Source organism: Dromaius novaehollandiae, chromosome 2, assembly GCF_036370855.1.
Source record: "Dromaius novaehollandiae isolate bDroNov1 chromosome 2, bDroNov1.hap1, whole genome shotgun sequence".
NCBI lineage: Eukaryota > Metazoa > Chordata > Aves > Casuariiformes > Dromaiidae > Dromaius > Dromaius novaehollandiae.
Window position 1 is genome coordinate 136105802 of NC_088099.1, and position 115757 is coordinate 136221558.

General features: G+C 39.1%; 2 protein-coding genes and 1 long non-coding RNA gene across 5 annotated transcripts; 2 read left to right on the top strand and 1 right to left on the bottom strand.

Annotated features, from left to right (window-relative positions):
* The first annotated feature begins 5396 nt into the window (after nucleotides 1-5396).
* On the top strand, nucleotides 5397-50069 carry ATP6V1H (ATPase H+ transporting V1 subunit H). 3 transcript variants are annotated; one of them, XM_064507543.1, is made up of 15 exons: nucleotides 5398-5549; nucleotides 5941-6010; nucleotides 6678-6804; nucleotides 13558-13660; nucleotides 15132-15221; nucleotides 17610-17723; nucleotides 20380-20484; nucleotides 21597-21650; nucleotides 24401-24498; nucleotides 25760-25952; nucleotides 29392-29570; nucleotides 30409-30534; nucleotides 33280-33381; nucleotides 37927-38040; nucleotides 49717-50069. In XM_064507543.1, the coding sequence occupies exons 3-15, from the start codon at nucleotides 6701-6703 to the stop codon at nucleotides 49775-49777; spliced, it is 1443 nt and encodes a 480-aa protein (XP_064363613.1). In that variant the 5' UTR covers nucleotides 5398-5549; nucleotides 5941-6010; nucleotides 6678-6700; the 3' UTR covers nucleotides 49778-50069. The 3 variants fall into 3 exon arrangements, with proteins under 3 accessions (XP_025953510.1, XP_064363613.1, XP_025953518.1); XM_026097725.2 differs by lacking the exon at nucleotides 5941-6010 and having other exon boundaries at nucleotides 5397-5549; XM_026097733.2 differs by lacking the exon at nucleotides 5398-5549 and having other exon boundaries at nucleotides 5936-6010.
* Nucleotides 50070-59353: 9284 nt separating this feature from the next.
* On the bottom strand, nucleotides 59354-60844 carry LOC112981891 (inositol 1,4,5-trisphosphate receptor-interacting protein-like 1). The gene has a single exon (XM_026097890.2). It carries the CDS (start codon nucleotides 60842-60844, stop codon nucleotides 59354-59356), a length of 1491 nt encoding a protein of 496 aa, XP_025953675.2.
* A 6690-nt stretch (nucleotides 60845-67534) lies between these two features.
* On the top strand, nucleotides 67535-86907 carry LOC112981648 (uncharacterized). The gene is made up of 5 exons (XR_003258771.2): nucleotides 67535-67881; nucleotides 70180-70330; nucleotides 73078-73212; nucleotides 78516-86342; nucleotides 86545-86907. It is a non-coding gene; the product is annotated as an uncharacterized LOC112981648 (long non-coding RNA).
* The last annotated feature ends 28850 nt before the right edge of the window (nucleotides 86908-115757 follow it).

Genomic DNA, 115757 nt, shown 5'->3' on the forward strand with positions numbered 1-115757 from the left:
ATAGATCAAATTGTTGCCATATTTGATTTTTCTATATCTCAAAAATATTTTGTGAATTGGAGAAGTGTATCCACCTTTCCTGACCTTCTATGATATTCTATTTGGATAAGCTTTACAAGTCATTTCTCTGATACATGCAAAAACTGGAGACAGCCAGGGGATGTACAGAATACTGAAAAGGTTAAATGGCAGGTGTGCAAAACACTTCTGTAATTTGCAGAATATATGAGAAACAATGATACATTGTTTTTATTACAAGAAGGAAAGAACAGAAAAATACTCTCATGATCCAGCTGTCTGTAGCCTTACTGTGAGTATGACTCATCTGCATTCATTTTTCTGGTATTAAACTATTTCATATTTTTATTCTTTGTGATCCAAGCAATTTGTGACTTTTATGCCTGCATGCTGATATGCATTTCATTTGCTCTTTATGTTTTATGTATCAAGAAATTCATCTAAATACAGCAACTTCAAATGAAGCTGTGCTGCCAGGAGTTAATGGACAAGCATTGACGTGACCAAGATTAGCTAAATGAGAATTGTTTTGCAGCACCTGAATCCTGAAGGATGGACACGCTTATCAAAAATGGGAGCATAGCACTTTTCAAATCATAATCTCTAGCAAGATCCAGTTTGGAGAATCAGGAAGCATGATTAAAGCACTATGAAATGCTCTCCAAAGTTGATGTCACATGATAGGTTTGTACCAGTTACTGAGAACTGCCTCTTGCTGTTTTGAGGACCATGGTGATTACAGGCACACATGAGAAACTGCTGTAATTATTATATAATGTTTTTCTTTCTCAAAGGCCATCCTTGCAATGCACTGAAGCTCATTATCTCAGTGAGTGCCTCATGAGACTCACGCTGAATGAAAATTTTCAGATGTACCTAAATGTTTGGCAGACTGGGAGATAAGGACATCTGTATATCTGTAGTATACACAGCATCCTGTGGCAAAGAGTTCCCCAGTTTAACTGTACACTTGGCAAGGGAGTATCTCCTTTTGCTCATTTTGAATCTTGGCCCTACTAGCTTCACTTCATGCCCCAACCCTTGTACTGGAATAGCCAGTGAACAGTCATTCCCTACATGCCTTGTCCACTCCACTCCTGATTTTATAGATCATCATAGCTTCCCTTAGTCATCTCTTTTTTGAACTAAAGAATTCTTGCTGACTCAGTTGATCCTCAAGCTGAATTTGTTCCATAACTTGATCACGTGTTACTGTTCTCTGTTCCCTCCTAGTTCTGCTATATCCTTTCAGTGATGGGTGATCAGGACTGCACAGAGTATGCAACACTGCTGCTGAGCACAGAGCTGATGTTTTCATACAACTATTACAGCACAAGATCTCATTCCTGAGTGATAATAGTCAATTCAGAGCCCACCACTGTGTGTGTAAACTTGGGATTGTCTTTTTCCCCGTACATATCACTTTATATTTCTCTATACTCCAATTTCACCTGACATTTTATCACCTAGCCACTCAATGTCACAAATTACTTCTACGGTCAGCCTTCTGCTAACTTCAATAGCTTAATATTAGTAGCAAATTTTGCGTGTCACTACTTACCCTCTTTCTTAAACATTTCTGAGTATGTTGAACAGCACAGACTACAGCCAGATGCTTACACTGAACAGCCCTATCCACTGTGAAAATTGATCTATTCTTACGCTCTGCTGTATACATATCTCCCAAGAGTTATTAATCCATGTATAGACCTTTCCTTTTAACGCAGCAGAGGTTATTTTTCAAGAGCACCTCCAGATACACCTTGCTGAATGCCTCTTGGAAATCCAAGCAGACTGTATCAGCCAGGTGGAGTCTACCTTGTCTACAGGTATATTGCCTGCTTCAAATAACTTAAATAACTTCAAGAGTTGTGAGACATAACTGTCCTTTACAAAGCTGTGGTGACCTTTTGTTAATGTCTTGCATTCATTCCTTCACCTGGGGCATTGTAGGGTGTGTGTATGTATGTGTATACATGTGTATATATATATATACATATAAAATATATAAAATAAGTATATTATTATAAATGTATATTGGGGACTAATATATTGTTTGTATTTTCTAATATGGTGCATTGTGTTCAATAATTTGATTCTTTGTTAGAGATTCTGTTAATATGCCTTGTATAGATATCACATTTACCATTTGGTAGTTCCTTTAAATGCCCTCTGGAACTCCTCTTAAAAATTAAGGTAATTAATTATAATTACAATTATTTCTACTGTCTTTGCATTTCTCCTTCTGCTCATTCAGTGGATGAATACCTTCAGTAATTATGCCTCACTAAAAAAGTTACAGGAAAGTTACAGTAAAATATTTTTTACTGTAGCATCTCAACAGTCTGTGAAATGAATAACAAAGCTACAATCTGCCATTTTTATGACACAGTCAAAATGGTAAATCACATCTTTTCAAAGTTTTTTTTAATAAAAAAGACCATGTTATAGATGATCAGAATTCAGACTGCAAATAGCAAACTGTCTTCTTTTAGCCAGACTGAGTGGATGGTGCTGGATTCTTGCAGATGGTGTAAACAGGCAAAAAAAAGTCTGCTACAAAAACAGGACCAGTGATGACCTAATCAGATAAGATCTCTCCAAATAAGATCTCTCCAAACAAGAGAGCACATTGGGCTCCAAACTGAAAACATGAATTTATATTCTCCACACAAAGACTGCTCAATATGAAGTACTGAAACAATACTGAAATTAGGGACTAGAACTGAGAGAATGGCAATCCTACTCAGTTAAACCAGAATTCTGCTAGAGGTGGTAGGGAATATGCGGTGCAAAATATTCTATAGTCCAGTGCTTTGACTGATTTCCTGGAAATGGGTGATCCTAACCAGAAGAAATGGCTTTGCATGTCTAAGCAAGTATTCTGACCCGTGCTAGATACAGGGGTGCATGATGACTGTAACACTACTTGTGCTTTAAAAATGGCAGCTGCAACTGCATTTTCAGAGATATTAATCTGCTTGCTATGGGTTTGCTAAGCTCTGAGAACACCTATTGGACTGAGCCTTGAAAGTAAAGATTGAAAAAGTACCTGGTCTGGGTACGTGAAGGCTAAGTTATCTGTATTTTCAGTGCTGGGACATTCTGGAGTGTGAAGTGTGGGCACAAGTATCATTCTAGACAACCCATGAAGTTTCAAGGAAGGAAAGCCTTAAATGCCACCAGGTTGATTAGGGTCTAGAATGGTTAAATGGCTAAAATGGATAGAGTGGTATTTATCATCATTGGTAATATAATTTGAAATGACTGTAGAAAAGGTGAAAATGTTTATTCCAGGTGTCCGATGCCAGAACCAAAAAGAAGAGCAGTAAAACATACTACAGAAACAGGAAATGCTGAAATGCTGAATCCCAAGGAAACAGAAAGTTACAAATACTCATAAAAGATGGAACTATTTAAAATAAAGCCTAAATCTCCTGGCCACAGAAATAAAAATCAGAGCAAAATAAATTTTCAAAGTAAGAGATTTCTCTTGAGACTGTGTAGAGACTTCTACACTGGATATCAGTAATTGTACAAGCTTTTCTAATTAATGTATGTCAGCAACATGCAAGAATACAAACATGTCAGATTAAACCTCAAAGTATCATAAATTAGTTAATCCACGGAATCATATTAATGGATGTGTTTATTACATACTAGTTGACACACTGTGCAAACTGCTTAGAGAGCTTTATTCTGCTAGAGCATAAAGAAATAGATTACAAATGCCCTTACTTGGATTGTACCTGGAATCTAAGTTAAGATCATGTTATCAAGAAATCAATGGTTTTATTGTGATATGAATTAAGATCAATTTTAAAAGAAAAAAGGTTTTCATGGAAGAAGTATAATTAGTTTTAATCAGTGTATAGTAATGAAGATCTCTCTTGATTTATAAAAACACAAATAGATAGAACAGACAACTATAATTCAAAGAACAGTGTACCCCTAAATAGAAAATACACAGATGCCCTAACAAAATGAGAAGTTAACTGTAGACATCTCTAAGCTCTAAATTGGCTTTCTCAGTCTGCTGACTCACAAAGCTCACTGTGACCTATTTTTCTTTTCTCTGTCTTCTCCCCTGACAGCAGAATTACTTTTCAGGATCATTTCTGATTAGAGAGCGGTAGGTCTATGTACTTCATCACAGTATGACTTGAAAACTTTGCTCATCAGCTAAAGAGAGAGAGTTTTTCTAGTAAACATGGAAGCTCAAGTCTGTGGTTTCTGAAACACTTAGGCTTTCAGTCTGAAGTTTCTAGCTGCTTTTGTTTGTGAAAATAAAGCCCAACATACACTGGACATCTTTTAAAAAAAGAAAAAGTTGTGCAGGGTATGTGACCCAGTGAGATACGAGTTGGGAGGGACCAAACAGGGTGTCCCTGGAGCATATCCCAATACTTGTGAAGAGATGAGGGGCAGGTGTGCTACCATGGGCTGTGTGGCACAACACAGCACAGCACATGCAGTCAGGTCTCTGCAGAGAAGCAGGGGCCTCGGTCCCCTTGCCTGCTTTCCAGCAGTAGGAAAGGGTAAGCTTGCCCCATTGCAGCATGAGAAATGGAGAGAGAAAATTCTGGGTCTGGACAAAACACACAGACCTCAGTGACTGCAAATTCAGTGACTGCCTTGACAAACTGGGATGTCGTGTCTGTCCTGAGCGTGAAGCAGAGGTTGCAGACTGCTCCTATTGCTTCACACAGACGCCACGGATGACACTTCCGTGCCACATCCCTTGCCCCTTCCCTGCCCGGGACTCTTTCCCTGGCGTAGCAGCCCCCCTGCCTGGATGCATGCAGGCACCAGCGGGGCTCAGCGCCTGCTGCAGCAGCGAGCCCAGGCCTGGTCCTCACGAGCAGCAGCTGCTCCCCAGGCCTGCTGAGGTGCCTCGGCTTGCTCCGACCCAGGGAGCCCCTGAGGCCAACTTCAGCCTTTCCAGCCAGTCCCATTTCCGCCGTGGAAACTCTCCAGCATTGCTCCTTAGCAAATAACATGCGCTTACACCTGCACATATCCTCAGTATAGAATTATATCCCTATATAAAATTATACATATAGGTATTTAAAAATGTATCTGTAGTTAAAAATATATTTAATTATGTATATATATTTTCAATATTGTATAGATATATAACTGTGTATATATATAGCACATGTACAATAAACGTGTCCCATACGCATATACAGGCCCGTATATAGGTGCAGGCGTTCGCATAAAGGTCAGGCGGAGTGCAGCTGCCAACGGCCGCCAACGGCCGCCTCAGGCCCCTGCGCCGGGGGGTGGGGCCGGCGCCGCGCGCAGGTTCTGCCCGTGGCGCCGGGCGCGGCGGCCGGTGGGGAGGAGGAGGCGGGGCTCTGAGGGCGCTGGGCCTTCGAGGCCGCCGTCGCGGTCAGGTGAGCGACGTCACGTGGGCGCGGCGTCACGTGGCCGCCTCGGTTGCAGGGGGACGCCGCCGCCGTCGTCGTTTGCTGAGGGGCGGCTGCGGCCTGTGTCGTCCGGCAGCTGCCACCGCCGCGGGGCCGCGGGTGAGTGAGAGCGGGCGCAGGGGGGTGGGGGGTCCCGGGGTCGGCCCCTGCCGCCGGCCCGTGTGGGAGTCACGAGGTGTTCTGAGGCCGTTAACGGGCGCACGAGCGGCGCCGTCCTCAGGGGAGTCTGTCCGCGAAGGCGCTTTCGGAGGGAGGGCGGTGTTGTCGCTGCCCCTTCTCGTAGTCTCTCGTTCACTAGCTGAAGCGAGGTGTATTTGTTAGGGGTGGGGAAGGACGCGCCTGTTCGCCCTTACTTTCTTCCTTAAGGGCAGCCAGAAAAGTCCGGGAGCAGGCTGGGTGGGGAGGCCGGATCTAGTTCAGTTCGTGAGGAATTCCTGCCCCAGCCAGATCTCCAGCCTCTGCAAACACGCTTCTTGTTTTGGCATCAAAGTCAGGAGGAGGTTAAGCCATAAAGGAAGGAGAAAGCAGAAGTGGTGAAGGTCGCTGGCTACAGTATTGCGGTATGTCCTGATAAAAAGCAAATGGTGTTTGTATATATTTTCCACTCTGTTTCTGTACAGTGATGATTTTTTTTTCTTAGTTTAAATAACTTGGTTTTTAATTTATGTAAGTTGTGGCTTTTTTTTTTTTGAGGTCATAGTTTGTGTATTTTTAGAGGAGAAATATTCTTAGACAAATAATCAAACTATATCATTCCTAAAGTATGGAGATATGTGACTGAATTGTAGCACCTCATCTTTAGTCCTGATCAGAAAGGAAGGCAGCTTCTGGGTTTTTTTTAGGGCTACTTGGGAATTGCAAAAGAGTAAGTAGTTTTTAGTCAAGTAACTTCGCACAGTTGCGTAATTGAGAATGTACCAGATGGGGAATTGTTTAGTACTGGTTTATTTCTCTTATTTTAGGAAATGTGGTTGGTTAAAGTTTAGTGCGTAGATGTTGCTGGGTTTTGTTTGTTTCAGGGAAGTTGCATTAAAAAAATATAAAACTTTGATTTTCAATAAGTACTAATTATAGTTTTAGGGAAAGCTGGGTCTGTTTAAGGGTTTCTTGAGCAGGGCATTTAAAATCACTGATTTTTTTTTTTTTTTTTCCCCTCTTGAAAAGAATATTGGACAGGTATTCTGCTCTTTATTAATGGGTCTCAGATCGGACTTGTTATGTTTCTAGGTGCATTTTAAATCACAATTAAAATGGATATCCGAGGTGCCGTAGATGCTGCTGTCCCAACAAACATCATTGCTGCCAAAGCTGCTGAAGTTCGGGCAAATAAAGTGAACTGGCAGTCATATCTTCAGTAAGTAAAAACTTACCACAAATCATTGACATTAACTGAGTTGCGGTGAGTGTTGAGTGGGAGAAGAGAAACTTTTTTTTTCCTTTTTTTTTCTTCATTTAAAATGTTATAGACTACTTAGTGTTTTGGGTTACCCTGGAAAACTAGGTTACAATGAGTAACATTCTGTTGGGGTGCCATGAAAGTAATTGGAGAAAAGTCCACCATAAATGGAAATGGTTGGGGAAAACTTCCTTATGACTTCTTTCAAGAAAGGGAACTTTGTTGTTGTAAACTGAGCACTGCGTAATAACAAATAATATAAATTTGCACAAATGTGTAGTAAAACTGTCTACTTTTTTCTCCTTATCATTCAAACACTACTTAAAAAAATATAGCTTTATTGGACAAGTCCTGAAGGAATTCAGCTCTACAGTAAGAGATGTTATACGTTGGTATCTTCTCTCTGCCACAGATGGCCTTTTGTGTGGATACAAATTGTGCTAGCAAAACTGGACTTCAGTTAGTCCAGCAAAATGAGATGTATCTCCGTTAAGGGAAGAACAGTGCTGGGTAGCAATTGAAGCAGATAGATCAGGGAGTAGGCTGAAGCAAAGACTTCAGTCTTGGGAGAGCTGTGCTGCTGTTTGAGATAAAATCAGAATCTCTATATGCTGCTGCATATAGAGAGAGCAGTGGTGTCCAAAGAGGATATAGGGACCAGCTGGGAAATGGGTTTGTGAATGAGGTGGAAAGAAACAGACTTACTAGTGCTCTCTCCTCTGTATTCTGAAGTGAAACTACAAGATTCTTGAGTCCTTGCATTCCTCCTGTCAAGTACCTATGAAGAATATTGGCAAAGTGTGAATGAGTTTCATCTCTTGAGGGTCCATATATGACAGCAAACTCCAATGTTAGTTGCTTCATAACTGAAGGTACAAACCATGCTTTGAGGTTACCAATATTGTGCTACTTCACAAAAGACTTTTTTTTGATTGCTGTCCTCTGTGTGTATATATATATACATATGTGTGTGTGTGTATTTTTTAATATGGGGGATGTGTGTTTAGCTGCCCCTCCCATATTAAAAAAGATTACAAAACTGAACATATGCAAGCTGAGAAATGCTATTGCAGTAGATGCTCATTAATAACTACCTACCTGTGCCGTGTAGCCTAGTCTTGCCTATTTCATTCATCCATTTGTATCACTTATCTCCTTGTGATTGTATATCTGCATAGTTAACTGGATTAAGGTGCTGATCTGCTGTGGAAAGTTGCTTTCTCTAGGTTATTTTTCAGATGGATCAGTTCCTGGTTCAGTTTGTGGTGCAACATTACAGTAGCTTTGCAGGCAAAAGAGCAAGGGTGGCGTGCTAGCTTTGTAATGACAACTATCAAACGTTTGTCAAACTGTCTAAATGGCTTTGCAGTTATTGTCTGCCATATTATCTCTCTGGTAGGAAGAATGTTGTGGGGGAGTCCAGGCTACTGTTCCTGGAACATGGACAATTAGAACAGCTCGTTTGTGGTTGCTCAGGATGACGGTGGGAATGTTCGGTGTCAGTCTGAATGTGGGATAGTCCTTTTCATGGAGTCTCTGGTGGTTCAGACTATAGGGCTGGTAAGATTGACCTTTTTTAGTGCAGGGATGGCTCTGTTTGGCAGAGAGTTGTATTTTGAATATATGTGTGGGATTCATTGCTTGACTCCGCTTTATGCAGGCTAGTATTTTTTAATTTGGCTTCATTGTTACCTCTGGTGATGGATAAGGACTGGAGGATCTTGTCTTATTTATCTGTCAGCAGCTTTCAGTGTAATGTTTCTTGACTGGTAGGCAGGGTTGATGGTTCTCTTTCAGATCCTAGATGTGGAGTATGACTTTTTTTTTTTTTTTTTCCTCTGGAACCTCTGAAAGAAGAAACCATTAGTTTTTTTTTCTCTTTGATGGGTGACTCAGGTTAGCCAGGTTTGAGGGGCTACTGTAGTGCATTTTGCTAGCATTTGTGAACTTGTTGCGAGACTGGTCAATGCTCGGTGCTCAGAATGTCAGTGACGGTCGGTCCTGTTTATTATTGCTCTGAAATAACTGTGATCTGTTGTTTGCTCATATTTACTGATAACAACTTGGCTGTTTGGCTAGGGCAGCTTCAAAGATGGAACAGAAGTGGTGCCAGAGGGACTGTCAACCATTGTAAAGATAACTGAGGTTCCTTGGTAGTGGAGTTTGCTTGTGATTTATTGCCGACAAATATCAGCAGAACTTGGGTGCCCCTAAAGAGGAAACATAAAATTATACATTTTCTTTTAAACGTGCCTCTTAAAATTACTAAGTTCAGATATGATAGCATCTTTGAGGCAGATGCCTTAAGGGAATAGTTGAAAGAGTCAGCTAGTGCAGATGTAGCCTGCTATTTTGACTGATATTTCTAGAATGAACCACGCTTAATGACTGGGGGCTGCATGCTTTTGATGCACCTGTTAGAGGCAGCTCAGGGTGGGTTATGCAGTTCTGTAGAGTAGAACAGTAGGAAGCTTGGGTGCTGAAAAAAGAAAGGGAGAACTTTTATCAGAAAAGACTCTTATGTCTGGTTTTCTGAAGTTAACGCATCAACTCAGGCATGATGTAACTTGTGTGCCTTAAAGTGTAGATAGTATTTATGTAGTTGGAGCCAAAGAACTTTAAAAAAAAAAAAAAATCTGATCAAGTGTTTGTGACAGTTGTATGTAAACTTTAAAGCATCTTTGTATATATCAATTGCAGTAGTGTTGGATTGTGGGTCAGATAGGGGCTTCTGAAGTTCCCTTCTGCTATCTTTGTACCCTAGTGCAAAAGTAAAATGGCTTACTTACAGCTGGTCAGACTCTAGTAGCATTCCTTCTTTCTTAGAGTCAGTTCAAGCTAAAGATTAACTGGCATATTGGCATTTAGCTTACAGTTATAACCTTCAGAGGTGAAATAAACAAACTGCACTAACTCCCAACTCTTGGCTGGTCATGTTTTCTGTGTATACTGTTGGCACAAAAAAGTGAAATATTTAGGTATGACAACTATACATGTGACCTATGTTTTCTGCTGTGTTCATTGCTAATTTCAAACTTAGGCTGTGGTGGATAGGGAATTTTTGATGCTAAAAGTTATACTTTAGGTTGAATTTTTAGCTACGGTTTGTCTGAGGGAGAAGAAACTAACAAACCTTGAAACAGTGGAAGATGATGGAGGTACCTGAGCTATCTCTTGGAAGCTCAGTATAGTTGTGGTCATTAATTGTTCTGTACAGACTTTCCTGCCTTTAACCTCTAGGAGTTTCAGGATACAAAGATGTTGATTTGCTCTGCTAGCTGAAAATGTGGTATGTCACTGTTGCATACTGTGAAGTTGCTTTCAGCATTTGCCTCGGGGTGTCAGAATGCACTTGTAAAGTACACATCTCACTTGAAGGAAGTTTAGTTTTGCTTTATAAAGACCCTAAAAGTGGTAAATGAGTTCTTTGGAAAAGTGAACTCTTCAGGATTTAACTTGCATCTTACTGCACTGTAGACTACTGCACTACCTATACAGCACTTGACAATACTTCTTGTTTAATCAGGTGATATGCATGGTGTCTAATTTGTACTTGGATTCCCAAGCTTCAAGGGCTTTGTATATGTGTTTGTGAATTCTGATTTTAAAGTATTGTTCTGTTTTAGTTTCACGGAGGGGGAAAAAAAGAAGGAAAAAAAATGAAAAACAAACAAACAACAAAAAAAGCCCAGCCTCCTGAAGCAGTTTAAATATCATCTCTGACCTTAAGCAAGTCTTTCCTTAGGAGAAAGGTAGAGGTTTCCTAACTTGTGGTGTGCGGCTTTTTTGTTGGTCTAATCTTGCAGAATACGTTCATCCTGTTTTAGTTTTGGGATGTTAAAACTGTCGAGCAGTTGGATCAGCTGTATATTCTTTAAGTACATGTAAAATATTGTAGATACCTGGATGAAAAAACTAATGCCTTGACATGATGATAGGCAGCTCTCATAATGAGCTTCATATTTGCTGCAGATGTATTCAAATGTAAGAAAGTCAGGAATGACTTCTGCTAAATCATTCGAACAAAAAAGGAACAAGAGTTGCTGGAGGAAATGCATAATAAGTAAAAGGAATCACAAGTTTCTGAATCATGTTGACTGACCAAGAGGTTTTAAAAATGATCTTTTTACAAATTTGTGCTCTTTCTAAATCTTACACAGCTAAGCTTTACTACTCTGTTGCTAGTGCCCTCAAAGTCAGAACTTAGTAGCTCAAGCTCCAAGCTTTAATAATGTGGTTATAGGTCTAAACTTGACTTGCATCCAGACAGTTGAAGGTCAGTCAAAATGACTTTTGTCCATAGGTAAAAGACTGTGTAAACATATGCTGGAAAACAAGAACCATGACATTGATTGCCTGTTAGGTTGCAGGAGAGAGGGAAGCTTTGGTTACTTGCATTGCTCCCTTAAAGGTATTGGGAAATGCCTGTCTCTTTGGAGGGGGCGAGGAAAGTGTGGTAATAGCATCAGGGTAGCTCGTACCCCTGTCTCTGAGCTCATGTGTTGTGTTTTTGTTTTTGTTTTTGTTTTTTTTGTTTTTTTTTGTTTTTTTTTTTTTTGAATTAGTTGCTAAGGATTACTACATAATCAATTATTTCTATCTTAAAATTACATGAATGGAAACTGATGCATTTGAAATTACTAAAAACCATTAATCAAATGCATGAGATCCCTGATAAAATACAAACAACTTGTTTACAAAGCTGTCAAATCCCTTACACAGTTTTGTGTGGGTTAGAAAGTGTCTTTTTGAATGGTGCTTATAAACCAAGAAATAGTAAACCCTAGCTTCTCATCTGTTCAAGGCAATGCCAGTCCCCATGCTTCCACCCCTCGCCAGCTGTAATGTTGAATGAAAGCAAGTTGCTGGCAAGCTTTTCCCTTGATAATTGGCAGACCTCTTCTAATAGCCTGGATATAAACAAGTGTGTCTGTTTTTGTGCTGAGGCTTTCTTAAGTGTTAAAGTTAGAACTTAAGGTTCACCTTAAGTTTTCTTTGGAGTGCTTCCTGGATGGCAATATTCTTATAAACAAACAGCTCATCTGGTTAGTTTTTTTTAATCAATGTCATGCAGGTGTTCCTAGCTTGGCCAGTATTGATTGAAACATGAGAGACCTTCTAGTTATTGGTCATTAAATCCAATCCCCCTTATTTCTGGCAAGTAAATTATGCTTCTCTTTCAACAACAAATCAAACTCCTTTTTAAAAAAGGAGTTTTATTCTTTCCTTTCTCTTAAAAGGCAAGTGGTAGCAGTGTGGTCATTTTTTGGCTAATTACTTTTTCTCTGTAACTGGTTCAGTTTTAGTAGAAGCTACTGTCAAAGACTACTAATGGCTTTATGGATCTTCCACCTAGTAAGTCTTAATTGCCTTTCCTAAGCATATCGGAGGAAATTTCTTAAAAAGCCATGAGAATATAGGAATAACACACACAGTACTGGACTTACTATGCCCTTTCCCTAAAAAATAGATGAGTGAAAGATGGCTCTGTGATAAGGCCTACCCTTTTGAGGAAGAAAAAAGATTAAGACATGTTGGAAGTCTTATTTATGACTCTGTATTTCATGAATCCAGGTCAGATGACTTTAAAAAAAAAAAAAAAAAAACCAAAAAACCCCCTTAACATTTCCTGTAACTTTGCAAGGATTTTGTGGAATCTTTAGTCATGGAACATCTGAAAACTGCCCCAGAACTTGGAAAAAATGGATTAAAAGAATCCATGCTACATAGCTTTGAAAAGTGGAGGAGACATCTGATTCAGTGGAAATGTAAGAGGAGATAAGTCTTGGAAACATTGAAGCAGAGTACTGTGTAATACGTTTGTCCTCTGTGACTTTTGTATTGATGATTTTATGCACAATTTTCTTATTTCCTGAAGTGCTACTGGTATTAACTAGCAGTGTTGGCAACCTATTAAAATCTTAGATTTCGATAACTACTCATTTGTGAATTGGTTTTCTTATTTGAATGGCATGTTTGTACTATCTTGACTTGTTTGTTATTTGGTGTGGTGGTAAGTTTTGCATTGTAACAAAAACAAGTCTGCTAACTCTTCAGTTTAGCCAACAGCTGTGTGCAATAGCATTGATGATGTCCAAAAATAGAGATCTGCTATCTTATAGCGAACTGCTGTGGGACACCTATCTTGAGCCCTTTTGCTATGTGTTTGGATAAGCTTTTCCTGGTAGTTTAAAAGCTGATCAGCACGCAAGCTTAACTGCGTTAACTTGAGAAAGCTAAAAAACGTTTTAGGAGCCATGTCCTTTGTACTGCTTAAAATTCTCTTTGGTACTTATGGCAGACTTAAAGTAACACTTCATTTTATTTTTAAGTAGTTATTTCAGGTTGGATTAGACTATTATTCTTGTTGTGGGTTATAAATGTGTCACAGATGTGCTAGTTGTCTATATTTCAGTTTTCAGCTCTTTCCACTGACTGTTTCTTTCATCCTCTGGAAATCTAAGGATGACTTTGAGAATGCTCTTGAGCAATGGAGGTGTATAGGAAAGGATTTAGAGGGATTGTTCTGTTGTTAAGAGTTTCAGATTCTTTGTATGTGAGATTCTTGGCCCAGAGCAACTCTTTATGTTCTACTATGGGGTATAGAGTTGGTAAAGTGGTACTGCTGAGATACCAAACTGAAGAAAATAAGATCAGACAACTTACTGTGTGTGCATCTTACTTATGGTTTCATAATTTGATTTTTTTCAGAGGGCAGATGATTTCTGGTGAAGACTGTGAATTTATTCAAAGATTTGAACAGAAAAGAAATCCAGAAGAAAAACAAGAGCTGTTGCAAACAGAAGGCAATCAAGTAATTTTTCTTTTAATAATCTCTTTAGGGGAAGAGAGCGGAGGGAAACTCATGTCAACTCTATTTCAGTATTGACAGGATACACTTAAGGTATTACAGAACTATAAAACTCTGTATTATGATTCAATTTTTGTTAGATGTAGATTAGCCATTATTTTCAAACCCTATTAAATAATTATTAAATGTCATCTGACTTTGAAGGAATCTGTTGTGGGACATGCTAGCTCAAATCTTTCCCCATCCCAGTTAACTTAATCATACACATCCATGCTTCACTCACTTATTTTTGAGCTGTGTCTTTCCTATAGCTTATTGATGAGAGCTGCTGTCAGTGATATTTCCATTCAGCTAGATGAACAATTATAATTTAATTCCATCAATACATCCCACTGTTAAAGTGGATTCAGTTATCTTAATACAGGTCTAGTGTCATTATAGACACTAACATACAAGACATCTGCACTGGACAGAGATGATAGAAGACTGGTGAAGGTGACCCATGCTGTTTGATGTGTGGAGTCCGAGCAAGACACCCAAAGTCACTTTAATGATACTTGAAGCAGTGGAACCTCAACCTTGAAACCTGAGGTTCTAGCAAACATTTGAGACTGGGAGAGGTATGGAGGTGTCAGACATCATTTGAGTTTGGGAGAGGTATAGAGGTGAAGGGTAGGAGATGTGCTCAAAAAGCACAGAACTTTCCATTTCTTCCTTTCTACTTTAATTTGTAGGCTGTCCTTTTTACTTGTATTATGTGACTGGTATGTAATGGACCATAATCTGCATAGGGACAAAAACTTGTATGGTGAACTTTGCATGCTACTATGTAATTACAGTGTAGCAGTTCAGAGTTAGACTTTTCTTTCAGCTTTAGTTGAATGTGGGGAAGGAGAAGGAGGAAGTGTAAAAAGCAGTGTTATGACTATTTTAGCTTATTATATCTGTGGCTGAAATTGTAGGATAGAGTTGTTCAGGAGGCAGAAAATGGTTTGAATATGAACCAAAGTGTCTACTAAATAAAGGAGCTAAACGAGTAAGTGCTCTTTCCTCCTTTTCCTCCCATCAGAGTTGCTTAAACTTTTTCATGACATGTCTAAGTTTGTTCCTGTTTTTTCAATTTAATTATTCTCATCCTCACTGCCATATAAAAGAGCACTGATGGAGATTTTCCTAATCAGCCTTTCAATAAAGCACCTTGCAGAACCTTGCTGACTTTTACTAGGGAGTACTTGTTATCTCAGTTGAAAGCCAGCAAACAAAAATTTGTAAAGGTAATGATCAATGTGACATAAAATTTTCTCTGTAATATAATGCCAAATGTATTCATCTCTTACTGCAGATGAATAAGACATTGGGATGCTTAATGCTTATGTAAGACTTAACTGTGAATTAATGAGGTCCTGTTTTATATTTTCAAAAAGGAATGAAAACAATTGTTAATATTAATTTTAATGTCTCTTTTATTTTTTAGTGTGCTAAAACATTTATAAACTTGATGACTCATATCTCCAAGGAACAGACAGTTCAGTACATTCTGACTATGGTTGATGATATGTTGCAAGTAGGTCAACAACCTATCTTATTTTAAGTCTTTAAATGAAAAATGTCTATTTAGTCTAATTCAAGTCTCTTCAGGTGTTTGTCATACTGTATTCTTCTAGGTTTTCAGATCTTGTATTCAGAAGTTAAATGTCAGAACTAAAGTTACACAGGTAACTTTGGTCTTGTTTATGTGTTCATACTCTGAGTCACATACCTGTATGTTAATCCGTCTGATCTCAACCTTGACTGATGCAACAACTTGGATGTTCAAGGATGATTTGTGACCTTAGCCCTTCTCAGTTGTGTAGATAACATGTGATTTGTAACTTACTTGAAGTTTTTGTTGCTGCTTGTCCCACAAAAGTATTAACTTGGCTTCCTTCAGGAAGAAGATGCAGTTTCTATAGCTTCAGCTTTCCAAAATAAGTTAAAATCTTGGGATAATATGCTCTGGAATACTGTGTAGTTAAATTATAGAATGGGAACTCTTGATCCAGTGAAATACATATGAATACACTGTAATGGGATACTACTATTTAAAATACAGACTTTATAGCTATGGGATACAATGACTTAGAATTTAGAGTAGGCTGACTGGCGTGCTGACCTGGACAAGTGAAGAGCAAACTTTATTCAATCAGATAATCCTGCTTCTGCGTTTTTTCACTTGGTAATAGAGTAAGAGAGAATGATTGGAGTGATGACATAAGACAGGCTGAGTTGTGTGAGCCGCTCTCCCTGTTGTTCGCCTAGAACATTTGGCTTCCTGTTTGAGAGTCAGATTCTCTTCTGCTGTTTCATGATGTACCTGTTAATACAAGGTAACAGAGAAATGCATCTAGTAATAACTTAGTGGTTAAGGACATTCCCCTAAGAAATGGACTATATGAGTTCTAATTCCAACTCTGCATATACAGTATTGTCAACAGGCCAGCTGAAAAGTATGAATCTCTCCACAGTATGTATTACATGGGGATTATGGTGTTTTTTGGGGGGCATGGATTCAGTTGCTGGTCCCCACATTCAAGTCAGGTGTAGGGAGTGAGTGCCCTTACTGCTAGAATATTAGCTGCTGGTGGTGGTTGTTCATCGTCCATCTTCGGTTTTGTCAATCTGACCCTTTTTCTTTTTTTATTTTTTTTCTTCTTGTTCCAGCAACTTAACTTTATGGGCTTGATCATGATTCTAAGAAAGACTTCTTTGGGTGGCTGATGGAAGTGAAATTAGTGTGGTAATTGCCTTATGAGAATATCACCATTCTGCTTGTTTGGGAAGATGGGGAATTTTTGCTTGCTTAAATCCCTAAGGATATGCTTCATATTCTATTCATATGATAAATACTTGTAACAATTTCTCTGGATTAGTGACTGCTGTCACACTGCATAGTCTCTGAAATTTATGAAAGCTTTAAGAGCCTGCACAGTAGTTAGTACAACTAGCAGTACCGCCCAAGCAAGCTTCACTATGCTTCTTCAGGAATGACAGATGCTAAATTATTCAACTGTTGATAGGAATACTTCAGGATTTCCTTTTTACCAGTTTAGTCAGTAGTTGCCTAGAATGGAGCAGCACTACATATTTCAAGGCCATAGGCTTTTCTCTATTTCTCTCCTGTCTTCACCTCACACCTTCACAGCAAACCAGACTAATCTGATTGACAGTGCAATGGTTACTTCAGCTTTTCTGCTTCCAGACTTGTCTGTCTCCTGCTTAGCTGTGTTGTAAACTGAACTTGTTGATCTAGTTATTTCTGATCTTTTCATCCAGGCTTTGTGTAGCACAAGTGTAGATGTTAACAGCAGTTTGATCGAACTGTCATTTTTCATCGAACTAGCTCTCCCAAAGCTGTGGCTCTCTCCAAGGCACTGTGTTCCTGAGACCTTGTTTTTATTTTTTATTTTGAAAAACAGTAACTTTGAGCTTTTTGGTGTGCTTTGTGCTAGATGTAGTGTATTAAACATGCAAACTGTGAATCAAATCACTATGAAGGTTATGACTGTCAGATAGCTACTGACACCTGACTCCCCCAGTCAGTGATTGGAACAGCAGTTTGCAGTGCATGTGGTACAGGTAACTTTGATACTTCCAGTGAAGAGTTGCAGTCCTGACATTCAGTAGGATGCCAGTGTTTGGGTCACAGATGTGTTCAGGAGTACTGAGATATAACTCGGTTTCTGCAGTTTGACTTTCCCTCACGCACCCCCATACTCCCTCATCTCCAATCTTGATATTAAGAGTGCTGAAACAGATTATATTCACAAGTAACTGTCAAACTGAGAAAATTTTCCATGGACTATAGTCTAGGATACGCTCTGACAATATATGCCAATATAATGGGGGGACAAATAACTGTCTTATGTTGAATGCTTTTACAAGTCTCTTCTTTTCCCTTTCCTTGTTTTTACAGGAAAACCATCAACGTGTTTGTATTTTCTTTGATTATGCAAAGCGTGGTAAAAACACTGCATGGTCTTACTTTCTGCCAATGCTGAATCGCCAAGATCTTTTCACTGTGCACATGGTAAGCTTTAACCTATCTTTGAAAGTGGTAGAGAAAAATGATGTTTTTATTTTTTTTCTCTAGGAAATTTTTAGAGTCTGAAATTAAACTACTGCCTTGGATGAAAAGTTGTCTTCTTACAGTTTAGATGAATCATTCTTAATGTAAGCTTCAGTTGACTGCTTTTTAAAAAGAAATACATTGTTTATTAATATCATTCATTCTGGGAAACTACAGCAGATTTTAGAGTTAGTTAATGAGGTACAATTATTAGAAAATTTTTTTTTAACAATTGCCAGCTGACCTTCCTCAGGTTTTACAAATATTGAGATTTAAGTCCCCCCCAAATGAAAGGGGGATATCTTTATCTGATCTTATTCTCTCATATGCTCAAATTATTGCTGCTTGTAGCCTACAGCCTCACTGTAAACATACCGGGGAAGAAATAATGTCTACTGTGCATTATATTGGTATCTGCTGTGCTTTGGGCCACTGGCTGCTGCTGGTGTATATGAGATAACTTTAAAGCAACTGTAACTGCAAAATGTTTTCTGGAATTCTTAATATTCTTCTGTCATCTGTGCTGAGAACTGTCCATTTCATCTCAGCTGTTTGTTCTTTTCCTTGTGGGAGTAAATACGGTTGTATTACTTTGAATTCCTACTGGAGACTGTAGTTTGTACCATTGCTATGGTCTCAAGAGGACGAAAACTGCATGATTACAAATTGCTCTTCACTGCAGTTAACGTAAGCTTATGCTGGCATGGTATGGTAAAACCAAATCAGTGGCTTAAACCACAAAACCGCATACCAGGTCTGCCGTATGCTCTGGTGGCAGTACTGGTGCAAGGAATTCCAGCCAAAGTGAGCTGTTGCCCCTTAGGTATGGCCAGCGCTGCTGCGTTTGTGACTGTACTGTGGCTTGAACAGTGAGCTAGCCTATATTTTCAGGGAAAGTGTCTGACAGGCTTAATTATTCTTTAACCTGACTGGTTCACTCCTGGCTCTACAAGCAGGTGACTTGGTGCAGCTGAAGGAAGAGGCTGTTGGCTTGTTTTGTTTTACTTTTGCTGCTGTTGGTGCTAAGGACCCATGCTGCAAAGCTACAGTCTCTGAGTACTCAGACAATATTGACTTCTGAAGTGTGCAGGTGAAGTGTACTTCTCAGATCCTTGCAATGTAAACCAATTAATCTCCCTGGAATGGTGGTTTGCAAGTGTACAGGTAGAAATCTCCCTGGAATGGTGGTTTGCAAGTGTACAGGTAGAAATTACTATGTCCAGTATTTTACTAGTTATAGATGTGTTATTCAGGCATTGTTATGTTTTGCTACATTTTGCTACCTCAAAAATATTCAAATTTCCAAATCGGAGAATCTTGTGTGATGTCAATTCACTTTAAAACATCAATTTGCTCCTTTTACTTACCTAACCATGCATTTTAACGCCAATATCTGTGGGTTTTTTGAAGCACATTAACATTTGCAAAACACAGACAGTTTTAGGCTTATGTTGGTGTGTGTTTTGTTTTTTTCCCCCCCTTCTCCTCCTCCCAGTGTGCACGCTGGAAGACTGTTGATGCCACATCAATGTGTCTGCATAGGTAGATCAAAATATTTGTGCGCTGTGTCCAGGCCCAAACTCTGCTAAGTATGAATGATCTCTGGTTCAGGGGCCCGGTAGCAGTTTTAACTCGGGAGCATGCTGACCTGGAGTTCTGCAATCTCATGTTTAAGAGCCATAGGGACTTTATAGGATTGCTTGACCACATTGGGTCGTGTCAAGTCCATTTCTGAATGTGGAGGTTGTTGTACCAGACTGTCTCCCATGCTTCCTTCAGAAATCTGTGATGCTGCTGCACTTCTGAATGCTGTAAAGTGAGAAGGTGCCTAAAATAGTCTCACCACTGCATCAAGGAGCTGTCTGGAGGCAAACTAACCCCTGCCTCAGTAGTTCCTTGGTTAGACTGCTTTTAAAGCTGGCTCAAATATTTCTGCAAATATGCTGCAGGCTACAGGATAGTCACTTAAATTAGTTTGAAAAAGCTGGCATAGAAACTTACTCTTCTGGTTTGTACGTGTTCTCGTCATAGGCATCATGGAAACTGATCTGACTTTTTATTCTTTAACTTCTCTTTAACTTCATTCCTAAATTCTGCTTTCTTTATTGGTTTTATTCTCTTTTTCTGGGCTTGAACCTTCTTCCTTCTTGATGATTACTTGCTTCAGTTTAAGAACATAAAACTTTAATGTTTTATGATCATTTGCATTGGCATATTCCTTAATTGCTTGAAGCAAGCATGCTAATGTACAATTAGATGAAGTGTCTTATTGTTGATGGATTTTTGACTTTAAGTGTCCTCTAGCAGTTGCCCATTGATAGAAACTCCCCCCTCCTTCTCACTTCTTCTTTGGTGCCTTGTGAACTTCATCAGATACAGCTATCTGATAATCTTGTGATAATACACCAGCTACTGGTGATGCAACAGAGAAAGCTGAAGGAACAAAATTAGTAGGTGTGAAGATCCTTTGACATGGAAAAGATTATTACTATTTTTTTTTTTTTAAGGGGCCACCTTTTATCTAAACTTGGTTTCCAAAGCATACAGGACATTGCTCTGATATTAAATCTGGAAATTGCTGTTGCATTGAAAATCTGTTTATTGCATTCTCTTTTAGGCAGCAAGAATTATTGCCAAATTGGCTGCTTGGGGGAGAGAACTTATGGAAGGAAGTGACTTGAATTACTACTTCAACTGGATTAAAACACAGCTCAGTTCCCAGGTAGAAAACTGTTTCTCTTTAAATATTACAGTGACTTTGGAAATGTTTTTTTTAAAGAATATGAATGCACATATAGATATGCATCCAGAAATTCTTTTTCGTTTTCTTTTTTAAATGAAATTTCATATCCGTGTTTTTAAAGCTAAACCTTTATTCTTCAGGCATATGCTTTCTAATTTAAGACTTAATTTCACCTCCACTGCTTGAAATATAAATTAAAAGTGATTTTAAAAAAAGGCATTTTGATTTTTCTGTTATTAATATTCATTCCGTCTTGCAAAATGAGAGAACATATGATGAGGGTTTTTTGTCTCCTTGTATTGTTTTGCTTTTCAGAGCTTGTTACAATGGAGAAAGCAGGAAGTGAATAAAAAACTTTTTTTTTCCCTTCTCTAGTTTGCTGTAGTATAAAGCTGTTTTCTTAGCAGTCATGTCACTTGAAACTGAATAAATCCTGGTTTGTTTGAACAGTATTTGTATGGCATTAGCTCAGTATGAACTGCTTGCTTCTGGCTTGTACTGCTTGCTTCTGGCTTGTCCTTCAAAGACTAATCTCCTTTGTGTTTGTTCTCCCCCACCCCTGTAAACCTTGTCAATAGTCAATGGTTTATCATTCTCTAAGATAGTGCTGGAACAGAAATGGATTCTGGAAAGCAGAGAAACAGTTTGGTAGGTTTAGTACCAGCATATTTTTCATTGATTTCCAAACTGTGGACATATTAGAAGGAAGTTTTACTTTGCCTCTGTAAGCAAGAATCTTAAAGTTGGAACTTCTTTCAGAAAGATTCAAGAGAATGGCTTTCAAATTTTAAAATGAATAAAAGTCTTGAGTAAATCTACAGTGTTTAAAAAAAAACAAAACAAAACAAAAAAAAACCACAAACCAATCCTGAGATAGTATATCAAGTGTATTTCCAAGCATATTCTAGACATGATAGTGTGGGATTAGAAAATAAATAGCAAATCATAATATATTGTGGAAAAAACAGTATCTGATTTTTTTATCTTTTGTTTTTTGTCTGGAAGGATGGGGGGATTGGAAGAGATTTGGTAACAGTTCTTCTGTAAAGGTAAGGGACAGCTCTGATTTTAAACTTGTATTTTTGTGCTAGAAACTACGTGGTGCAGGGGGTTCTGTGGAAGCAGGAACAGTCTCCACAAGTGATGTGAGTATTTCTTTGGAATATGTCAATTTTCTTTTTTAGAGAGGTGATATCCACTGTTGGGATAAGGGGCAGAGATGTCTTGCTAGAAAATACTTGGAGTCAGAACTGTACTACAAAAGATTGCCAGATGATGGCACTAAGAAATAAAAGTATTTTTAAAACACTGGTTTCACTGAAAGTGTTGGCAGTAGAAATACATATTTTACGAGTTATGTTGAGTTGTTAAAGCTGTAAATGTGTTAAGCATCCTCTTTGTTACAACTTGGAGAAATGCTGGGCAATTAAATTGTTGAACAATGCTGTCTTTTGTACTGGACTTTCTGACTTGTCAGTAAAAGAAGCTTGAGAGTAAGAAGCTTCTGGCTTTTGGAATGTAGAATTTACAAACGGCACATCAAACTAACACTTGTTAACAAGCTAACGTTGCCCCTCAAACCTCTATAGCATGGAATTACAAGAGTACTTTTAAAGCTATGAGCTGTTTATATTCAGTATTTATGCTGAATTTCACATAGTTATAGTGGCTGCTCATCTTAGAGATGAGCTGTGTGTGGCAGTATAGCAAATGCAAGTGATCATCATAACTGTTTTTTCTATTTTGTGGTGGCACAATGAAGCAGTTCATCATGGCTTTTGAATGTGGAGGAGAATTCAGCAGTTTGGTTTTTTGGTCCTTTTGCAACCTGAATATTATAGTGAAAGTGTCCATAGTTTTTCAACAGACTTAAATATGAATTTGGAATTTGTTTCTCTTCTAAGTGAAGTAATTGCTTTAAAGAATTAGCTCCCTGTAGGGAAAAGCCTCTTAAAGTACCACTGACCAAGATTTAAGTTAGTAAAGCAGAAAGACTTTGTGTTACCCATGACCACATAGTAGGAGATTAAATTATGGCCTGAGCATGGAAGTTGAAGTTCTGTATGTACAGTTTTGTGTCTCATTACTGTAAGGTTTTGTTAAGTGGATAGCCGTATGTTATGTGGCCCTAAAACAGTAAATCCTTCTACAACATGCTGTACCACTCATTATGGAGTGATCTGTATTCAGTGTACTGTGTGGATGTACTACTGTGGAGTCCCAAGGCAGCAAAACTCATAGTGCAAATATGTTCTAAGATAATTAGTTTGTGTACAGTATTGAATTGACTTGGTTATAGTGTTTCTGATTTCAGATCTAGCTTGTGCAGAATATCCAAGCAGGTGCTAACTAAAGTATTTCAGAATAAATTAGGGATGCAGTTGTATCATTTTACATAGGAAGTGATGGCTGGGATTTATTATAAAATTTAAATTTAAGATAGTGTTGAAAGAGAGAGCTTTTATGATGGTCTATTTAAAGATAAAATAACTCCTAGTACAGGAATGCAGTTTGGTGATGCAGATAAAAGAATTCATTATTCTGGGGAGAGAGGGGTGTATGAAAGTGAATTCCTACCCAGAGAAATAAATGTCCTTTATAATGAATGGCTGTAGATGTTTATTCTAAGACCTTATATAAAAACTGAGTCTAAAGATGAATTCATTTTGTGACTCTTGTAAAGGAGTTTAAATTCTGTTTGTTGTCTCTTACCTTTTCATTTCATATGGGATTGCCTAGTTTCTTTCATTGAATGTTTGAAAGGTTTGACCTTGTGTTGTATGACTGATCTACCACAAGACTTTAAAGGCACTTAGTAAAGCAAAAAGCTTATAGGGAAAATTACTTTTTGTTGCACATCTGAGTATTAGTCAAGATATGCCAGAATTCGAGCAAGAGGAGAGAATAAAATGCCACTTCTGTCATACTTTGGGATCTTTTTGCTGCTGTAGTAGAAATCACAATGTGCTGCTGATTTTTTTTTTTTTTTTTTTTTTAATCAATATTATGTGCTATTGCACAAGAAATACATACTTTGAGATGAAAAGCTGTTTAATTATTCTGTCTCGGTGACTGTTCATTTAGGAATTTGAAAGAAAATAGGATTCAGTGATGCACATCTCAGCATTTTCTTGAAGGGAAAGTTTTAGTCTTGTTCTCATAGCACAGTATAACATGCTAAGCTTTTCGTTAAAAGGAGAAAAAGAAAAAATTAAAATGCAAAGCTAAACTTTGAAGAGGATTGTGCATACTCATCTCTAATGGTATTTTTATAGATAAATAAACCTCTCATGCATTATGATAAGCATGGTACTTACTGTGTACATATATGTATAGGGAAATTGCAATTGTAATGGGACTGCTGCTGTGCTGAGTAGGAGGATGGGGAAGGGAAGAGCTCTAACTGAAGATTCCTTTTTGCTACAAAGACCTGCGGCAGACTTGATTAAGTCTGGTAAACGGTTATGTTATAGCTGCTTTATTTTCCAGAGTTTGTTCGACAGTAATAACTGATTCCCATGATGAATTGGCTCTGGCAGTGTAATCAAACAGAAGACAGCCTTAATACAAGCTGACAGAAGGCATGTTCAAATGGGCTATAAAAATCTGTTGTGATAATGGTAAAATGGTATCACTTCCATAATGTTTCTTTCCCATTCAAAACTCTTCTCTGCTTATTTTCTTTCTACCTTTTCTTCTCTTGTCAGATTTTTTTAAAATTATTTTTAAATAGAGGGATGTAGAGCATTATAAGGGTGACCCTGCTTAAATCAGAAGTGTTGCTGAAGAAATGTGTAATGAAGTATGCTAGTAGAGCCTGTTATGGAAAACTGAGCTTAAATGTTTAGTACCTAACTCTTCTAATAAGAAGTGATGTATTCTTGTTTTCACCTAGAGTTCCCAGTATGTACAATGTGTTGCTGGATGTCTGCAGCTGATGCTCAGGGTCAATGAATATCGCTTTGCATGGGTAGAAGCAGATGGCGTAAACTGGTGAGCGTTTATTTTAATTTATATGGATAAACTTGCACTTACAATAGCATGTTCCCAATGACCCCTTTTGTAATAGAATTCACTTGCAAAGACAGCTGCTCTGAGTACAAAACCTTTTTGTTTTCAAGCATTAATACCCCCATCCCCCAGATATGGCTTTAAGTAGATTGTTCTTTTATCCAGGTTCTCCTCATAAATAGCTTCGCATGAGGTTAAGGTGTTGTCACTCATCTTCTTTAGGAATGCCCATGTATAAATAACTCTTCTACCATGTGTGTCCTTATTAGGGATGGTGGCTATACAGTTTGGAATCTAAGAAAAGAATATCTTTCTACTCCAAATTGGAGAAAAGTCAAAGTTGTCAGTGAAATGAAAATTCAAAAGACTTTCAGATGTATCAAGATGACACTATTGAAACAAACTTTTTCACCAAGGTTGTTGGTAATGGTTGAGGAATAACAATAAGCTATTGAAATGTTACAATAGCCTTCATTTCAACAAATCTGTGTTTTGTCATCTTAACTTTAGTAATTTTGCAAGTTGTTTTTTTTTTTTTTTTTAATTGGCTTGGCTTTGGGGGGGAAGAACTTGTAAATTGCTTATTAAAATTTCAAAACAAACTTCGTTCAGCTGAAATACAATTTTTTTTTCCTCTTCACGGTGATCTTGTGATATTTCTTGTCTAGTGGTGCCGTATTATATCTGTCCCTTTTGTGACCTGGTGTTACGGATAAGCTATTCTCTGAAAACTCACTTGTTAAATAGTCCCTAATTCAGCTTATTTCGAACACGCCTGTGGAAAGATACAGTTAGGGAATGTGTTCTTTCTGTATGTGTAGATTGTTCTGCTTGCTTATTCCTCCTCTTTCCTAACTCTGAAAAAGGAGCTGTGTGTTTCTTGTGGAATTACAAATAATGCTCTAAACATGCCACTAGAAGAAATCTCAGTCTGAAGGTGGATACAGTATTAAATCAATTCACATTGGAAAAAGCTTCTTTGTGACTATAAGGCTGAGAAATGAAATAAAAACTATATTTTAAAAGATGGCTTCCTAAATAAGCTGCTTGGACAATGATAAATACTGGTGCAGAGTATTGCAAAGTATGTGTTGTGTGCTCATCCCTACAGCTCTTACCGATAAGTTCCTGTTAAATGTTTTTTGTCCTGTTTTTTTTTTTTTGTAATAAAATGTTTCAAGGTAGAATAATACAATGCATGCTGTTATTTAAAAATCAAATGTGTATCATGTTAACTTTTCAGTATCATGGGGGTCTTGAGCAACAAATGTGGCTTCCAGCTCCAATACCAGATGATTTTCTGTGTGTGGCTGCTGGCATTTAGCCCTCAAATGTGCGAATATCTCCGTCGATATAATATTGTTCCAGTGCTGTCGGATATTCTTCAGGAATCGGTCAAGGAGAAAGTGACTAGAATCATCCTTGCAGCATTTCGGGTAAGTGTCTGTTAACTGCAGGTACGATCTGCTCAGCTGGTTTCAGATGTTGCTGAAGCACAGCTGTTTGTTTCTGTTTCTTCTCAGGTATCCTGGATTGAAAGCTTATTTCTCCCTCTTTCTATGATGTGAGTTTTGTTATAGGTAGAACATATGCTGTTACAAGTAATAGACATGCAGCTTTCAATGCTGCCTTAGAATAAGTCTGACTAATACTATATTGAACACTGGCATTAATGGCTTCTCATCTTTAATTCAAGATTCTTTTTTCTACTAGTAGTAGTGTTAAAACACTGGAGTTGCTGATACTTGATTAAAGCTTCCTAAGGCAGAATTTATTAAAAATACCATTTTGAAGAGATATCTGTTTGCCCAACTTCTTGATTGACTTGGAAATTATCTTTTTATCTACTAGTCAAAAATCTTTTCTTGGTGGCTTTGTCAAGATGAACGAGGATACCCATATAAGAGTGACTAGCTGACTTACTGTGTTCATGTTATCTGAAAATGGCTGATCCTACTTAAGATACTTTGGGATAACTAAGCACTGATGCTTTATGCTTTCATTGTGAGAGTACGAGTTTGAATTCGTGTGTGCTAATCAGGTCCATGCACATAGTTTATGTGCATGCATGTCAAGTGTCCTGTATGTTATACAGGAGTGCTGTAACAACTTTTAGCCCTGTTTTAAAAGTTGGACCTGTTGGCAGATGAGGTAAATTCATAGGGGAGACAAACCTCACTGTAAGTTTAGAGATGGAACTTGAATGTCCTAGGCTCTGTCTGCTGCCAGTGAAGAGAAGCATGTTCAGAGAGTGATTCAGGGAGCATGTCTTCCCTAGACTGTAGAAGCAGCCTAGAATGGTAAACCTAGCTTCAGTTAGGTACCCAAGGTGGCCTGTATTCAATTCAGGGACTGACTGACTTTCTATTATTGACTTTCTGCAGACAAAGAATCAAAATGCAATATGTGTATTTGGAGTACTTGTTTGAAGAGTAAAATGAATTTTAAAATTTGAGATTTTACGCTTCATTATTAAAGAGTGTGTGTGTGTGTGTGTGTGTAAGTGTTTGTATATATATTCTGATGCTCTGACTTGTGTTTTTAAAAGCTGAGTTTTTAAAATCTCAAAGAGCAAAGCATGAGGAAAGGGATAGTGTTGTTGAGGATCTTAATGTTAGGATTAAATGGGGAAATACAGAAAGAGAGCTCTTAAAAAATGGTGACAGGTTTCAGTATCTTGTATTCAATATCTTCTAATTTGGAGGTCATTAAAAAACAGGAGAAATAATTGGTAGTTCTTAGAGTTACTATGTTTTGCAGGAGGAGACAAAACCAAGCCAGGTGCTTTTACTAAATAAAGGCTGAGGAAAAACAAGGTGGTTTTGTTACAGGTTTTGGGGAAATTAATGTTGGGGAAAGAAAACAGCTGTTAAACTCATTCTTGTGCCAACACTAGTCTCTATAAACTGACAGGCAAGAAATATAGATTGGAAACTAGACACTGAAGCTGTTAGTTCTGGAGCAAAATTAAAATAGGTAGCAGAGGCAAAATAGTCTATTTCCTTTGTAATCAGTTTATGGAAAAAAATAGGTGATTTGCATAAACGGCTAGGCTTGATGATTCCTAGATCCTCCCCGTGGCCCATGCATTGCAGAGGGTGTGTCATGAGTTTCGACAATTGATATGCATCTGCCCTACTATCTGATTCCCCCCAAATTTGACCTGTTTCACTTCTTTGGTAATTTAATTGTACCAAGAAGGTAATGCACTTTTTTTTATGAAGCAACAGGCATGAAGTACTTCTGTCTACTTTGAATCAATTACTTGCTCTGTTAGAATGTATTTTTTCCTCATTTTTTTGTATATTTGTAGTATTTTTCATTTTTCTTTTATGCTTCTTTCCTCACTGCTCATTTTTTACCTTAATACTTCTTATCACTAAGTAGTTTACTGATCTGTTCTATTTAATTATGTGTTCCTGTTTGTATTCTCCTAATATACCCTTTCCATTTCAGTATTAAAAAGTTTGAATACCTCACTTTAGTATGAGTTATTTAATAATACTGGGAGTAGCTTCCACTTCTGCCTCTAACCCTTCTAAATAGGAGTTCTTTAGAAACTTTAGCTACATGCTCTTTGAAATTGCTGAATCTTGTCTTTTAGGATCCATTATTTGTTCTTTTGCTCTCATTAGCACTTACAACTCTAAGTAGATAATTTAGCATTACTTTCTCTAAATTGCCTTTTACCTTTCAGGTCTCTTACTTAATGGATAGAAGCGTATATATTTTTTTTCTACGCAATAAAATGAAGTGGGTTGTATGTAACCATTAAAAGCAGTAATAGAATTTCTTTTTCCTTATGCAAGTTTTAACATTAATTTGCAGTGTCTTACCTTACTAAGTAACATGATGTCTGAAACCTTGAGCATAAAGCTTGTGTCATGAACAAGAGAAACGTAGTCAAATTCCTTCTGTATAATTGCACCATTCTTTTCTGGTAGTTGTTAAGGCTTATTCATATGAACACAGCTTCTGTTTCTTAAAGACTTCCTCTTTTAACATGGATTACATGTTTTCAGCTTTATCAAAAAGTGCAGGTGGCTAGCTCTGATTGAACAACATAATTTGAAGCTGATTACACTGAGTAAAAATGTAATGAATAAATGATATTGGAACTTGATTATTACATTCTGTGCTTGTCTTACCAGCAAGCTTCTGTTGAATAAAAGCATCTAGTTGGAATGTTCCCAAATTTAGAAGAAGCTGATCTAATTCAGATGTAAACTCTTGAGCTGGAAAGATCAGGGTGTTTAGACTTTCCTACTTTATGCTGGGACTACACAGAAAATTGAACTGATAAACCTAGATAAAAGTAGTTGTTTATGGCAGAGACTGTACAGTTTGGGATATCGGCCTCTCTTTTTTCTTTGAGTAGCGTTTCTGCTTTATTTGATGTGGAAAATGATCAAAACAGGTGTATTAATACTTTCTAATGTTTAAGGTAGCATGGCACACCACTCCCTGCTGTTTAGGAGGAAGAAGGTCCAAATCAGTTGCTTAAATGCAATGGGGTTTGTGCTTTTTTAGCTTATGTGATTGTATGACTTCCACCTTGCAAACCAGAGCCATAATCCTTTTTTAAGTTCCTCTTGATTCATGATACCCATCTGCTTTAGTCCCACATATGAGTACTCCTCATGTGCAGTAAGATGAGTGCCAGGCAGTTTACAGCACTGAAGTAGGTATAAAGCAATTACTGTGTGGCAGACTCGTATTTTACTTCTCTTTGGAGAGATTATTTCATGAAGTGCTCAATTCTAGCTAATAGTCGCTTCTTTAATTAAAAAACTGCCAGCAAGGACTTCTCAAAAATACTAGCCTTTTCATTTCAGAATAGTCTGTTCTTCTAAAATAAAAAAATTATTTTCCTAGAATCTGTTAGAGAAATCTACAGAGAGAGAAACTCGCCAAGAATATGCTCTTGCCATGATTCAGTGTAAAGTTTTAAAGCAGCTAGAGAATTTGGATCAGCAGAAATATGATGATGAAGACATAAGTGAAGATATCAGATTTCTACTGGAGAAGCTTGGTGAGAGTGTGCAGGACCTTAGGTATGTTTTGTAGTATGAACTTTTGAAAAGTGTGATTATACAAACATTGGTAAAATCTTTTAAAATATAATATTAAATATTATGTACTGTTATATAATTATATACAATATTATATTTTATATGGCTACAATACACAATATTATAGCTATATAATATATGGAATTATGATACTTATGTGATGGCTGATAAGACAGCATACCGGAGGTGTTGGTTGTATATGAAAGACACCACTACAACTGAGTATTTACACACTGAATTGAAAAATCTTCTTCATTACTGGATATGTGATCTTCATAACTGGTAAACTGTTAAGAAAGAACTTCAATGAGAGTTGGTAGGAAATAAATGCAGTCCTAGTCTAAGCTAAAGGCTACCAAATTAACATACTCTTTTTGCTGTCCAAGTAAACTAAAGGTACGCTTCTCTTCTTTTCCTGTGCATAAATCGAACTGCATGTTAGTTTGCACCAAAGGCTTAATTTTATGAAAATTGAGGACCATGATCCTTTTTTAGAGAAATTAAAACCTGGAAAGCATGCAAAACAACTGATAAATTTCCAGAAGTTTAGGACTGGATTTTAACTTCAGGAATCCTTCTTGGGGAGGATGAGAGCTAAACACATTTTTCTTTTATCTTTCATTCATTTCAGTATTTTTAAGCAATGATGAACTCTTATGAGCAGGAACAGTTTTTGTGCTTTGCAGAGAGCTGACTTCCAAATGTGTTGTAACAAACTGTGCTCCAGTTCTGTCCTACTAGGGATAGATTTGGGTGTGGTGTTCACACTCCATTCATGGAAGCTGAGCCTGTATTTCATTCTGAGTCTTTTGTATTGCAGCTCATTTGATGAGTACAGTTCTGAGCTCAAGTCAGGAAGATTGGAGTGGAGTCCTGTACACAAGTCTGAGAAGTTTTGGCGTGAGAATGCTGTAAGATTAAATGAGAAGAATTATGAACTACTCAAGTAAGTCCTCAATTCTTGATTCATATTATGCTTTAATATTGTCAGTATTTAACTGATACTGTGTGTAATATTCCCTGTTGACATAAATTAGGTAACAACTAAAGTGGAAACAAGTTAGAATGTGTGGTCCTTACCCAGTACTGATCTTGGCCAAAAGTTGAATTGGTTATTTGCTTTAACTGCTCAAAATATATTGATGACAATGGAAGGAATATCTCTAGCTTAACTCACTTGCAAACTTGTACAGATACTTTTAATGCTTTCATTTGAAAAACAGTTATACTAATTGATGTAACTAAAAACTGATTTTGCCACATCTTAGGCTTAATTTTGTGGTGTTTGATCAGAGTAAAGAACTCCTTCCTCAAATACTTGAGGGCTGAAAGTTGTGCTACTGTTCTGTGGAAAATCTGATTTACTGCATTATGTTCCAGGCTGTCTGTTTTGGCTTTGGACTCTGGTACAAGTAGGTTGTTACATGAAGTGAAGCCAAAGCTGCTCTTTGCTATTGGAGTCAGCGACTTGCTTGCTGGCTTCTGAAAGCAGGTACTAGGACGTCTGAGTGTTAAATAGCTGTGGGAAGCTGTTAGTTGTCCAACTGTGTCATCATTAACTGATAATTTGGTATATGTGCTCTTCTACCTGTTCTGTATTTGCTAGTAAGTGCTGGACCTAACTTAAATCAGGAGGTTGAGTAGAATGTGTGATGTTAAAGGCATGGCAAGAATAGACTGAGTCAGAACCGTGTGTGCTCCAGTCTGCCCTGAAACCTCAGCAAGGCCAGTCCAATAAATTTTTCTCTGAGAGCCCTTTGCTAAATATGTAGGATTGTAGATGCTTAAGGCTTTGAGATGCTTCCAACTGCAACATGAAATGATGTTGATGCAACTGCTATTGGAAACATTAAGCAATATTTTATTGTAGTCATCTCTCCTGGTTTTGGGACCACATGCTGGGTAAATGTGTTGTGCCTGTGCTGCAACAAAGTCAGTGGTGTACAATAAAAAAAAAAAGTGTTGGGGAGAAGTGGAGGGAGACGAGGGATTTTACATGGTTTATACCAAGCCACTTTGTACAGTTGAGATTTCTAAAATTCCTTCCACTTTCCTTTTAATAATCTTGTACCTGCCAGTTTTTCCTCTGTAGTATAAGGCATCTGACAGACAATCCTCTCCTCTCTTCAAGCTGAATCATTTTCTTTTCCCTTAATATCTGCTGCACTATTTGCTTTCTAAATCTAATACAGTTCTGTTAGATGTACTTTTCTTCCTGCTCTCCCCCATTATTAACTTCTTATGCAAGTGATGCTGGATTTTGCTCTACAATATTTTGTAGATCCTCAAACATCTTTTGATTAGTGTTACAGTTTCTGCTCTTACTGCTTGTGCAAATTAGGAGACTTTCTTAAATGAAAAGGACTTCACCTGTCACTTTGCAGCCTGTAGGGAGGTAGTGGCTGAGGTATATTAAGAAAATTCCAATAAAATTCTTCCATTTGAATTTTTAACCCTTCTAAGTGTTTCTATTTATTGCTAACTTTCTGTAATTAGAACATATTTGCATCTCACTAAGCATAGATAAATGTAATTTTCCAGTGATCCAGATGCTTAGTCTTTTAAACTTGTTATTAGTCTCTAGCCTTTACATTTGCCTTTTCTTTTCCTTTTTTTTCCCCCCTCTCTCTCATTACTGTGAACAGAGTTACTGGTGACTATTTTCCACTCAAAGCGATTTAAGTACTTCATTAAAAGACAGTGTTAAGAATTGAGAAACTGTTTTATAGAAGTTCTGTGTTACTGTTCACGCTAACAAAATAAGTAACATGTGAAACTGGAGTATATTACAAGGTATCTCTTTCCTCATCTCTGTCTTCAAAGAGAGTGAGGACAGAACTATCTTTTTTTTAAACCACAACAGTTGATTAAATGGATGATATTTCTGAAGTAAAGGTGGCTGTCCTGAACCAAAAGAAAAAATCATAATTGAACAGACCAGAGAACTTATACTGCTCTGTTCTTAACTGCTTTTTCAAATGACTCTGCTTTTTCAAATGACTCTGCAAGCAGTGTTCTGCAGAAAACTCTGCCCTTTTTGCCTGTCTGCATCATATGCTAAAGAAGGCACGGGGTGCAAGGTAGGGGGAGGAATGGAGCTGGGAAAAGGTGAGTTGTTAGCAGGCTGATAACGTGGCTTCCCAGGCTCAGTGTAGCCTCCTCAGTGTGTCTCAGGCAACATGGCCTTGTAGTTTCCAGCATTCATAGCGTGAGGCCAGCTCCTGTGCTCGGAAGCGGAGAGCAGCTTGCAAACAGAACTGGGGTCTATCGTTTAACACAAGAAGCAGCATCTGTTGGCTTTGTGTATGCTTTGTGGTGGTGTCTTGACCTTCCCTCCCCTCCCTCTGTTCCCCCATCTATAAATACTCATATATTTGGTTAGTACAGCTGGTCTTGAACTCAAAACTGTTGGTCCTGAAGTCAACATATATGAAAAAGTAGGTATTTTGTAACCCTTGGTATAGGTATTTGTAGGTGTGGCTTGCTATAGGGACTTCAATGAATGCTTTTAATAGGTTTTTGTTAATGAAGGCAGGATATGTACTGCTAAAATCCAGCTGCATGTTTGGAAAAAGTTATATTCTAGCTTTACTATGTGAGTGACTTGTATGACATGTTTACAGTTGCAAACTGTTAATTTAAGTTCAGCGGTAGAAAACCTGAGGTTTGATCGTTTCAAATCCTTTCCTAGAATCCTGACAAAACTTCTGGAGGTTTCTGACGACCCACAAGTGCTGGCTGTAGCTGCTCATGATGTGGGAGAATATGTACGACACTATCCCCGAGGGAAACGGTGAGAAAGATACCTGTGTGCTGTTAGCTGTAAACTAGAGTATATACTTTGCCTGATTATTACTTCTTTATATTAAGATACGGTACAATGGAATTGCAGATTTTCCTTCAGTTCCATTCTTTGGGAAGGTATTACAGATGACAGAGTATAAACTGGATTCTTGACTTTTGCTATTAATATATTTTAGTGGCTCTTAACAGTGAAGGGAACCAATGTCTATGAAGTACTCGGGAATAAATTTTTCAGACTAAAACAGAAGACATGCTTCAGAGGTAATTAGAACAGCTACTAAGAATTTAATCAGCATATTGTTTTTAGCCTTTATTATGGCTAACTATTGGCCTATAAAAGTTGGAGTTACAGTGGACTATTTCAACAATGATTAAATCTTTTGTGACTTAAAATCACTGAGACAAGATTTTTCTTACAAATAACTATTATAATTTTTAATAATATTGGCACAGCTTTGGTTATCACCTTCCTATTTTAGTGTGTTTTCTTGTGCTACACAAATATAACTTTACAGCAAATGTTGACATTTTTGCTTAAACCTAAATCCCTGTCAAAAAAACTATATATACACAGATATATAAAACAAAGCAAATACAGTAGTGTGTATATACTTATACACACTATATTTTCATATATATACATACACTACTATATTTGTTTGCTTTGTTCTATTGTGAAAACTGGTGAGCAGAGAAACTTGCTGAACAATCCCATCTCTGAGGAAATGAGACTACTGTAGCAGGAAGGGGCATTATGAATTTTTGCAGGAATCATGCTCATCAGCCACCCAAAGTGGGAAGCTGGGATGTGTAACTTAACTTATGTAGCAAAGCAGTGGCCTGTTGCTGGCTAGGGTTTAATTAAGAAGAGAATAGTCTTTTAAGGTTGTTGGAAACCCCATGAGTGTTTCTTGCTGAGACTGCTGTCTTGGCATTAGTAGCAGTAAAGCACAACAGACTCAAACTTCATGTTATGTATATGCTAGAAAGACTTGCTTCCTCTAAGAAGACTTGTAGCCCTTGTAATATTGTAAGTAACTTGAGCTGAAGACTTTTTCAGATTACTGGAGCAAAGTCCATCTTCTAGGTCCCCTAAGAAAGCTCGGAGGCATTCAGTATGCCTTTTGTTTTTGCACTCCTCCCCTTCCTCTCCCAGACACCTAATCTATAAATATTTATACACTTGATTAGTATAGCTGGTCTTGAAGTCAAAACTTCAAAACTTACATGTTGAATAATCCCTGAGCAGTGCTGTGTATTTGCTGATTAGCTCTTGTGTCTTCCAAAAGAGATTTAGAATCACTTCTATTTGAAGGCAAGGTATTGTCCTGTGGGGTGGAAACCCATATTGCTGCCTGAAAGAAGGCAAAACTGAAGGGTTTTTGCTGAATGCTCCTGCTTTAAGCTGTTTCTTGTTTGAAAGCATTTTATTAAATGTTTGCTGTAGTCCTTAAACAGTTTGCACATGTCCACTTGGGAGTGTAACACAATATGTGGTCTAATATGACCAGGTGGTTGCAGGACCAAAACTATTCAGTCAAGTGAGTAGGCAGAAAGAACCTGCAGCTCCCTGTCTCCAGCTGGAAAAATGTGTTGCTGATGGGACCTCAGCTCCACTCAGCAGCTGCTATACCCCACTCTCCCAGGCTGTTAAACCTATTCTGGAGGGCAGCTTCAGCCTTCAAAAGGAGTGGTCATAGGCAAGTAAGAAGTGCCCTAGGTACTATTCTAACCCACATTTTTATTGCAAATTCTAGTATTTCGATTGTTTTCTGCATACAGAAAACTAAATAAGCCAACGCTGTTCTGAAGGGCAAACTAAGATGTCTGAATTTGTTTCTTTCAAAGGATTTCATTTGTTATCTAGTGTATCCTTACCAAGGATGACTTCAGCAATTGTAGGACTAAAAGCTTAAAACATCTAAGCACAATGTGTCAGTTCTCACTTAATAGTCTGTTTTTTTTACCATAATAGTTTTTGGTATATAGTTATTTATTGCTCCTACACTTGCTTGGCATTTCACACTTGCAATGTATGACTCACTTGAGGATGGATGCTGTTTCTTGGTTTTGAAGAATAGGAGAGTTCAAATGTCTTTAATATTTTTGGTCGTTTCAAGTGTTTGTCCTCAGCTCTTTAGTTAGATCATCATTCAGCCTTCAACGATTGCAGAGACTAGCTACTTAGAAGCTAAAAGTTCTTGGGTTTATCTGCTGTGTACAGCAGAGCCCTGGATTTACAGTTCTGGCTAATCTTTTCCTTTGTCTGCAAAAGGAAAGTGCTTGTTAAATCAAATGCTACATTTTTGCCTGGCTGTTCTCCAGTACTGTCAGCTTAAATAACTTTGACTTGCTATTAAAATCACACATCATGGATCAGATTCTTAAGGCAACAGCATCGTGGGCTTCTAATGAGGCTCACTAACAAGCATCTTCTGAGACTCCAACAGCAAAAGTAAAGTATAACACTGGTGTTTGCTGTCGCTTAAAATAAACACAGGCTAGACATTAGCCTCCAGTGTAACTTCCATGTGACTTGAGAGTTGCCACTGTACAGGTTGAACACTTTCAATCACCTCAGTTGTGTGAACACAATTTTGTTTTGCATGTGGAAATTAAAGCCTCGAGCTATTCCTTTTCTTCACTCATGATTCAGAAACAGCTTAATTACCGTCCCTTTTCTCTTTGGTCTCGTTTCAGATATGTAGTGTGGCTTATACATTGATATTTTCTGCTGCTATAACTGTCTGAATGGTTATGATCTGTCTTCATCCTCTCTTCTCTTCTTCCCTCTATAATATGTCATGATAATATCTGGTTCTTCTGCTTCCAGTAACTTATTTGAATCCTGAACACTGTCTTGGCTTAGTCCACTGATAATGTGGAGAGTGTGCAGGAGTCCCTGCAGTAGATGTATATAGATTAGTGGAGCCCAATGGTCCAGCTATATAAAACCAGAAGTTAGGGAGAGGGAAAAACAGAATTAAAAACATTGATTTGAGCAGATTTGGAACCTGAAGGAAAAGGCTTTACTGTGAACCTTCCTTATAGGTGCTTACCTTTCAGTCCAGAGCAATTGGAAAGTGATTTGTGCAAGTAGGCAGTGTTATTTAAGTATGATAACACTGCTCCTTGACTCTCTGTTCTTAGCCATAATTTCACACTGATGTACTGTCATTTAAAATCCTGTTATCACAAATGAAAATGGAATATTTCAACTTTCATTTTGATTTATGCATGCTTTTTGTAAAAGGAAGCTTTTTGAGTTTAATGCCTCTTTTTGCCTCCTTTCACTTCCTCAGAAATCAGTGTTTGTCTTTCCCGTAATGAGAAAAAGGTTCGCGATTGTATTTCATAGTCTTGTTTTTGTCTTGTGCTGGTGGTTTTATCTTTTCCTTTTGAGGAAAATGTGAGGAAGCCTCAGGCAAGAATAAAGGTTTTATGCATCTTTTATGTTGTTAATGATTTTTTAGAATTGCTGTTAGGGTTTTCTGGTTTAAAACAGTTGAACCTTTTTGTCTGCATTCCTTTTGTATGAAGCATCTTTAAATGTTTTAATGCTATTTGGAAAAACTATTCTCTGTGGTTTCCAGGATACTTTTGGCAGAGTTATAAAATGTGATGGGAATTTCTGTATTTCATCTTCACGTTACATCTTTATACTGTTGTGCAGTTTACAAAAACACAATGCTTTGTGCAGCAGTAATGCATTTGTTTGCCTATAAAAAGAACAGTAATAACAATAAACTACTTGCGTAAGCTTAGAATAGCATCACGTTAAAAGCGAGGGATGCAAGTGATAGCCTCTTCACAGGATGTTTAAATACTCAGTGACCTGTGAAAGGGCTGATTTTAAAAAAACAAAACCAAAAAAAAACCAAAAAAACCAAACCACCACTCGGAGTAGTCAGCTTATATATTTTTGTACCAAACTTTATTCATTATGACAGACCAAAATACTGCATGTAAAGAGTCTTCTGGGTGGTGATGCTTTTTCAGGTTTTGTGTAGTGCTTTCTAAATTTTTTTTTTTTTTTTTTAAGAAATCTATATTCATGACACATGTATGATTCATCAGTATTTCATACAGGACTTGATATAGAAAGTAAAAGGTTGTGGCTGATTACTGTGAAGTCTGTAGTGAAGGATGCAGCTGAAACATCCCATTTTGTTGGAAATGTAACTTTTAGCAGCCAGTTCTGCATCTTGTGCAAGAATAGCTGGGGCTTGGCGTTTTAGTTAGTGACTTTTTCGCAGCTTCCTTGGGGGCTTCTCTTTCGACCATTTGCTGGAGTTTCTCTCTGACCACCATTAAGAAGAAAAAATTCTGAATAACTTCAGTAGGTAGTATGAAAGCCTTCCATTTGTAACATGTCAAATAAGATGTATATATTAGAAAATAACATATTAAAAATAATTTTAAGTCACAGGCTGTTACATTTAAGCTTTTAATGCCTTGATGTGAAACAGTTGGATAGGCTAGCTACCTAGAAGCTGAAGTAATGTCAAAAAAATGTTCCCTTCCTCTCTTTCAGTGTGATTGAACAACTTGGTGGTAAACAGCTAGTAATGAACCATATGCATCATGAAGACCAACAGGTTCGTTATAATGCGCTACTGGCTGTACAGAAGCTGATGGTTCACAACTGGTATGTGAAGCTTATTTAATGTGTACTATTAACAGTAAAAAAAAATAGGCTATAGAGAGAGAAAGATTTCCTTAAGGAAAAAAATCAACATTATAATGTGGTAAGACTGCAGTTCTTTAGGAAGTGATAGAGCAATATGATTCTGATGTGTAAGACCTCAGCTGCTACTTCTGTATGCTTTTGTTGCAGTTGAATTGAGTAGCTTGACCTTACAGGATTGTGTGGAATGTGAATAATTCAGTTCACTCAAACAATATATTTTTAAATATTGAACAGTTCAAATAAGTTGTGTGAGTTGTAATTCAGGCTTGTGAAACTACAGAGTCTTCAAAATGTTGAGGATGTATGCAGATCTCTTAGCAAATTTACTTAATCTTGGCTGAAGGAATCAGTAGTTTGACATAGTTGTGTTACAGGAGTTGACAGTTCAAATGTTTAATTGGCAATTGTTTTGCCATTGGTCATTCTTCTACACTGTTTTTCTTATTGCTCTAATGCTTACACCCCCACTGTACACTGGTATCTTTATGCTGCCATTTTAATGGATGTAAGTACAATCTCTCTCTTCTTCCTGTGCTTCTGGACTAGCAGAAGCTGTTGGGCTAGTTGGTTAGATTAAGTTGAAAATCACTGACTGATCTCTCTCATCAGTTGCTGAGTACTAGTGTTTGAAAGGAGGTTTTTGCTTTTGTCAACTAGTTCTCTAATAAAGCTCCAAAAATCCTGCAGTCCTGGAGTGCTCTGCCTTAGAACTGGCTGGCGGGTGATACTGCCTTTCCAGCTGAGAACTGGACCTTTATAGAAGAAGCATTGGAGGCTTGAAGCTATGAAACACTTCAGTGTTCACGTAGTAACTTGCCAAACTAATTAGATACATTAAGCATAAAACATGGGGAGCTGATTAGGAATTCCTAATCTGATTACTACTAATAAAAGCTCATGTATTTCCAATTTTGGCCTTTATGAGAGAGACGGGGGGAGAGGATGAGAGTGCTGCAATTCTGTGGAGCATCTCAACACAGCTGTGCGATACAAACATCTATTTTGACTCTGAACTTACACAGCCATTTTATTTCTAAAAGCCTGGTGTTTGGAAGCACCTAAAACTTCTGTCATTCTTTTTTGCTTCTGATGCACTTTTTAAGGCTGAGTCGTGATTGTAACAGTGTAAAGGAGGTAGGGGAAAGAGGTTTCTCAACCACATTGACAGTGTGGTTTTTTTTTTTTTTTCCCCTTTACCTCCTTACTGTAGAAGACAGGCTATCGAGGGTGACCAAACCTCCTGACCCCTTTTGTGCAATGTAACGTCTGCAGTAAAACAGTGTTGTTTTCCCTCTTTCCTTGTGAAGTACGTGGGTTTTAACTCTCATTCATGTTATAAACTGTAATCCTGCCTCCTCCCTTTCTGTCGTACTACACAACCCTTCTATAGTAGAGAAGGGCTTAAACATTTAAATAAGCTACTGTAACAAATCCAGAGTGGGCATTCTTCACCTATAAGGAGGACTTTGAAAAAGAACATTGAACTGCTGAGCATGTGGAGGTGGAATCTGAATGTGTGGTCTCGTGCAACCTAACTTTGGGGCACGATTGTATATTATACTCTACCCTGTTTCTCAGTTTGATGATACGCTTCTTTCCTCACTTTGTGCTGTTTCGGTACATTTGAAACATGCTGAGTGTTATAAACTGGCTGCAGCTAAATAGAGGTTACAGTGTGGAAGTGTTAGTTATTGAATTCATATTCTGCAGAGTCGTGGAGTAGGTATTATTTCATGCGTGTTCTGGTGCTTTGCAAATCTGGTAATAAAAAATCAAAATCTTTGGGCTTTCTGCAGCACAAACCTCGTTAGCACTAAGAGTTCTCCTGGATGTCTAACCTGGCTTTTCTCATGTTAATCTTATTCTGTTCTGAATTTTCTGCATTCTTTTTATGGCTTTTGCTTTTTCATGATTTGTGAGCATTTAGACTTGAGAATGAGAGTGATTACAATTAAATCTGGCTTCAGATCTGCAGAGGTGTGTAAATAAAAGGGATCTGTTTAAGTTAGTGCCATGTTCAGATTCACATTGCCTTTTCAGCAGGGAATATGTTGTTGTTTAATACTTACTGGAGCAAGTGTCCGGGAGCTGTTGCTGTTCACTCGTGATTACCAAAGTAGTGTGCTCTTTGGGTGTGGGGTCAGATAGCTTGGGCTAAGGAAATCACCCCTGGTTTGTATTTGGGAAGCTAAATCTGCAGTTGTGTGTACCAGGCTTTTGATATCTATCAGTAGCTCTTCTGTTTCAAAGCTTGTGTGGGGAGAACATGAAGCAAAGTTCCCCATCTGCTCCATAGTGCAATACGAGTTACCTGTTTAGCTTAGTTTTGTGATAATATGGATTACTCAGCAGCTGCTTTTAAGGTTTTGCTCCTCTTGCTTTTCTAAGGTGGGGAAATGATAAGCATTTTTGCCCTTACTTCCATACAATTTGGAATTCACTTGAGGCAATCTTCCCCCCCCCCCCCCCCCTTCAGTTTAATCGGTATGAGACAGCTCTGTGTAACGATCTGTGATATGCACGTGACTGAGCGAGTGTGGCCCTTCCTAGATCTGGAGGCTGAGAAGGATGAGAGAGTAAAGGCTTCCTCTGCCAGGGTGAAGCCTGGTGTTGTGTGTTGTACCCCTGTCAGTGGAGTAAGGAAAAACTTCTGGTACTTGGCCAAATGTCCTACCAAATGACTTGTGTATCAAAGAAGGGGGAAAAAACTGAATGGCATTCAATTTGAATTGAAGTGGCATTCTGCTTTAAACACAGCTGTATCATTAGACTGATAATAACTCAACTTAGAGACAATAATTAAATTCAAAGTGATTTGAATAGCTCATTACAGGCTGCTCAGCTGGCTTTTCCTTAGGAGTTTTTAAGTCAGGGATAAATGGGGGGAAATCAAACTGTCAGGCATTCTGTTTAATGGCAAGGCTAGCTTGGCAAAGGCAGTAACTGCTGTCTCTTTCAGAAGAGGTAAGTTCAGGTGAAATATTTCTGTTAAATTTGCATGTCAAATGATTGTGCATTTGATGAAGCAGATAAGTCACCATTTAAAGATATTAAATGATATCTTATCTCATGCTTTATTCTCACTTGAACTAACTTCATGTTAGCCCTGGCACCTCATGCTGCAGATAAACCTGTTATTGGTAGATGGGACTTTGGCACAGAAATGCCGATACAGATTTTTTTTCATATTGTCCTGTTCAGTTTGTGCCTTAGCTATCTACTAGAAACATCTCCTTACACCGTTTCTTTGCTGGTGTTCAGAGGGAATACCCAGCTTGTCCATGTCAGTATTAGGATTGGGTGTCCATTTAGTGTTAGGTTTTGGGAACCTAACCTTGTTGGCTGGGACAATGTTCTTATGATGCAGACTCGAAAAGCATCATGTCATTAAGTTCCAAAATGAAAGCGCATATATAATTTTAAGGATACCCAGTATGTTAGTTTTTAAGGGTGTAGCAGATGCCTTTCATGTGCTTCATGGCATAAAATTTTACTCTACCTCAGGGATGAAATTCTAGTTATTACTCAAAGCACCTAAAGGTGAAAGCCCAAGTTCTGTTTTTGAACAAAGGAGAGGCAGGTAATTTTTCAGGGCAATGCAGAGCAACTTCTGTGCCTGAAGTTAAGCAGTGTGCATAATCCTCTGTCTTTAAGATATGTGAGCCTATAACCTAGTGGCTTCGTTCTAAAGATACTAATTACAGCATCCTATTACTTGACTAAAATAAGAGCTAGATGAAGAGCTAGGACAAATTGTGTCAACATGGGTGCAGTTATTATGACAACGGAGTAACTGTGGCTTACCAAATAGATTGCCAGTTAGCTTGCAGCATGAAGGGATGGATCATGTGTGTGTTTTTGCTCATACTAGTGTATATCGAACTAATATTTTTCAAATATCAAATATTCTGCTGAGTTTGCATTTCATTTTTTTCAAATAAATAGTTCACTTTCATGCTGTGGGCCAAATAATAGGAAAAAGTATGTCACCAAAGATGGAATTCTCTGATGGTTTCACTTCTGATTAGTTTAACTTTAAAGCATTGATATCCTGGTAAGAGTCAGTTTTAAAATTCAGTTAGACATCTGTATCAGCCATTCTGAATTATTCTGTACAAACTTAAAGCTCTTAAATGTTGAAAGCATTTTGTTGTTCACTGTTCATAGTGGCAAGTAAATCTTCTGCTAAGTATAAAGCCACTTTTAAGTTAACTTGCTTGATTTAATGAGGTTGATTCTTTTAAGTTGCAGAATGACTCTGGGTAAAGGTTAGCTCATCATGCATCCCTGAAATGAAAAGGGAATTAAGTGAATGACATACCTTGTTGTCTTAATAGGAAGGCATATTGTTGAAATGAATTTCATAGTTTTTTCTTTTTTTTATTAGGGAAGAACATAAGTGTTTCAAGAATAGCCTTGTAATAGATGTTCATTGACCTACTGTTTTTTTATGGCCTATATATAAAGGTGGGAAGCTGGAAGTTTAGAATCCTTCTGCTGAAGGATGGACAATGCCTCAGTGAAGGGAAACTGCTGAGTGACAGTGAGGTTCTCAGTGTCTCTTAATCCTGAATACAGTCTAAAGACTTATTACATGTTAATTTTACATTTCACATCGTAAGGAGGGATATAAATCATGCTATGAATAATGTTTTGAGTAATCAAGTGTTAATCTTTAGATTGTCTATTAATACTGTTGCATTTGGTTGCAGACAGGCTGTGTTAAACAATTAACTTTCAGTTAGAATTTATATTCCCTTTGCTCAAGCATTTGAGGCTATTTAGTTTCTTACTGTGTGCATCAGATGATGTTAAACATTCCTTTGCTGTGAATGAATAAGGTGAAAAAATGTCCCAAGCACTGTTTATTGGAAGCTTGCTTTTGTTCCACCTGTTTCTGGTGAGTGGAATCTCTGTTACTTAGAGGAATGTGGTGACTTCTGCATTATTTATCTCCTCTATCTTGAGGTCCAAGGGCACATATATAGGCCAGAAAAAGTATGTGGAAAATCACCATGGCTCCACTGAAAGTAAGGTGATTTATTAAAGTGCAATTTGATCATGTGGTAGAGGCACACACTGTTAAGTCACAGTAGTTTTGATTCTGTTGCATATGCTTATTTCTTCTTTTGGTTTTGTTTCTTATGCTAGCTCTCCTTCAGTGCTATTCATGGTCAGCCTTGGTATAATATGCAAATAGTTTATAATCTTTAATGCATTTTTTTTTTCTTGGAATACTGTGTACTAGGTTAATCTGCCCAGGCAAACAGAAAACTAAGTCTTCTTCCTACGTCATTCAGCAAACAAGTGCTAGAAGAGAACTCATACCATTTCCCATGTGGTAGCACCCCAACTTGGACAGTCCTCCCAGCCCAGCTCTCTAGGAAGACATCTCTTTGTTCCTTGGTTTACCTCTTTCACAGCTGTGCTATTTCTATTTATTTTTTTGTCAGCAGCAGTGCATGCAGTAAGATATGTATGCAGTGGCATAACTTCTGCTCCTGTAGCATAACGTGTTAATACTAAATTTCAGGAACCAAGTATTAACATAGCTCCAAGATGTAATTCTGAGCCTGGTTTGTTTATTGTTTTTCCTCTCCTGATTTCTGTGGCTGTAGTTCCATGACGATGCAAATACATCTATGTTGGCACCTTTCCAGCTGTACCTGCCCTACTGCCCAGTGCTACTAGTGTAGCTGATGTGACTTTGCAGGACCTGAGTTCAAGGGGGCTAATTAGCAGAAAATGATTCACTTCAGGGTTAAACAAGCAAAAAATACTGCCTTACCAGAAGGCCCAGGTGAGTGCCCTGTGAGAAAGGCAGGAGTATGTGACTGGGATGGGTTGGACGATGATGGTGCCAGCTTTGTCCCCCTTTGGATTAGATGGGGATGAGAGACAGTTGTAACCTCATCCTAATATTGCCACCTGATGCTTGTGTAATTCAGAAGGTTTCAGATATTTATTGTCATCTGTGGGACTGCTTTCAGCAATGTAACGCTTACAGGACCAACATTGCAAGGGACAGTTTAGTCCGCTTAGAACTGCGAATAGATCAGTGAATGTATAACTTACCTACCTATTTGTGAAGCCATAATAAATTACTAAAACTGGTCTCTATCTATTGACAAGTTCAGATTATTAGACCAGTAATAGAAATCAACTAAGGATGGCAGTTGCCTTCAAACTAGTCAGTCTGTCTGTCATATCTTTATAATTTGTCTGCAACAGTGTATGTCGGCCAGATCCTCTGAATGGCTTGAGTTACATGGCAGACTTTGTATTTTTTTATGACACTTCTGTATCCTTTTGTAAGGAGAAGAGTTTCTTTAGAACCACCTTTCCAATTTCACTTTTTAAAAGCGTGCAACTTTAGATTGTGTTTGTATTTAGATGCATAAAATAAAATCAATATTTTTATATTGTTCTTTGACCAAGGAAACAACTCTACCGCTTAACATCCCCACTGTATTAAAACAAGCTAGAAATTTCCAATGTTCAAGATCTTCAAGTATTTTTTTTAGATAACTGCTTCTTCAAAGTAATAAATTGGAGGCCAGATTTAAAATAAATGTTAGTAAAAAAGTGAGGACTCGCATGAATATGGAAATGACTTCCTTTTTACTATGCCTCGTCTACTTCTCCTCTGTTCCCTTCCCTCCCCAAAAGAATAATTTTCAGTTTTTCCCTTTTATCCTTTCCTTTCTTAAAGGACAGGTAAATCCAACTATACTGGAAATTGTAGTATAACCCTAAAAGCAACACTCCTTATAAATGGTAAAACTTATTCCTTTTAGCACTAAACCTGTAGAAATCAATTGTATGTACCTTTAAAATTTCCCATCAACCTTGGGTTATCGTTGACAGTAGCCTTTTGCTGAATCTGAAAACTGGTATAAGACTTTCAGTTAGGGTATTACGTCAGTTCACAACACAGTCCAGTTACCTCCTTACCCCATAGTCAATGAATTTGGTGGCTTATGTGTTGGATGAGTTCCTTGTTCCTTTTCCTAAATAATCTTTTAGTATTTGTTGCTCTTGTAATATTTAAGCATACCTGGGCCAGAGAAAGGTGGATGAAAACAAAACCAATTGAATGATCGTAACTGAGTAAAGCAACAAATAGGAACATTGCAGATGCAACAAATTTGTGTGTGCTTCTCTAAGTTTTCCTTGGGAAAAACACTTTCCGTACTTAACCAATATTTAAGGATTAAGTCTGAAAAAGGGGAAATCGGTAGTGCAGAAGGAATCTCACTAATTTTTTCTAATATGAATCAAAATATTCATTTGCAAATGGAAATGACTAAACATATGCCAGCCATGTGTTCAGGTAGTGTGTAACAGAGTAGGTAATGTCCCACTCTTCAACTTCTGAAAGACCAAAGAAGAGAGAAGTCTTGTTGATCAGTGTTTTAAATGAGAAATGGAGGGCTTTTTAGAGTAAATACAATGTACCAAACTTGTGTTTTAACTTTTGTACAACGTATAGGTAATGTGCGTGCTCTTGTAAATTTATGCTGACTGTTGACTGTTTCATGTTTGAATCCAGTTAACCGTAAATGCAAGCTTGCCTGGATCAGCTTCGCGTGCTTTGTAATAAGGGTGGTTTTATGTAGAAGGAAGACATGAAGATGCTAAAAACTGACCTTTATAAAGGCCTCTGTGTGCCAGTGTAAGGAGAACAGGTAAAGTAGAACTTTTTATCCCAAAGAGCTAACCTTGCAAATTTGAACTTTCAAGATACTTGGGCCTCTGCTAATGAATTTTACATTTAGATTATTAATGTGGGGGTTGGGTTGCCTGCTTATTCTGTGTCATACAGTTTCTAGTGCTGACTCAGAGTTAGTGCTACCAGGAACTGTTGTGAGATACCTTAATAAATATAAGTATATGCAGTGCTTATCTCTGTAATCCCACCATGGGGAATATACCAAAATAACATACTTAATTGCAATGCTATATTATGTGGGGAGGTGCAGAATTTGCCAGAGGCTTACTGACTTGAGGGAGCACCATTGAGCATGTGGTGGTTTCCCTTTCCTTTCTGGACAGCAGTTAAGAAATAAAGCACTGTGTTTACTATTGCTGGATTATCATCTTGCAGAATCTTACTTCCCTTCATTCCTCTAAACAACTTAAAAGAAAAATTACCTTTACCTAGTGTCTGGACAGTGGGTGTACTGAGAAAATGTTTACTATTTCTGACTGACCTGAAGTATTATATACAATAATATAATACCTAGTCAAGATCAAAGGGAGTTTTTCAGTGGGCAGAAGTATTGACTTCATTTGTATTTTATCAACCAGGGTAGTATTTTGCCCTTCTTCCACAACTCTGTACTTAAATTTTGTACATCGTTCTTGAGGAACACACTGAGTTTTTGAAGGCACTCTGAAGTTGTTCTTGTGCTAGTTGGAAGGGAAAAAAACAGTATGACCTGTAAGGCTGGGTACGGAAGGACAATGGGAAGGTAGGCCCAAAAAACTCAGCTAGGTCAGATGGTAGCAGGATGTGTTTTGTCATCTTTGCCTATAGCATGAACTGATCAGACATGTGCGAATCTCTGCTAGTAGTAGCCACCCTTGTATGTTGTGCACTTCTGCTTCTGAGCTGGCTTATGTTTAGCCATCTTGGACACTTGATCTGTTTGCAAAAGACTGACTGTGAAGCTTGTGTTACAGTAAAGGGGGTCTTTTCCTGCAGTTAGGAAGGAAGGGAAAACAATATCTGTTTCAAGTAGAAGTGAGTTCAGTTTATGGGTTTATAGCTTCTCATTTTAAAAATCCTGTGTAATATCTCATTGCTTTGCATGATAGCAAGCACTTCTGATCTGTCAGGTGCTTCTCTGAATATTTTGTGAAGTGTGGTTTTTTTTTTTTGTTTTGTTCTTTGTTTTAATCTTGACGACAAAATCTTTCCTTCTTCCTTCATCCTACATGCTGTTATAGTGCAATGTGTTGAATGCTTGCATTCTTCAAAACCATATTAATTCTGTGGGACAAATAGTAATTCTAAAATTCCAGGTGTTAAGATTTAACCAAATGCCAAAGTGTTGTAAGATAAATCAAACATCTTAAACTCACTTGATCTGTAACAGCATGGTGATGAATACCTGTGCCCCATTCATGTTTGAAGACAGTTTACAGTATTCTTCTTAATCTTCTCATGTATTTTCACATGATGGTATTTTATCATGCTTGAATCACATTGTCCTTTTAGTGTGTACTTTAATAGAGTAAGAGCAAGGCTGCTGAAGTTTTTACTCATGTAACTTGAGTTTTAGTGGAAGCTGGAGAGCAGAGGTGACAATGCCTCATGGAATAGCTTCATGTGGAAGTTTCATACTGAGAGGCTGTCTAAATTACTCCTATCAGTCTTCCCATCATCTGGTACAGCCAATTCCAGAATTTATTAATTCTGGGATAACTAATGATACTCATTTGGAAATGATATTCAATTAGCAAACTAACCGGTGCTTGTAAATGCCAGTGGGCCTTCTGGAGGCTCTTGGTGGCTAAAATGTTATAAGGGGCAGAGGATATGGGACTTTGACTCAGTCTTGCAGCATGGCAGTGTAGGGCAGTAAATACTCACGCCCATTCTGTACCGGGAGTGGGGTGAGAACTTTTCCTTGATCCTGAGCTGACTCCTCACGCTTGCAAATGAATGACCGAAATAAAAGGTTTGGTGGGTAAGGTGTTATTTCTTCTGTGTGCTTGGAAGCTCGATGTCTGTTAAGGTGCTAAACATCTACAAAATATGCTACTGCTCTGCTTTCTCAACAGATTTTTAATGTTGAAACTACTGCACTAGGGCTGGATTTTTAGTATATATTGTTTCCGATGCATGTTCAAGGTTTGTCATGAAGTAATTGTACTGTTTGGGATACTTTGATTATTTTTTCCTCCTTCTGAATAACTGTATATGAAATAGTTCGTGTGCTTTAAAAATAACTTTTCAGTCTTGTCTCTGCTTCATTACTGGATCACATGTGCAGCAAGTATCGTTTGCTTTCAAGGCTTGATGTGAGAGAAGGAATACTAAAATTAACACAGGCATATAGGCACGGACCAAAGAAAAATCCCATTGAGGGAGCAGAAGGAAACTTGGCGAGTTTGGAACCCTTCCCTTGTTGCTGGCTCTGTTTATGGATGGCTGTCAAATTTGATTTATTTTGGATAGTAGTTTTGATTCCCGCAAAACTGCAAGAGACCAGCTAATTCCTTCCTTGGCATCAATAGTCTCCACTTCAAGGGTGGTAACCTACCTATTATAATTGAGAGCTGTATCTGAGTGCAGCTTTTTCTTCTCCAGACATATTGGTAGCTGCAAGGGAAGGAGCTAAATCAGAACGTATGTTCAGCATGCAAATTACATGTGTTACTTTCATAGCTAGTAGAGTTTGAACTTAGCAAAATTCCTATAAAGTGGAATCTTTGAGCTTTTAAATTTTTTTACTGAGAAAAGTGCTTTTGGGTGGTGTAACATTGATGCTTAACTTTGCTCTGCAGTAGAAATTGTAAAGCGTAGGGAATAGCTGTTCGACAGAAAGCTAAACTGAAAACCAGTTTTGTTTGAAATGTGCAGTAAGAAATGATTGTTTCTTATTTGGTGAAGGACTTTTTTTAAATAAAGCAAAAGTGCATGTTCTTGAGTTAGTTTTTTAAAACTTGATTCTGAACGCCATTTCTCTGAACTGTTTCTAATATTTAAACAGTGTGCGTTGTAACACCTGTGTAGTGAGGAAGACAAATGCCAAGTGTACCATGAGCAAGTGGAAAAACTCTTGCCTTTCACAGGTGCTGAAACCTCTGCTTCAGTTGATACAGTGTTGTAATTATTAGTTTACTTTCTGTAATATGTAACAAGCCAGCTATTAACTCTTTCAGCTTCCTTGTGGCTCAGGGAGGTGTTGAACTGCTTGAATTTCACAGGAGACAGTGGAATATGGGAACACTCGGAAGAATTGTGCAGTGTGTTTTTCTTAGAACATAAATATTGTTGCTTGAGGCTAGTTCATCTCAGATGCTAAGAATTTGGGATGTTAATTCCAATTTTGAAAGGACAGGTATAAAATAAAAATAACTCAATACATTTTAAAAAACATCTGAAGAAAACACTTTAAAGAAAAGTCTTGGTATACATTGGGCCTGGCTTGATAGTTCTTCAGTCAGTGTCTCTTTAGCTGTAAGATAATCTTGCTAGCCTAATTTGCCCATATGTCCATCTGTATTACTTGTGTTCATGCAGCTGGGAAGAAGTCCTTTAAATACTTTGCAACAGCCTCTGCTAGGTATATTCAGCAAGCAAAGTCTATGGACTTCAAAGATGTTCTGTAACAGTGGCCAGGACTTCCTGATGCTACTAGTGGGCTATTTTTGCTTTTTTTCCCCTAGATGGCTTTATTCTTCAATTGGTAGCTCATTTTCAGAGGATTACATGATGGGGGCCTAAAGCTTAGATGCTGTCACGTTTGCTCCAGTTGACTGCTGAATATCAGTAGTCACTATTCAAGGGAATAGGTTTAAACATAAAGATTTTTCCCCTCTCTCTGCTTTGTATTTCCTGTCACCGTCCTACTCCCCACCCACCAGAATTTTTCTCAGTCTAATTTTTTTCTTGTATTTCAGGGAATACCTTGGGAAGCAGTTGCAGTCAGAACAACCCCAAACGGCCACTGCACGGAGCTAAATACTGCAATCAGTGCATCACATTTCTTACTTCATGCTTATAACTGGAGTATGTTTGTCTTTAATATCAAGAAAACACTTTAGTCACAACTGCTACTAGTGCGTAAACTTCCAGCTATCCTCCAGTGTTGTTGGCTTAGTAAAATTTGTTTGTTGTCTGATGAATATGCATATTAGCTTTCTGCTCTATTCTGAATGTATCTGAGTAAACATGGCTTATGTATTGCTTTTGTTTTATGTATTTATTCTCATAATAAAGATTGTTATTGAGAGATATTAATTCCAAATCACAACTACTCTAGAAAAATTGTTCTGTTCTGTTTTAATGTGTTAGCAGTGTTGTCATTTCTCCTCTCCCCTGTCCCAAACAACAACAAAAAAACTAAGAATTAAGTCCCTTTATATGTCTTAAGACAAACTGATACAGTTTTGACCTGGTGTTCTGTAGGAAATACAATAGCCTGAGGAAATTTTGGTTATCAGTGTTGAAATATCTACCAGGTCTCAAAACAGTGTTAATATTGTAAATAAAAGTAAATTTGGGGGGTTGGAGGGGAGGGGAAAGGATACTTCTTTCCTTTTAGGGAATACATTAAAAAATTGGCATAAAAGTAGAGGAGAAGAATGGTGAACACTCCTCTGAAAAAAGTGGTAGAGTTAAGATTACTCATGAAGCTTTATAACATCCGTGTTAAGGCTCTAGACCAACTGACTTTTGGTAACAAATGTGCTGTAACTGTTGGACCTTGGACTTCATGGAGTTTTGGTGGCTATTGGAAGTACTCGTAAATACTAGGGTTCTGGTGTCATTCTAAAATCTGTGTATTTCACTTTGGTCCAGATTCTTTGGCTTTTACAATCTTTTCTGTATTCCATAGCATCTAATGGTAAAGAAAATCTAAGCACCTATAAATCAAAGATAATGTTGGATTGGCATGTGAGAACAGCCTTGTTGTGTGTACAGGAGCTTGAGTGCAGGCATTTGCAACATTACGCAATTAATATTCTTGTGACTTCTTACAGTAAAAAGAAATAAGAACATCTGAGGATGTTCTGAGAGGAGAGAACATGAGACTTGATCTTGTTAGTAGTCTTGTACTTTGCAAGTCTCTGAGGAAAGCCCGGAATGTTTTGTCATCAAGTGGAAAAACAAGTTAGGAAAACATTTTTTTTTTTTTTTTTAAAAAAATCCAATCTGGATATAACTGAAATTTGACTACTACTGCAATGGAGAGAGACTTTTAGGGGTGAAAAGGCGTTTGGTGTCTTGGACTGCTTAATTGAAATTGGATTCCATAGGTTAATTGACAGTCACTTATTTCTGCAGATCAGTGCCAATGCCTATGCCTTATAAGTTAGCATCGTAAAGATAGATGCTTGACTTGAACAGAATTAAACTGATTTTAGTTAGTGTGAGAGTTAACTGGATGGATCTTATTTCTGCTCTTCATGTTCCCACAGCAATGAGGGATTCTGATGTTCTGGAAAGTTGTTGGAAGACTAAGGGTGCATCTACACTACCATTTCTCTCTCCGGTCAGTTGAGTGCTGTTGAAATCTGTCTTCCCTGCTTTTCATATTTCAATTTGTGTCACAAAATGGTCTCGGTGCATGAATGGGGTTCTTTATGTAAAAAGCTATATAAAGCTAAATTGGAGGATGTGCATCATGTGTGCCCTATCTTACTCTAAAAACATGCTTCTCTTGACTCATTCTTCCTTGCCGATGTAGGCATAGCCTACACTTCTCCTAACACTTCTCTTGAAGATGCTGTAAAAAGTCTAAAGTATGGTCCTGTGGTTACAGGTGTGATGTTGGGCAGAAGAACCATGACAAGAGCCCTGATGGGGAGAGCATCTATCCCCTGTCTCCCTTTAAACCAGAAGTTTGTTGTTTCCCTGCTAAAGGGAGTATTGGAGGACAGCTTAGTAAGATTTTGGTTGGAGTTACATGGGTTAAGGCAACGAAAGGTAATGATGCCATCCCAAGATGAGCTAGAAATAACCAAACTATTCATAACATGGAACATGTTTGTTTATAGTGGTTGTCCTCAAGCATCTAACTATTCTGTTATCTAACTATTGTGTTCACATGCATTACAGAAACTAGTTTTCTCTTTTGCCTTGCTTAGTATTGCTCTGTTCATATCTTAATTCTTTATGTTGTGGCTTGTTTTCAAGCTATGTGATAGCTGGCTTTTTTCCCCATTTTGTTTGAAATTTGTTGGAGGCAGAAGTTGTTTAGAGAGATACAGCCCTGATATTTCATTTACATTAGGGTGCAGCATTGACACTGGTGCCTGTGAAACCTGGAAACAGATTTCCAGTCCGTCATGGGTGGCTTTAGAGTGTCTCTAGGGTTGTGATCTCGGGGAGTTCATGTCAACAACTGTATAGTAGGAAGCCTGGGAGCTCTGGGGATTATAAAGGACCTTTCTACTCAGCCAGTAATTTAGACAATGAGATCCTCACAATGGAGTGGAGGCTTCTGCTGGAGTCAGGAAGGCTCAAAGTGTCCTTGACGGGGGACTAATTCAATTAATAAAACTCTTCTTTGCATCTCTTTTTAGTCCGAATCATTATGATTAGCTTTGGCTTTAGTTTTGAGCACTGTTTTTATTATTCACCTGTTTGTATTAGCTCATTTAACTAGCTCAATCACCTTCTCCCTAAATCTAGTGTGGCAGATAGGCAGATGACGTTGGCTTTGTGACAACAGTGTGGGCAGTTTGATGTTAGGAGGAGAGGTGTGGGCCAGCAGCTTCCTTTTATCACTCTGGGGGTGCGAAGGCTTAGAGATGACTGGAGATTAGCTGCTGTGACCAGACAACTAACTTGCTTCTAAAGCATGCTTAACAGTGGGAGTTATAATTACCTCTCCAAATTAGGGCAATTAATCTTTTGTTTGTTAAACTTCTCTTGGCTTTCCTAACTTTGTTTTCTAAATGGAGTTTAATTTTCCTAAAAGGAAAATAATTGGATGTTTGAAATCTTTGTAAGTTGACTTTAAAGTTTGCCTTTTTTATGATACATTTGCTTAAATGGTTTTCTGTAAACTTTGGTCTCCAGTTCTGAAATCTAAGTTGAAATACATTTGAGTAAGTTTGCAATATGCAGGGATCTTTTAAAACAAAGCAAAACCTTAAACCTGTTGGAATTCGAGGCAGGAGAGGTGGACAAACATCAAGAACAGTACTAGCATCTGGCACTAAGCCAGGAAAACGTTTTAATTGTTTGCTTAGTGCATGTTATCTTATTAGCCCCATGTAAGTGTTTATTAGCCCCACAAGCAATCAGAGATCTTCAGGCCTCCAGCTGGATGAGGAATAACCCTGATTTTGGCCTTATCCACCCTGTGCTACTTGTGTAGAAACAAATGGGCTGAATGACACCAAGCAGAGACTGGCCTGTGCCCTGAACGAACCACATTGCACTGAACACTCTCAGTGTGTGTGAGAGAGTGAGACTTGGTGCAAATGTCCATTCATCCTGATTTATGAAATGTGAGAATTTACAGTTCATTGGAACGTGTGTGTGTGTACATGCCTGTGTTGAATGAGATTTTCTGCGCTAGGCATCTATAACCTGTGCAGCTGCAACTGCAGGAGATTGCACTTGAGCCACATAGTCACTCTCCATGTTTTGTTCTTGCCATCAGCTTGCTGACTTATTTGCAATGCACTGTTTTGTATGAGTAGTTCCATGTGCAACAAACTGAGTGAATTCAGACTGATGAAATTTGTTTTGTATATTTATACTCTTCTGTTCTCTAACTGCTAATGTTAGAAGATGGTGCTTTTTAAGCAACTTTGCTCTTTAGTAGCTCATCAGAACTGCAGAAATGTCATTGTGTGCCTACATGAACAGTGAAGAGTGTCCCTGACTTAGGATACTCAGACCTGCTGGGTCAGTATATTTTCTGTGAATTTGCAATGTTAGTTCTTAGTCTAGAAACTAATTGACAAGGGGTCAGAAAGAATCCTGTTGACTCATCTATATCCTTTCCCAAAAGCTTTTATTTTTTCCCTTGACAGCTTCTATGGAGTAATCATGTTTTTTGTTGTTTTTTGTCTCTTGTTTTTTGCTTTTTTTTAAATCAAAAAGATCTACAAAACAGAAATGGAGTAATGGCTAATCATCTGGCAAAGTGTCTTTCTTCCTGTTCTTTGGTTGTATCCAAGAAAATATTTCTGTGCTATGGAAGCTTAATTTTTCTTTGGAGGAAAATAAAAAAGGTAATTCTTTATACAGAAGTGGGTGCTGGGACCTTATTTTGCCTTTTTAACCTGATGATAACCCCTGATTTTCTCAGAAGTGCAGAACTTTTCTCTGTGAGTGAAAACTAAATCTGCAAAAAGGGAGCAACTGAAATTTTTAGTGAGTTATCTCTGTCCTAACTTACATATTCATGAGATATCCTTTTACTCAAGGCTCTTCAGTTTGCCTTGTCTGGATTCTCTATAGAGGCAAAACTGTTTTAAACGTAAAAATTCAAATAACCTTTGAGTGTAGTCATAAGCAGTTTTAAAAAGGCCACACACATCCTGTTCAGTAAAAAAAAAAAAAAAAAAAAAAACAGAGAAATGAGTAGCTGATTGTGGCAGTGACAGTTATAACCTGTTGATTTAGAAATCACAATTTCTGTGGTATTGCAAGAAAGTGTGATAATGCTGCAGACTCGGAAGGTCATCATTCTCTAGATAACTGTCAAGAAAAGGAAATGCGCAAGATGAGACCTTTCCATCCAATTCAGATGGCTAAAATACAGCTTCAGATTGGGAAGCTGCCAATGTAGGGATCACAGCTTTTGATTATGGATGCATGTAAACTCAGGGTGAGATAGTTTGGATATCAATTAAAAAGGTGAGAAAACTTTGACATATAAAACTAAATAGAAAAAATAACTTTTAGAAGTGTTCTTTTTTTCTTTGAAATTTTGTCAGTGTTGCAACATTTTTTGGCTAGGAGATCATAGAATATTTTAGTCTCAGAACATTTACAGAAGTTAAGAATCACTTTGAATTTGGTTTCCCCAGCTAGCACACTTGAACTGAGCCATTCCTATGCAAATGTATGGGCATGAGTGTGTTATTCTACCTGGAAAATGCTTTAAATTCTAGCTTTAATACTTGATGGGGAATTAGTTCTGTTAATTTAGCATTTCTCATTTTTCTTTTGCCTTTTAAGTAATGTACATGAAATGATCATAGCTGTTCTGAATAAGGCTATGTGAGGAAGTGTAAGGAGAAGGAATAAGATATTTGAGCACATACCTTTGCAGCCTCCTCAGCATCAGTTGATAATTAAGGTATTGAAATCCATCTCAGGTGTTTTCAACTGGTGAATTCCTTCTACAGGGGAAACTCTTGGTGTGCAGCACACAAAGTCTATGTTCTGTTATTTCTGAATGTCACTCCTCTGTTGCTATTGCAGTTTTTAATGTCGTCTAATTCTTTCTATATTATACCCTAATATCTTTCAGAACTGATACTACTTCCCAATTTAACTAATTTACATAATGGTGCTATGTCAAGTGGATGATGGATGAGACAGAAAAACAGAAAAGTAGTAGCAAAAAATAGTTATCTTTCATTGGTAAGATAAAACTAGTTTTGTGTCCTCTGTCTTGTTGCATCTTACTACTTTTTCCTTATACATTCCAATTCATGTTCTTTCAAATACTATTTCTAAAGTCAGAATAAAGACTTGTATCCTACTGAAAACAAACTAGTAAGCCTGTTTAATACAGATCACTTCCCCTTTTTCCACAGTTATGAGCACTAAATTTCTTGATTTTTTTTTTTTTTTTTTTTTGTCGTCCCTGATTTAATAAGTATTGTGCTGATTATTTTTTCCTAAGAAATCTGGAATGGGGAATTTTTACACCTTCCCCTGAAGAAAATTTATAAAGCTCTCTAGATTTTTGCTTCTATGCAGGTTTCCATTTCCTTATCTTAATTTTTCATTAGTCCTTCTCAATAGCCTTCACATCTTGGGGCGAAGCTGAGCCTATTCTTCAAGGCTTTGAATGCATTCCAGGAACTAGATGTTGTAACTTATTTGTAACAACCGGTTGGTCTAATGCCTCTGTGCCCTTTCTGGAAATCAAAGGAATTCTCTTAAAGATTGCTGAAATCTTTTGGTGGTAGTGGTGGTTGTTGTCGTGTTACCCACTATAGTTATCACTAATTTTGAGAGTCTTGCAATGCAACTTAGAGGAGAAGTAATGGATTATTTCTTGAACCACTGAGATCCTTTTCATTTTCTATTCTGTATCCTGTATTCTTGCTCTTGACATACAGTCTGAATTTTCTGTTTTTTGTATGTGACTAAGGACTTCCTCTTCTCATCTCTCTTGTGTGGGGATGAACCTCTGATTTTCTGTCCTGTTTCTTAAGCATCTGGCTTTCTTTTATGTAATCTTCTTTATTTGGATCACACTTTTTCTAGCCATCCCATCTTTTCTTTTTGCCTCTTTCTTCCTTGTCTGAAATATTGCCTCAACCCTCTCCTTCACCTGGTGTCCCTTTGTCTGGTCACATAATTAATGATCCTTCTTCTCAACTACTTCTAAACTTCTAATTAATCTGTAAATACTGACTTACCTCTATCCCTGTTTCCTCAAAACTGCATACAAACTCCATTTCCAGCTGCAACTGTAATCCCCAACCATGAATTTACCCAGGTGACACTTTATGCAGAAACAGTCTTCATCAAGTGTCTGTACAAAACTATTAAGCAGGACTTCTGTGTATGGTCGCCTTGACTGGGTCTTCTTTAACAATGCCTCCATTGCTATCGCTGTCCACTCTCTCTTCTTTTTTTCCTTGAAGACTGAGAACTGCTCACTCCTTTTCTTGGAAAGTCACTTGCTATTTTTTCTGTTTAATGCTTTTTGCTTGGTGAATAAAGCAATTATAGTTTCCTTGATTGAACTAACAAAGCACTTTGGGTTTCTAAATTTGCATTTTGAGGAGAAGGAGATGCTTCTTTTATTCTGTTCAGCAATAGGAATTGGAACACATCTGTCACATGGGCTCTGAGACTACAGCCTCAAGTTAGTTTAGTTTAAACTTTAGCTCTTACATTGCTGAGGTGTTGTAGACACATATGACAGAACATTTAATGAGCTAAAGATGCCAGCTCATAGTATGAGTATTCCTAAATCAACAGGCGCAATAAATAAACTGGAAATCAATAGATTTTTAATATACCCCTCTCCAACTCCTGCCCTGAGATGGTTTGAGCAAGAAATGTCAGAAAATGATTATTCTGAAGAGCATGTTTTTGAAGACCTTTTTCATGTAGTGCTTGTAATAGAAGTATTTTGTATTCTCTGTGGTCATATTTGAAAGTCCAGGCTCTGCAGTATCAGCAGCATGATACTTAAGATTAATTTGCGTGCCTTGAATTCCATAGCCTGAGAGAACTAAGTAATTTATTCTAAATTTAAAAGAAATTTCTGAAATCAAGTAACTTAAATATATAAAGGTAGATATCTTTCTCATCAGTTCCTATTTTTCAGTGAATCAATAGCAGCAAAGTGTGCACCACTTCTGGAGAAACATTCTGAAATGAAGTTTACTGCAGTATATGTAGGTGATGCTAATGACTTAGGCAAAAGCAAATTAAATCTTATGCTTGGTCAAAATAGACTGTTCTGCTCCATCTATTCCTCCCTCTGCTCAGCATTTCAATCCATAGTTCATTCCAGAAAGCCTTGGTGCACCATCTGTAGCTGTTTGCTTCTACTCTGAACCCAATCTGCGTTGCACAGGTAGTGGAGCTGGGGAGATTTGCTGTGTAAGTGGATCCCAAAGAGAACAACCAAAGGAGGACGATTCAGCAAGCTTTCCTTCAGCTGTCAACATCTAGTACGGCCTTGCATGAGCTGTAAAGAATTCATATCAATGGCTTTTTTATTTTGTCTTCGTAGACAGACAATGACCATCTTGCTTACCTTAAAACAAGAAAACAAACAAAAACCTTTAGTAATATATGTTGAGGCTTCACTGTGGTGTTCTGGTAGCAGTTGCTTTGCTGTTCTTTTGAATGCTTCTTACAGTACCTCCATACTGGGTCTTAATGCTGGCTCCTAAGATAGTGAAGAATTGCTTGCTGTTCCCACTTATCCTTTCTACTTTCTGGGCAGGTTGCAAAGAGGCAGAAGCGGTTGGATGGCTTGTTCTAAGTATACTTCATTACTGCCAATTTGTTGTCTTCTCTAACTGGCTACTACAGCTTCATTTTTCTTTCTTCTGACGTGACTGCAGGAAAATCTGCTCTCCCTGAGGCACAAACACTGGGCAAGCCAGAGACAGACAGACAAGAGGCAATGTTGCCTCCTACTGTAATTATGGGTGAAGAGCTCCATACAGCTTTTCCAGGGTTGAGAGTTGTTTCTTCTTCCTTTGAACCTTTTTTTGATTATATTTTTTCCTATTAAGTTGCTAGGAAATAGCTTACCTATCATTATATAAAATGAGGAGTTTTATCTGCAATTGCTATCTGAAGTGCTTGGAGAAGGAGTGAAATAGAACCAGACCCAATAAAAGGACACTTTTGAGATTTGCTTGAGGGGCCGATGATAGTCTCTTGCCTGTCTCTCTTTAGGCTGAAGCATGTGGCAAGCCTGATGTGACATCGTTCTGCTGCTATATGTGGGGCAGGGCAACTTGGTTGGGCTGTGTTAGTGAAACTGCCTGGCAACAGAGACTCTGTGCAACTAACTGACGCAGTTGTGTTTCAGTAGCCTGACTGGGCTTTGCGGCAGGGGGACGTGGGGCTGTGGGAGTAACCTGTTTCGGCTGCGCTGGGGGGAACGTGTGCTGCTGAGGGTCAGCCCCAGAGATGCAGTGCTAGAGGGAAGCGTGCAGCTGCCTGTAACATCAGCCCAGATTCCTGTTCAGGTAAGGCCATGTTCCCTGAGCCCAACAGGCTTATTGAATTTTTTGCATCAGTCTGAGTAATTTTACTGGTGCCCTGTATACCTGGAACAATATGTATAATAAATTTGTTTTACTTTCATAAGCACTTCTCACTGATCACGAAAGGTTAAACTGTCTCTGTGTGGGACATCTCCAAAGCTTTAACCTCGCTGGCTGTGCTAACCCTGGCACGGGCACCCTATTTCTGCCTGTTCAGCATGTGAAGTGTACCCCTGCTGCACCTTGGAAATGTCACGTGTGGGGCGCGCTTGCTCCTGTCACATAGCTGTGTGGGATTTGGGGCAACGTGGCAGCCCGGTGTGTGCTGGTATTTGCGCTTGGTAATTTCCGATCACCTCCCAGGCATGAGGAAATCTCAGCTGTGTATCCCCGTGGTGCGATGGGGCCTGCAGTGCCCATGCAGTGTTGCCCAGACACTTGCAGGCAGAGCGCTTGTGCGAAGAGGCGGATTTATTGGGGTTGGTGCCTATGATAATGCTCCCTTGGGGAATCGAATGTCCTGCACAGGATAGGCAGTGGCTGCCCGGTGATCCCTGGAGCCTCTGTGGCATCCCTCCATGCGATGGTGTCTTCAGCGGGATGAGGTGAGTTGCCCCAAAGTGTGCTGTTACTGGCTTTCCAGAAGCCTCCTTCAGGGTCGTTCCAAGAGGCTCTGGAGATGATCTTGCAGCTTTCCGAAGTCGCGCAGCGCCTGAGCGTGGGCGTCCTGCTCCTGCGCCATGTGCTGGAAGAGGTTGGGTGGGCTGGCCGTCTGGAAGGCCGGTGGCAGAAGGAGCTCTGCGGGCACCCTCTTGTTGCCTAGGAGGAAGTGGTGAAGCTGTTTCCGCTCCAGGCAGCGGTGCAGGTAGTGCAGGATATCATTGAGCCGTTCGACCATATGTGCCCTGTGCCAGCTGGACAGCGGGATGGTTGTGAGGAGGTGCATCACCACTGTTTTCAAGCAGTAGCTGGAAAAGCTGGTGCCCCTCACAAGATGGGCAAAGAGCTGCAGACATTCCAGGTGGCAGCTGCCCCTGGGGGCCTGCCTGGCCATGACCCTGAAGAAGAGCACCTCCAGAACAGCGCAGCTCTCCAGCCACATGGTGCTGCTGGTGAGGCCAGCCTCTGCCTCCTGGCTGGTCAGGTAAATCCGTGAGTCACCTTGCTGCACGCCAAGCAAGATGTCAATGAACAAGGGCCTGCCGGAGGCACTGGTCAACCTGAGCTTGCAGGAGCGCGAGGCGGGCAGTAGCCTCAGCTTGCAGCGGTGTGACGGAGGCAGAAGCAGCCAGGCGTTCATCACTACGAGCTGGAGCCAGCAGGAGGTTTTCTCCACATCCAGGTAGGAGTGTGTGCAGAGGTATTGCAGGAAGTCAGGGCCCTCATGTCTGCCCAGCTTCACCTCAGGGTGGTGCAGGAAGCACAGCGCGTACCCCAGCAGCTGCTCCCTCTGGCACACGCACTCCAGCTGCACACGAACGCGACCATGCCTGTCCAGCAGCTCCCCACCAGTGCCCAGCTCCAGGTGGAAGGAATGTCCAGTTGGTGGCTTCAGGGGCACAAGCAGGTTGTAGACGGTGGTATCGTGGTCGGAACTCCAGCCTTCGAAGGCGCTGCCCACCCCAATGCAGGGTTCCAGCCGTGGCAGGAGAGTCTTTGAGGTGAGGAGATGGCAGGCGTGGAGGAGGTCTTCCACCAGCGCCTGCACCACCTTGCTCCTTTTGGCCAGGCACTGCACTGGCCACTGGTTGATCTGCTCCAGCAACCTTTCCTCGCCCCACTCATTTGCAAGATCTTCCTCTTCCTCCTCACTGCTGGAGGTGCTCTCATCACTGCTTCCGTCATCAAAGTCCTGCTGCATGGACATGCAGAAGAGCCCAAAGAGCAGCATGAGGGCTCCAGCAAAGGCCCCAAACAGTCCCATTTCCCATGTGGTGAAGGGCATGTCTGTCCTGAAAAGCCTGTTCTGCGGCTCCTCCATGGTGTGCACCACCTCCTGCTGCAGCCATGTCATCTCCCAACTCAGCTGCTGCTCACGCTGCTGCATGCGCTGCTGCGTGGCCAGATCAATCTGGTCACTGACCTTCAGCGGCTGCAGGCTGAAGCCCAGCATGGCCAGACCGAGGACAATCCCCCTGGCCATGACCTAGAGGAGACAGGAGAGCAGGTGGTGAGGTGGGCTGGGTGGGAGAAGGCTTGTGCCTTGGGGGCAGGAGCTGTAGGCACCAAGGAGCAGGATGGGAGAGGGGGCGAGGGAGCTGGGAGGCAGCGAGGACAGGGCTGGAGAGCACTGCCTGATCAGGGGCTGCTGCAGGGAGAAGGCTCGGGCCCTGGTGCCCACAGGCTCGAAGGGGTCACAGCCCCTGGATGCCAATGTGGTGGGGCCAAGGGGCTGCTGCGGGCAGGCAGGGTGCAGAAAGGGCAAGTGGCACCAGCGTGGAGGCTCCCAATGAAGGCCCTATGTCCATGGGGGAGCTGTGGGTGGCTGGATGTCCCTGACCTGAGGCGCTCCTGTGTGTGCCTTGGCCCTTGCTGCAGCGCTAGGAAGCCCCAGGAGGGAACTGGCGTTGGTGCCTGGCCCTCGTCCCACCCAGACCTGGGCCACAGCTGTGCTCACCGTGTGGAGGCTGCTGCAGCCTGGGTTGGCCCCAGCCACCCTGCTGTGGGCCCCATGGCCCTGTGGGGCTGAGGCCTGGGGTGCCCCTGCCTCTGTGACGTGACCTCTGTGCTGTCACAGGGGCACAGCCCCTCTGCAGGGCCGGCCAGCCCTGGTTGCAGTGCCCAGCCCGGCTCGGTGACCCACACCTGCCCAGGGCAGCCGGAGCCGAGGCCCTGGCAGCCACCACCGATGAGCCCATGTGGCATCAGCAGCACCGCGTGCCCCTGGGCTCCCCTCACCAAGCAGGCGGAAGCCCCCCAAAGGCCTTCGCCCTTCTACACAAGAAAGCGAAGGAGGTGCTCGACTCGCAAAGAGGGGGTCCGTATTTTCTGAGCCAGGCAGACGGGCTCCAGCTTGCAGTCCTACAACACCGAGGAGCCTTTGTGAAGGGCCGAAATGGAGAAAGTTTGCTCCTGTTTGTCTCCCATGGCAAGCGCGGGAGCTGCAAGGATTTGGCTATTGCCAACTCCAGGTCTCCAACTCTGCCTAGCTGTTGCTTGGCTTTGCTTTGGCTGTTCTCGGATGTTTTTATACCCGGCCGTGCCTCTGTAAGAACAAACACCACTTCCAACAGATCAGTTGGAAAGGCAAAGGGATAGGGAAGGGGATAAAAATGAAAGAAGAGAAAAGGGAAATAGGAGACAAGAGGAGAGCAAAGAGGAAGAAGAGTAAGGGGAAGGAAGATTGAAAAGAGGGGGGGAAAAAAAAAGGAAAAGTGAAAACAGAAAAGAAACTAAAGAGGAGAAGAGAGCACTGCCTGAGCTGAGAACACAGGCTGCTTTACGAGCATTTGCAGAACTAATTAGCTAGTGGATAACTGGAGCTTTAATTGCTAAATTGATATGCCATATTTCTATTGCCCTTGCTATGGGAGACTTATGCCTTCTGGGGAAAGCTGCAGTATTATATCTAAATTAAAAAATTCCTTAATTAAGCTGTTTGCAGTATTTTTAATATGCTTTTGTAGAAGGGAATCTCTAAAAGCTGTGGTACTTCATAATTATCTTGTGACAGTCTGCTGTTTTGACTTGTTTTTCACACAGACTGAACCACCCTGCAAGAAGACAATATGCTTATGCTCTCTTGTCCTTGAATTTGTGTTATTCTCTTGCATCCTGAGATTTGTGGTCAACTATGTCAATTTTTGCTTCCCTCTTAAGCATCCTAAATCATTTGAGTATTATTCGTTATTGCATTACTCCATTTCTGTGGTACTTTTGCTGCCTTGAAGTTAATAGGGAAAATCACTTCTGTTGTCTCAACTTTTTTTCCCCAGGTTTTTTCTTGTTTGAACAGTTACTGTCTTTCTGATGTAACTAATATGATGTCCTATTAGCATCACACAGTAACCTTTTTCACCAGTACTTGTGCAGTCATTTCATGATTTATTTGATATGTGCTAAATTGCGGGTTTGACAGGAAGGTATATAGCATTAAGTAGACCTTGAATCTGAGATAATTCTGTGCTACCATATTTGGATTTACTAATTATGTGGTCCTTGTTGTCAGTGCCACTGTTCTTTCCTATATCATCCCATCTCACGTCACTGTTAAAGCTGTGCAATGTTACTCGTGTTCCATCTGTCCTCTTCTCCCCCGCTTCACTTGCTCGTCCTATTTGGTCTTCACTGGTCAGTATTTCAAAATGTGAGCCAACAGAACTTAATTCCTGACTGCTGCAAATGAACACCGTCTGTGTTTGTGATGAGGATAAAGTTGTAAGGTTTTAGAAGCTTATTGAATATAAGTGTAGAGGGTTTTTTTATGTTTTGTTAATTTTACTAGCAGAGAGAATTAAGGGTTTCCACTTTCTCTCTTCTGGAGCTAAGGATAGATTCAGTATTGTTTGTGCCTGCAAGACTTAAAATATTTTATTTTTTTTCCCTGAAATGCAGGATTGTTTTTTCATACATGTAGCTGCATAGCAAGCCTTGATTAATAGGATTTGTGGTTCTCTTCCTGAGCTGAATCACAATTAAATATTTCTAAAGTTTAAGGGGCTGACTGTTAAAGTAGCATGACTTTTTTTTCTTTCTACAAAAAAAAAAAAAAAAAAAAAAAAAATCAGGCCATCAATGTTATTGATTTGTTACCCTAACTAAATTTCTTAGATACTATGGTATTGGTAACTACTATGAGCATACCATCAGCTCTCCTGCATGCTTACCTTAAAAGCAGGTAATTAATAGCTCTTGAAGTGATGATGCCAACTTGAGAAACTCCAAAAGAATGGACTGTAGGACTGGAAAGTTCCCAGTCTGAAATCATAGTCACCATTTTTGGAGGCCTTTAGTTCATATCCAGCTCCAAGTGGGTAGTGGAGCCTCTGCTGGAGAGCATATTTTGATGTGTTACTCTCTATCTGATATTGACAGTAAATGCTGCGGCAGAGAATGGGATGTGGTAGCCTGAGTACCTGTTTCAGATGCGGAAGGCAGAGGTTATATCTAGCTCAGTGAATCTGTTACGCAAACTGGAACTCCTCCAGCAAAATAAATTAAGAAGCTTTCTGAGGCTGGTGTTCAGAACACCCTTCGGGGGAGACAATGTGTCTTTAAATTGATATTTCAAATTAATCAGATCAGATATTTGACTGTGAGCGTTCACAGCCTGACTGACTAGTCTAACCACTATTTTGAGGCTTGCAGATCATGATTTTTCCGTTTAGACTGAAGTTCCTGAATAGCTTGAAGACTTTTCAGAGATAATGGGAACTAGGATGTATAATAAATAGAATGAAGATTAAATCCAGCCAGGCAAACTTGATTTCATCTGCTATAGCAATATAAGTTAATCCACTTAACACCTAAATAGGACATGGTTCTCATGCACACAGAGAAGAGCTGATATGCTGTTGTCTTGATTTTTAATGTGGTGGTTTATTGTGTCTCTCAAAACTTTGCTGTAAAATAACATCCACTTGGATAGAAGCAGTACTGAGTGGATATCTACAGAATTATTGGACTTACTGAGGTTAAGTTTGCTCATAAAATACCTACAAGCAGGTTGTGACTTCATCTTTTTTTTTTGTGATTTAATTTTCTGTTGAGGAGAGGGACAAAACCCAGTCTGTGTTGCTGTTGGCAGCAGTTACGTGATTAACGGATGCCATGAGTTTGAGCATTGATGAGTTGCTGTGATTACATAAGTACAGCCTATCATTTTTATTTCTTGACTGGAGACAAACAGCTTTGTAATTGAGAAAAGAACTGGAGGCCACTGCATGGGGAGATGGATTTGACTCTTGGAGAGCAGCAGTAAATGAAGAGGGCCAGGAAACTCATCTTGACCTAAGCTGTATTTAAAATGTCACTCCTAGAACCAGTGGCCTATTTCTATCTCTGAGTACAGATGTGAAATGAAATATTCTTTTACCAGTTATTTATACTACAATAATTTCTCCCTGTTCCAGTGGGGCTGTTGCCCTTTGTGCTCGGCATGCTGCACACCAACATCATCTTGTTTGTTTGCCTGAAATAGGGCCTGTCATCCCATATGTGCTCTATTAGCTGCAGAGCCTTGGTGGCTTAAAGATTGAGCGCTTTTTAAAATTATAAGTTGACTATGTGCAGTGGGTTATTTTCTTGCTCCAGTAAGCAGATGTAAGAGATGCGATTGCATTGAAGACAAGTTGTTTATTACATGGCCTCCTTCTTTATATATATAAAGTACAGCATGTACTGAATTACCAGGAGCTATGAACGTTGACAAATGACAGTTTGAATTAGCTTGGTAAGGGGACAGAACTCAGTATCAGGAGGGCAAAATACCCTTCTGGTAAGTTTTGGTGACTTCACATTTTTTTTCCCTGTGTGTAGCTGGCAGCTGGCTGGCTCCTTGTAGGAAGAGGCATCAGCTCTGCCATGGTTCTGATAACAAGATGATGATAATCTGTAAACAGAAATCCATAATGTGCTTTCTTGCAAATCTGCAAACTGTTTTTACCTTTTAGGTTAAGAAATAGAAGCTTCCTCCTTATCCTGGTTTCTGTCTGATTGTTATTCAGTTCCTAATAGAAGGACTCAAACACCGGACTTAGTTTTGCTGGGAATCTTGACAAATGAGGCAAATCCAACAGAGGGAGGTAGAAGAGGCCAGAATTGCCAAATATAACTTCTCTATAAAGCTATAAACCAAGGGGGGAGGTCTTAAAATGACTCTGTGCTGTGTTATCTTAGCTTTTCAGTTACACTTTTGATTCAAGCATTTCTATGTTGTTTTATGATCTTGAACTGCAATTAGGGGAATAAAAGTTTTGTCAGAGTTGTGCAGGCTTTGCTATGCTGCGTTTATCTTGTACCTTTTGTGAGTATATCTCCATTAGGCTTTGGAAAGGGAGTAAGCTCTAGCTCTCCAAGAAACTGGGTTTCTACAGCACCTTAAGTCCTTTTTAGACTCTCTAAAGGAGCTATTGCAACAGCGCTCCTGTTAGGTTACAGAAGGATTAAAATCTATGGAAATGGCAGCTGTGTTTTACTGACTGAACTACCTGAAACAAGACAGGCAACTGGCATATAAAAGGTCAAAAGCAGAAGTGAATCCTTTGCCCATATCTTCTGAAGTGGCTTCATTTGCACCTCTTCCCACAAGGTACAATGCACTATATAATCTGCTTGAACATGAGGTACCAGGGAGAGCATTTTTGTTGTTGTTGTTGTTGTTGTTTAGGTTGGAGTTATGTTCTCTGAATGACTCTTCAGTGATATAGAAAATCACTGAAAACAAAGATGAAGTGAAAGATTCTACATTGCATCTGAGAAATAGCTCCATTTCTATTTAGATCATCTCAAATACCCATCTCTGGTTTTCTAGTCTGGAGAGAGAAGTTTAAGTTCTTCAGTTTATTCATTCTCCTATTAAAACCTATGTCCTTATCATAAAAATTATGGAAATTCCATATAGCTCTTTACAGAAGTGCTTTTCCCCTATGCTCTGATCATGGCAAGTCTAGTGTTATGGAAAAATATTTATTTCAAGTGATTTATTTGTTGGGTTTTCAATGCTTTTGAAATATATATATATTTTTAGATCACTTATTAAAAATGAGTATCCTAAAACTTTAAATTTTATTCTGTGAGGTTTGACTGAAATAAGAGGAGAAAGTAGATCAGTTATTGGCAAGAACAACAATTCATTCTAGTGTAAGAGTGTTCCTCTTTTTTTCTTTTCTTTTTTTTTTTTCTTCCTGGAAATTAAAGTTCTTCTTAAGTCTGGTTTTCCTGTGGACCTGGTTAAAATAAAAATTAGTAACTGATAGTCAGCCTTAAAGCATTTAGATCTCAAGGATGCTCTGAAAATACTTGCTAGGGGGCAGAGGTTTGCTAAAACACAACTAATATGCTATTGATATTGAAACAGACAGAAAAGGGATGCTGACGTATGCTACTTACGTGGTCAGCTCTTTACCTGGTCATATTCTGTTTTTTTGGAGTAAAATAATGTTAATCATGTTGAGGATACAGGAACAGTGATGAACAAATCATATGGGAATTTTGAAGAATGGGTTTATCCAAACAAGCTATTTTTAATTTGTCTGTTTTTTCTCTCTTCCTCCTTTTCCAGCTTAAAAAAAAGAGAACTGACAACTATATCCACGTAAATTTTGAAAGTCAATTTACTAATGATAACTTATAATCTGAATTTCCAAATAAACTAGACCAGCATGTGAATACCAGCATGGACTTCAAATTGTGCAGAAGGGTCATGTTACCTTTGTAAACTTTAGTTGGCAAAAGCTGTATTTATCCTATTTTCTTTTTGTCATGCATGCCAGCATGATTAAATCCTATTTGAAACAAGAACACAGGTTATCACTCCTTTGCTGAGTTTTCAGTTCTGTATAATAGGGTTTTCAAACATGCCTTCAAATTACAGTTCCCAAAAATAAAGTTCTCTGATGTTCCCTCAATATAATTTCTTCACTTCAAATATCTGAGAGAACGTATTATTCAGTTTGTAGCTGTGTCTGCTCTATGTGAAAGGCTTGCATGTTCTTGATATGTAGGAGTTAGCTCCAACCTACCACTGCATGAGACATGGAGACTGAAGTGGATTGATTTTAACAAAACTATTTCATTGATAAACTAATTCAATGAAAAGCTAATATAAGGCCTAATAATGAAGGTGTAGTTCAAAAGTTCAAGAATATGGAAGAACACTAGAAAAAGAGAGAGACTCTGGGAATCTGAGCTCAAAGGCCCCCAGAATGCTCTGAACAAGGAGAAGCAGCAGGGAACTGGTGTCAAGGCGGGCACAGCAATCTAATTCAATGTCTTTTAAATTTGCAGGCATGTAATTTCTCATTTTCCTGCTTTCTATGGACTCTAAATTACGTGCAAATGAGAGAGAACGGAAAACATATAATCTTATTCATGAGGTCAGGGCAGAAGAAACATCTGTGGCATCAGAACGATAGTACTTCAAAGGAGAGGTTTAACAAATGCCTGCTGGGCTGTTCATCATAATGGTGGTAGCAGAGAGTACAGCATAACAAGACTTCTGTGCTTTTAAAACTATGAAAGGTATGTTCATGACCGAGTAACTGCTAATTACTTCAAGTGTGAAAAGAGGGTATATTAGTAAAACAAATTTTTTTTAAAAAAAGGAAAATTGAGATTTAAAGAGATTTCAGCTTTCTCTGTTCAGTAATACATCAGTGGCTGGTAATCCTTTGTAATGTGGAAAAAATACTGCAACAATTGGATCATGATTCTTTTCTTTAATGGGTGGATAGCAAGCAAACTATCTTCAGGGTCTTTTTGCGTGGATAGCTGCACAAAAATCACGTGTATGGGGTATTGAACTTAAAGTGACAGCAATTTATTTGGCCAATTTAGTTATGGGCTGTTTGGAATCTTTTAAAAGTCTTAACCCTGTGGCACCTACAGTTGATGAGCCTTGTGTTAAACTTACATGGACAAAACTTCAGGGAATATAAACTATCAGATTTAAATCACAATTAGACCTGCTTCATATGAATACACTGTGTGGAGAATATCTACTGCAGTGTGATGACTATATCAGTGTAATGAAATCATATCAGTGACTAATCAGTGTAATGAAATCATATCAGTGACTAATCATTTCAAAGAAAGTTTTTATGAGGTCTCTTTGTCTTGGATCTGTAAGTAGGGAAAAGAAATATAACCATTGAGATCTCCTCTTTAAGTCTGACGTTTTTCAAGTGCAACGGGTGTTTATGAAGCTAGCTCTGACAGTCTCTTGCTATGGTGACTTCTGAAACCAAACAAAGCAAGCACACAGCTAGTGGGTTAACAAGATGAACTGCATGGGAAATCTGGTGGCATTGCTAGTTTGTACCTCTCACTTTAATGGTTGCTTCTGTTGTATAAAAATGTTTAGATACTCAGTCTGGAGGAAGAATGTTGATTAAAAATATTTAGTTAGACTAAGATGAAGAGGTGTTCTGTTCTTAGCACTGCCCTGGGGGAAAAGCAGCTCTGTTGAGAAAGCACTGGCCAACCAAACCCTGTGTGTAGCAGACTTCAGGGTAAAATCAATCCCTTTGCGGAAGACCTGCATGCAGATTTCTGTGGTATTGATAGCCATTGGGGAAAGAGAATAACAATAAACTAGTTTGGCAGAAATCCTTTACTTTTCTGGCATGACTTAAGGGGGTATATGTACCATCATGCTAGATATCAGGCTGAACAGGATTCTATTGGAAAGCTAAATCAAATATTTGTAGCTTACTACCAAAGCACTGAATGGCTACATGGATAGTTCCAGCCAACAGTCTGCAGAAATGGCTGTGGGAATATGATTGTGCTATAAATGATTTGAGATGTTCTTTATCTATGGGCTCCTGGTGCTGGGAGAAATATGTTTCAAGAGGTTTTATTTTGTGTTGTGTTTTCCGGGAAACAAAGCATTTTGTCAGAAGTTTGATCTGTTGTAGGACTTGTCTGCTCAGGGACATTATGGCGTAATAACGGAAATCGAAGGCTTCCTTAGTGACTCAGTTTATTTCCATCACACTCTTGCTATATCAGAGTAGCCTTCTTAACACATTACTATATGGTTAGGGTACCAGCACAGGGAAGTGGTGCCCGAGAACACCAGAAGGGCTGGCCTTGCTGAGGCTGAAAGTTCATTTCATACAGGAATGCGTCTCTGTCGGTAGGCAGCCCCAGATAGATAGGGACCAGTATAAGGGCAGGATAATCTCGATAATTCCCTGAAGTGCTCTACTGGAACCTGGTGGGGTTTATTTCTGTTTATGCCAGAATCTTTCTCTAGTCTTCCTCGGGCCTGATTTGTCCAAGTCCCTTTTGAACCCAGCTCTTCAGGTTCACAGCATCCTATGTCAGAGTCCTGCAGTTTAACTGCTTCTTGTGTGGAAAAAATGGTCTGTTTTGTTTTTGTTTGGTTGTTAGTGCTCTGTAAATTCAGACCTTTAGCTTTCCTCCTGGAGGCATTTCTGTGTAGGTACCACTAAGACTCTATCCAGGACAGGTGCTGGTAGGTAGCCTCCACGTGATAGAATAAAACATGTCTTTGAGACAAAATTATTCCGTGGAGGAAGAAACACCATAGGCATTCAGGCCAGTTTTCCAAGGAACTAGTTTGCTGTTTTACCTTTGATCTCTCAGCAATTGCACACTTGCTCTTGCCATTTTGGGAAAATAAAAGCAAAGACTTAAAGGTGTGTGGGTTTTTTGTTGTTGTTGTTGTTTTGTTTTAAGCTATGAAATATTCATGCAGTAAGTAAATACATAGCTGCACTGGTCATTTAGTCAACCCTTGTGGAAAACTATAACATGTTCTCCAGAAAAAATATGTTCATTACTTTTTTTTAGGTCCTAAGAGATACAAGAAGTTCAAATCCATACCCAATAAAGAATAATCAGGATTTTGTGTGTGAAAGGGCAGGAAAACACTCTCCTGCCCTGTGTGAAGAAGAGTGGTCTTGAACTATCTGTCTTAAAGAGCAGGATAAAGGAGCATCAGGTGGGTTAGATTCTTTTTCTCACTGGGCTCATGTGCTGTGTTGTGACTTCTGAATTTTCCAAAATATTGTCAAAAGGGAATAGAACTCTGCATTTTCAAAAGCTTCAGTGAATACTTTCCACAATACTTGCCAATCTTGCATTAGTATTTTTTCCTGAAGTTCACTCAGAGGTAAGAATTGATGCATAGAGTGTGCATAAACAGAGCATCACTATAGAAGTTAAATCCAATGCACTCATGATAAAACTTTTCCCCTCACAAGTAGTGTTTTAAAGGGCTTTTGTTTTAGACGTTTTTAAATTATTTAGCCTGAGTGCCTTTGTCTGTGACAGAATGTTTAAATAATGCAAAAATAGAAAAGATCAACAACATCCATAAAAACAGCAGTTTCCCAGAGGGAGAGATTAAATCAGTACCATGCCACTAGGCCTAAAAACCAAACCAAAACAAAAAAGCTTTTTCTCTTGAAAGCCTAGATACACAGGGTCTCATGGTCTTTCGATTATATATTTGGTTTAGTTTGTCAAAGGGGAAGATGAAGTCCACAGTTAACAATATTTAGTGGAAGCTGTTATCTTAGTCACTCTTTTTCTCTTATTGAAGATGCCTCAGTTTAGATACTGCTAATGACAGACCCAAACTCTAAAAGGGAAATGTTCCCTCTGGGAGGAGACCTTGAGCTAGCTAAACTAGGGCCAATGCTGGCAGCACCAAAGATGCAGAAGTAACCCTCTGATGCTCAATGCCCTGATGTGCCTGGTGTTGATATACCACATGCTGCTTACCAAACTGCATTGTCCTACCTGTGCTTGAGCTGCAGGGAGATGTGGGGTAATGGGGTTTGAGGGCTCTTGGCTGAGTCAAAAAAAAAAAAAAAAAAATCAAATTCTACTGTAAGTTCTACATCTTGTGACCATCCTGCAAGCACAGACTTTTTGTCTAAAGCAGAAGTTGATGGCTTCAGCTGGGAGTTTTGCCTTCAAGACAGCTTCACTGAACATAAATGGTTAGTTGTATCAGCAAAAGCCCCTCAATGGGTGAGGGATGTCAGCAGTGGGAGGGTGGGAGCTGATTTAGAAAAAACACTTTACATGCTGATTGAGTGCTTTTCTAAAGCACTCTATCTTAATAGTTATCTGTGAGCTCTACAAAAGGATAATGGTGAACTGAACTGGGAATTAAAAAAAGTAACAGAGTACATGTTCAGTGAATATATATATGCCAGCTGGATATAACAGGCTTGAAAATATTGATGCCTGCAAGGACACCCTTCCCCCTGCCCCCCCAGTCTAGCTCTGGTTATGAGGAATTTGTCATTTGAAAGAAAGTGTGTATAAACCCAGAGCTTCCTGCAGGGAGGGAGAAATCTCTTACCTGGCCCACAGCCCCTCTGGCCCTGGTCCCAGGCACACGGTGGGGGCTCAGCACTGTGACCCCTTTCCTGCAGGCGAGGGGCCACACTGGGACCAGTGCCAGAGGATGGGGTGCCTGTCTTGAACCTGAGGGAGAGAGAAGATTTCCCTTCCAAGAGCTGCCCCTTTTCACCTTATTATCCCAAGTTGTTGGCTGGCCAGCGGGCTGAAGCTGTGTGTCCTCCTGGTCCCTGACGCGGGAGGGTTGGAATGGCAGTGCCTGGAGGAGAAGGTGCTGCCTGGCCCCATGTGGCAAGCTGCTGCTGGAGCTCATGTCCAATGAGATGCTATTGTCTAAATTGTCATTTACTTCTGTTTTTAAACAGTTGTTTTTGATAGCAATGGCAAGCTCAGACCTTGGCTTAGGTAGCCATTTCCTCCCCTTCCCCCCCCCCCCCCCGATACCTCCTCCGAGATGAGGTATCCCAGTAAAGGAGTGTTTTGGACATTTTCATTTGAGCACCTGCTACCCAAGACAAGGCTGGGAATTGGCCGATTCCCAGTGCAGGGATCAGAGTATGTTTCCAGCTGAGCTAGTGGAGCCAGTCTGCAGGCTGGTGGTGTTACCAGGGGATTGCTCTTAGCAGGGACAGAGCAGCACTCCTTTAGCAAACAAGGGACAGATGGTGGGGAGACACCTTACCTGCACATGGACACACCGGGGAAGTGAGTGGGAAGGCCTTTAACACAACGGACATAATTTAGTTGCCTCAACAAGTGCAACTTGAGATGCTCTGGAGTGCTCCAGTTGCAGCAGGCAGCTGGTGCAGGTGTGTGGGATTTCGCCGAGGCAGCTCAGGCAGCACCCATGCTGATGTTCAGGCAGTTGAATCAAGCCATAGATCAGTCTAAAAGCCTAAAAGTCAAAGCCTGTATAGCAACAGTAAAAGTGACCGAAAGACCTATAAGACACACACACAAGAACAGCAGACATTTCGGCTGAAATGACAGTGACCTGCCTTTGGGGTTGTGCTACATCTAAATATTTAAACAAGCTTCAGTGGCTTGTGAGAATTTTTATAGCTCCTAAAATTTTGAAAAATGTAAAACTGAAAAACTCTTTGCAAACCCTTATTGGTATTTGTTGCTTTTTTTTTCCACTTTCAGGCCCTTGATAGGCAGTTTTGTTACTAATGGGAGAAAAGCCAGAACATGTGATTTAGGTTATGAAATGACAATAAGCAACGGGGTCTGCAACATGAAATTAACTCAGATTATTTAAATTATCTTCAGAAAGACAAATGCATTCCCAGAAACCAGACTTTTTTTTTTTTTTTTTTGGATCCATAAACAGAGAAAATAAGTCTAATTAAATCTTCTGATGTTCACTTGCAGGTAGATAAATCACCAATGCCCTCTCTGTGTGACTTGTAGCAGGTCCAAGAGGTACCTTCCACTTCTTTTATTGACCATGAATTGTCAAAACACATGTGAACTACAGCGCGATTCTGAATCAGGGCGAGAGCGGAGGTATGGTGATGGCATAATCTCTCCTGTATTCTGGTGTCTTCACGTACCTCCTTGGGACGTGCCTGTCCTTTCTATAAAAGCTCTGATTCTGCTCTGCAATGCTGTCACAGGAAAATGTGTAACAGAAAAGTGAAGGATTTGATTCAAACCCCACTGAACTAATGGAAGGTTTCCTGATGATTTACATGAGCTTTGAACCTGGGTGCTATGAGATGCTGCTTTGGAGCTGGGGGTGATCAGAACTGTGTGTTGTCAGATTGTGTATGAGCAAACTTGCTGGTTTCAAATTCTTCTTACATCTGAGAGAAACCTGCAGCTATTTCCTTCTGTTACTGTCTTTCAGCTCCTTCCTTCATCTATGCAAACAGTTTTGTGAACTTTGAGAATGGTCCTCTGCGCATTAAAATGTATTTGCTGTTGAAATGTTATTAAATTGAACACCAGCTTGAATATTTTTAAAAGGTCAGGAAGCAAAACACACATTGCATATGCTTTTCTTTTAACTGTTTTTTTTAACATGGGATACTGCAGGAGATAGACAATGCTGCAACTGAAATACCTAGAGAAAAATCCAATTTTGTACTAGGATGTAAAAATCACGTTTACATCTTCCACCTATCTTTTACAGGTGATTAAAAAAAAAAACCCAGAAAAATAATAATGATCTTGTTTTAGGAAAAGCTCATGGCATTTAGTAGTTCACCTTTGTGATATTTTCTCTGGCTGTGGGGCTCCAGGAGTGTCTGGTGCGAGTGCACTGGGGGTTCAGTGAAAGCCGAGGTCTGGGAGCACGGTTCTGCAACGGGCTGAATGCTGCGGCACATGCTGTGGTGTGGGACGGATGCTCTGTGAGGCTCTAAAGAAATGCTCCCACTTCTGCAGCAGCGAAACATACTAAACATGTCACATTAGATAAGCAACCAGGCGTGCTTTGGAAATGTATGGTACTATGTTATTTGGGATGATTCTGTTTTCAGTTATATCTAGTCATCTGGCTACAGTTAATGTGTTTGAAAACTTAAATCTCATCTTAATTTCCCCTTCATCTGGCTTTCAACTATTTGTTAACATGAATATTCATGCAATTCTAAACACAGTTCTGTTTATGAAGTAGTAAACCTGTAGAATTACATGGAATTTGACACTGAGGATTGTGAATACGCTCTGTTCTGCTGTACGTTCAAAGATGAAGAGGATAAAGACTCGCACACCCCAACTGGAAAATCAATTCAGTAATAACATAACATCAGAGATGTAATTGTCCTGAAAGTATTGCTACTCCAAGCTGCAGATACAAAACCTGAGAGGATGGGAGAATTTAAAAGCCGTCTATTGCTTACACTTGGGGACAAGTCTTAGGCGGCTGGAAAGGCTCTTAGCCTTTCCGTGTGGGGGCCTGAGAAGCACTCACGTACGGCTGCAGGCTTGGAATTGCTTCTGGGCACTGGAGTTCAATTGTCCATGGAGTTTAGTTCATGAATCCATCAGTCATCACATCAGAAACGAAGGGGGTTATTTGTTTTGTATTTAATGACTGTCAGCTCCTAGCTCATTAATTTTAAGACCAGTTCATCCATCCATCCTGTGCCTATTATATCACACTGTTCTGTTTTTTTTCCCTTTTCCCTTCTTCGATTTGCTAATACCAGGCAGAGATGATGTTGAAATTATTCCTTCATGGTGCTTAATTTAAAACTTAGCTTAATAAAAGGCATTTACGGTTTTCCACTGCAGCTGATGCAATTAAAAAACTAATCTTTCCTACACTCAGAAGGGGGAGGATTCTTGTAATTTGCATAAGTTACATTAAAAAAAAAAAAGAGGGCAAAAATTGCACAGTTCCATGTAGGTTAGGATTTGAAGAGCATTAAGCTATTTTTCTCATAAGGACAAACTTGATCTGCAGTGGTATATGATCATTCACTGTCAGCAGCGTTTATTCCAGTTGCTGCTTTGCGTTTAGAGAAAACTCTCCAGCAGAGTTGCAAGGTGCTGGATGTCTTCCAGCTCTCCTTCACTGCCATTAGAGAAAACACTCAGCACCTTATGGACCTTGATCAAACTGATTGTAATTAAGGACTTGGTTCTGTGTCCTCCAAGGCATTTAGTCCTTTGCCTCCTATTGTTTTATTTTGGCTATTTCTACTTGGAGCAGGCAGAATATGAAAGAGAAAATATGTAAGCTATGCCTAAAAGAAGCAGCGTTCTCTGTATTAGCTCCTGAATGTGTCATAAATATCCATCCATAAGTCTCTTTCTGGAGTAATATTACTTTTTGTTTCTATGAGGAAGTCATTAACATCCTTATGATCTAAATCAAAATCAGTTAAAAAATAAATACAGCAGGTCTTTGTGGTGCCAGAAACGACTGAGTTATAATTTATTAATTTGACAGACTATCATCTAGTCAGTGTCCAATTCTGTAATTAGAAGCTGTGCAATGTAAGCATCCGATAACAACAGAGCATCAATACGCATATGGCTGCGCATGCAGAGTCTTCCAGTAATTCAGGAAAGATGGTGCTTAAGTCACCTGTGAGGATGCTAGTGAAGGCAGTCGGGAAGAAAAACACCATTTGTTTACACAGCTGTGAGACTCTTCACTCATCAGCATGTTTTCAGTCTCTGAAAATACAGAAATGATGCATTCAAATCTGAGTACCTCCTTGACTCTTAAAAGAATATTTTGCACAATCTGGTGATATAGATGATGTGTAAATGATATGACTTGTGCATTTTAGGCATGTTTGTGAAAAGCAGAACTGGTTGAAAAAGATAACTGAATGTGTTTTTGGATAGACAGCTGAAGATTTGGGAAAGTTCTCTCAATATACTCAAGCTTCAAATACAAAGAAAGATTGAAAATACTTTATTCTCATTTTCAGTCAAATGTTTCTATTCTATGATCTACTTACAAACAAAAATGATTTGTCACTATGTTAAAATCATTAACTTGACAGTGTGTTACAATCTGGGCAACATCCAGTTATTGGGATTAGTACTTCTGTGGCATGGGGAACAACAGAATATCAATATGTGTGTTTTGTCTGTGTTTTATCTAGATTTTCTTTCATTCTGCTGCTGAGTGAGACCCTCCAGCTGCTATGAATGTCCCTTGTAGCTCAAAGAACCCCAAAATGGGATTAGGAAATAATTTAAAGTTACATAAAGCGAATGTGAGTGCCCAAGACAGTTCTACACCAAAATTTTATGAGTAGAGCTAAAGAGCGCCTTGCTGCTGATAGCCCTTGTGTCTGATGTGGCAGCAAAAGGAGTGGTGTGAAATACCTTTTCTCCCCAGTTCTGCTCAACTTGTGCTGTCACTGTTTTCTGGTAGTGAAGCAGGAAGGTCATCAGAAAGTGAGATCTTAGAGTGCTTGACTGTGCATTAGCAGCTTTCCTTCTGCCTATCGTGAAGGAACTGAAAACATGGATACTGTCCAGCACGGAGCCTTGAATCTTTGAATGACCAGTAGTCATGTAATACAATCACAGACTAACAAATGGGCATTTTAATTCAATTTTTTATAAAAATGTGGGGGGAGGTATAATGCACAAGACTATTTCAGTTCAAATAAGCTCTGGTAAGAGTTGTTAATGTCATTAGAGAGTTGCTGAGAGCATATAACTCTTTTTCTCAAAGGCAGGGAAGCCAGCACTCCTTTTACATGTTAGCTCACATTTGTTAAATGAGCAAGACACCTCTTGCCATCTTTTTCTGAGTAGGTTTTGCTGAGCTGAACCATCCTGAAAGGCCGAATAGTGCAAACAGCAGCTGTTGTGGCTGAAACCAAAGCAGCTCATTCAGGCAGAAAGCACAGGACACTTTAAAAAACAAAGGGCTTCTTTTAGTGTTTTATTCATGAGCAAGAGCTAACTTGGGAGAAGAGGAGGGATTAAATGGGGAAAAAGGAAAAATAGGAAATAATGTTATTGGAGGATGATTTTGTCAGCAGGAAATGAAGAGTTTGTGAAGGCTGTGGTCTGTCCTTAGCTGCCAGGAGATGTAAACACACCTGCCATAACACTGGTTAGCACTGATGGTAATTTGCATCCTTGACATGGTGCCTTAAAGAGGAGCCAGGGTGCTCTCACCTGGGTGGGCTGAGACAGGCTGGACGTGTACTGCTGTCTTCAGCCTATTTTTGTGCCCGCAGCCCCATCTCTCTGTTTGAGGAAGAGGTGCCCACTGTTGCGTGTCAGCACTGCTGGAGCTGGCTTTGGTGTGCTGTGCATCTCCACGGATTCCTGTGCCCCAGCAGCTCGTTGAGCTCTTGGTCTGCATCGCCCTGGGCTGGGGGCCGTGACATGGTCATGGCCCCGTTCCTGGTGATCCCAGGGCAGGAGCAGAGAGGAGAAGGGCTCGAGATCAGCCCTTTCTCAGAGAGTTTGTCCTTCTGCCTGTTTATCAACCTCTCTCCAAAGTTATAGGGATGACAGAAAGACAGAGCACGCCTCTCAGACTGCTGGGAAGAGGAAGGAGAAATAGATATAAAACAGGATAAACAGAGGTGAAAGGATTTTGTTGAGCTTTAAGAACATCTCAGTGTTCTCCGAGCTGATTATGTTGTCAGACTTATCAAGGTTTTTAGCAGAGAAATGGGTAGGCAGTAAGATTAGGGTATTCACAAGTTTCCCAGCAGTTTCTGTCAAAATAAACGTTATTTTGTTAACAGAAGCAACAGTAATGCCTATGTATTGTATAGAAACGTGACTCTATTTTCCCTCCATATTGCAACAACTTTGGGATAAGTAAAGTCCAAGAGCACAATTATTTAATCACATATATTTTAGTTACAATAAATTGGTTATGTTTTCAAAAGCTTAGGAGATTTACAGTTCTAAATGATATTCTCTGTAACAGCTTAGGCATTAGAAATGCCAGTTTCTCTGGAAATCAGGGGCACTTAGGCACTGAAACCACTTAACTGCTTTTCAAATTATAATCAAAGATTTGAAAGACATGATTTATGGATAAGCAATCAATTCTGAATTAAATAAGATTTTGGGGCTCATTTCAAGGTTATTCTGAAATGCGCCTAAATCAAATAAGCTAGGTGTCCAAATTTATAATCATGTCCATAATTTTCTTAATATATTTACACAAATATGCATTTTGAAGGCACATTTTAGGTTATGTTTTTACAGTGTTCTTGAAATAGAAAATATTTGATACGTTCTAACTATTCTCCTTTCCCCTCCCCCACCACATACATCATTTTGCTCCATTAATTGCTTTTACTGCTGCATGAATAGTTTTTCTTTACTTCTAAGAAAAGGAGTATGTTCTTACTTTTTACAAGGATGAAGCCTTCACCTTCTTAGGAAGAAGATGAAGCCAATAATCCAGAGGTCACCTGGGATGTGGGCCTTCTGATTTAAGGGCTTCTTTTGGGTCAGGTATGTAGACTGCATTTTTTGTAGCCCTAGTTAATGCTCTTACCATCAAGACCTTGGTCATTCTTCTACAGAGAAAACAAGGAGACCTGCTCTGCAATGTGGAACTGCAAAGTCTTTATTGATGACAAACAGTATGGGAATTGATGTAGTGCTAGGAAAAGTTTTAGAATAGAAATTCCTGGATCTCTCCAGGAAGTGGGAAAAAAGTCAAGGCAACAGGAGCACAATTCATGCCGTAGCTCCCTGCTAAGCAGAGCTCAGACCGCTTGTTTGCCAGGAATTACTGGGGAAGCCATTCGGAGTTAGTTACTCCACACAGAACTGAGAAGAGGTTTTGGACTTCCTCTTAGAGATGAAGTTCCTTCAACCCAGTTGTGCTATTATTTAACTAGCATTACCTAGAAAAGGCTTGTATGAAGCCTAAACTGTGTCTGAAAACTGTAACTTTTGCATGTACCATTGTAAATGCAAATAACTACTGATCGAATATGTCTATTTTTAGTGCCATTAATCTTGTGCGTTGTCTCAAGATAGGATGCCTTCCCATGCTGCCCTGCTGAATGTATTTTATTCATAATCTGGAGCCTAGTAAGTCAGGAAGTTACATTTCAGTGAAGAAGGTCAATGAGTAAAATGAGAGACAACATTGACTTTTTTTTTCATACCTTCACCTCATTAATGAATAATGCCTAGGCACAAGAGGAGACTTATGGATGTAACTATAATAGTAGCAGCCAACAGCCAACAGTTAGACACTGCTATTGTGTTTGCATTATGCCTCTTGGGCAGATCTTAGATAAGTGAAAGGCAGTATAATTGCTAGACCAGGTTTACCTTACACGTGGAGCCCAATCTGTTGGAAAAGTGAATATTCTTTTCCCCTAGAAATGTTTCATGAAAGTATGGATAGACACTCTTTAATTTAGAAAAGACAAAATGTTTTATTTGATATCAAATAGCATCTGACTTTAATGACTTTAAAATTGAAAAGAAAATAATGAATATTGAAACAATGTCATGTTTGAATATTCCAGTAATAGTTCTGTATGTTCTGGATTATTACTGACTTTCATGAAATAATGCAAAAACTATATTGAGTAAGAAATAGAATTTAAAATGCAATTCTAAACAAAATTCTGGGGTTCTGAGTTGAAGACAGCATAACTTGGCAGCTTTCCAAATCTTAATTACAAACTGAACAAAAAAAATTTTTTTAGTATTTTTTTCCTCACTAGCTAAAACATCCAGGGTTCAGCCAGCTGGAGGGAGTTAGAGTATTTGTGACTGCCTCTTACATATGCATGAATACCTTGTGAAGAAATTTGGCATTAGTGAATGTTTCAGGAGATTTTATCCTGTTTTTTGTTAGCATTTGGAGAGGAACCAGAAATGCAAATTAATTTTGCTGTTCCTTTGCAGAGTTAGTTAATCAGTATTAAAAGATCAGAGAGCTACACAGCTCTCTCTGATAGCCAGCCAGAAGTTCTGATTATGATTTGTTTTTCCCCTTTTTAACAGATTATTCTGCTTGAAGTCTGGCTGTTATTTTGGCTGCCTATCTAGAAAGCTCACTAGCAAATATTTTTCTTTTGACAGCATGTCAGCCAGACTTAGAAATGTCTCTCAAAAAATTGCTAGTGCAGAGTTTAGAACTGGTTTCTACTGCTGTATAGACGTTCAAGTGTGGGGGAAGATTGGGAGAGGGATTGTTTTAAAAGTGAAAGGCAATTGGGAACATTGGACTGACCAAGTCTTTAGCATACACAGCTGAGATCTGCCTTATGTGTTCATAAGTAATTTTAGTGCTATTGCTGATATAAAGGAAGGTAAGTGCAAGTGAAAGATCTCTTCATAAATTGTGTGCGCATTTACTGCAGTAGAAGTCAGGAACTAGAAACTCTACTAGTTACAAATAGGCTTTTGGAGCACTTACTGTTGATTATAAACTCCAGGATAACTAACTTTTAAATTATAATTTTCAAAATACAGTTAAGTTTAGCAACCTTATGAGGCATCACACCAAAACAAGCATACTGATTTTGAACTGCTTCATTAGAGAAGAGTCCTTGAGGGAAACAAGCTTGAGTGAGGCAGCTGTCATTACAACGTCAGCACATCAGTCCCTGAACAAAACAAGGAAAAGGGAAGGAGAAACAAATATTTTTATAACCACAATTGAATAGCCTACTCATGCAGATAGAAGTTATGTGATCTCAGCAAGCATCTTGCCAAATACCAACCTACTGAAATCAAGGAGTGTTAATACTGACAAGTCGGAATGCCAAAAGGAGAGCAAAGAGAAAATTTGAACAGCTTGAAGCCAGAGATGAACAAAAATGACCAGATATCCATTTTGTAGTAACTCGCATGTAATAAGTCTGCTGGAAAATGGAACTACCACAGAATAAGTGACATCAGTCATCTGAGATGATTTCTTTGCATCCGTTTTTACCAAAGAGATTGATTGACCCATTTTCAGACCTATTTTTCAGTACAGATGAAGTATGGACAGGACTGTGACATGAAGAGCCTAAAGCAAGCACTTTTTAAAGGAGAAATATGCAGCTGGGTTTCTTTTAAATGGTAATGCAGATCTGCAGGATCCATTCTAAGTCTGGAAAGTGAAGAGACAGGAATGATTTAGTAATACGTGGAAACGTTTAAATATACATTTAATATGAAATATACGAAATATACGAAAAACGTTTAAAGTGGGAAAAAAACCCATCAGTTTTACCCCGAAGAACAGAGCAATGATACACTGAGTCTCTGTGGTGTTATAAAACTACTACATCTTCACAGGGTGGATGTCAAGAGTTTTTTTTTCAGAGGTCTGCTGTCTTTATTGGGGTCTCAAGAAGAGTGGGAGATTGTAGTGAGTATATAGCAGGATGCTTTTGCTATGTATGTACTGTACTGCTGGACAGCCATGAAAGCAGCTAGATGCATGGTGTATTCCAAAAATCACTGGTTTCCACTCACGTGTTAGCAGTGTAGTAGCTGTAAGTCTGTTCAGACTTTTCCCTGCTTTCTGTTTTTTTTCTCAGATGTACATTTTTTTCTGAAGATAAGTTTCAGTTCTTCGGAAATGTCACTCTTAACCACTTTTTATCATCACTCTTGGACTTACGTTCTACTGAATTATTGAAAGCTGGCTGACATGATATTTCATAGGAGTTTCACAAAAATATTATGTTTTTCAGGCCTTGTCTCATCTGGACTACCCTTAAAGAGAATACAAACCTACATCCTAAAAATGTTCTCGCCATTTGCCTGCATACGTTGGTAGAACTGACGCTTTGGAGCAATTACCAGAGTCTAAAGGTCACAGCACAGAAAGCTAAGCCCTATACTGCTGAAAAACTATGTTTCAGCTGTTATCAGCAGGATGATCTTTGACATGAGTTATATCAGTTCTGGTAATTTTTATTCCGAGATGTAAGAGTGATACGCATGACTTCTTAAAATAAAGGTGGCTTATTCAAATATACATTCCCATCCTAGTGAATTCCCGATATTAAATTAAGTGTTTCCTATTGCATCTTTCAGTTTCTACAGTCGAAAAGATTTCTGATGGGAAATTTCCAGCTGCACTCTGGGATATGAACAGATCACGTTGTACCTTGTTAAATAACTGTGTTATAATAACTAATTATAATAATCTCTCTCTACTGATAGATGAGCACAAGATAAATTCCTTCCCCTCTTGATCTCTGTTCACTCTGTTCCAGGCTGTTAGACAAACAACTTGATGTATTTCACCAAAGACATTTTTATTATCACCCATAATCTCCAAGGCATAAGTTGCATACATTTTCCTAAAGAAAGACAGGAAAAAGTAAATGCTGTTTCCAAAATGCATTTTAAAAATGTCTTTGTCATATTTCTAAAGGGAATGCCATAATATCCAGTCCTCTCCCCTGCAACCTGCTCCTTGGCAAAGAAGCTTTGACTGGCGCTCTCGTAGCGAAAGCCCCCTCCGTTGCTGGTATGTTGGTACGATGGGGTGAGGGGCTCCGGCTGATCCCTTGGCCACTCCTCACCTTGTGTTAACACCCTGGGGACTTGTTGAAAGGTGTGATGCCTGAGGGCTATTAGTCAGCCCCAAACCACTTTCAACTCCAGGCAAACTTTAAGATAAAAATAAAATAAAAAGTTTAAGAAACTTTTTTAAGAAACGCTCCTCCTTTTAAAGACAGATGCAGAGCAATGACATGATAAAATGCTACACTACTACCTCTCATTCTAGATTGACTTCATTCCCCAGCGTGGTCCTGAGGCTGGGGAATGACATCCACCAGGAGCCATAGCTTGTGCAAGGATTTAGTGAGGATGGTAATGATAAAAAGTCCCTGCTTGGATTCTTCTATTTCTAGTTGTTTGTTTGCTTGTTTTTACCTTGTCACACTAATGATGTTTTCACAATTCCTTGATTCTTTTTTTAACAGACCTTTGGCTGAATATAGGTCTGGTAAGTGAATTTTCATTACACTGAATAGTCACACTGAATAGTTATCTTGACTCCTAGTGCAAATTGAATTATTGTATTTAGATGGTACTTGGATTTAGTCAAACTAGTTTATTTTTCAAGTTAATTTCTGAGACTTTTCCCCAAAGAGGCATGTCATGCATGGTTTTCATTGAGAAACATCCTAATTACAAATAGAAACATAGATATATCTTCAGAAAGGGAATTTTACAAACATCCTGTATCTCACTACGCAGTAAACCTCCTTTCAAATGCAGACATAAATGCATCAATTACAAACTAGCTGTTATGTCACAATTTATGAAGTAGATACATAGGAAATTAAATCAAGTGTGTAGCTCATCTGTGTAAGTTATCTTCACTGGAGTCTTTAATGACTAGCTTACACAGACGAGATACACATTACGCAAATCACAGATGCTATTCCATCAGGGTGCTACCAACCTTCTATTTTCCTTTCCTCCAAAGGCAAAACTTGGTTGGTCCAAAGAAATGAAATTGTTGTTCTGACAGCATGATGCCTCTTCACAAAGGATATAGGAACAAATTACAGACTTGTCATCTTCTGAGTGAATTTTCTTGAGTACCTCTTGCCCGATCTTGCTTATATTATAGAGGCTCTGTGCAGGTCCTGAAGCAGTGGAGCCACTTGTTGGCTGGGAACCTAGAGTTTATCTGTGTTACAGTGACCGAACAGCAGTTAGGGAATGGAGTGGACTAGGATTAAAAGATTTCAAACACGTGGGATATGTGAAGTTTGAGGGAAGGTACCCTTTAGTGATCGTGCTAATAGAACAGGAGTAGCTCTCTTATAAAGACCAGGTAATTGTTTCTCTCCAAACATCTATAAAAAAGGATCTTGAGTTTTTTGTTTTGCTTAATTCAAGCATACAGAATGAAACAGCAGAAATTCTACTCTGTCAAAAACAATGACAGAACCCTGGCAGTGAGAAATTGCAGCAAAAAGAGCTGTTTTCTGGAGGAGTGAGATATTGACCCAAAGTAACTCCACATAATCTCTTCAATATTCTCGCAAGGTTTCCCTGGTAAAGATGTTCCCTTCTGAGAGTTAATTCTGGTGCAGAACAGAGGCTGTGATGTAAATATCTTTTAATTATTTTCCGTCAACTGGATGCTAGATTTTCTGTAACAATAGTGCTTTTTCACCATAGAAGTGCCAGTTTTATCCTCCTGTACAAGGTGAAAATGTTTTGTACTTTCGCATTGGGATAGATATGAATTGGGCAATATTGTATTTCAAGAAAATCTTGTTCGGTGTCACCTGTAGACTGTTCAGTCCAGCAATTGAGAACTTGCTCTCTTCTGCTTCTCAAGCATGGAAAAAAGTCCTTGACTTACCTATGTCTCCATGGCATCTAGAAACTTGAAGACTCCAGCCCATAAGCTTTACACATGAACCTGCTTCTTACTCATGCAGATAGATAATTAGTATTATTGGGATGAGCTGCATAAGGAGGCCTTACAGAATGGCTATTACAAATCACCCACATGCAGGACAAAAGAGTTGAGAAAATCTGTAGATTTGGCAAAATGGCCTTGGTCTTGCAGCGTAAGACTTCAGCTTAGGTGATGCCTGTTCTACATACATGTGCATGCATGCTACCCTGCCTCTTACATGGTTAAACCCTGTGGATGAGCTCTGGGACCCCCTTTGCCTAGCCCTTGGGTCATGTGGAGAGCCTGGGGTTAACGGAGAGCCAGACCTTTGGGATGGGCATTTATCCCTTTCTCAGGATGACATGGTTGGACTGACAGGCCTTCGCAGAGCTTTGGGCTCAGCTACAGTAACTAACAGCTGGGAAGGAGACACAGTAACTAACAGCTGGGAAGGTGACATCTGAACCCACCTCTCCAGCTGCAAATTGCCATCTCCCAGTTGAGCTCATATCTCACTCCATGCTTAATCCTTTTCCTGCTTGTGCAGCAAAGGTTTTAACCCATGTGCTGAAGTCTGGGTTAGGATTTTGAAATCAGCCTTGCTACTCATTTGGTCCCATGAGACATTCCCTTACCTGACCTAATGTGCCTGGAGTCACACCCACCAATAGGCTTGTCTTAAAGTAAATTGATTCCTATCAAAGGTGCTGAGATCTTTTGAAGGTGACAGAAAGCAGTCAGGCACAGAAGGACAAGCAGTGTCTGTCCAGAGGGAAAACCTGCCATAGACACACTTATCATTTCCCTGGAAAACACGATTTCACTTTCAAGTGTGGAAGAGGCTATCTGAAAGCGTTCAGGATCAATCAGTTTCATAAAGGCATTCAGAGAGATTCAGGCTTGGATCTTATCATCTTAACTATATGACAAATAAGAGGTGGGGAAAACATTCTCCTCATGAAACAATAAGTTAGGGGCTCCACTGCCATGCTATCCTTGCCACTTCCAGTAAGTGTATTATGAGCTTCCAGTAGGCTTATTGCAATACTAATAATGACATTATTAGCATATTAGTATTGTTTGAAATTTACCTGAGATATAGATTTTAAAAAAGTTAAAAGGAAGCTTAATTTTTTTTAAAGAAGCTTAAATCTCTGTGTTATTAGACTAATGAAATTTTAGTAGCCATTCTTGGTTACCCAGGTGATCTTTTCCAGTTCTACCCATTTCAGAAATTTAAATCTTTAAATACAAAGAATAAAATATTAAAAAGCTTCTGTGTGGGATAAGGAGCTCTTCTTGCTTCATCAGTGCTCACTCGGTGGCTTACCACAAGCCTCCCAGAACCACTCAAATCCTGTGCTGCCATTGCACAATAAGTACTACAGAGCTCCCTCAGACTACCAAAAAGTCCAGTCCAACTAATGAGCCAGATCCCACCTCTGCCATTAGACACCATAAGAGCAAAGAACAAGGAGGTGATCCCAGAGAGGAGCCATAAGGACCACCATGGATGTTCAGCTTGTTAGTGGCCTTCTCTAGTTTTGCACCATGTATCTTTTAAATCAAGTATTAGTTGAGCAGTAACTACCTCTGGAGTGTGATGAAAACAAAGGAATAATTCATTCATCCTTCATGTGGAGACTTAGAAATTTCAGAGATTAATATCTACCTCATCTCTATGGTTTGCTGCTTCCATCTCCTGTGTCATTTTGAGGATTACTGTTCTGCCTCTCTGACTGAGTTTCTTGTTATGACTTCTCTTTAGTGTCTTCATTTCCTCACATGAACTGGGTTATATTGGAAGCTGTTATATGGATTTTTTTGCGCTGATGTATTAGGGGTAAGTACTGCAGATGCCCAATGTTTATTTTGTAGGAGATGTGAGCAGGTATTTGTATCTGGCAGAAGTTCCATCAAATACTTGGTAAATCTGTAGCTCTTGTAGATTTATATTACAACTGAAATTAATTACAAGTTCTATAATCACTCAGAAAAGCTGGAAAGGATAAGAAAATCTTTATTAATTTATTATCTGTGAGCAGATGGCTTCTGAATTCACTGTCAAGTGGGAGTGAATGCAAGCAGGCTCGAGAGAAAAGGCACACTGAATCTGCATCTTCCTGTGATCACCGACTTTCCTCTTGTAGCCAATGAACCTTTCTATTCCGTTGTGAAAAGATTAAATGAGAAGATGGCGATGGGGAATCTAATGACTCTTTACAGTGCCTCTTCCGCTTTTTCTTTCTATCAGTGATGACTTGGACTTCCTAAATAGTTTTCCAAAGAAGAGGACAGCTGATTAGTCTCTGAATCATACACATACCAGTAGAAGAATGTGGAGCTCTCTTGCAAACTTTAAGGTTTAACGTTGTAATAGCCTTCAACTTTTTAAAGGGTTGCTGTTCCAGTGCAGTGAGGTTTTAGGGAAATATATTTTAAATTCCTGAGTATTTTATAGATTTATAAAACTTCATGAAGGCCATGTGCCAAAAATATAGCTGTTCACAACACACATTTGTTATACTTGAATACTTAAAATGATAACATTTAATAAAAAATTATCTGTGTTAAAACCCTGTGCTACATGCTTCATCAATTTATACTTCTTCTAAATACCCAATAAATATTGCTATCTTAAATGGAATTGTTTTATAAAGGCTTAGTTGCTTTTAGCTGTGCTTTTATTTGGCTAGTCTTTCCTTCTGAGCAGTCATTTCAAATAGAAGATGCATGTGTGACTTTTCAGGTTTTTTCCATGCAGTTTGTGGTGAGGTGGAACCTTCAGCAAAATCCATAATTACATTGGTGCAGCCTTGGTTTTTTTAGATATTATTCTTCCCTTTAACATATCTTCTAACATTCACTTGCTACAATGCTCTCTGTTCTAATGCCACCATTAAAGCAAGGGCAGAAAGTTCATGTTGTTGCCACTTTTAAGGACTAACTCAGTACTAGAGGCAAGATGGGTTATTCCTTTGAAGAGGAAAAATTGCTCAGATCTTTTTCACAGCTTCTTCACAAAGAATATAGAAATGAGACTGCATTTCTAAAATATGCAAATGGAAGGCAGTTTTCTTGCTCACACTTCTGAGCCTGTTTTACAGCTAGTCTGCTGCCCCAAAACAACTCCCTTATGGTTTCCATAATGCCATGCTGGCATTATGGTTTTTTTAACCTTCCTCCCACTCAATGCCATGCTGGCATTATGTTTTTTTTAACCTTCCTCTGGCTTTCCTGCCAGAGATGAGAAGTAGCCAGCCTGACAATCAGGCTCTGATGACACTGAAGAGGGCACTGTGGAAAAATTGATTGCCTACTTCCTATTTTCTTTCCTGACCCCTTTCTCCAGGGGTTTTCCATTTCTGGTGGAATAACACATTTTATCTGACTTCACATGAGATATTTCATTTTGCAGCCTTTGCTCTACATGCTGGTTTTCTTAAGTCCCCTTCTGAGGTGCTGAATAAGATTATGCTGGGATGCCCAGAACTTGATGAAATATTCAATATTGTCCCTTAACTTCTCTTTTAGTATTGTTAATCCCTCTCCTCAAGAACTTGTGCCTAGCAAGTGTGTTATGGCCAAGGAAAGCTCAGGAGTGTTCAGGGTCTGTGTGGTGGGAGCCAAACACCAGAATTTGTGTCTAATTGGGAAGCTTTCTTAGGGTAGTCTGGCTTCTGCAAATGAAGACACTACGGGTAGAAAAATGACCTGACCTCTGGTCTAGCAGTACTAACTCTGTTGCATGAGATCTCTAAATTTTTTTTACCATGAAAAAAAAAAAAGTTCTTCAACCAACATGAATTGTCAGCCCCTTGCATTTCTCAGTTTATTATCTTTTCTTTGGAAAGTTGATCAAACATTTGTCCATGAAATTATAACAACCACTATGGTACGGAGATGAAACATTTCGGTTGCCTTTAAATGTGAAACTGGAAAAAAATGAGCATGGAACAAGAATATCCTCTGCAAAGCTAAAGCACTGGTAACTTTTTGAAGCATAACAAATCATAAGGATTTCCTTTTTAAGCAGAGAGATCAGATTTCTTAATTTCCATGGTATTTGTTTGGTTCCACTTTTTGGTCTACTTTTCTTGTGCTGTTTGTAGCTAAAAGCTTTCTTTCCTCTCTGGACCATCCTTAAACAGTTCTATGGACGTACTAGAGATCATCAAAAGGTGTTCTGGGCTGTACATCGTTTCAGGATTTCCTCCTGTAAGACCTCGGCAGCTTTCCGTTGAAAGATGTGACCACATGGCAATGGTCTGCAGTAGCTACTCTTAAATAACCTTTTCAAAAGTTAACTTTGTTCAACTAAACTGGACAAAGATACCATTAGCATGTGAAACCAGAGTGCCAGCATGGGTGGAGGAGAAGGGGGATGCAGAGGTGGGGGGAGGGCTGGGTACTGATTACTTAATGCACTTTCAATTTACCCCTGATTTTTTTTCCCTTTTCTTAACAATGGCTTTCCTGGGTAGGCAAGCCCTCATTCACTACCCGTGAGACTGCTAGTCTGAGTAACTCCAGGAGATGACTGATGAGAAATGTGAATGGAAATAGAAGAGAGCTACTTGAGCTTGGGTGTTAAATAGCAGTTTCTGGAAAGCCTTTTATACACTGGATGCCGCAGTCTGTGCTCAGAAACGTTACCCCCTTCCCAGCCCATCCACCTCCCCGGGACTCTGACACAATATCAAAAAACTCCAATGAAATCCTGTGTCCTCAGCCTGCTGTGTCTCTGGTTTACCAAGCTGTAAAGGCAGCTCTCCTATATCAAAGTGTGTCTCTCAAAAAAAAAAAAGAAAAAAACCCATAAAGCCTTTCTCCACCCATCCAGATAAACCCACCAAGGGAGTTGTTCCTAAAATTTCATCAGTACACTGTAAGTCCTGATGTGACTGCCCATTTAAGGGTAATGAAAGGCTCCTAAGATTTTAATTTACAGAAAAAGCTGAACTGGTCAAAAGCTTTTGAACTTTTTTTTGCATTGGATCAGAAAATGTCAACTAAAGGGTTTGTCTCTGTGTGTGTGTGTGTGTGTGTTTGTGTTTGTGTTTGTGTAGAATAGAATAGTTTAATCAAAACTTGCCCCTAAAGGCTTCTAAAGTTCAACCTGGAAATCATGGTCAGACTCAGAAAAAGGGGGATTTACTTATCCCAGAATAGCAAATAAGCTTGTGGGTAGGCCTGTCAGCTGTGCCTAAAACCATCTCCTTGGCCTTTTGGGGCAGAACAAGGGCTGGCTGTGGATATTTTGTTTTCAACTTGCTATACTGATGGAGGCAATGTTGTTTTGACCCTCTTAGCAACTGCACCATTTTGAGATTCCTCAAGTCAGGGGAAAATAAACAGGATGAGACTAGAGAGTAATGTACTCACTTGGGCTGATAATTGTCTGGTTGGTCCGGAAGGGAGTAAATGGGTGCACATAGACTAGTCCTACATGGATTTGGGGTAATGTCTTCAGCAGTTCACAGTACAGATAAGTGACTCTTGGTCACTTTTGGTTTCTTGGCTATATGTCTTCCCTGGGTCTGCAGTTGTATAGCATTGTGGTTGTTCTGCTCGTTTGTTCCTTTTAGTAGTGTTCTAAGAAAAATCTCCTATGACTATTTTCCTGAGGTATCCTGAGCTTTCGTCTCTGCCTACAGTGGAGAGCCAAGGATGTCTCTAGCCTGGAGATATAATGGGTTAGTGCTGGCTTTATGACAACATCAAAAATACACAGTCTCAGATGGACTGATCCTGGTAGTGAATCAGGCTCAGAGCACAGCTACAGCTTTGTAGTGGGAGCAAACACCCAGGCAGGCAGCCTGGTCCCTCCCAGCAGATGCTACACGTACCAGCAGCCTGTGTGTGTTGCACAGATCAGATCCCTCCTTAGGTGTTTCACTGCCTAAGATACTTTCTTTTCTCACCCAGTCCCCCACTGTTGGGTGATTGGAGGTGGGAAGCTCCCCGTGCTGCCCATGGGTGCCATCTCGCAGAAGACAAGTGCTCCAGAAATGAAATGCTGAAATCCTGCAAATGCTGAGCGGGCTCTCTCCACACAGGGATGCCCCTTTCTATACTGAACCAAGAGCAGGATTTTACCCGCAATGTACCTTAATGTATCATCCACAGTCTTGATGCATCCTGCTGGGTTGGAATGAAAGACGTCTCTTGTTTTTTCCTTCTTTTCAATTTGTCTTCAATGCCATGGGTGTAAAGATCTGTTGGTTAAGACTACCGTGTGCAGTTTTTTCAAGTGGTTTATTTCTTTTCCCTCCTTGAAGAAAGATGAAGGAAAACTCATCCAAAAAAGGAGATTTTTTCATAAAGCCATAACAGAATGGTATGTTACAATTTTGAAGGCTTTAAATACACAGAATTCCAATACTGAAAAGCTGCAAAGCCATGGAAGATTTCCTGTTGACTTAGTACCGCCTTCTTTGTGACACATAGGCAAAGCCTCTTAGACCAAATAGCAGTGGAATTGTAACCTTGGATAGCTTTGTTGTTTACATAAAGATGTTTTTAAAGACATTTATGCTCCAGGAAGTGATGGGAATTCACTGTGCACCTCAAAAAACACAGGATAATTCTATTTTAATTAGAGATGGTATTTCTTCATTCCTGATGTTCAGAAACACTGTAAAAAATGTGATTTTCATATTATTATAATTAAAGGGAATACAAAATAAACCCCCCCACACATAATCACAACTTAGAGTTAATGGCTGGGGAAATATTTTGTTTATTAAAAAAATTGAAATACCAGAAATGAAGCAATAGCATCTTGTAAATAATGAATTTATGGGAAGAAAATGTAATTGGATGTCACTAGTTTCATTTTCCTGTGTCTATTTTTTTCTGTACCCCCTGCATTTCCCTTTCCTTTTCATGTGTTCATGACCAGTCCCACTGCATTCAAAAGGATCTGAAGTTAAATTCCTTGAACAGGAGAGCCTTTGATTCATAATTTCCACTTAAGCTCCTGTGTAGTGTGGGGGACAGCTCGCAAAAAAGATGTCTAATTTTTGGCATCATATTTAGAATGCGAATGTAATGGTCATGGAAATAGTGCGATTAGTTTGTTGAAATATAATAGTTTTACTAATGTGCTTTCCCGTTTTCTACAAATAAGATGTTGGCTGCCCATGTGTTAGGGGCACCATTATGTTTGAATTTCCTACTTTTATAAAATCTGTAAAACTAACATTTTTGTATTTAATGTGAGAATTTATTTTGAAGTATTTCCTGAACTGAATTTATATTTACTCTTTTAATTAGATTTTATTCTCAGATTTTCCTTTCGGTCTTTGATTACTCATAAGAACAATATTCATCTGGATATGATTCTTATCTTTGGTTAGTATCAGTGTATTTAGGCCTACAGGGATATTGACAGGACCAAATCATTTATTTTTGGTTTAAAGCAGGTGAGCTGAAAAAGAAAAATGCCACTGCTCTGTCTCCCAAGTTGTTTCCTATTGCTCCTTTTTCTAGAATCACTTGTAGGAACTTACAACCAATTGCAAGGTTAGGGATTTATTTTGTCCTGTCTTGAATAGAGAGAATTTCATGAGAAATTTAGCTCTCTGTCTGGAAGTTAATTTAGACTGTCTAAGGAGCACTTGTGTCTTATTTTGCTTATTTTAGAAGCAGACCTTCAACAACAGACTTTCTGGAAATAGCATCTATGCGGAAATATATCATCAGTGTAGTTTCAGGCTGTCAGACTTCCTCTGTAGCGCACTCACTGTGCTCAAAACAATTGGTTTATCCTGAAAAGCAGGCATCCTGAGGAGAATTCAGTTGTGTTATGAAACACATGAGTATGGTGCCCAGGAAGTCTGCCTGAACATTATGTAGATCATCTTAATTTTGGCATTTTTGGTGTTCAAGGATTGGATCTGGCAAATCAAATAATGTTCTTAGAACTATTTTGTATGGAATTATTATCAAGATTGTTATTTTTATAACTATTATCTTTAATTTTCATTGAGGGGAAAAAATGCCCAAGGTTGCCCTCTCCCTCTGTCCCACCAAATAACTCTGAAACTCAGATATGCACCAAAATGTATTGGGGCTGATGAACAGATCGATGTACTTTTATGTTGTTTTCAGGGCTTTCTAGGAGGGATAGGTCAACAAAGTTTCTTACCTATGTGAAATCTCCAGGTAAGGGTACTGGACAGGCAACCGGATTTGGTTTCCATCCCTCATCTCAGCCAGGGCAAGCATTCCGGACACAAAATCCCTCCCTGTTTTAAATCTATCATAGCTATAGGAGTTAGCAAAGACTTGTAAACTGAGCTCTCTTGCTATAAATGATGAGGCTCCTAGTGGGCAGTCTGTGTTGGTGCTTTAACATGCTGGAAGTCCTTCATTGTGGTTCAAGTTGCCAGAGAAAGCCACTTATTTCCTCCTACGGTTCTTCAGATGACACTAGAAGAACAGTAGGCAAAAACCACTCTTTTCCCAGAACTTGTTTTAGTAGGAAAAGCTCCCTTTTGACATTCTTTGGAAATCTTGGGCCGTTTTAATTCAAAACAGACCAATGCAAAAGATCAACAAATGTTGATTTAACTTTTAAATATGTTCTCTCTACAGCCAATGGAGACAAACAGGCTTTCCTAGTGAGGAATTCAGAGTGGCTAAGTTACGCACTGAATTGGGGTTTTCCTCCCTAGTAGAAAAAAACAAGGAAAGTGAGTTCATCTAGGTTAAAGTTAGTGTTTATGACTTGGCCAGGTTGGCTTATTTATTCAAAATGTAAAAAAAAAAAAAAAATTGAAAGAAGTCATCAGACTTGATTTTGTATTTCTCTGTGTGTGTGTGTGTATGTAGCAAATGTAATCTACTTGACAAAATTCCTCTGTTTTGGGAGACAGAAGAATCTTTGATCTTCTTCCAGAAACATACCTGAAGTGGGGGAGAAGGTAGAAGAGTTCTTCTCTTGCTTTAAATATCAACTGTGTGAATTATTAATGATGTGAAAGATCAGGCTGCATTTCAGGTATTGTTATGGCTTCTAAGTATTCTTGAATAGCAATTAATTTATTAACTGATTTTTGGATTATTTGTGTTTTGGAGTTGCTATTTTGAATAATGGAGAAAATAAACCTGTTGATTGCACACTGCCAGGTTGATCTATTTTGTTAACCTAAAAATTTACCTTAATGTAACTATAATTTTAAAAGGCAACAAAAAAAAAAAAAAAAAAAAAAAGATTTTTTGCTCGGGTTTCTCTAGGTTTCATTACTCCCAGTTAAGCCAGGTTGCTGTCAAGCCACAGTTGTGTTGCAGGTTTCTTAATCCAGATATGGCCTGCTGAAAAGTGTTGACAAATATGAGTTGTAGGTGAGTTGAGGGTATATAACATTGAACTAATCAAGCAATGAAGAAAGCAATATTATCAAAGAAAATTTTGTTTGGCTTTTTTTATTCTGAAAATAGCTAGATGAAAGCAATCTGAATGAAAGCAGGCTGTAAGCTATTGTAGACAGGTATCCAGCAACAGTTGAGGGCTTTTTGGTTTCTGCAGAAAGACCTCCTGTAGGCTGTGAAGGACTGTGTTCCTGAAACCTGTGGCAAGCTGATGTTGCTGCCTCTAAAGCCTCCAAGTTAAAGCAAGGTGAAAACAAAGCTGTTTGCACCAGGAAAGATAGGCTGTTTGTGGGCCAAGCAGAGGAGTTAGCAGATCAGTATGTTACAAGGCCATGCACAGTAATTCTCTAAGATAAACTTGATTGGCATGTGGCTTTACCATGGAAGGAGTCGCTGCCTTTCTGTGATACAGAGCCTCTTCCAAGCATTTACTTGAATTTAAACAGTGGAAGATTTACCTGCATAAGCTTTTCCTTTTTCTGTTTATAATGTAGTACAGGGCTGTATTCCCTAGTGGCTGGGACCCTGTTCAAAGCAGAACGAAGTGCATGTAAAACCATCCGGGCTGTGTTTTAGAACATCTTGTGTTCAGTGGACCTGATCCATCAGCACAACTGAGCTTTATTTTTAGGGTAAGATCTGAAATTAAAGATGGCTTTTTGTTACTCTGTTTTCTTGGCCAAGTTAATTGTAATATGAAGAAGTATTCACTCTCAGGGCTGATTTTAATTTGGGGCAGAGTACACAGAACTGCAAGACAACACTGCAATAAAGATAAGGGAAATCCGGCAATGTCTCAGTACACCCCATGCTGCTGGTACAGAGGTGGCGCACTGGATTAGCTTTGCAGCATCCAGGGAATTTTCTTGGGGCCCAGTCTTCCAGACTGATAAGTTATCTTAATGAAAGAAACTAATATAAATGAGCATACTGTTCGATCAGATCCAGTGAACCCTGGCTTCAACAGCTGCTCTAGCTAACAAGTAATGAAAAATCAGAGTTGGAAATTTCTGAATTTCACCTCCTGTCTTTGCTTTGCCAAGCCCTAACTTGTGCCTTTGATTGTTCATGAACTATGATGATAGGTATCTAGTGGTCTAGGACAGGCATGGCATAAAAATGTAGAAAAGCTGCTATTTGTCCAAACCCATAGTTATTCCAGCTGCAGAACTGCTGCTTTTGTGACAACTCCAAATGTGAAAAGACAAATAGTTTCTGATATAAAAAAATCTCATCATGGCTGGAAAACCTTAGCTTTCTGGAAGCAGAGGTAAGCCATCTGTACAGTTGCCATGCCCAGCTTCTCAGATTTGGCAAGCTAGGGTGAAAATTTAATAAACTCTTTAAATCCTGATCAGAATTACATATTTTTATAAGTATCAAAATGAGTATTAGACAACCGCATTCTTTGAGAATGATGAATTATAAAAAAGTCTATTTAGAATGAACTGCAAAATAAACCAACTACATCCCTTGGGACCTCTCCAGGTTTTTGTGGTGTATACATCGCTGCCCAGTCTGGGAACCTACTTATCCAAATGCTAAACATTTCAAAATTACTGGTAGGTTTTCTGAAAAATATTTTTGTGAATTATCTCTGAAGTCATGCATGTCAATTACTCATTTTAATCCACCTCAGTTATATAACTATATCTGCAAAACACAAGCACATACTCTTGATTTGTTTACTGTTGCATGGAAAATGTGCCCTGCCTGGCCCTTGAAAGCTTTAATCTTGCTCTCCAGTTGATTCACTATTGGGATGCTGTGCAGATCGCTTCTGTGGCTATGGCTATTACGCTAAACACACTTGGCCCCTAGGACAAGTGGTATGGCACATCTATTTTTTTTTTTTCTTTCTTCCCCATGCACAAAAAGGGCTGGCAACATGTAAAAGCCTGCCAGGAATGGTTTCTGGCATGTGCTACCATCTTTAGCCTGCTTGGGAGATGGCTCTGAGATCTGGCAACACTTGGTGCTTCATGGAGCCTCATGGCTTCATCCCACCATCTGTGCAAGTCTGGGCACAGCGCATTGGACCTTTACCTCCAGTCCAGGTAAGGCCCTTCTTCATAGAGGTTCTCGTATGTGTTTATTTTCTCAAACACTGGTTTTGTATAAATGAATTGCATTTCTATGCACTTAGGCCAAGACTGCTTGAAAGAGCTTTTCTGTTGGCCTGTGGCTTTTAGGTGCTTCATGCAATTCTGAACTCAGCTGAAGGGCTTTAAAAATCCTCACTGAAAGGTAGTTTATCATTTTGGCTCTCCCTGAGGTTACAGAAATAGCATCGTCTCAGACAGTCTGATTGGAGAAATACTCACAGTGGTAGGAGGGAACAGAGAATCGACCCCCATTTGATAGGCTTTATAGGATAGGAAATTGCCCTTCATCTGTGTCTGGGAAGCATTTAGTGTCAGGAATTACTACACTTTTCTGAGGTGTGTTTACTCAGAATGAAAGGAGTCTTCCAAAACATATCGGAAGAGCACTCTTGATTGAGGAGAGGGCGAGTCCAAATCTTCAACTGAAGGAAAACACACGTGCACCAAAAGGTCAGTCTCAGAAAGGCATGGAGGAAAGAGTGGAAAAGAAAGATGAGCACAGCTTCCAGTTCCTTATTCTGCAGCCCATCGCTGCTCTGCAGCATGCAATATGAGGTCTCCTCTGGTTTCAGCGATACTTTTCTCAGGCAGAGTTGTTTGCTTTTGACTTTTAGCTAACACTTGCAGTAGAAAAGGATTATTGCATTAACTATTGTGCTGTGTTAGTGGCAGATCCTGTGCTGTTTCTTTGGAAGCTCATGCTGGCTCAGCAGAAAGGTAGCACCAGGGAAAGTTTTTGTAAATAGCTGACTGTGCTCATTGTCATGTAAAAGAGTGATTGACAGCCATAAGAAGCTTCTGCTCTTAATTGAAGTTCCTGAGGCTGCTGGTTGAGATTTTTTATGAGATTATGATTATTTTGCACATGCTACCTTGAGACCTATGTTATCCAACAGACTCTGAAAGCTGGTGGTATTTCCATTTTAAAAACAAGGGGAAGTGCACCAGAGAAGCAGCTTTTCTTCCACTGCTTTTTTTCCATTCCCTAATCCTTGATGATCCAAACCGATGAGTTGTGCAGTTTCATAGGAGAGCAAGAGTTAAAACTTGGGCTAAGAGAATATCTGAAGAGGAGGTGGGGGACTTGGTCAAGTGTCAAACTGACAGCTGGGTGAAGGAACCCAAAAGAGTCCAAGTCAGTCTACATTGAAATAGGACAGCATTTCACCAAAACAAAGGAAAAATTGTTCAATGTGGAATTAGTTAATCTATCTCATTACTTTCCATGTCTTTTATTCCTTAAAATGAAGGAGTAAGGTTCAGTACTATTCACAAAACACATTTCACTGAACACTACTTAAGTTTTTATTAACTAATAAGATTAAACCAATTGAAATCTAGTGTGTGCCACTAATCTTGATCGAGTCAGAGAACCAATCCTGCTGAAAAATAACCTAGCCCTAGTTATTTTCCAGCATTTTTGGTGGCAATGCCAGCTTAGCTGCTTGCCAAATGACAGCCTCAGCTTGACGAACATAGGACTGCACCTTGCAATTTATGAAAAATGGAGTATTTAAATAGTCTGATTGTAAAAACCTGTAAGGCGATCAGTTTTGAGAGAGAGGTTTGAGCTAGTCATTGCACTTATTTTTGACCTGATGTGAGCCTATTCCCTATGACTAGTAATCCTTGGAGGAGAAGTTTTATATACCTATAGTTTAACACAAATTGAACTTGCAAAAAAAAAAAAAAAAAAAAAAATCCAAAGCAATTTTTGCAGTACGAGATCTGGTACATCCTTTAGTGAGGTTTTTGTTTGTTTTATTTTATGTTTAATCTTGCATAATTTTTCCAATTGTCGGTGTTAAACATTGCTTCTTGCCTTTGGAGAGAAAGAAAGTGCAGCTTATTAGTGAGAGTTAGTATTTCTAAGAATTTTTTTTCATTTTGGGTTTTCCTTCTGATATTAGCATATGGGTAAGGAGGAACTCTAATGGACAAAAATGGAACCGGGAAAATCATTATTGTATGTCATTCTGGTTAGTCCAAATAAGCTTTAGAACAGATTCAATGAGTATTGGAGAGTTTGCATCATAAGAAACATCTTCATGTGTCTTTAGCAAAAGATAAAATTACTAAAGATTGATTTTTTTTTCTTAGTGGATCATGCTTCTGTGGAATTCTGTGGAATGTTAGCTATGCAAGGGAAAATGCTAATTTCTTAAGAGAAAGAAAGATTAAAATACAATACTGAAATAAAAGTTACTATGTTAAAGTTAACTCTCTTTTTTTCCATTTCTCCTGGCCAAGCCAGAGAATCTGATTTAAGATGATCAGTTGTATCAGTAAAAGCAAACTATGCACGTCTTGTTTGTTACTAGCCTGTTGGAGTCCTGAATGTCCTTGATTTGTCAGTTTGTGTGATAGTCTTTAGGTCAGACATAAGATGGATTATATATCTTTATATAAGATTTTTTTATATATATATAAAAATAAATGTTTTCTATATCTTATACATGCTTTCTGTCTTTTTTTTTTTAATCTTTCCCTGTTTTTGTCTTTCTATATATGAAAATAATTCAGTTGGAGGATGTCTTTTAAAGCAAATGATGCCCTTCTGAATTTGGCTGTGCTGACGCTGGGGGAAGCTGATACTGTGACGATCTGCTTGTAATAATTTCCTGCACTCAAAATTTCTTCTTGTTCCCATTCAACTCCCTACTCATCCAACATACAGGAGCTAAAAATCACCTTTCTCTCCTGTTGTGTCCCCCAGCATACTCATCAGCTTTTGTATGCATGGTCAATGCAAACTACGTGACCTCATGGAAGTCTCTATCCTACCTCAACTTCATACCCCAGGTCCTCTCCCTCTGCATCTAGTCTCAGCGAGCACTTTCCTCCCTTCTCACGTGGCTCCCTTTGCTTGGAGTGATGGTCTGGCTTCTGCCATATCTTTGTGTTCTAGATGTCCTTACAGCTTTCTTTCAGCAACACAAAAATCAGAATACCACATTTCGCTGTTTGAGGGAAAATAGTCAGATGTTTGGTTGATGTCAGTAGGGCTTTTACTAGGCAGCAGAGACACTGAAGCCAAGCAATTAGGCATGCATGGCATTTGAATGTGTGCTTCAGTGGCCTCTGGATTTGTGGCAGGAGACGGCTTAAATTGTTTCTACTAAAGTAAAGCTTGCTCTAGTTTGTCCTGGAAGAAAACTATGTGGACATTTATATTTATATTTTTGTTTTATACTTTTATGACATGAGTAAACACTGTAAATTATTGGTAAACTGTGAACCCTCACTTCAGCCATCTTTACTTAGGACTTTAAAATGATAAAAACTTTGCAGGTGTGCCGCAAAAGCTTTCCAACCTTCTATGCAAAGTACCAGGTGTTTATTTATGTTTTTTAATCTTGAAAGGGCTTATAGTACCCTTGATATTTGTAGCATCAATACAGTTCACATTGTTAGCTCTAAGTATTTAAATACAGATTTTTTCAATGTGCTTAAAGTATCTGAATTTCAAAGGAATTTAAACACTCAACTCCCTTTGAAAATCCTAATGTGATAGAAGATTTTTTATCCAGAATTTTTTTGGATGCTAAAATTAGGCATGGCTTAAGATGATAACATTGAGATCTGTCCTCTGCATTACACATAGCTGTATAGCAAGAGATTTCACGCATTGCAGCAGTTTTCATTTATATCTTGAAAAGTTTACCAGCTTATCAGTTACTGATATTTTGAATGATTTGCATTGATGAGATTGACTGCAGTCAGAAGATGGATGTGATATATGCAGTAATTTTGGATGGTAGACATGATAGGACTCTGATTAAAGGTTCAGGCTAGAGGGATGTGATTTACCAAGAAGTCAGTTTCATGCTCTAAATATGGCATTATTAACACTTTTCCTTTTTATTTGAAAGGCATGGAGGTGATTGTACGTAGGAACATTACATCCTGATAAAAAGTTAGACTTGTTCAAGGTTTCTCTTATCTTTCTACATGAAGCCAAATTTTTTGGTTCTCTTTGTACATATAGGTTTCCCTTATACTGAAACTTTTTTTTTTTTCTGATCAAATCATGCCCTTGTAAGTTTTAGTGGTGATCATGATATGAATAAAGGAGTTACTTTACCATCATCTTGGTGAAAAGATAACCTGGACTGAGTGTTAAGATTACTTATAAGTTATGTGGATGAAAGAAAATGACTGAATGCATCGTAACGAAGGAAATTCTCACATCAGTGAAATTGCACATTGCTGAACACAGCTGCAATCATGAGAGGGAATTTTACCTGGACAAGAACTGCAAAGGTGTAATAGTCAGCAGTTCAATAGTGAACTTCCTATGCAGGATTTTTGGGGACAGAGAGAAAATTTTAAATTCAGACATGAATATTGACTTCTGACAATACTGACTTCAGGTGGAGGTGGTAGAGATAGAGACTTACAAATGGGAAATAAGATCCCCAGTGAGAGCTAGGTGTTTGAAATCTCATTTTCTTCTATAACCTAAACCTGGAATAAATCTTGCCTTGTGTTTCTGAATCACTCCCATCCCACCTGCTTGCTGCCTAGCACTAATTAGCTCGTTTCAGAGTGAGCTAGTTGAGCTCAGCCTGGAAACCATTGGGAACTTGGCTCTGTGGCATGGGGCTGAAGGCTGCATGGGAATGACATGCCTTAGATTTTGGTCCTGCTGTGCTCAAAATCTTGCTTACAAGATTTTTGAACAAAGGGAAAGCACACCTTACATATCTGTGTATGTGTGTGTGTAAATATATGTGTGTATATATATACGTACACACACACACACGCATATATGTAAAGCCAAGAATTTATTGTTAGTATAACTGAAATATTAAGAGTCTAATCATTATTAGTCCAAATCTGACTGTTGCAGAGAAAGAAAGAATAATAATGCTGTTGAAAGTGTTACATGCACACTTGCTAGTTTCTACCCCTTTTCCTGGTGGGGTGCTCAGCCTTCCACTGCTCCTCTGGGTCCTAAGGTCGATAGCTTCTTTCTGGTGCTGATAGGTGTTACGGTGAGCTATGAGCATCTGGAGTACTTTGCTAGGAGGAATATGATGCTCATGTTGTTGGCTGCCTCTTCCTCACTAAAGGATCCACTTGGGGTCAGATTTACACCTTTGCTAACATGCTTTTACACCTTTTGCTTTCCCTACTGGTCAGGAGCTCCATGTTACATCTGAATTTACTATACATGGTATCTTTCACACATTAGCTACTATTTCTTTGTTCTTTGTGTTACCTCTAAAATGAATTTTGTGCAGCTCCAGGTCTGTAATTTTTTAAAACTGACCATGGGTGAGTTATTTAAAGCCATGGGGTCGCATGCCCCATCTCTTACCATCCTTTACCTGCCCTCCTTTGTGCCACATCCTGTCTCTCCCCTCTCAGAGCATCTGCTATCTTACCAGACCTGTGTTTCTCTGCACTACATCAGTATCTTAGAATCATAAATGTCTCATTCTACGCAGAATAACTGCTTGTTACTGCTATCCATATAAGACTATGGTTGTCCCGTACAAAGATGAACAAGAGTAAAATGAATTAGCCAGTTAGTTGGTCAGTTAGAGGAAACTGCTGTCACAAGTATACCAAGTAAAAGAAAGCTACAGGCAGGTCAAGAAAGTTCAGACAGCGCAAGCCTGGCAGGCATCGGTCCTGAGACCTCGCAATTCAGTACAAAGCTTATGGCCTGTTTCTAGCAATGGCAAAACTATAGTACAGGGCTACATGCTTACAATTCTACTTAAACACTGGCCATTGATTAAAACACTGTAAATGACATCGTGATCATAGCTGAGAACCCATGCTTCCCTTCAAGCCCCAGAAGCAGCAAAGCACCGTTGTAGTGAATCAACTGTACCTATTTCAGCAAAAATAAAACCTATATCTTGCTATCAAGTTTAGGGCTTTCCTGGGGTGGAGGATGTGCATGTATGTAGAAACCTTGAAGATAAATACACGCACCTGAGTGTGAATGAGGGGTAACACCCAAAGTGACCCAGAAAACCTGTTGTAAAGCAGGAAGCTGACCTGTCTAATAAAAGAAAGACAGGTCAAGAAAGTTCAGACAGCTCAAGCCTCAGGAGCCTCAGTTCAAATTCCTGAATGCCCTTCCAGGATATGAAGAGCAGCACTTGCCATCTAAATTCTAGCTGCAGATGTTCCTGACATGTACTTCTTGAAGTCTGTGTAGGACCCTGAAAAAATGGTGCAAAAGATGTCTAATAGAAGTGCTTCACAACCTAATTAATCTGCAATTTCAGCTGGCAGAAAACTGCCTTGCAGTTTTATTATTATTATAGTTTTCCCTGAATAGGTTGAACAGCTGAGTTTTACTGACTGTACATCAGATCCCACTCTATATCCTGCTTTCTGTCCCTACTGGCATGTTTGCTGTCTGTGGGAAGCTCTCTTGACCCAGTGAGCCATATACAACAAATCTACCTGACCAAACACAACAGAGCATATGAGGTAAAGGTGAAACTGGAAATAAGTGGCAAGCAGCAGTTCCCAGCCGTCCCACTACTGCTAACCAACTGATTCTGCTCCAAACACAACCTGACAGCTTAGTACTTCTCTAGCCCATTAGATTTGTTTTATCCCAGTTCTTTCTTTGTACCTGTTCTTTTTCTCCTCAGCTGTAACACACTAGAAACATTATTTCTTCATAGCACAATGCAGCTAAAGCTCTAGCTGTTTACTTTTCTTAACATTTAAATTCAGGTCTGAATTTGCATTTTTTTTGTGAAATGTGAACATTCTATGACATTGTTAAAAGAAAAAAATGACAATGATTTATACTTCTGTGCAACAGTGGTGAAGGCTGTAGGTTTCTGTTGCTGAAGTGAATACTTGACTAGCTTATGGTATATGTCAGAATATACCTTTGATTTATAATGCTTCATGACCACAGATTGCTTGTGGTTCTCTGCTTCCTTCTCACAGCTAAACTTTACCTAGGGGAATGGTCTCCTCATCATTCTGGAAGCAATCAAAGGAAACCAAAAGCTCACTGAGATTTTTTTTTTTTAATTATTACCTATTTTCTATATTTGTTTCAAGCACTTAATCTGACAGGGAGACTGCTGCCGCTAGCTGCCTCAGTTTGTCTCCTGTGCTTGAAGTTTCTGCCTAGCAGACTCACAGCTAGGTGTAATGGAGGTGGAGAGAAGGGTGTTGTATGGGCAGGGCAGTTGCCACATTTCACATCTGGTTTATTATCACCAGCTGTAACTGACAGGGCTTGAATTTGGTAGAGGAGGCTACGCACTGTGCAGCTGTGCATTGGCTGCACCAGCCGCTCTGCTGCCTGTGTTGCAGGCAAACAGGACTGGTGAAGAGCTAGGTAAGGAGCTGAACTCCCAAATTACCAGTGCTCATCCGGAGGCGTGCCTGTTCCCAGTCCTTCCTTCCTTGAGCAGAGGGAAGGCCAAGAGAGCCATCTTGGAGTAGCAATTTTTTATCTGGGTGGTGTTATTCTCCTGACTGCCTCTGTGACCCCCTTATATAATATACACACCTACACAAACATCGACACATATACACACACACACACATATATATATATAATATATATATATAATATCTCTTATTTACTTAAGTGAAAAAGTTGGAAAACAAGACTTTCACAAAAAATTATAATGGAAATCAGTGAATTTTCAAAGACACTCATAATATTTAAGAAGAGTAGAAAGCACAAAGTCATGGTAGGTACTTTCATCCTACAGACTTCTGTAGGCGTGAGATAACTCATCTGTGCACATGGCTTTTAAAGAGTATGACTAAACACCTCTGTGTTTCTGAATCCGCACTGCAGTTGTGTGATTCCCAACGGCCACATCTGAGGATTGAGTTTGGTGAAATTTCCTCTGTATTAAAATGAGTCACACAGGCCTTGGCTGTGCTTCCCTGCTTGCTGTTTCTGTGGATGGTGATCCTGGCCTAGGGGATTTTTCATTGATGGAGTTTTAATTAATTTTCTCTTGTATGTGCTAAAGATAACTGACATGTTGGGAGATCTCAGGGTGATCTGAAATCCCAAGCAAGTTATTTGTAATGGTTGCCACACACATAGTGGGAGCAAACCATCTGGTACAGGCACTAAAACTGCTTTAGGAACTGCTAAAATTCAAAACTCCCCAGAAATTTTTTACTGAACGTTATTTCAAGGAGGTTATAATTGTAATTATGACCTCTCTTGGTGAGATTAGCAGTAATCTTTCTTGCCTCTTTTCTGTATGGCATACTAGTACAGTCCTCCTTATAAAGTCTGTGTCACTACAGGAATATCAAGTACTTAGAAATTATTTGAACTCCATAAACGAGTGAAGTATTTAATGATAATATCTATCCATTTTTTAAATTTACAAACAAGGATGTGTAGTGTAAATAATGATCTGGGGAGAGCACAAAGTTTGTCAAAGTTTCACTTCTCTACTTACAAAAATACATTTTCCTCTGGAGAATATAAATCTGCTGGAGAGGGACACACTGACTTATAAACTTGTTTGTGAAGTCCCTTTACTCTAGATTCATTTGGAATGAATGTTTAAGCCAAAAGAATTCATTTTGACAAGCTATTGAAGTCTCTGTTTTCAGATTCTTTAGCTTGCTTATATCAGAAATGGATCAAGAATTGTTTGAAAACTTCTTTTGCATCAACAGGTCTTTGTTGCCATGCATTTTAGAATCTTTCTGTGAGAAAAACTGTGGTAGAGAGAGCACTTTTATTTTACAGCTCTGTCTTCAGTCCTCTAAAAAGGTTATTGCAATATTTGGTTTTATCTGTGTTCATGTCCATCAAATAGCATAAGGATGAAGGCTGATTGGAGGGAGAAACTCTCTCCAGCCAAGTATTTTTACTTTGAGGACTTCTTTATCAGAGGAAGTTACTCTGCAGTTAGCAAGGTTGTGATCATCTGCAGCATGCTAGTTGCTCTCATCTAATTTCCCTGACGAGCACTCTGACCATGCACTTAGCTATGCGGCAGTTTGCTCAGTTTTCCAAGCAGAGCAAAATCTTTCACATGACAGTGCTCTTGGGGCTCAGGTGCACAGTCAAGCTCAGTGGTGGCTTAACGTACTCTCTTGCCATTTGAAACTGAAGTATTTAATGAAAGTTGCGTGCCCAGACTTTCTTGGTAGCTAATGGAAACAGCTAAGTGATTTATCCTATCCCCAAAATAGGCAGGTAAAAGCTGAAATACAGAGTACCTTAGATTAGACACACAGAATTCAGGATTCATCTTGTCATTCGTTTCTTGCATCCTCAGAGCTGTGATAATTTTGTGTTGTCTTAGTCCATGGTAAATCTCAAGTGCTGTGGATTTGCCCTTCACATCGCTGACCTCTGGTTCGGATACGGTCCAACAAAGCCTTTCTCCCTCTACTTTTCACAGTTCACACAGGAGAATTGAGCTTCAAGTTTAAATACAATTTTTTCTGGGTAAGTATACATATGTTTAATCACACAGGTGTGTGCGCATATGTGTATATATACACTATGTAATATTTTGTATGTGCTCTACAGTAACATAGCGCAGTCTTTGAAACAAAATATAACCTCCCTTCTCTTCATAACAATTGGGACTGGGTTGATTGTTCATGTAGAGGGAGGTTAGCACTGGACCATTTAAAGACCATTTGTAACTCTTTTTAAGAATTATCTGTTACACAGTGCTTTATATATCCTCCACTTTCATTTAGGTCTACAACATTTGTGGAACATGGTGGCATTTTAGGAGTGTTGGTGTACTGGATACATCACATCAGGGTAACCTATTAACTCCCTGATCCATCATGTGCTTGTTGCTTTGTTGTTGTGTCTACTGAACCTACTCAATCTATTCCATAAACCTTACTTTCAAAGCAGTTTCTAAACTATTCTGAGCAATGTAAAAAAGCAAATACCTGCTTAAGATACTTTTCCTGCATCTGTTATTTTAGAGGGAAATAACTAGTGAATCTTTACAACTTAAGGAAATAATATTTTGATGTTCTAAGGCAAAGATTATACTTGTCCTTCCTAAAAAATGCAAATATAAAAAGAAACCCAGTATGTGTGTGCATGGGCGACTGAATTTGAATGTGAGACATAATTTAATCTGAGATACCAACAAGACAGACATCTTGTTACTAACTACGCCTTTTCTATATTTAAGCCTTATGGCAACAACTTTTAAATATACTGCTGTCTATTTGGAAAGTCTCTACTTATAGGATATCCATTGTGTTCAAGCTGTAGGAGAAAAATGAATCCTTAAAACGAGCAGATAAAATTAGTATCATTACTGGATGAGGGGTTCTGTTTCACCCAGCATTTTTCATCAGTTCAGCTCCTAAGCACCTAACAGAAAAGCCCCTATCATGGTCTCATCTGTAAAACTGGGAAATGAAAGCAAAGAGTGGGGGAAGTGAACTGTGCAAGGCCACTAAGCAGGCAGTTAAAAATGAGGATTCATATACACAATAACTCTGTTGATTAAGCGTGATTGCCTTGAGTCCTGTTCTGATATACAAAGCTGTTGAGGGTAGCCAAATACTTGTGAACACAAGCTGCCAGCAAATGTCTGTATAGCATGGTATTGTACCCTACTGTCTCCTCTATCTTGTATCTCATCCAAATTGCAGTTGCTGAATGAGAGGAACATGTTTGAAAATACAGTTTCTAATTTTTATAGGTAGATGAGAGAGGATCAACAAAAACTACCTAAAATACACTTGATGGTTAAATTGTCTCTGTTCAGTTAACTTCAAAGCAATGGATAGTGCAAGAAATGTTTGGAGTTGGGAATGCAGATGTGCTCAGCCTGTGCTTTTCCTCTGGGCAGGGAATTACTGTCTTATTGCCTCTACAATTTGAGGGCCAGCCACCCTGGTTGCTACCTTGGAGCTATGCCTCTGCTTCCTGCCCACCCATCTGTTTGCAGAAGCAAGCGTCTTGGCAGAGCCCACCTAATTGTGGATTAGAACCGAGGCTAAAGGCTGGAGTCTTTTTCTATCTGCACAGATAATGAGATTGAGAGCAGAGGATGTGCAGTGAGGGGGGATCAAAGTGATTCCTCCTTCTGGACAGAAAGTGAAGTTTACGTGACAAAATACACTCTTTCTTTCCTCATTAAACTGAATCTTGTTGTGAAAACTAATGCAGAGTGTAACCGAGTTCAATAGCCAAACTTAGCTGAAGTAAGTGTATCAGTCTCTCACTGCCTATTGCTTAAATGGGTGGGTGACAAGGAGCACTTGACTGTACAGTCATTTTGATGCATCAGTGAAGACACGGTCCTGAGGGCAATGTTTTCACTAAATATTATTAATCTGTCATCCGTCACATGCAGAAGTCGAGCATGTTACTTGGCCTTGCAGTGCATGGCAGGGTCAGAGTGGCTGGCTGGCCAGCATAGCGTTTTTGGCTTTCCTTCTACCCAGCTGTCTGTGTTCATTCTTGCCGCTACAAAGGCTATCTTAACCTTTAAGGGGCTCTAAGCAGTGCGTGCCAGCACATGCAAATGACTGTCTTGTGCATGGTGGGTCCAGGCTTGTTGCAGGTGCTGTGACACATGCTCTCTGTCATCGCGGGTGTTCGCACCTAACGCTGGTTACGTGCTATTCCTGCCCCCAGCACAGCATGTGAGGGGGGGGGCTGAAATCAGGCTTCTTGTGGGCTGGCTGCCATTTCTGGGAATCAAATGGCTTTATTTTTGTCGGTTTACAGTGGAGAAACCTATCATCTCTAGTAATTCCAGCTCTGCTTCATTCAAAATAAAAGACGATACTGGTGCAGGGCACAGTAGCACCAGTTATTTGTTGGTGCAGTCTGCATTTATCTTCAGATTGGCACTTGTTCCTCATATAAACTGACTTGAAGCAAATGCAGTGGTGGAAGAAAAGGGTCTCTTACTCTATTTGTTCCGGAGTTACTGATCACAAAAATAACTGATGACTTCTGTGTGACCATGACAGTATGCTTTTCTCCCATCATAAAAAAATGTGTTTTCTAACAAGCTTCAAGGATCTTCAATATGGAATCTGTTTCTTCAGTGTTATTTGTTGTTGTTGTTGTTTTTCCAAACCATATTACTTTTAAATAATTCTACTACAGGAGAAAAAGAAGAGTAAACTTTCTCTTTCTTCAAATTAAAATGTAAACTTTCCTTTCTTCTGTACGTTTTTGTAGTAGTCTTCCATGAACATTCCAGCTCACAGATACTGAATGTAACACCTCTGTATTTAAATATTTACAGTGGCTTCATGGAAATGGATGATGCTTAATATAAGAGAGGACAGTCTTCCTTCAACTCTTCCCTTCAGATCAATAATTTAGACTCTTTTAAAACACCTTGATGAGTATGACCATATACTTTTTAGCTGATTAGGTATGTGACATGTAAGATGCTTCTGTGAAACTGTTGAAGTAAGACTACATGTGTAAGCTCTTCTGTTTATAGCATCAGATACGTAGCTGTGAGGAATGGTTGTTTTATATTCTGTATACAGAAATAAATATTCTACATACAGAAAGAAACAAGGTGTGTTGAACAAATTATTTACTTAATATGCCATTGTTGTGCTTTCTGGGCCAAAGCTTTAGCTAGATCTTCTGCCCATCTCTATTTTACTTGGCAAAAATCTGCATGTACCAATAATTACAACCACAGCATTTGAATTTGAAGCACATTCTAGATAAACATGCATGAAACTAAAAAGAGGCACTAAAGGTCACTTGTCTTCCATTCGTATTCAGATGCTAATGTTTTCAAGATGAAAAACTTGATAATGGTAGCAGGCACATATTCTAGTCTTTATGTTATATATTTGTGATTACTTTTCTTAGCTAAGTTTACAGACAAAGGCTGTACAAAAGGAAAATGTTCTAGTGCTCAACACAACAGGCTGCTTGTTCCACACAACAGTGACCAGGGGACAGATAGAGAGCATGGTATTTTTAAAACAAAGAAGTGGCAGAAATGTCTGAAGGATATTAATACTGAATACGGAGACCATCAAAACCTTCCTAATAGATAGAGAACCCTTTCCAGTGAGAAGAGGCTTCCAGAATATCTAAGTGCAAATAGTCTCACAGGAGCTTAATCATTCAACAGGTTAAGGAAGATTAAAGCAGATGCCGAATATGAAAAGGAAAATAATCTTCCTTCCTCAGTGCAGCATCTGCTCCTTTTTTGCCAGAAGCGGCTACTCTACTGCTCCCCACAGCTAATAAAATTAGCTAAATCAGTGGAAGAAGATGACTGAGGTTTTTTTAAATCTATATATTTGGTAAAATCAGAACTGTAAGTGACATTCAGAGAATGAATTTCTGAGTACCTATCTATCTGGAGACTCAATTTTTAAAATTCCTGTATAAATCTTTGTTTGCAAAGAAGAATGAGAGGGATCAGTTTTTGAGCTGAACAGTTAAATAGCAGTCTAAAAGAAAAATGCGAGGTGAGCTGCACTCACTGAATTAACTTTTTCTGGTGAGGAGTCCACAATCTAGTGTATTTGTCTTTCCTTTACTCATGTGGATCAATCTTCTTCTTCTAGTGTTCAATTTTTACAGGACTGTATGTAGAAATGTGTCTTTATGTCTCTCTTCCAATATGAAATTCGACTGAAATTGTCAGTGTCCCAAGTTATTAGGAAAGACTGACAAACGCAAGTCTGGGGAGCATGTTTCTACAAAACCAGTCCTTCCTTGGCGAGGAAATATTCACCAATTGGTTATAAAAACCTGGACAGGGTTTGCACATTCATAATGCCAAACATTCGGTACTTGTGCATGATTCTAAAAAGGAGACTTCTAAAAAGACTTTAGATGGGAGGTCACCACAGTTTCCTTATTCATAGCATTGGAAGTGAAGGAACAGCTTGTACTGGGGCAACAGGGAAACCAACTAAATGACACCAGATTGCAGTGAAATTCTCTGAAGTACACAGCAATTCTGATTGCTGATCACATGCCTCTCTTTAAAAAAAATTTTTAAGGCATATATGTATAAAAAATTTCTCTCCCACTGTGTATGTATATATGTATGTATATATAAGTGTATTTGAAGAATAAAAAAACCCCCTTTTGTACAGATTGAAGGCACTTGGGAATGTAAGGTAAAGGAGGAAAAGAAATAATATTCTCTCTGGCAGTGAAACAGAAGACAATAAAAGCAAGGACAAAAGCTAATAACAAAAATACTTTTGTTCGTTGCTCATCCGCTAGGTTTATTGTACTGAGGGTTCTAGGGAAAAAGCAACATTTTCCAGTTCAACCCTGAAAGTGTTATAGCATGTCAGTATAGAAAGTCGATCTCTTCCTTTACTTGTTTTTTCCTCCAAAATATGACAACTGTATTAAAATAATGTTAAACAGAGCAATTTCTGTATTTGAGTCCCCTAAAGTTATCAGCTTTATTCATGGGATATGAGTCTCTTCCTCCAGAAGGGTTTCTCTGAAAACCATAGACCATTTCTGGGCTAAGGTATTGATTCACTATTTTCAACCCCATTAGAAAAAGAAAAATCTATTTCGGAAAAGTAACACCCTGTTCCTGGTGTCCTGTTACGCAGTTTCTTCCACTGTTCTTCTAATTGTTGTTATAGTTATTATTATTAGCAATTTCCAGTGCTCACTGAGATAGGATAGTAGGATGCCTAGACACTGGACACTGTCCTTTTGAAGGGTACAGTATATAACCCATGGAAAGACTGACATGCTTTTCAGAATTTTTTTCTGTTGTGGTTAATAATGGAACATCTTGCTGATTTTTGTGTTTCTTAGACTTCCATATTTTGATCGATGTATGTAATTTGATACATTTTCTTTTCTTTAATGAGTGCACTTAGGACTCAACAGATGCATATCTAATTCAGACAATTCTTTCTAACGTCCCCAACCTTGTGTTTACCTTATGTTTCATCCACCCATTAATGTGAAAATGGAAGTGTGCACTTACTAGCAATGTGTAGCCAGGTGAACTGTGAATTAATCTGCAGTTAGCAACATGTCTCTGATGCCTCTTTCCATTGCAGGTGGCATTGTATTGCATGTCCTTATATACTACTGGTCAGGATGGGAAGGAGCAAATGGGAAAGAAACAAGCTTGAGCTTCCTCCAGAAGATGTCTGTCTGAGAAACTGGCCTGTGTGGACAAGTCTTCCTATAAAAACCAGAGTCTCTCAGACACAACTATGTAAGCCATAGCTTTACAATGCTGGGTATAGACACGAAACTAACTGGGGAGCTCTAAGGTATTGGTACAACACAAAAGGAAACTGTTGACCTTTAAGACAATTGTTCGAAACTAACAATAGATGGGCAAGGTCTGCTGGAGACTGATGATAACTAGATAAAATCACGGCAAGATGACTGAGGCAATATCTAATTGGATGTCATACTAGAGATCATTGAGAAGAGCACAAGTCGTGGTGAGTAAAGGTGGGGACTTCCCTTCAGAGAGTCAGAAGGGGTCCAACAGTGGACCCAATTGCTGACCAGGGAGATGATGAGGATGCAGCCTTCACTGTGTGCCTGAGGAAGAGCAGAAGTAGGCATGGACCCTGCTCTGGGTTGGTAAGTTGCCCAGCGTGAGGGCTAGTTGTCCACCATCATTTGTGTGCATAAACTCCCCAGTCGCCATTGAGGCAGTGTGCAGGAGCATGACTTCCCAGGTGCTGCCCCACAGAGCTGGTGAGGGTGGGAAAGGTGGTCACTCTATTCCACTGGCCAGTTAGTGCGTGAATAAGCGTGTGCAGTTTGCATTTGTATGGTTGTGTGTGTTGTTGTTACATTAACTTAAATACTGTTTGCATATACGTGAAGAATTAGTAGTAAGATCAGCAACAATCATTAGAACATTATTTTATGTAATAAAGAGTAATGTAGTTGAGTATTCCTTGTGTTGATTGACATCTGATTCAACCATCAGTCTCTCTGTGCAAATCCATCTTTAAGCTCCAGAGCTTTAGTTGCCCTGCGAAAGCCTGGAAATATTGTTGTAATAAACTTTATTTACAACCAGTGTTCATCTTCCCAATTTATCTCCTTCTCATCTACACTTTCTTACACGCATTGTGACATGTTGGTGCACACCAGAGGAAGAGAGCTGTAAGCAGGCTCCCGTAAGGATTTGGAGCTTTGGGCTAGCTGTCGGCTTAGGCAACTGAGGGGGTGGCCAAGGCAGCAGATGGCTAGAGCTGGTAAACTAGCCTCCTTTTCCTGTGTGAGAGCTCTGGAAAAAGGCCTGGCTGCTTGGCTGATGCTCCTGGGGACAAAAGTGTGGTGGCTGCCGATGGGCTGTGGCTGATTGCTCCCAGCAACACCGTGTCCCCTAGCACTTCCTTCTCCTCCTCCATCCCTTCAGACTTTCCATGAAATTAGAAGGAACTTTGACACTCTTGTTTAACAATTTGATTCTTTTTATGTCTGTCTCTTCTGTATACAACTGTGCATCTCATTCATTCGAAAGAACAGCAGGTGCCTACAGCACAAGTGTATCATGCATTAATAATGCACATTTTTGTGCATTTTTTGTGCATTAACATTTTTGAAAGATTTAGCATTTAATTTTGCTCCCTCTCTCTCTTCATAAACAGGAGTTCTGAAAAATGTGTGTATGTGAAAAACAGCATTTATGAAGGGAAAGTTGGATGGCCTTCTTGTGGTAGAAGAACACTGCTCTCCCGCAACTTGAAATGGGGTACTCTTCATAGGCAATGAAAGACCTTTGTGGGTCAAGCTCAGATACATGTAAATCTACTAGAGACTTCCATGTTTGGTCACATTTTAGACATGCTGAGTACGTCTAAAAATCAGGCACTGTGGTATGATAAATGGTGAGTGCGATCCCAGGTCTCAAAACTGCAGTTGCTTTCAAGTGGCTTCTTTTATGTTGCCCTAGTGCACCTCAGCGAAAACCCCCTCAGTGCAGAATGACCTGGAGCTGGACAAAGGACTAGAGGATATCTGCTTACATGCTACATGATGGCCGAGCATGAAGTTCACAGTAGAGGGAGAAGGCTACAGTCAGCTCTGTGGATCACCTAGTATTCAGAAATTGATACTTAGCTGTGTGCAGACTAGATATTTTTGTAAACAAGCACTTGGAAATGTGCTTGTCCTAAGGCAAATACCTTTTATTTCTTAAGCAGGTTCCACATAAGCTAACATTTTTACAGTAACATTGATTTTTCCAGATTCTATTTTATATCAGATTCTCAGCTGGAATAAATCACTGTCACTTCAAAGGTGCTATCTGCAGTGTAGCTTCAGTTGCCTTCCAATGAGCAACTTCAACTTACAATCCTATGGCTGGCTTAGGAAGTTAGCAGCTCTCAGTGATAGCAATGTACATTTACTTGATTGTTACGCATACTCTTTTAAATGAGAAGAACCATCTTTATTACCTTATCTCTTCCCTTTCAGCACTTTCATGGCCAGAAGCAAGCAAATAGCCCTGCAGAAGTGAGACTTAGGGCTAAAATTGAATGCTATAATCAGTAATAATAAAGGTGAAAAGAATGGAGTGACCAGTAAATAATTCTGGTCTGTTCGTGGGCGTTTGTGGAGGCTCAGAAGGAACCCTTTAGAAACAGAGAAAACACATTTTTGCAGGCTTCTGCCCCTTTGGAATCTTCCGACCACCATATTTAATATTTGGAAGGAAATCATTTAACACTATCACTTCAGCTTTGTGCAGCATAGTGCTGGGTTGAAAAAGTGCTTCAGATGAAACTGTACTATGTGACATGGGAAACTGAGGGCTTGGACTTTGGTCTGCAGCTCTGTTCCAGTTTTGGAATATCAGAACCTATCGAAGGACTATTCAAGTCAGCACTTAGTTTTCAGCTTTTCAGACAAAAACCTTCCTTGTCGAGCCTTTCTCCTGCATCTCTGGTTGAGAAGCTCAGTACCTATAATGGACAGCCATCTTTGAACTCTTCCAGAAATGCTGGTTTTCTGCAGCATGTAGGTGAATGATTTTGAAACATTTCATTGGTAAGAACCACTTTTGTGTGACCTCCTTATAGACTCAAAGCACTTTGCCTTTACTTAAATTTGGCACTCCCTGTGGTCTGAGAAACCTGGACTGAACAGGTAGGCACACACACATATCTATCAATCTATTTTGGTTATGTAGCTTCTTAAAGCTGTATGTATGGGTGAGGAATAAACAATTAGCACGCCATAAATAAACAACACCTAATAAAATATTGATAATGAATTCTAAGTAACGCACTTCACCTAACAGAATGAGAACATTTAATTTTCATTGGCATAGCTAATAAGTAACAGTAATGGAGATATATGCCAAACAGGGGATTAACTGCATCTTTCCTCATCCTCCTGAAGCCTATTTGAACAGTCACAGCCCCCCAGAATACCTCTGATAAACTGTGAAGAGGTTGTTTTGGGAGAGATTGGTTGAGAGCTGAAGCTCTTGAAGATGTTACAGACCTGACTCTGTAAATCTCTGCTCAGCACAGCCTGTTCGTTATGGGTTTGGGAGCTGGGCTTGGCAATGTGGTTGCCTTTACATTCACTGGCAACCATGCCTGCAGCGTGTCAGCCCTGTTACAAGCCCAGGTGTAGGATGCAAGAAAACTTGTGGTTTGTGGTCAGCTGACAATATTAATCCACCTGCAAACTGGGAAGTACAGTATCGGCTTTATCTAGTTTTAGAGGAGAAGGCAAAAATTCAAATACATACAAAATTTATACTCACACAAGGTCTAAACACTAGTTTATGTAACTACAAGTGGAGGAGACACAATTAAAATGATACTTTTAGTTTAAAAGCCAGTGTAATAGGCTCCAAAACCACATTTGGTAGCTTTAATATCCCTTTTCCATCTGAAGTGATGTATTAGATTTGTCGCGGGAGACCTTTAAGTTTAATACTTAGAAAGATGCCAGACTGCTAGTCCTAGACCCTGGAGTCTGCTAATTTATAGAAAGTGGAGGAAAATGGCAGCCAAGTTTGCCATTTATATATATATATCCAATAACTTAGCTCAGAGTTGGAACATGCAGGTCTTTTAGAAACATCTTAGTAACAAAATAAAAGGGCAAGTTCACAACACATATAAAAGTTACTGAATGCAAAAACCATTTGGATCAGAAGAATAACTCAGCATGACCTAGACAGATTAGAGTTGGAGATAAAACACTGTAAAATCAGATTCAAATTGAAAAAATGCAAATTTGGGAGGGAGGGAGAGAGATTAGAAAGTTCCAGACAAGGCACAAACCTTGAAAATTGTAACGTCAAAAAACCTCAGGGTGACAGTGGGCTGCAGATTAGCTATAAATGGTGATATCCTTAACTCTTTGTAGTTCTGTGACAGTTGCTTGTGACAAAACATACAGGACAGACAGGGTACACTACTGGCCTGCTGGTACAGGAAAATAATGTCATGGGATATGGATGCCACTTACCAGGTCTCAAAATTCACTATGCTTGCCTGTCCAAAAAAATATTTTTAGAAAGCAGGGAGGAATAAAGGACTAATTTTCAAGTACAGACCAGATTCATTCTTGCACGTTTAGCTGAATTAATTCTTAAATTTTGTGGTAACTTTTTTTCAATTAAAATTAGATTTTTTTTCTGAAGATAAAAATACAAATGTCATCTGTGGTTTGACCACTTATGCACTGTGTTGTCTATAACGGAGCTTGATAATTATTTTAATTTAGGCTACAGCATGTTTTTAGGTTTCAGTTTGTCTTAAGATGTTTGTGACAACAGCACAGATGTATGATCAGAGATATGAAATGCCTGCTTCAGAGAGATTTTCTTCTA

Excerpts from the sequence above, each read along its gene's own strand:
- ATP6V1H (XM_026097725.2), top strand. The coding sequence starts at position 6,701 with ATGGATATCCGAGGTGCCGTAGATGCTGCTGTCCCAACAAACATCATT. Across the intron at positions 17,724-20,379 it reads ATCTTTTCACTGTGCACATG|GCAGCAAGAATTATTGCCAA; the intron begins GTAAGCTTTAAC and ends ATTCTCTTTTAG. Across the intron at positions 33,382-37,926 it reads CACTATCCCCGAGGGAAACG|TGTGATTGAACAACTTGGTG; the intron begins GTGAGAAAGATA and ends CCTCTCTTTCAG.
- LOC112981891 (XM_026097890.2), bottom strand. The coding sequence starts at position 60,844 with ATGGCCAGGGGGATTGTCCTCGGTCTGGCCATGCTGGGCTTCAGCCTG.